Source organism: Hakea prostrata, chromosome 1, assembly GCF_041222555.1.
Source record: "Hakea prostrata isolate BN-2017 chromosome 1, UWA_Hpros_2, whole genome shotgun sequence".
In the NCBI taxonomy this organism is placed as follows: Eukaryota; Viridiplantae; Streptophyta; class Magnoliopsida; order Proteales; family Proteaceae; genus Hakea; species Hakea prostrata.
Genome location: NC_142600.1, coordinates 18,553,297 through 18,664,519, shown reverse-complemented (window position 1 = coordinate 18,664,519; position 111,223 = coordinate 18,553,297). Strand labels below are relative to the sequence as shown.

The 111,223-nt window shown below is 37.4% G+C and overlaps 3 protein-coding genes across 3 annotated transcripts; 2 read left to right on the top strand and 1 right to left on the bottom strand.

Annotated features, from left to right (window-relative positions):
• Positions 1-30,134: 30,134 nt before the first annotated feature.
• On the top strand, positions 30,135-34,138 carry LOC149028048 (BEL1-like homeodomain protein 1). The gene is given in 6 exon segments (XM_089168107.1): positions 30,135-30,610; positions 30,893-32,057; positions 32,405-32,778; positions 32,908-32,968; positions 33,059-33,251; positions 33,254-34,138. Coding segments are annotated over 5 exon segments (2,241 nt in total). The 5' UTR covers positions 30,135-30,610; positions 30,893-31,136; the 3' UTR covers positions 33,946-34,138.
• A 4,368-nt stretch (positions 34,139-38,506) lies between these two features.
• Positions 38,507-81,321, bottom strand: OVA1 (methionyl-tRNA synthetase / methionine-tRNA ligase / MetRS (cpMetRS)). The gene is made up of 12 exons (XM_089168096.1): positions 80,894-81,321; positions 80,634-80,777; positions 80,377-80,526; positions 79,667-79,834; positions 77,938-78,062; positions 58,613-58,706; positions 58,409-58,507; positions 45,972-46,152; positions 44,268-44,383; positions 40,595-40,750; positions 39,708-39,836; positions 38,507-39,618 (listed from the first exon to the last, which is right to left on the bottom strand). Exons 1-12 carry the CDS (start codon positions 81,191-81,193, stop codon positions 39,451-39,453), a joined length of 1,830 nt encoding a protein of 609 aa, XP_089024222.1. The 5' UTR covers positions 81,194-81,321; the 3' UTR covers positions 38,507-39,450.
• Positions 81,322-96,194: 14,873 nt separating this feature from the next.
• LOC149028046 (two-component response regulator ORR21-like) lies at positions 96,195-105,911 on the top strand. The gene is made up of 5 exons (XM_089146896.1): positions 96,195-96,315; positions 104,309-104,464; positions 104,566-104,877; positions 104,974-105,050; positions 105,384-105,911. The coding sequence occupies exons 1-5, from the start codon at positions 96,195-96,197 to the stop codon at positions 105,909-105,911; spliced, it is 1,194 nt and encodes a 397-aa protein (XP_089003022.1).
• The last annotated feature ends 5,312 nt before the right edge of the window (positions 105,912-111,223 follow it).

Below are 111,223 nucleotides of genomic sequence, written 5' to 3'. Positions count from 1 at the left end.
CATAACCGTAAGTTCCATTTATCCTTGTGTTAGTTATGATTTGAATTCTGAACTGATTCCGACCGTGGTTGAGCCGTTCCTAACTGGAGTTAGTAACCCAACCGAGGGTAGACCCGATTCAATATAATTTTGCCCTCATCACTTTTAAATAGAATGCACTCATCAAGGAGGACATTAACAAAGTCTTTTGCGACACCAGACATTCTTAATTCCCCAGTCTTTAATAGAGAGCTTTATGGGAGTGGAAGAGCCTTCAGTTAGGTAGAGGTGTGTTGAAGATAGGAATCATCCTTTGATAAATCCATCACATCTCGTTAGGAGCCCTCCTTCTTCTATTAATCCTCGCTAGTGTTTGAACTCATATATTGAGGTGCCTCACGATGGAATGGAAAACAAACACTTTTCATTATCTCTTTTCAGCTCAAGAGGTTTGTGCTATCACTTTCCTTTCCATTCCATCTTCTCCAACTCATGATGGATAGTTCATTTTGGAAGTTTATAGATACCGGTGAATTCAAAATTAAATCATTTTCTTCATATAAGGACATTGAAAGGCCTTCAGACTAAAACAGCCATGTAAATTAAACTAATTTAAACTCCATTTTTGAATGGGTGATAATCAGTATTAATCAATTCATCTCATCTAATCTTAATCGTTGGATTTGAGGTTTATTCGAAGCAATTTACACGTAGAACCCCCTAACTTCTTCATTAAGAGACGTTAGTCATTACCAAATGATCAACCCTTTGTGATAGCCGTAAAATTCTTCAAACTATAACTATGGAGCAAATGATTCTCATAAAATGGCCTATTTTTTTCTTTCCTAAAGTCAAGATTATATGCAATCAAATACCTCCTCATATGGTTTTGGTAGCATATACCATTTAGAAGAGATGCGAAAAAAAAACCTCTAAGCCTAGTGTGGCATTGAATAAATGGTGAAATAAACTTCATCAAACTATGTGTGCTACGCTAGCACTTCCATGTCTATGAATACGTCCCTCTCTTTTCTATTATAAGCGACACAGTTACTCATAGTTTTGAGGGAAAAGAGAAACACGAAAAGATGAATTAGTATTAAGTAGGTAAATGCAAATAATTCAATAAGAAGTATAAGGTGGACCAATAGTTTTTGAATAAATATGACAATCATCTATTTATAAATTCAAATGAAAAAAAAAAAGAAGCACTTGAAGATACATAATAGCATTACTGGCAAATGTAATTATTTTCATTTGAGCAAAATCATTAGAGAGAATGAGAGAGGAAAAGAAATTTTTTGGTTTCTTAGATCCATCGAGAAAAAAAGTTATGATGGTGTCGAGTAATCATTTCCTATATTATTTTTAATTTGATTTGTTTGGAATGAGTTGGAGCACCAAAACAGCATGGACGGTCAGGAAAGCTTCAATGATGGAGTTGAAACCGTTAAAATTGAACAGGTAAGAAGATAACTTTGTAAATATGAAGAGATAAATTGTCATTAATTAGTGGAGATGATGCCAAGGACCTGTCATAATTGTCATTTATTAAGATCTGCCACAGTTATTTATCAAAAGGATTTGCTATGATTACTGTTGTAATTATCAAAGACAATTTTAGCTTGCAAACCTCGCTGGTTCTCTATTTGGGGATCATATTTTGTGGAATCCAATCCAAATATAGCTTGAATTTCTTTTGAGTTTTGAGTTGAACTTAGAGATTTTGAATTTGAAAATTTGAGAGATGAATATCTTTTGGTGAATCTTCTTCTTTCCAGGAATTTTTTACATATGTGATTGTATGTGAATGCATCTAAGACATTTTGATAGATTATACTAAAGATAGATCTTATGGTGGATTCCGTTTGAATTTTGGGTCAAATATGGGGAGATCATGGTTGTTGTGTTCCTACTAGAAACCGAACGGCTTAACCATAACCAGATTGTTTAGCACTTTTGAATGCTACATATTTACATGGATTTTTATTTAATCTAAGATTCATCTGGGCGAGCTTACATGAACCTCAACTACATCCTCATGGGAGTTTTTATATAATTAATATGGCAGGACTTTGCTACGAACCTTCTATTTTTTGTAAACTAAGCTATACCTCGGGGTTATACGAACATGATATTGATTATGTGGTACAATACTAGTTAATTGTATAGTACTAAATTAATTTAGCATACCATCAATATGAGATACTTGTACCAAATCCATGAGGACAAAATCGTGAAAATGAATCACACTGAATAGATATGATAATACAATATCGTTATGAAATACTTATGTCAATCCATATTTTGATACAATATTATCAACAGGAAGCAAATATATAGTGTACCTATTGGCGTCTCGATTTGATCATGATCCTGACTAAGTTGGATCGGTTCCCGAGTAATTTTCCGTGCAAGAAGATGACAAAGCTTGCAAAAGAGGTTAGACAAGGGCTAACACTGCAAAAGTGTACCTGTTGCACCGGGCAGCCGTCTCCGATGGCAAAGTTAGTCGAGGGTCAAATTAAGCTCCTGAGCGAGTGTTGCTCAGGGATTCACTAGAAAATATTCGTGTGTTTACCTAAGAGGCGAGTCCTTGTTAAGTAGTGTGTGAGTTACCTTACTTAGAACCAACAGGGTCCCGATCACTGATCTGCCTAGTGGTCACTGGGGTAGACCTTCCGTTTATGTTGACATTACCTTCTTTGTCTTAACGTGTATGCCGTTCCATATTATACTCATTTAACCGGGCTAAGTCCCGACCACTTAGCCGGTAGATTACCCGGGCGAGAATTCTACTTGATCAGTTGTGTTACTTGTGTACCTCCCATGAGAATACCATTCTAGATAATGCATGATCTCTTTAATCTCTTAGATCTAATTTGATAAAAATCCCTCAAAGCAAGCCTGCCTTTTTCCAGTTCTTCCAATCCAGATCGACTTCGGTTATCTTTGAGAGACACTGATGTTGATGTATGAGACTTTAGGAGGCAAGTGAATCACCCCGGTTCATAGTGTCTGGATGGACCGTTGTGTTGTGTGGATCATAATATTGTTCAGGCCATCAGGTTTTTTTGTCATGAAGTGGTTAAAAAGCTGAATGATTAGAAGGGAACGACGGTGAAAGAGCCTGATCACTCCACTTTTTAGGTTATTGACGTTTTCGCTTTTCCACTTTTGCTTTCGCCTCTTTTCCTTTCTGCTTAAAATCATCACGTCCTTCTTCTTCTTCTACTTTGGGTGTCTGGGCATAAAGCCAAGCAAAACCTGCTATTAGTTTTGAGAAGTCCTGCAAATCTTAGTTTTGAAAAACAGCTTTGAATAAATTTTTATTTTAACATTTTACTGATACCTGTGTTTAAGTTTAATATATCAATGCAAGGTTGGTAGGGTGGTAAGATTCATATTTCTCAGTGGAGAAGTTATAGCTTCGACCCTTACAGATGACAAAGCTTCCTCTGAAATGCGCGCAAAGCGGCCCAAAAGTTAGTAGCTAGACAAATTTAGAACTTTGTTGAGGATAAGTGATTTGATGGTTCTCTAATTAAAATCAATGCCTCCATCAATAAAATCCCACTGCATGTAATGCTTGGCTTGAAAGGTACACATGTGGGATGAGCTCGACCATTGGATCAATGATGATGATGATGGTAGATTATTTTAAATATGTAATGGAATAAAATAATCTCCATTGAATGGACAGGCTTATCATCAAAGTAGAACAGCTAGCTATATATGCATTTTGATGTGGACCTCACATTTAGATAGAATGAGTAAATTGATGATTGCCTCTTTCTTCCTTAGATAAATGTAAGTTCCATATTTTCTCAATAGCTCATGATAATCTTCACTACGAGTGGTTGGAATAATCAAAGAGGGTCAAGATGGTCAAGATAAATTTTCAGAAACCCTAGATCAGGGACTAGAGAGATTAGACTAGCTGGTCAATCACTAAAACCATGAACCCTTTAGCCTATTGGTTCACCCTTGAGGACCACAACATAACTCAGCATTTCACTAAAACATTATCTCGATCAATTTTCAACTACTTGTGTCAACTTCAACCAATCATGTCATATTGTGAAATTACTGGGTGTTGCGCAACACCTGCAACGAACGATCGAGAGTGGTCATTTTCGAAAAATATATTTTTATACTTTAAAAAAATGAATGGTCGATATCTCAATCTCGACGTCGAGCTCATCATATTGTCATTTCTATTTATTTTATATTTTGGTTGGGATGGAAGGGTGTAATTGTAAATTTGTGGTCCTGCATTAATTAGTAATTAAATGAGTATTTGGATGAAAAAGAAAGTCGAGGATTAATTGGATCCTCATATTGATAAAGCCCACGTGGGATAATTAAATTGGTTCATACTCATATGAACTAATCGCTGCGTTCCATTTCTAATGGATCTTGAAGAAAGTATCATAACCTATCAATATTTTGATGTTTTTAATTAATCTATGCGATCTTTATTAGATTTTATTTCAGAAGGTCCGACTATGAACCAAAAACGTGTTAAATGTTTTGAAAAGAGCAATAATAAAGGTGTAGTTTGAAAAAATGAGCAGGTAGATAGCTCTGTAATGGGTAGGCTGCCAAATTAATATGAGAAATCAGTGAGCATTGACTGCTGCAAGCCTGGAGCTGGTAGCTTCAATCCCACTTGCCTGTCGACATAAAAGAGGAATGGGTGTGGTTCAGAAGGTGACATTAGCATTGGCATTAGCATTATTATCCTTGGATTTTGAGAGGTAGAAGATTAACACAACTGTCATGTCATCTCTAAATGGTGATGTTATTGGATGGGTACATGCAGGTTTGAAGAACAAATTTGAAGCTCCTGGGGATTCTGGATTTAGATTGTCCACATAGGTGAATTAATATTGGTGACTGATGAGTGATGATGATAGCTATGCATTTATCTTTTTCAAGTCTCAAGTGGGTTGTTTTATCGGATTTTGCTTCAGTGCTGCGCAGAACTAAGTTGCCATCGATGAGGATAATTTTTGGTGTCAGAGATTGAATATTAACCCCTATTTTTGATTTTTTTTTCTTCTTCTAATGTTTTAACTACGCTGCTTTGAAAAAAAAAATACAAAACGAATAGTCGAGATTCACCGCTTTAAATGTGAACCACAGACAGTTCAATGGTGCTGTGCAGCACAAAAGCAAAATGCAGTTTTACTGGGCAGAGGCCTTGTACAACAAAATCATTATTGTGTGGGTAATAGAGAGTAGACAAGCTTCTGCCACAGATGCTCAGGATATATGCATTAAAAGCAACTACCATTGTCTTGTCCTTTGAGGCTCTTTAAAGCTCAGTGATCACTGCCTCTTAATTCCCAGAATGATGGTACAACTCATTTCATACTTCTCTTTCAGAGATTTTTCTTATAAAAGAACAACCTGTATGCTTTGATTTCTACACCTGTGTGTATATTGAAAGATATGTTTCCATGAGTGTCAACTAGTTTCTCTTTTATACCCAACAAAAAAAAAAAAAAAAGAAAGAGAAAAGAAGAAGAAGAAAGAAGACTAATTGATTTAATATGATTATATTTCAAATCAAATTACAGAGTTGGTTGGTTCGGGTTTCAAATTTGATTTGATTTGTTTTGTTTGTCGAATTGTCTCCATTAACTCTTACATGATCCTTTCATTTACTTTTAATTTACTTTACATATAAACAAAATAGACTGTTTACCAAAAAAAGAAAAAAAACCAAAATAGACTAAGGTATTTTGAACATCAAAATCAAGCTTACATCCCTTTTTAGACCCTCACCAGCTACTCTTAAGTCTTAACTCTTGTCTGGAACTCTCTTACGTTTAAGTAACTTTTAAGTCTTAAGATAAAACCATATATTTTAGGGATTTATAAAAGAATATTTAATTTGGTTACTTAGATTAATACAATCAGGTTGGGAAACCAAATACCATAACTATCACCTACTCTGTAATTACTTTTAGGAATCATTTCTGGGTTGATGTGATTTTCAAAATTTAAGTACGTACCAGCCATAAGTTGATGCATTCATTTATGAAAAATCATTTAAAGTACTGAAAGTTGTAGTCCCACCGGGCATTGGTTGATGCATTTATTTAACGAGAAGTCGTTTTAAAGTGTTACATTTATTCACTAGTTCAAATTTCTAAAAAAGGGGAGTTGGAAAAAGAGTTAGCTCGAAACAGAAATTTTCATTTTTTTCTTTAAATAAAAGAAAGAAAAAAAAAACTAAAATAAAAAAATTGAAAAGAATGCATTTTTGTCACAAAAATTATTAAATTAACAGTTTCTTTTAAACTTGTCTTTATTTAATCATTTCATGAAACCATAGGGAAATCATATGCAAAAGAAAACTTAAACTGGACTAAAAGTGATCTGGACCAAACCTCAAGGTCCAGATGAAAGTTACCTGTTTATTAATGATACATTAAATAATTTCATTTTGCTAAGGTAAATTTTCTTATCTATCTTAAATTAATGGTCAATAAATAGTAAAAGATCGCTGCCTTACACCCTTAGCCCTTCCTTTCTTACATGTTGCACATGTGAGCGTCATATCTTTAAAGAATTTTGCCATTTCATGGAAGTAGTATGGTATTTTCATTTGCCCTATTGTCTAGTGATTATTTATGTTGGATCTGAGTATGTCTTGCATTCTGCTTGTCAATGTAATTAAAGTTCGACTGTAATTGTAACTAGAATGGGTTCTAGATCAATTACTTTTACAAGGATAGCCTCTAATTATATGAAGATTAGAGTATTTGATTTCCTTATAAATTTTGTCTTTGTGAGATAGCCGAGAAAAAAAAAGAAGCAAATGATAACATTTTGTAAGGGTAATCTCTTGTTTTTCAAGAAATAATGTAATCTCTTGTTTACTCCTATAGATATAGGCAATTTTATCGAACCAATTGTGAATATGTTTTGAATGTATTCTTCTTCGAGCATATGCATCCGCCCTTTATGGCCTAATATTCAAACTCATAGGTATGGGTATTTTCTAATATCAATACTGATGGGGCTAAATAATATGCTAGTGTAAATTAAAGAAACAACCACAGAAGAATTTTTAATGTGAAAAAAACCGCAAGGGAAAAAATCACGGGAGCTTTATCGGAGTCCACCCAAAACTTTCACTATTAATAATAATGAGTACAGAATCAATATCCCATTTCTAGATAACACTAGAGGATCTTTCCGAGAACTATTGTAGAATGATATTCTGTCCGTTGGATATGAAGAGCTAGGTGCCACGAACATTCCTTTCAAATCTCACTTCATTTCGGCAACGTATCAGGATTCGCCGAAAAAACCAGAAAATCCCTTTTTCCTTCTTCTCCCGCTTTGGCTCTCTCTCCCTCTTTCACGTTTCTCTCTCTCTCTCTCTCTCTCTCTCTCTCTCTCTCTCTCTCTCTCTCTTTCCTTTCTTTTTCTGTGTGTTGTCTTTCTTGTGCTGCAACCATATATATAGGAGAGTGAGGTGGCAATAGAGTTTCAAAGAAACCCTATTGTTTTACTTAAAGCTGGGCCCCACATGACTTTAATGGGCCATGGGCCGGGCCCAACAAATACAAGTTAGACATTATTGAAACATGAGCCTTCCCAAAGCTTCCACATGAATATTTTGGGCTTGGTAGATCTTATATCATGTGGGCCAGGTGGTTAAGGTCTGGTTTCGGCCGTATTTGGCCAGGATCGAAAAGATCCATGCAAAAAAAAAAAAAAAAAAAACTATTTGTAAATACTTAAAATGTATACTTTTAGTGAAAAAAGGGCTAATGTTCTATGATTTGATACTTATTTAAACACCCCTTTGGAAAATTCCTTTAGGGTCTGTTTGGTTACATGAGTCTAGAGATTCAAAATCTATGGAGTCATAATTCATAAAATTAACTGTTTTGTTGTGGAATAAAATTTGTGGATTCATCCTAAAAAACTATTTGGTCTGACTGATTTTTGTGAATGTGCAAATATTTAGCGCTTTTATATATACATGTTTTTAGTGTAAAAAGATGAATCTCTAGATTTCATGAATCTAGAGATTTTCACAACCAAACGGGTATAAATCTCATATTCATGAATCCAGAGATTTCATGTAACCAAAGAAGCCCTTATGTTTTAAACTACAAGAGATAGAGAATTTGGCCCAACCAGGCTGGGTCATAACTGCAATCTTCATGGGCTAGATTGTGCTTTCAAAACTGAACCGGGCCAGGTGCAGCCCAATAAATCAATTCGGCATAGGAGTAGATCACTCCAACTGATTTAGAAAGCTGTCTAGGCCCAGCCCATTTTAGCACAAGTTCTTGTGGGCTTGAATTTTTACTATGAGATGGGCCGAACCCACAATATCTACTTTTCTGAGCTTTTTGAATTCAAAATTTCAAGTATAGCCATCGTGACATGTGTCCCAACATCACATCAAATGGTTAAAATAGACCTGATATGAATCCCTACCACTACTCTAGTTCTAACAATTTGGATGGCCTTAGTCTGTTCAGCTAGGGCCGGGGCTGACCGAAAAATATCCACCATAGCTAAGATGGGTTGGGCTTAGGTTGGGCCTTGAGAACCTGAACTGGGTTTCATGTATGCACCTCTAGTCTTTGATTGTGTACTTGCCCTACTGACCGAACCCAACTTTTGGCCGGGCCCAACAGGTGGGGAGTGGGCCCTGTTCAGCTCCTGACATTATTATCCAGACCAGTGTTATCTATTAAGAACCTCAGCATGTAGAGCTGGAGCAATTTTATTGCTGTGGGTCACACTTGAAGAAAATGCTTTAATAAGTGTCTCAGCAGGGGCCTTGGTGTCCTTTTCTTTGGGTAGAAGCCTTGGTGTCCTTTTAAGTTCAGATAAACATTAAACCCACAAACCAAACTTTTCTGTTCTACTCCTGACCTGTGGGCCGCCCAAGCTGCTATGAAAATAACGATCTCCTTTTATGGGCTTTATGGCCCACTTAGCTCTCATTATGTTTCTCTTTCTTTTTCAGCATAAAGGAAAATATTATACAGTACTAGCCAGTGATGTGCTAGAATGACAAACTTACGTGCTTTCATTCACCTCCATGAAATTAGGTTGCTTGCATTATAACATTTTCTTGAAGCTAAGAACCTTCAGAACCCATTCTGAAGAAAGAAAAAGAGAGAGAGAGAGAGAGAGAGAGAGAGAGAGCCATCATCATAAACCCACCATTTCAAAATTCCACTGAGCTTAATAAAGCTCAGAAAAGATCCATCTACCAATCCTTACATCTCTACTAAAGCAGCTTATCCAACTAAATAAAGAAACAGACAAAGACACTTTAGAAATTCATAAGTGAGCACTACTGCTTAGGTTGCCTAGATTTCTAATATACTATATATATATTTTTGATATATTTTATTAACCAATACGGTTCAAACTAAATCAGAGACTTACATGAGGTAGATAGAGACTCCAAAGGTGTGTGCTCTTTTGCATGTACATGCAAAGCTCATTTGCCTTTGGAAGACAAAGGGATATTTAGGGTTTTGTCTTAGCTTTCTGAAGCACTTAAACAAGAATCAATCTCACTAAGAAAGAAATTGCTTATGGATCTGCAGTAGCAAATAGGAAGCACTAAACAATATATAAAAGGAAAAATACAAAGGTAGAAGGAAACACAAGGATAATGTAGAGCTTCAGAAATAACTCAAGTGGCCTCTTCACCACTTTCGTAAGTTAAAAAATATTTCTTCCCACTTTAAGATTGGTAGGTCACATCCATTTCTTTTAAACAACACTGATAGTGGAAACTAATAATTTATGTCATCTTGGATCCATCAAAAGTTGAAAAGCTAATATGATTTCATTTAAAAAACACGTAAAAAGGACATTCATAAGCAAAACCAGATTAGCAGGAATCATATATATGAAGATGCCAATGTATGGCATTAGTTAGGTAGATCCTCACTTGTTTGATCTGAGACTTTCTCCAATCATGTGGGTTTTGGTTTTCTTGCACAACATGTTTAAGCAACACTTGTCTCAATTTCATGTAAAGATGACAATCTATACACATTTACATGTCAAAAAGACCGAAAGTAATGTTTTGACTATGATGATGGTGATGATGACGAAGACGATGGTTTATTTAATCAAATATTAGCAAGAAAATGTTAGGTATCCTCAAAGTTCTCGCCTAACTTATAGTATGTGTACTAATTAGACGAAATCAACTAATGTCTCCTATTAGGAATCTATTATTGCAACCGCATGCATAGAAAGAAAAATAACTAGGAGGAGCATTAAGACCAATAGCATGCCTTGTTTTCCTTGTAAAGAAGCAAAATAGAAGAACAAGAAACACTTCCCTATTTGTTTATGAAAGTACTAACACACAAAGGATTTTTATTGATTGTGACACAGTCGAGGAAAACAAAACTCTCTTTATTTATTTATTTTTAGGAAAATAATTGAAAAACCAGTTGAAAACATTTTGACCTTTATGTGCGTAACTTTATATTACTTTGGGGATAATACTAAAACTCACTCCCTTCACATAAAGACTTAAATATTGAATCGTGACAGTAACTGCATCTTTTAAATGACACAAGACCATTCATGGTTACAAGTACTCTTAACTCTACTGAAAATGGATGCAATGTGGTAGTGTGACAACTGATGACACTTTATAAAAAATCCTTATCTGTGTCAGTTCAAATCTCTCACTTCCTGTGATTCAATGCCACGAAGGAATGTACTTTATGGTTTCCACGAACTTGTGACTCAATGCTACGAGAGAATGTACTTTATGGTTCCTATGAACCTGTATGGCTGTATGTCATCTTTATAACTCGAATTTAACTTTATGTATTACATGACATACCTCAAGGCTAATACATATATACACCAATTTTTGCTTAAGATAAAACATATCTTAAGACTTGTATAATATGCAACATGATAATAATGTGAACACTCATGTATCACCAAAAAGCTTTTTTGAATTCAAACAATAGATTATCAATGCATATACAAATAAAATGTCAAGAGACAAATACAGATGGAAGATCTTATTACACAATAGAGCAAAATACACAAATTTCCACTAAAATTGCATATAATGATGCTCCTAAGCTCATAATTACTACATATCATTCAAAGATGTCTAGACGGTGACCCTTAGTTGGGGGATCTGTAATCATATCATTTGTACTAATATATTCTGTTATAGTGTCATTTTTTATTTTTTATTTTTTTCCCTTCTTCTCTTAATGGTCAGATACTTGACCTTCATGCATTAGACATTGTGATACCCTTATTGTTGTTAATAAATAATACAACATAATTGTTATCACAATACAACTAGATAGGTCTATCCACAATGCTAAAATAAAATTGTCGACTATCTAATGAGATTATTTAGCCAAATAGTATGAGTAGTTACCCTTCCGCACTTTCGCACGATATTGCCCCTCCTACCATTAAGCAAAACAACTTAATGTGGATTTTTTATTATCTTGACAATTCTCAAGGTCAAAATCTATATACCCTATTACTGTAAATCTGAAACATGCTTGTAGATTATTTGTCCTCTTCAAGTACCTCAAAATAAGATATTTTCTTCAGTTGTTCTCTTTCATTACCATTTATAAGGCATCGTAATAAGCTCAGATTATCTTCCTTGGGAATCAAAATATTCCCAGATTTGCAATCAAGTAGACTGAATTTCTTCAAATATAAACTATATATGCTATCTAAGAAAGATCTAATAGATGGTATGAATGATACTATGGATCTCAATGCCTAGGACAAAGATGTCTTATTAAGGTCTTTTAATTCAAAATTCTTAGATAACAATTGTTTGGTTCTCATGCAGTAGGCCAATGTCATTACTAGTAAGCAAAATGCCATCAACATAAATAATAAGGAAGATAAAAATTTTCCTACTGACTACCATATATATACTGATTTATAAGGTTCTCAACGAAATCGAAAGAAATCACAACACTAATCAAACTTTAAGTACCACTATTTAGAAGTTACTTAAAACCATAGATAGACTTTTCAAGTCTATATTTAAGATGATCAAAATCATTAACCACAAAACCCTCAGATATAACCATATGGACATCTTTAACAAGGTTTTCATTTAGAAAGACAGTCTTTATATCCATCTGGTGTAACTTTGAAAGAATCTTTAGAAGAGACAGGTGAGAAAATCTCATTAGTCAACTTCCTTTTGAAGAGTAAATTCCTTAGCTGTTAATTTGGTTTTAAACCTTAGAATCTCCTCTCAGGAATTCTTATTGGTCTTATACATCTACTTACAACCAATGAGTTTACAGCCTTTGGGTGACTTACAAGCTTCTCAAACATCATTATGTCTCATTAACTATATCATATTCTTCGTTGCACTCAATTGCAAATCTAATTAATGATTAAAGACAACTTCTTAATAAGTAATTGGGTCAACCATAATTTTAACGTTATAATCATGTTCACAAAAAATAGATCAAGTAGTAAAAATAGGATTTGGGTAAGAAACAAAATAGTAAAGAATACCACTAAATTTCAACTTTTGCAATACTAGATTATACATCCTTAGCTTTACAGAACAACCCCAAATTTTAAGATGGTTCAAGTTAGATTACAATCTACAACGGAAAAGAAGTCAAAGGAATAATTTTGTAAGAAATAGTTTAAGGATATAAAGAAATATTTCAAGGCTTCACCTCATAAAAACTTAGATAAATTAGTTCTATTAACCATACTCCTCACCATATCCATAAAAGTGTGATTACGCTTTTTGATTACATAATTTTGCTTAAGACTCTTAAGCATAGTAAACTGATCAACTATACTAGAATCCTCAAGTATTTGGTGAATGAGTTCTTAAGCAATCTAATATCCTCATATTTGCCAAAATACTCTCCTTCCCGTCAAATCTAACAATTTTTGTAATTTTACCTAACTATTTCTCAACTTTAGTCTTAAAAATCTTAAATTTCTCAAGAAATTAAGATTTTCCTTAATTAAGTACATAAACTATATCAAGAGTGATCATCTATAAATTCAATATTTCTCATTACACTTTCTTATATTTTTAGTTATATATTAGTTTTCACCCTCTGGTACTATTATTAATTAAGATTGTCAATTATGTTCTTTGGTTTTTTTTTTTTTTTAATCACAAGAACTCATTTTCGTGTATTTGTTCATTTCCTCAACGAGAAAGAATCTACAACCCTATCTACCCATATAAATTAAAAAAAAAAAAAAAAATTGTTTTGGAACTCTTGAAGAGTACTAAATTCTAAAGCTTGCCATTAGTTTCCAGGTGTTACTCTTTTCAGTAAAATATAAATCATCATGAGTGGTAATATACGAGGTATTCCATTTGAAAGAAGACCAACAAACATCTCAATGACTAAATTCAAATTCATATCGGGCATATACATCATTCAAATCATATCTAGTTAGTAAAAGTATAAAGATATCATTTTTGGATAATTTAAGACACTTTCTTCTATTTAATCTGAGGTGACCAATTTTACTTACGAGATATATACTTCCTTGGTTAACCCTTCTATTATACGAACAAACCATTTATTTTCATGCGACAATTTTGTAAAATATTATACATCCCTAGTTAGGTCACAGAGTGAAAGCAAAAAGTGTCGGCAGATAAATGCCAAGATTCTATGGGATAGACATAAGACATGGAACCTGCTTGTTATTTCAAAAAAGATACTTCCAACAATTATAGTTGTATCCCATTTATTAGGGTATCAAGTGGAAGACTAAAATGCTTCTTGATTTAATGCTGTCATATATTGACTTATTACAGTGTTTTTTTTTTTGTGTATCTGAGGTTCATTCGGGCCAGCTTGCGCACACCTTGATTACATCCTCAGGGGGATGCTTGTCGTCTACAAGGGTCCAACCCATTACCTCTCTACTGAGAAGTATGGATCTTACCACTCTACCAACCATGCATTGACCCTAGGAATGATAAACCAAATCAAAAGCTTCATTTAATTCATCAATCTTCAATTACCATACACCATAATAGGATAGCATTTGCATGCAATATCTAAGTAATTTTTCTTAATCATTTCTTTGGTTGTCATCATCAAAGCAATCACAATGACTCGAGAGCCGAAGTGGCATGGGAAGAGCGGGATGGAAGAGGGGAAGGACGAGCGTTTGAACTAATATTTTTTAATTTAATTTTACTATCTCTACATAAGAGACTACAAGTACGTACCACTGTGTCAGAAAAACGTTTACTTTAATTGTTATTCCGCTATAGTGAAAGACTGCATTGCAAAATGGCTCCCACCACTACTTTAATAATTACAAAACACTTGAAGAAAGAAAAAAATAAAATAAAAATATAGATCATTCTTTTAGGGTTTGTGTGTGAAACACACTCACTCCTATACGTACCCCACCAAAGGCATCAAACAACCTCCCTTCCCCCAAAAAATCGTCTCTTCTTTATGATAATGCTGGGACAAACAGAAAAAGTCCTACTCATAAAGCTTCCCAACTTTGACAAAGAGGGCCTAAAGGAAAATGTTATCACCAAGAAGACTTTTCCACCAAGAGATTCTTTCATATGGATAAGGGAAGCCTTTTTTTTCTGTTTTTTTCAAATTTCTTTTTGGAGGATATTGAGAAACATTTTTTTAGAACCATTCATTTTGTAATTTTCTTGCAAAACATCTCTACAACCAATAATTCAACAGTTTCGTCTTAACAACCCCTCCCCAAATAAATAAATAAATAAATAAATAAATAAGTGAAAATTTTAAATTGGGCTCTATCCATGCATGGTGAAGGGTTTGAGAGGCTATAAAATCATATTAAAACCTTAGGACTATGTGACTTTTGAAAACCCTAAGATGATGGGTGATTTTTAACTATCATAATGGATAAAAGAATGTCTTAATCCTTAAAAGAAAAGGAAGTTCTTCTTAATTAGCTTCATTTGAGGTAGGAAGTTGATAAAGTATATCGATCGGTTGCAATTACTATGATAATGCTTGATCAATATCTTTTGAGTGAGCTGATCAGGATTTGGTGTACCAAAAAAGAAAAAGAAAAAAGAGATGAGGATTCTTGCATATCTGTAGGTGATCATTTATTATGATCTGATGTTCTTACATAAAACCAAAGAGTTGAAAACTTTTTCCTTACTATGACTAACATCGAACCAGGATGGAAATGGCAAATTATTACATTACAATGTTATTATTGTTATTATATACATCATATCAGATGTGTTCTACACTTACATACATTTTTGTTATTTCAAATGTCATGACAAATGAATTCTACCAAGAAGATGTATGATGCAAATGTTCATTCTATATAACCATAGCATAGAAAGACCATGGTTTAATTACTTCATACATTGAAACCTGATGGCATCTCCAACTATTTCTCGAAGAAAATAAACGAAAAGAAATGTGATAGAAATCATAACCTATTTTGGAGGATAGCAATGCATTCATGATAGAGGAGAAAGAAAATTTGAAGAGAATGACAAGTATCTTTTATTCAATCTTTATATCAACGAGATCACTCATACAAGGTGTATATATATATATATATATATATATATATATATATATATATATATATATATATATATATATATATATATATATATATATATATATATATATATATATTTTTTTGTGTTCTTCAATGCTTCCCATGAAATTTTGAATGGTGCTTATTTAAGCTTTATATGATTTGTTTTATATGATCTGATCAATAGAGACTTGTAGAACTATGTCAAATTGAAGACTTAACTTCTTATGATTACTGTTGCTGCAAAATTCTGGTCAACAGTGTGATCAAGTGTACTTGCAAGAACATAGACCAAGTTGGTCAAGTAACGAATACCCAATCTTTGAACGAAGGAAACATATTGTAACAAATAAATAGCTAGTTGGTATGATTCTCAAAAGTGTACATGATCGCTGATGAGGGTATGTGTATTTATAGTTGAAGTTACCTTGGCAATCCAGTGATTAAGTTCGACTTGAACTTCACAATTGAGTCTTATATGTTGGGAGAGAATGTTTTACTTGCATTATTATTGATGAGTCAATCTAGACTCTAAGAGCAATCCAACCTTCTCAACTTGATTAGGATTTTCATTCCTAACTTTAAAAAAGTTAGTTATAGGTGTTATTGATTGCCTTTTGGTTTGTTCATGGTCCGACTAGAATCTTATCATTAGACCATTCTAGACCTGATCAGTTTTTATCAAATTGATTATTTAAAATTTGTCAAATATCAGTTACAAAAAGAAATGTAGAAAAAGAAAGCAAAATCCCAAGGTACTCGTAACCCTTAACATGTATTTTTATCCGTGGCCATATATAAAGAAGTGAATCAATGCCTTAGCTATTGAATGGGTACATTATCACACCATAAAATGAGTTGGGCCGATTTGATTATTCAAATTTTTGGATTCATGAATGTGTGATTTATACCCGTTTGATTGTGAAAATCTCTATATTCATGAAACCTAGAGATTCATCTTTTTACATTAAAAATATAAATCTATAGATTTATGGAGTATGGGGTATTATAAAAGTACTAAACATTTGCATATTCACAAAATTCATGTTGACCAAACAGTTTTTCAAGATGGATCCATAGCCAAACAATTAATTTTATGAATTATGAATCTATAAATTTGAAATCTCTAGATATTTAAAATTTTCAGACTCATGTAACCAAACAAGTCCTGAGAGAAAAAACGGAAAATAGGTGCATGATTGTATTTTTTTCTCTTCTTTTTCTCGTATTATGAATGAAACGAAAACCTCGAACCAAAAGATTGAGTGGAAGATAGAAATGCTTCCTTTTCACTTCAAATGTAACTCAGAAAAGTAAATGTGGACGAGTGGGGATCAGTCGGTCAGGAGATATTTTATACAAGAAAAAAAATTAATTTGAAAAATATGATGGGTATTTAAGTATTTTTTTAGTATATATATATATATATATATATATATATATATTAACTGAGGTTCATCCAGCCCAGCTTGCACGCACCACGATTTTCTTTCTCAGAGGGAGCTTTACATTAATGCCACTGAGTGGGTGCGAACCCAAGACCTCCCTTAGGGAAGTTGGGTCATTAACCGCTTTAAGGGATTTAAGAATTTACGATATAATAAGTGATTAAGAGGTGACGATTCGATTGATAATCGAAATCTTTTACTATTATCTACAGTCTCCACCTTTAATATTAAAAAAAATAAAAAAATAAAAAAAAATAATAATAATAATAAGAAGAAGCAGGCCGAGGAGGGGTTTGGCTACAAGTGAAAAAAACGCGAGGCTGGTCCGTTGAACTTTCGTCCTTTCTCCGATAACGACGCCTTTGATTGATTGATTGATTGATGTTTTGCTGTGAAACCCTTCTGGGCTTCTTACTTCCTATTGGTTGTTATGTTGACGTCTTTGCTCTTTACAGAGTCTAAACACAAGCACAACAAACACCCGCCATAAAAAGACAAACCCTTGATTTGACACCTGTGGACCCCCACAGCCCTCCCCTCCTCTCCTCCCCGGCCCCACCTGTACGACGAGACCGAATCTCTCTCCCAGGGACGCACTGGTGCGATTGCGAGTGGCCTCTCTGCGTGACACGTGCTCTCCCCTATTAGAGCCCGAACCAGACGCGAGAGAAGGAAGGAGAAGGAGAAGGAGAAGGTGATGAACGTGTCGCGTGAGCATCATCGACGCGGGCGGGGACCAAGAGAACCAAGTGGAGTCCGTAGAGAGATAGAGAGAGAGAGAGAAAGAGATGATACGAACAAAAGTCCAACCAAAAACCTCACCAGTCGCCAAGCGCTTTACGTTAGCTGGCACGTGGGATCGACGCTAATGGTGTCGTTGTGGGGACCACTTACTCTCTCCCCTCTCTCTCTCTCTCTCTTTTTGTCTCATCCCCAACAAATTAGTGCGGTTTGTTACGTTCTGAATCCTTCTAGCACCAACGGAACGGATGGATTGAATGAAACCATCACACTCTGGATATGTGATTCTATGGTTGGTTCTCTGGCTCCGAGTTGGACCGGTCGTTTTTCTATGGTGAAAACGAAATCCCTACCGGCCCTCTCTCTCTCTCTCCCATGCAGCTCCTCCCATATGTCATCCTCCTCTGATGGTATCTTAGTTTTGTATTCCAAAAGTGAATGGCTTTGCTGAGGTGTAGTCAATTGTAAGAGATATCATTTCTGTAATGTACATTTTTCATTGGTGCTCATTTGTGTATTTTTCTAGAAAAGTGAACTTTATTGTCCATTCTCTAGCTAGGAAAGCCTTGTCTCTTTGAGGTAGGATTATATGGTCATCTTCCTCTCCTTGGTTTCTTGGACTTTGTAATCAGATGCTTCGGCTTTTGTCTTTGAGTGAATGATGGATTATCAAAAATAAAAAATAAAAGTTTTATATTACTCGAGTATGGCTCATGCTTCACATTGTGTCGCCGACGGACACTGAAGGCCTAGAGAGGCCGCCCCGATGGGTGTGTGAGGACAATGCTCTTGGAGCTTGTAAATGATCCACGTTTCTTTGGGCCTCGGAGTTTCTTTACAGTTTGAGCTTGAGCCTATGAGTAGCTGTGGTTTAGGGTTTTTAAGCGCATATGTATATTCTCTTGTAACAGAACATCTGATGCAGTTGTTTTGAGAAGAGTATAGTGAAAACCTAATGTTGGACGTAGATTACATTGAGGTGAACTAGAGGGAAAATCCGTGTCTCTTTCGATTGTGTTCTACGTGCACCACGAACCCAAAGAGGAAGCATTGAGTATATTACCAAGAGGATAGAGAATGATGATCGGAAGAGCTATGGTACCTATGAGGGCCATAAGGAAACGAAACCGTTCTTTCCATCCAGCAATTTAATTTTGTGTTTTCCAATTAAATTAGTTGATGTTTTAAAGAATAGCTCGACTACTTATTAGTGAATAAGTCATATTTGCTTTTTAGAGTTTTAAATCCCTGTAGTTCTTCACTGAAAGCTATTGTATCCTCTTTGATTTGTTTAATGTCTTAATTTTTAACTTTAGATCGATGTCAATAAATGATATCTTTATTAATGTCGAACAATAAGCGAATGTTGTTGTTTAGGCTTTATTTGTTCGAGTGATAATGTGTAAGATTTGTAGTTGTATATTTACTTAATTTGTGTTTGACACCGTTAGTTACACATGTTGATTGTAAAGGCATTGTTTTACCATTTTATATCATTGGGAGTTGATCATATTGTATTTCAGGACTCATTTTCTTGAGGTCTACCAATTTATATTTTTTGTTTGATCCATCTGTATAATTTGAATAGTTTTATTCTTATTAGTTTAACATAATCTTTCATCTTTGTTTAATTTTCTGGTAGGTTAATGTTTGGTTGGAAATTTAGAGCATTTTATTAATTATTTGAAATATTGTGAAAAGCTTATGATCATAGGTTTATTCAAGTGGGTTCTCAGTAACAAATATCCCCATCCATTCACCACCACGTGAGCCTCAATCTCATCTCTGCCACGATCTCAAATTCAAGAATAACGAGGTGAATGACTGTTTGGTGATGAGGGTTTCTCTAATGAATCACTAAAGACGAATGTCGCCAAAGAAGCAGCTTTGCCTAGAGCAAGGCATTAGCAAGGAAGTTCTTGTAGATTTCACTATAAAGGTTCACTTCTTTTCTTTAAATCTTCACTAATTCATTGTTTTCTTCCAAATTCTCATTGCTTACTTAAGTTTTAATTGCTTGGATCATTTTGCTTCAATGGAACAACTAGGTTAAGGCTCCAAATTTGGTGCTAAGAAGGATGCGTCTCAACTAAAGTTAGTATTGAGTAAAGTAAAAATTTGACTCTCTGTATGCAAACCCAAGTACCAATGTAAAGAGGATATAATACAACTAAAAGTTGATTTTCAAAACATTTCCTTTCTTTCCCTACATGTATGGTCACATGCATTTGCACGTGCAGTTCTTACTAGTATGTATGTATATATAGAAGGTAAATGTTAAGATCAAGAGTATCGAAAATGTAAATACTACTCATTTGAATTCAAATATAGGGTTCTCAACCACACCAGTATCTCTCAACATCGGCCGAGTTTGAAATTAATCGATTACTGAACCTTGCACCTCACTTGGTAGCAAGTCTAATTTGGTAAAGATGAAAAAAAAAAAAAAAAACTGTTTTACTTTTCTTTCTAAAAGAAAACTATGACTATTTGGTTATATGCAGTGCACAACTCTTGTATCTAAAGAGAAATTATGCACCAGAACTCACAGTACCTCAAATGTTAGAAACCTTCAATTTAACAGGGAGTATCTTTTTATTTTTAAGCTTCCTTCTTCCGTTTTTTCTAGTATTTCACTAATTTCGTCTGCTGATAGGTGAGTATCTAAAGTCTATTTCAATGGTGAGTTCTTTGCTAAGTTGGTGGGGGTGAGCATTGCAGAGACAAAAATACCCAATTCATTACAATAATTTCAAATATTGGTGGAAATTCTACTGGAAATTACTCATCTATTCAAAATTTAAATCTTTCTTTTAGTGTCTATTGAATGCAAGACTACCAGTTAAGTCTTTTCTTTCCCAATGGTTAGATCTGGACACTGTGTGTGAACTATGCGAAAATCAGGGAGAGACTATATGACATACTTTCTTATCTTGCAAATGGACCAAAAGGATCTGGGCGGCAGGACCATTGGGACTCAGAACACAACATTTAACTAGAGATTCTCTACTACAATTATGTGCCTCTTTTCTAGCTAACTCACAGCTAGACAAAGAACTCTCTACTTGGTTCTTTTCTTGTTTTAGTATTAGTTGTTATTTCATATGGCTCGAAACAAACAATGTGATGTTTAATAAAGAAAAACCCAACCCAATTAGTGTCCTAAATAAAATTTGCTTTTGGGTTTCGGAGATCCGAGTAAGGAACCCACAATTTAACCCATCAATTGAGACTTCACGTTATAGCTTAGACAACTTTTATTCTGAACAACAGGAAGATATTACACTAAAAGCATTAACCATGCCTTACTTACTAGTCTTATTTTGTGCAGGGTTATCTAAGGAGTCCTCAAAGAAAGTTGGATGGAGTGCGGAGATAAGCACAAATGGCAATTTGAACAAAATAAAAACAAGAAGCGTGGAAGATACAGATCTGATTGGTGCTTCTAGTTGCAATCAACACTGGACTTGACCTAGCACGAAAGCAAGGCCTTTCTCTATCTCATATTTGGTGTAGTGACAACTGAATTACGGATATCATACCAAAACCATTGAAGACACCATGGCCTCTTCAACATTTGACAATCCTGCTAGATATATTCTTAAAATTGGAAAAACAAATTACTCTACATTTCAATCCCCCACTCTGTTAAAATATTTTGTTTGGACGTTGAAATCATACATTACAATCAAATAATGTTCTTTCACCCCCCCCTTCCTATCCCTTCCCCCACCCCCACCAATAAAATAAAATAAAAAACCACCCAACCTTTCTTTTTAATTCCGAAACAATCTTCTTCCCCTTCTCCCGTGTTTGATAAGACATGGGTTTAGACTCACTTTCACATGTTAGAGGAAAGGAAAGGGCGTAAACTTAAAATACCCAAAAAAAAAAAAAAAAAAAAAAAAATCAAAAGTTTTGGTCAAATCAGTGAAACTCTGACTAAATTGCACCATGTCTAATCATTTCCTAAAGTTGGATGAGTCTTCATGGCTCTTCAGTAGGTTTTATGTTGTATTTTTTATCAATTAGGTTATTTGTTTAGTGATATAGGGAAAGTTAAAGACTATTTTGGGGTTTCTTTGCCCTTTTAACCAATTGATGCAAATAATTTTATTATATAATTAAAATATCTTGTTGTCAATATCATTGGTCACTAAGAAGATTATAAATCTAGATTTTGAACGCTTTCTTATTTATACAGGAGTAGATTATTTGAGTACAATTTTGGGCAAACAAATGAACCTCTTTTGAAAACTAACACTTGGAATGGGTACATACATATCTTGTGACATCTTAATGTTCTTAAGTGACAAGTTATGTGATGGATACATGTTTTGTATCTCATGAGCTTATTGGCTGCTACTGTATTTATATCGCTATATTTCTAAGGTTTTATTTGAATTAATCTATACCTTAGCTTGGATGATTATGTCTGATGCATATACAACACAGTTTGATCTAATTCCTCTCCTTAGTTAAAGATGTTTATATTTGAACTTTGTGTTTTTGTGTACTTTTCTCTTTGTATCTTTTTAAATTTCAATGAATAAAGTTATTGTTACCCCAAAGGTAAACAAAAAAAATTAAGGAGGTATTCAAAGTTATTGTTACCCCAAAGGTAAACAAAAAAAATTAAGGAGGTATTCAATTTTCAAGCTGATGTTGTACCAAGGTTTTCAAATTGTTAGTGGATAAGGCTTTTTTTTTTTTGGGTACAAATACGAAGTCAAAGACCCAAGAGGCAAAAATAAGCTTACGAGACACCTCCCTGGAGGTCGTCCTCAATAATCTTCTTCAGCTCCGGCTGGGCTTTTGAGAGCAAAATCAGATCCTCTTCGGCGCTGATGGACTTCTTGGATATCTACATTGGATTCAAGCATCGAAATAGCTTACGATGAGTAAGATTCTATTTCCATTGGTCAAGCTCCTTATTTGAGCGCCATTCTCACCTTTTCGTGGATTGCTAACAACTCTGCCTCCAACAACACCTTACACAAGGTTGATTCTCCGAAGAAAACCCCCTCCGAATCTACCTTGTTGACCCCGTATGACTCCAACGATCTGGGAATACTTGCCCTTCACACTAACAGAAGCATCAATGTTGCACTTAAACCATCCTTGTGGAGGACATTTCCAACCCACACCTTTCATTTCCTTCGCTAGATTGTGGACTGGTTTCTTGCAAGACTTCCAAGCATAATTTATAGTTGCATATTAGTCTTCAATGATGCTCACACCGTTCCCTGGCCTAGTATAGTCTTCTTCGTAAAAATCCCTGTTCCTCCAATACCACATAAAATATAAGGTGCAAACAAATTTCTTTGTCCAATCAGGCCTCCATCTAAAAGCTATCCCACACACGTTTCCATACATCCATTCTTCCCGATTGCAGTAAAAAAAAAACAGCCGTGGTTTTTGGGTTTAACAAGATAATGTCAAATACTTTTTGAGTAACCCCTCATTTCCCACCCACTTATCTCTCCAAAATAAAGCTTTCCTCCCACCACCGATTCTCATCCTAAAATGTTTCTACATCATAGGTACAACTTTGCATATAGCTCTCCACAAAGGAAAGTTAGAAGCAATAGATTTGAAGATTTGGTTCCTCCTGGATGACTTGTATCTCTCTAAGAATTCTTGCCCATAAAGAATTTTGGTGCAGGTATCCCCATCCAGCTTCATGATAAATGCATCATCCAAGTGTGCTTTTTGAACCCTAGGTCCCCTTTCACCTTTGTCCTACACATGCTTTCGCAACTCACCAAATGAACTCTCTTCTAGCTAGAGTTGTCACCCCAAATAAAAGCTTTGGTAGCTTTCTCCACTTCACTTAGCACACTTCTAGGAATAAGGGTTGTTTGCATTGAGTAATAAGGAATAGTCATGGTAATGGTCTTAGCCAACACAATCCTTCTTGCCATTGATAAAGAAGTTGCTTTCCACTTGGATAACCTTTCTTTCACTTTTGTGGTAATATAATTGTAGCTTCCTTTTTCTCTCTTCCACCATAAGTAGGTACTTCCAAATATCTTCCTAAATCTTCTGAGATGGTGGATCCACTAATGTGCGCAATTTCTCTTGCCTTCTGAGAGCCCATATTTTTTGAAAAAAATATTCGTGTTTTTTCTACACTCACTTTGCTTCTAGATGCATTGCAAAACTTGTTCAAGCAATCCATCACAGTATACATTTGGTCCATTTTCGCTTCGGAAAACAAAACTACATCATCAACAAACATAAGGTGTGATATCCCCATTCCACTTATTATTATTATTATTATTATTATTATTATTATTATTATTATTATTATTATTATTATATATTTTTTTTTAACTCTCATTGGTTTCCACTTCCCCTTTGATATCACGTCCTGTATATAGTGAGTGAGTATCTCCATACATAAGACAAAGAGATAAGGGGACAAGGGGTCACCTTGGCATATCCCTCTCGAAGGAGTGAATTCATCCGTGACCTCTCCATTCCACAAAACCCTAAATGAAACAGATGTAACACATAACATAATAACCTCCACCAATTTTCTTGGTACACCAGCCAATTTTAGAGACTTCGCAATGAATTCCCAACGAATTCTATCGTAGGTTTTCTCAAGGTCAATTTTAAGGGCCATATATTGACTTTTACCCCCTTTCCGTCTCATAGAATGAAATAGCTCTTGTGCAACAATAACATTGTCTTGAATATTTCTTCCAAGCACAAAACTTACTTGATTAGGAGCTATAAGATTTGGTAGATACTCCTTTAATCTATTGGTGATGGCTTTTGGCAGGACTTTGAAACTGGCATTGCAAAGTGAGATTGGTGTGAATTGGTTTATTTTTTTTGGACGATCAATTTTGGGAATTAGGACTATGTAAGTATTGTTTAATTTTTCCTCAAAACCCTCAAACGATCTTTTGATCGTTTTGCAGACCGACTTTCCTTTAAGTCCCCTAGTCTTCTAATAAAAAGTAGCTTGGAAGCCATCTGGTCAAGGTGCCTTCTAAGGGTCAATTTGCTTTATCACCCTATACACTTTCTCTTCATATATATCTTTGGCCAGAAGAAACAACCCAATCATGGCCAAGAGATCGGAAGGTGTAACTAGTTGTGAGATTGTCGGTAATCCGTGCCTCCACACTAAAAAAGATTTTTGTAGAAGTCCACCACGTGATAATTTTTCAGAATCATAGATCCACTAGTTATCATCACCCTTCAAGCCTTCTATTTTGTTTCTCCTTCTTCTCGCTCCGTAAAGATGTGGAAGTATCTGGTATTTCTATCTCCTTGTAAAACCCAGTTCTTTCTAGATTTTTTAGCCCAAAGAGTCTCTTCTCGTTGGAGAACTTTTTCAAGTTCCAACCGCAAATCCTTTTCCAATTTAACTAGAAAAGTGTTATGATGACCCAAAGCTAGTCTTTTTTGTATACCCACCCAGTTTAGCATGTATCCTTTTCTTGGACACCTCTAATTTCCCGAAAACCTTTTTATTCCAGGTTACCTGTTTTTTCTACATTTTCTCTAGGCATCCTCCATAGGGATTGAACTATCTCAACTGATGAGTATTGAATCCACCAAAGATAATCCTTCTCTTAACTGAATTTGTAACAACAATAAGTAGGGTCGAATCCACAAAGATTGGTGAAGATTTATTCCTTAATGAAAATTGGGGGGTTTTGAATTGAGAAACTAAATAATAAATAAAACAAATAAATGGATGCAGTAGATAACAAGCAAATCAGAATAAAAACTTTCAATCAAGATTTAATTTCAGTATTGGTTCTCTCAATTGATCATTCACTTAAAAATAAAAACTTTAATTTCAGGTAGATTTGTTATGGTCATTGAGGATCAATCCTCTAACAACCAATCTTTCCCTATTTTATCGATAACATTCAAATCTGTCCTTTGAGTTATGTTTATTAATCGCAAAAAAAATGAAAGACCCAATCATTAGTCAATAAACCTGGAAAAGCCTTGTTTATTTAAACTCGGACATACATTCTCGTAGCAAACTCTGTAGGGCATTGATTACATATTCGAGGATGCTATTTGCATTGTCACTTATATGAGAATAATAAATAATTATTTTAATTGACTAAGTATTGTATTAATCATCAAACAATAAGCCTCTTGTCTAAAGATCAATCCAATAACATAATAAATATGGAAAACATATAAATACTTGAGAATTAAAGAAAACTAATTACCCGAAATTTCACAATTGGCGAAAATCAAACTTCTGTTAATCTTGATTGAAAGATGGAATTAGCTAGACATGAAAAAGAAAAATAAGGAAATGAAAATAAAAAACATTGTGTTGTTCTTTTTCAGAACTGAGGCTTCCTCTTGTTGTAGCTTGTGATCCTCAATCTCTAAAAATGTCTTCCTTTTTATAGAAAATTCCTGACAATTCTGTATCCTTTCCAATTTTGTCATTTCCATTGTTCGCTTTAGCAATGTAATTCTTCCCAATTCAGTTGTTTCCTTTCTTTCTCCTTGCTAATTTGATTGTTTCCATTTTCCTCCTTAGATGTCTGATCGCAAGAGCGAGCGAAATCTTTGAATTAAGATACTTCACGAAAATCCTTTTGATTTGGACATAATCAAATCCTCCATCTTAATTTGGACTGGTTCTTTGATTTGATTTAAAAAAGGTGGATATATGGTTTTAACCATTCTTTTTATGGATTTAATATCCAAACGCTAGAATCTGTCTATATCCAAATAAAACAACCAATTAGTCTCATCAAAATACAAAGGATTTGATATAATATTAATGCAATTAAGTGACCTATCATCAACCATTTTTAACTGTCTCAAAAAAATTATCATGGGTAAACCACATAGCTTCCATTCTAATGGGTCTTCTAACAAGGGTTGTTTCAATCAATAAAGGGTGAGCATTTAGCACATCGTTGAGGTCCCAAACCACCATATAGGGATGTTGGTAATTTTTCAAAGTATCCGCAAGGTCTTCCTAACCCTCTTGGCGGGAAGACTCTGTGGGACTAGCATACATCGCCACCAACCCCCATACATTTCCTATGGAAATATAAAAAACTTCTAAAAAAAGGAATTGATGATAACAAAGCAATAAGGTTACCTTAAATTTTCATTGTTTTTGATATATGTGATAGCTCTCATTCTCAATATATATAAAATAAATAATTTTAAAGGAAAAAAAAAAACTCTTTTTTCATGCACTGTAATTTTTTATAATAATTAAAAGTTTGTATTTAATTAGATTTAATTCACTCCCTAATTACTGGATGCACACCTTCCTTTAACATTTATACCTACCTAAAAATCTACAATACTGTTCAGCAAGGGCTGTCCATGTTAGGTACACAACTCACCAATTCGGAGACTTCTACTTTAATTAATTCAATCAAATAAATATCAACCAATGATTTATTGAATATAGACTTACCTTTTTGCCAGAACATTGACTTGACTTGCCTAATTTCAATTATGAATTTCTTGGGTGGCCATTTATTTGCCACGTGTTACTCATTTATCCGTTGTGAACGTATCCATGCCTACTTTTCTTTATTAAGTATTAATTAATGAACTATTTTAGTTACTAGCAATTTTCATTTACCATGATAATGTTAAATTTATCTTCCGTTGAAGGGGCAAGGCAATGCTTTCCTTCACCCATGAAAAAATAAAAATCCTGCCCGAGGTGATGCTTGAATGTCCACTCCCATAATCCCATTGGGTGTTGTACATGTATGTGGAGGCTATAAAGGCCAGAAGATAAATCTATCGATGGAGTTTGATAAGACAATTCTCGAGCTCCCAAAAGGCATTGTTTGGAATATAATTATCGAAACTATCACTAACATCTCAAGCAGGTGAAATTAGGGTTCTTACGTACAGGGTTGAATTACCGTTAAAACTGCAATCAACCAAATGAAGGAGGGCCAGTGAGAGATCCGGGTAGGTTTGTATATGTCTAGCCTTATCGTCTGTGGTCGGCCATGAAAGAATCCTGAGCAAGTGCAGAAACAGAACAAATTAAGGTGGTTGCGTCCAGAAACGGTGGACTTGCAGAAATCAAAACGAAAAAAACAAGACACGAAAAATTCCAGAATTACACCCACATTTTCTTCCCAATTAAGAGATGGGGCCTGGAAGAACCCTCCTGTGAAGGCATCTTTCATTAATCTCTTGCGTCTTCTTCTTGCAAAGGACCCCTTCTCATGGCCCCTCATCTGCTTTTCTTTCTCTCCTATTAATTTACTACTTTTTCAGCTGTACTATCATATCATATATACACCATGAGAGGTTGAGAGGTTGTGTGCGCGCGCGCGCGTGTGGGGACAAGAACAGTTTCGTGTAGTTGGGCACCTCATGTACATGCTTGCATTGTTTAAAGGCTAACTATTGCTTGTATCAGTGAATTTCTACAGTAATGTATATACCTTGCTGAACACTTTAAATGTTTTGATGGGTCAATTCTAGCAAGGTGATTGAACATGCAAAAGTTAACGATGCAGTTGCTATCTAACTGTTGAAGACTTGAAGCTAGCTAGTCCAATCAATACTCTACTTGGACCACCACCCCAGATGTTCTTGATGATCGGTTATCTTCTTTTACTTGACATGGCCGGATTAAATAACCATGATTGGCAGATGAGAAATATGAAGCATTTCGGATCATGAAGTTACTTCTTTAACAGTTGCCCTAAGCAGAAACTACAAGGATTAATGTAACATATTATCCGGATAAATTAATAAGGTGGGGAGAAAAAAGAGAGGGAGGAGGGAAAGCTCGGTGATTGAATATCTCATGAAAAATTATTACTTACAAGAATTTATACTACTGGAGTCTTCCTCTTTCTTTTATACCTTGTCAGATGCATGCAACCCAACTCTTTGACCTTCTTCAGGATATAGCAGCTGAAGTACAAGGAAACATATGATGTGAGAGAGAGAGACCTTTTGATTTTTATTTCTTTTGTGGTAAATTAACCAGAGATCCCTTTTGATGAATACCCTTTGAGTTAATGATCAATCAACGAATTATCAAAATATAAAGTGTCCACCTTACATTGACACTTTGAGCTTATTCTCTTACTTTTATGATTACATTTAGATGAGTTCCTTATGTCACTCTTATCAATCAAAATCCTTCTGTTCCTTTTCTAGGACTATCTTATTACTTCAAGATTTGAAATCATATCCCAAGTTGTTCTTCTCTTTCTTTTTTTTTTTTTTCGTTTTTCATATTAAGGAGAAAAAAATGCTTCATGTTGGAGATTATGATGCACAAGTTCAAATGCATAGTATGTCGAGGGCGAGACCATCATCACCTTAGCTCCCATAAAATTATAGAAATAGCACCCGTGTGCAATAACCCTACTATTTGTTTTCATATTTTCACTTCCACACATACAGAGGCCATATATACTTCTCCACTAAGAGTGCTTAATTGCCTTCTAGCAAAACTACCTGTATTAGTCTTGGGCAAGTCATTGAGGGGGACACATGCAACCCTTGTTTCATTTCAATATTATCAAATCCATCTAGTAATATGATTTTCTCCGAGTTAGAGAAGACTTCCATTCTTCTTCTAGTCTTTTTAACATAGAATGAGTTAACTCATATACATCAATGAAGTAATATAATGAAACATCAGTAATATATGGTCAATGTTGTCTAATTGATCTAAACTTTTCAATTGATGCTTAATGGGCCCTCCCTGACCCAACGACGTCACTGCATTAATTATTATTCTTGCCTCCAGATAATCATGGAAGATGGTAACCGGCCACGCTTAGCATTGGTGTATATGTTATATAAAGAGTTATAATTCGTACGTATGTATACAGTTCTACCTCTCAAATTTGTTTTCGTTGCTGTATCTTATCTTTTAAATTTGGTATTATGGTGGTGGTTGGATGGGTTCCTTAGCATTTCAATTGCTTTTTCTTCCAGCTCTGGCATCCAAATTCTCCAACCACAAAAAATTATATCTTAAAAGCAGAAAAGAAAACTAAATAGAAGACAAAGGCAGATATTTAATTTGATGATAAGACTCTCTCTCTCTCTCTCTCTCTCTCTCTCTCTCTTTCTCGATTATAATAAATTTTGGCTGGAAGCAGACGTTTCCTCGTTTTTCAGCTGTTTCTTTCTTCACACATTGATGGAGTTTTGAACATCTCGATCCATCTCTGAAAGGTTCTTTTTCTTTCCTTTTTCTTTATTTTTACTTTTTTTTGGGGTTCATCGATCAAACGTGCCTGCATATATAATGATTTGAAATGGAGGGTCAAATCAGTGAAGTTCCCTTGTTTTGATCGATCCATTAGCAGGTACTCGATCAGCGCAGAAACTTGAGAAGAAGAAGGGTAAGAACCAAGAAGCCATATGCACCCTCCACTCCCATCACCAAATCAACAACTCTTTAATTTATTGCTATTTCAATCGACACTTCTTTTTTATATTTATTTTCTTTTGTTCCAAGAGATTTTTTTGTTATAAATGTTGGGATAATGAACAACAGAAAGATATGGGTATCTTTTTCTCAGGTCCTTTAGCTCCACATCGATCTCCATCTCCACCCCCCCCCTCTCCCTTCCTATCTCTCTCGCACTTGTTTCCTTTTTGGGTGTGAAAGCTGCAAAAACCTGACCTGACAAACGAAAACCCCAAAAGAACTGATCGAGTGATATATAGATAGCTAAATTGAGAGTTGAAGTGTTCTGTACTTGGAGAATCAATCTTCGGGTATGTTAGCCATAATTGTATGATCATGACCTGTGTCTCTGCAAGAGCTTTGATGGGTTTTGGGCCACTAAGTGAAATTCTTCTTCTCTGCACGTTTACTCAGATTTCCATCACAGAAGGTACCAATATCAATATTAATTAAAATCTGTCTAAGCAGTCTCTTCTTCTTCTTCGTCATGATAACAAATCTTCTACCTTCCCTTAAACTTCCTTCATATAAATCACAATTCTGTCGAAGGAAGAAGAAGTGAAAAGGGAAACGGAGGGATCTTTTGCAAACCTGAATTGGATCTGACTATGGGTTTTGATAGGATTTCACAGCTAAGGTTTATAGATTCAATCCAGAATACTTGCCTCGTCTCAGCTTATCAACAGTTTCTTCTATTTTGGTTTCTTTTCAGGTGGTTGTTCTTCTTCTCCAAAGCTGACGATATAGAATTTAGATAAACGGTCAACAGCTCAAGCTCCCAAATGGGCTGAAGGAAGAAAGAGAGAGAGAGAGAGAAGCAGTAGCTGTAAGCCTGTAATAGTTGCAGCAGTAGTAGTGGTGAGGGTGAGTGAGAGAAATTGGATTGGTTGTCAAGGCTAACGTAGTCGCTTTTCAGTTGATAGACGAGAAGATCCCAAGATTTATTTTTCAAATCGATGGCGACGTACTTTCATGGAAATTCGGAAATCCAAGCTGACGGGTTGCAGACGCTTTATCTGATGAACCCTGGCTATGTCGGATACCCTGACACACAGTCCCCAGCAACATCAAACATGGTTTTCCTCAACCCCTCAAGCCTCCCTAACCCAGAACCACCACCAACCCACCAGAACCACCACTTGGTCGGAATTCCCCTCCAAACCACCGCCGTCAACTCAGCTTCTCCTCAAGGCCACGGCCGTCAATCGATGCATGCGCAGAACGATATGTCATCCATTCATGGCTTCGTACCTCGAGTTCACTACAACCTATGGACTTCCATGGACCCCACGGCCGCCGGAAGCCAGCAAAGCCACCAAATTGCCACCACGTCTGCACCAACACCTAACAATTCTGTCGGTGGCATCAGAACCAGCACAGATGTTTCTTCGCAATTGGGTCTTCGCCGTTCAGTAATGACATCGTCTCAACAAGGGTTGTCTCTGAGCCTCTCGCCTCAGCAGCCCGTTTATGGTTCATATCATCCGGAATCCGAAATTCCGACGTCAACCCAACCGGCGGTGATATCTCCGGGTCATGACATGAGGGTCTCTGGCGGCGGTTCCTCTTCGTCAGCATCTGGGTTGTCTAATGGGATTTCTGGTGTGCAGAGTGTTCTGTTGGGTTCCAAGTATCTGAAAGCAGCTCAAGTGCTGCTGGATGAAGTCGTTAATGTCAGGAATGGAATGAAAAATGAATCTTTAAAGGCGGATAAAGGGCAAAATAAGCTGAAGAGAGAGTTTACTACTGCTGCAACTGGAGAAGGTTCTAGTGTAGCTGGAGGTGAAACAAGCCCAAAGCTTGGAACCGATCTCTCAACTGCTGAGAGGCAAGAGCTTCAGATGAAGAAGGCAAAGCTTATTAACATGCTTGATGAGGTATGTTTATGGAAATTCTTCCAAATCCTGTACCTGTCAATAAATAGATCATTTTTTTGTAGTAGGGTACCTGTCAAGTTAAGTTCGTTGTACAGTTTTTGACAGTAGATTTCTTTCATGTGTAGTTTCTCTCTCCTTGAAACCGATATTTGAACGTACTTGTGAAATTTAAGCTTTTGAGTTCTCTGGATTTGGATTTTTGTTTTAAGTTTAATTTGGGCCATTAGCTCTGCAATTACGATAATTTCATAGATATTCCTCGTTGCATATGTGCTGTTGATCCCTAATTGTATTACAAGGAACCAAGAATTAATACCTCTCTTATGTGCTTTTTGTGAATTTTGAAGGTGGAACAAAGGTACAGGCAATATCATCACCAAATGCAGATTGTGGTTTCTTCATTTGAACAAGCAACAGGACCCGGTTCTGCAAAAACATACACAGCCCTTGCTCTGCAAACGATCTCGAAGCAATTTCGGTGTCTGAAAGATGCAATTTCAGGGCAAATCAAAGCTATTAGCAAAAGCTTGGGCGAAGAAGATTACTTGGGAGGGAAGGCAGAGGGCTCTAGACTCAGGTTTGTGGATCATCAACTTCGTCAACAAAGGGCACTTCAACAGTTGGGAATGATCCAACATAACGCTTGGAGACCTCAAAGAGGGTTGCCCGAGAGATCTGTTTCGGTTCTTCGTGCTTGGCTATTTGAACACTTCCTTCACCCGTGAGTATATCTCCACATGAATCTATAGTCCTTTCATTTTCTTGACTACTGTGTTTTTTAAGTTCTGTAACCGTGAAGTGTCGTTTTGTAATTGAAATTTTCTGTACTTGTTTCGTTTCTGTTCTGCAGATATCCCAAGGATTCAGACAAGCACATGCTTGCAAAGCAAACAGGGCTTACCAGAAGCCAGGTGAGGTCACAAATTCGTTTCTTCCCTTAACTCTTCTACTGGGTACTATAACCAGATTGAAAATGAGAGCTCTTATCTTGGATAATGCAGGTCTCTAATTGGTTCATAAATGCTCGAGTTCGTTTATGGAAGCCAATGGTTGAAGAAATGTACATGGAGGAAATCAAAGAACAAGAACAGAATGGTGGGTCAGAGGCCAAAACAAGTAAAAGTGAATTCCATGAAGAGTCAGGATCCAAACCAAGTAATCCACTGGAGAACAACCCAGTCAGAGCAGCAGATAAAAAAAAAGCCTCAAAAAGTCCAATGAAGACACTAATCCAAATGGTCCACCAGCTACAATTTCAAGTCCTTCTACATCAACAGTGGTTGGAAACGTCCAGCTTCAAGGTCAAGGTGGATTCTCACTTATTGGGTCATCATCAGATATGGAAGTTGGGTTGATGCAAAGAAGTCCCAAGAAATCCAGAACCATTAACTTGCAGAATTCAGTGGGTACCTTCCCTTCCATGGAAATGGAAATGGACGTGAAGCCAGGAGAGACAACAAATAGGGATTTCTGTGCAAAATTCAGCGAAGAAAGGCAAAGCAGAGATGATTATCCTTTAATAACGAGAGCGACGAGTCATGCAGGAGGAGCGTTTAGTGCATATTCCATTGGAGAGCTTGGGAGGTTTGATGTTCCTGATCATCAATTCCCACCAAGATTTTCTGGTAACAATGGAGTTTCACTTACTCTTGGTCTTCCACATTGTGAAAACCTTTCTCTATCAGGAGCAACTCAACAACCATACCTCTCAAACCAAAGCATTCAACTGGGGAGGAATATTGATCAAATGGGTAGTGCAGAACCTAATGATTTCTGCGGAATCAACACTAGTCCAACTTCTCATCACTCCACTGCTACTTATGAGAACATCAACCTTCAGAACAGGAAAAGGTTTGTAGCTCAGTTATTACCAGATTTTGTGGCCTGAAAAATGGCTCACCACCCTTATCCGGTAATTGTCACCCCCACATTCTCCAATCTCTCACTTTACCAGAATTTGAAGATTTGTCCAAAACCATTGGAGGGAGGAGACAAAATTAAGGAGAACTCTTCCACTCCCTCTTGCTTGCTTTCTTTTATTTCTGAGGAAGATAGGAATTTTAAGCTAGCCTTAGTGTAGATATAGAAACAAAATTAACAGATTTTTACTTAGGGGTTCGATGATCATATCATAAGGTTGGTGATTGTATATTTACACTCATATTATCTTTTGGTGATAAATATTATCATGAACATGCAAATCAGTTGTAGGGAATACAAATATATTTATGTTTGCGAAGTCTATCCTGACTCATGTGCGATTGTAATCATTCACATCTCAGATGTTTTACATGATTTTTGGGTTTTGAACCACCCTTTGGTCCTGTTTTTGTACAGTAGGCGCACTTGTATAAACAATAATCATCTTCATAAAGATATATCTAAGTACGCAAAAAAAGCATTATGCTAAGGCCACCATATGCATGCTAACATCTTTGTGTTCTCTCTCTCTCTTCCTCCTTTTGATGGATATTAGCAAAGGAAGTTTTTTTTCCTTTTTCTGGGCAATCATTAACAAAGGAAGTTGAGAGAGAGAGAATCCAGAATGCTTGCATATATTATATTACTTGTATAGGGAAAAGGTTTGTATTCAGCTGTGCATGGTGCGTGATTATATACTCCATTGTTGCATAGGAGATTAGGGTTTGCAATATACCCCTCAACTTCCATTTAATGTCTTCGTATATGAGTGATCATGCATAAACCTCTTTGTTCCCTATAATTTATGTTTGATGTTGGCTGCTGTTGTTGCCAAGCCTTGAACCCTTGAACCTTTGGTCTCAAGGTTGACCATGGCTGAGACAAACCATTCAGATACCAAAGAGGTTGGTGGCTATAAATATGTTTAAGCAATAACACTGAGAGAAAAGGCCAATATACCATTGATTAGGAAGAGATCGAAGATGGAGTGCAGAATGATGATGATCGAGTAGTCAAGATGCATCGATGAAGAAAGTACCATTAATTAATTACTATGTTTGCTTTTCATTGAATATTTATTGGTTGCTTTAGGGCTTGTTTGGTTATATAAGTCCGGAAATTTCAAATATCTAGAGATTATCTCTTCATGCAAGGATGATAATTAGGTTATCTATATTTTGAACAAAAAAAATCTGTATTAAAGTAAAAAAATACATGTTACCTACACATTTCTGTATAGTTATTAAATGCCTAACCAATAGTTATATTTTACACTTGTAGAGATTGCATAAAGATTATCGACATGCTCATGTCAAAGGTTATCATAAAATATGAAAAAAAAATATGGAATAAAGAATTTCTTCAAAAGAGTAAGAAAAGGCAGGGGCGGACCTATGAAGGGGCCGGAGGGGGCCATGGCCCCCCCCCCCCGGATTTTTTAAAATTTTATGCATATTCTCTAATTCTTTTAATTTTCCGGTTTTCTCTTCCCTGTGAAATGTCACTATTTGCCCCCCCATATGTGACATTTTAAGGTAAATGTGGGATAAATGTCATTCTATAAAAAAACTAATTCATCATCCCTATTTATTCTCCCATCTCTTCTCTCTCTCTTTTCTTCCTATTTTTCTCTCCGTTTCTATACGGGGTTAGGGATTTTGAATTTTTTTTTATTAGGTATTAAAAATCAAAATGTTATTTTAATTAAAAACTAACTCTTCATCCCTTTTTTTTCTTATCTCTATTCTCTTCCTCTTTTTTCCTTTTATTCTCTTCCCTTTCTATAGCGTGGCTGTTTGGAAAATCTCTCCAAATTAAGTCTCTTTCTCTTTCTCAATTTATTTTTGTTTTTTTCTTCTTTTTCTTTTGTTTTCTTTTTATTTGATTTTTTTCTTGTTCTTTTTTCTTCGTTTTTGTTATTTGATTTTTATTGTGAATATGTCTATAGTTGTGGTAACTCTCCTTGTTTGCTCTCTTATCTAAAATTTTTGGTTTATATCTCCTTCGATTTTGGTTTGCTTTCTTTTGGGTTGGTCTTGTATATTTTTTATTTGTTGCTTTTTTCGTATATTTTGTCGAAATATATCATTATCAATAATTCATCATTTTTTCAATGTGTGGGCCCCCTTTGTGGGTCTATTCTTTTTTAATTATTTGGCGGTGGGTCCCTGGGTTTGGCTCGCTTTGTCGGGTCCGCCGGTGAGCAAAGGCAATACTCTATATATTTAACAATAAATAAAGATATTAGTGAGAGGTTTTGATATTTAATTTTGTAATACTAAGTGCCGCAGTTGTATTCTACATTTTTTTTCTTCCTTTTTCATTTAAGAGGAAATGACCTTTCAACAAAAAGAAAAAAATAATAATGATAATAATCATTATTATTATAAATACATATTAGATAAAAGAGAAAATAATTTCTGTTGAATAGTAAACCCAATTCTGTAACTAAGATATTAATATGAAATCTTCAACATGCCTCAAATTATCAAAAAAATGTGGTAATCCACCCTTTTATTTATTTTTATCCTTAATATGGCATATAATATTGTAACTAAATGTACTAATATGATTACACACATAAGTTCTAAGGAATGTGCATCTTTTTGTCAAATTTTGATGATAAATTAGAATTATAGTTGCAACTTAGTTTTAATGTTCCTTTTAATATTCCTTAAGAACTTTTGAGAATAAAACAAGAGAAATTTGAAAAATAACAAGTTTAAATACATTAAAGAGACGTCATTTAGACACAACCCCAACATATAAAGATCAAAGGGCATATAAAAAAGAGTACAAAAGGCTCAAAAGAAATAAAGATGCGGAAGAGAAGGTATGACAAAGATAGAGAGTTGTCATCTACTCAAATAGATACCAAAAGTCTTTATATTGATGACTTTGTTCGTCTTCTTTAGATAATAATCACAAAGATTCATAGTGAAATGCCATGTGCATAGATGCTGAAGCATAAAGAATGTTGAGCACGCTTTTACGAATAAATATCTCAATTCTTTCAAGAAAACAAGATCGATATTATCAAAATCGGATGAAGCGGTCCGAACCGGTTTACTAATGGGATGCCCTAATCCTAATGCATTACAAAATTTAGCTTTAGTCAATGATTCAATATCTCTCATGGTAAAAAGATTCCACAAGCAAAGGAATTGTATAGTTACGGTACGAGATAACATAAAACCACACTCATTAAAAAAAAAAGATGTGGGACCTTCTAATGAAATTGTTCGTTTTTGATTGGGACTGATAGACAATGTTGGAATCCGATTTGATCAAACAGTTTTATTTTCTAATTTTTTTGATATTTAGAATCGATCGATTGTACCTATACCTATAATAACAGGAATGGCTAACTAATCACTTTTCATCAATATCTGATTAAAACAGTTGAATTAGCTCCTTGTAGTTTGAGGAGACCTTCCACTGCAATTCATTCGCTAAAAATACAGATGGTGAAGAAAGAGACTAGCAAACGACTTATTAACGTTATAGGATTGAAAAGATGCCATGGAAACTTTCGAGACGTAAGAGATTGTATGTGGATGATGGGAGGAAATGATATATGCTGCAAATGTAATTTTTCTAATATACTTTTCTATCCTTATTTTAATACAAATGACTAAGGTTTAAAGTATCGGTATTGAGTATCATATCGGTAAGGTGATTTTAAGAGACGTATCATCCTGTATCGAGTATTGTATCGCTCTAACTAATGTATTTTAGTGTAATTCAATGGAGAGATGTTTTGAGATGTATTGTATCGGTTGGGTCAAATGTGAATATGTATCGACTAGTATCATATGGTATTGTGGAATACTTTAAACCTTGCAAATGACGTTTTACCTGAAGATCCTTCCGGATTTATTTGAATTCTTCAAACACTATGAGAGCCCACATACATGAGGTGATGAGGAAGTGACCACCAATCTTCTCGTGTCACCTCACTCTTTTGATTCGACTTGTATTCTTTGTCTTTTTGAAAATGGTGGGAGAGGAAGTTATCCTCTTTCCTCTTGTTTTGTGGATGCGTTTCGTGCAAGTGAATAGAGACAAGAAAACGTTGAAAAGAGAACATATTTTTCCTTAATCAATAATAAATGGAGATCTAGGATCTTTTATCAGTCGATATAAAGAATCGCGCTTCTCTCTAGGGTGCAAGTTTGGCCTAACCCTAAGTCTGCCCTGAGCCCCAACGAGGTTTGTACTCAAGATTTTGGCTTTGAAGACGGGTTAAGGCTAAGGGCGGGTCTATGGATTAATCTTTGACTCGTTGGGCCTATTCTGACCCGTCCCTGATTTTTTACCTTGACCCTAGACCTGATTTTGGCCTTGATTCTAGTTCTAATCCTGACCCTAGTTTTATTCTAATGCTTGATCTCAATGAATTAGGAACAGAGACAAGAGTAGGATCAATCAAGGCTAGGGTCAAGTATAGGGTCAATTAGGGCCAGGGCTAGGAACAAAACCATTCAGGCAAAGAAACAGGGTCAAGTATAGAGGCAAATCAGGGCAAATCAAAGCCAATCAGGGCCACTTATGGCAAGAATGGGCTTGGCTTGGCCTTTTAACGTTTAGGGTCAAGGACAATAAGCCTTAGCCCTGAATTAGAGTTGGGGCGAAAATGAACTTAAATTAAAATATATAGTGCTGGGCTTAGGATGGCAAAAGCCCGTCTCTGTTACAGTCCTACTTCCCTCACATCCCTCTACCCCACATTTAAGAGGAAAATTTATCTCAAAATGTTGATAAAATAAACCATAAATACTCAAAGGTAAACCCTTACTTTCAAATGCATAGTAGAAAAGTGCAAAAGAAACACAATCCTCTATCCAATAAAAGATTCACTCTACGGTTGGTGTTTGCCCACCCGGTTGTCAACCCTCCATCCCTTCCCCATTGTCCTTCCAAAGTTCTAGCATTAAAGAAATCCTATATTCACAACGTCATGTGAATTCTTAAATGTTTTTCTTCCCGAGGCTTTAGCCTCTTAAGGTACAACTGAAAAAAATGAGTGTTTCAATCTAACAGGTAACGATTTGGGAAGAAAATAAATTTCAGATGTATCTAAACTAATTCCTGAACAGTCAACATGGTTTTACATTCTGGGGGTGGCAAGAGTTGGTCTTTATTGACTTCAGCCTTACACAACCAAGTTGGTTCCCTACATATCTGCAAGTACGAAAAATTGCTACAAAGGCATTACAATACGAATGAGGCACCCAACCCCCTCTCCTTTTAATGAATCATCAATGCACAGAATCTCCATACATTGTCACTCCCCTAAAATATTAAAAAGAAAAGAACTAAGGAGATTAAAAAATGCCTTTGCTTCAGTTCAACCTATAGCTCAGGCGAGTTGGTTTCAGAAAATAGTTATTTTATGTAATCATGTTACCCAAAGACCGACTCAGATTTGTAAAGCAGGTGGATATCATCATAAACCTGAAGCCAACGAAGTTTAAGCTTCAGCAATTCCCTGTGGCTGAGGTATTCTTTTACCTTTTGCCGCCTTCTTGGTTGTTTCACCTCCAGCTTCCCCTTCAGTTATGCTTTCAATCCTTGCGAAGATGGGTTTAGGTTGTGCCATGACCTGACCCTGCTTTAGCCCACCCCATTGGGCATCACTCTGTATACATAAAATCAACAGATCAGGCTATAGAAGTTAAATAACAAGTAAATCAACAAGCAGTCAGATGCTGAGAGTGAGAGAGATACCCAGGTCAGGGTCTCAAACTGGTCCTTCGAATAACCCAGCTGTTCATATATCTTCAGACATAAACTTGGAACTATGGGAGACAAAGAAATAGCTATGATCCTCATTGCTTCCAATATAACCACCAGGTCCTGTCCAGAATGTTGCCAAGATTTCTTTTGGGTGAATAAAATGTCAGCAACTAAATAAAAAGATGAAATTCAGTTAGAAAATTGTGGCCTTTGATATATAGTAATATAACAACCAGGCCAGTCCCCTCAGTCAAGCACATTGGCTCAGATGAAAAAATAATGACCTTGGTATCATGGACCAACTCATCATCATATGGTACTGATCATTCTTGATTTGACCACCCAGGCAAACAACCACAGCCAATCCAGAAAGCAAAAGGAGAAATTAAATGAAATTTCAAGACGGGGCAAGCCAGAACCGTCCCAATATCAACCTGGATCAAGTGATACAAACAATTCATGCTGAATCAACTTCTGATTAAGAGCAAAATGACCCAGGTCAAGGATCACAGAATCCATTGAACTCTTAACTCTCATCCTAAAGGAGGAGAATATGAGCTTGCAGTACCTGACTCAAATGATTACAAGAAACACAATGAGACACAGCCTTTAGGGGAGTGTACTTGGACAATTCATTTATTTTACAGAGAAGTTGGACTGGAGGAATTCATCAGGAAGAATTATGGTTGTCATACTGAGGGGGTGGACTGAAGTGATATGCAGTGAACAAATAATATCGAATGAAGCACTCCATCCATGGACATTAAAATATGACCCTGATAATTCTTCTTGGATTTGCTCACACACAGACACACAGACACACAGGGGGAGTTAACTATCCAAAACCAGATAATATTAATAACAAAAATAAGAAAAACCTTTGCAGCTTCGTCAGAGGAAGAACCTCCTTGCTTAAAACGAGACCATGGTGCTTGCTCATCCATGTACAAGTTGCCTGCATTGCCAATCTCCAATACAGCTTCACAAGCTGATGACAGTGCCAGATTGTCATAATGAACTCTTGCTTTTTCAACCTAAAAAAACAAAATGCATTAGTCACCAAAGTGACTCTTTTATTTTCCACTTGACACCAAAATAAAAATAAATAAATAAATAGACTGATGATCAAGAGGGGAAATATATGACCAGTTAATTGGGGAGAGGAAAATTTCTAACACTAAATGAGAAGCCCTCTTGTGCTGTGCCCAACTAATAAGAATCCTTATGAGTTACTAATCCAGCCAGTGTTCTGCTGGTTGCCCCAAGTCTGGATAAAGCAGGGTTGATGTGTTGAGTTGGCAGAGGACCCAACAAACCCTTCCCTTTCCTCTCTTCCCCACCCCCACCCAAAAAGAAAAACAAGAGAAAAAGAAATCGAAAAGCCACTTCAGTCGTACGTTGACCCGGCTGTAGTGAACAATGAGCAAGGGTTAGGCGGGGCATTCTATGTAAGTAACACAATGGTTAAGCACCCGGATGCAGTAACAAGTTAGCAAGGCTTCTCGCACCACAGATGAGCATAGGTAAAGAAACAAGTCTAAAAGCATAGCATTAGATTAACATAACTTGCTAAATGGATACTGATGGCAATGACATTTGAGAGGGCTATGTTCATTCTCAAACACCCTAACATGTTGTCTCAGCCAGGTGGGGATGATGATGAGCACATCAACTGGTCGCATTCTAGTGGCAATACTAGCATACCCTACCCATTTGATGGTGAAGTGATGGGGATGCTGGTAGTGGTCATGGGAATGATAAACAAGTCATATATCAAGTCGTGATTTCATGGTGAGAGCTAGATAGAACACTCCGGTGGATGCTGATACAGTGTACAACCCTCTGTATGTGCAGGCTAGTTGAGAGGCTTGAGCTGCTGATTTATACTACTTCCTGAGGTGGATGATAGCATGGAGTTTATGGATATTTCAGTTACAAGCTTGACTAGCACTCTTAAAGGCCTGAGCCTCGAGGAGAGTAGTAAGTATGGGGGGTAGTGGCGTGCACCATCATATGCCAGAGATTACGAGTTCTGACTATGGAAGGTATGGTGACCATGGGAACTATATATCTCTTCATCATCGTCACCCTTTGTGTTGGGTGTGGATCGCATACTGTGTCATATTTGTGGACAATGTCTTCTTGTTCCCAAACCCCCATTGATACATGCTAGTGCTGGTTCCAGCACCCATCCAATAGAAATTGCTTTTAATTTCCTCATAGTTCAAATATCTATACCCTAGGCCAAGGTTAGTTTCCTTCAGTTTGCATACCATGACATGCTCAGTCACTTTGATAATTGGTATCAGGAGAGACTGATGCAATACCAATCTAGATTGGTTGCTTTTACCCTTGACCCAAAAAAAATTTATTACAAAAAATTGTTTTACCTACAACATTAACTTCAGTCAGTACTACGGATCAGCATCATATCATTCAAAGATATGGCTGATCCGATAACAATTACTTGAACCATGATTGATACAGTTAAGAGGATAATTTGCTTCACAGCAATAGCAACATTCTAGATGCTTTGGTGCAGGCAAATATGAAAAAGGAGGTGTACTACAGAAACTAATTGGTAATAATTCCATTCCAGTTTGACTGTTGTTATGTCCCGCTTGGCTCAGGGACCTAAACCCCTTTCTTTACTAACTAGATAGGGTTCTCTGAGTTAGCCTATTTTCTGCACTTCTTCCTCTTCTTTAATACAAAATTTACCTATCGAAAAAAAATTTAAGAGGTTTTGTCCTACCTAGGTCTCAATGTGGTAGTGGGAATGTAGAATGAGCAACAAGGTGACGTGCTGAGATCCTTGAGTCTCATATATTTGACATGCTATAATGAACCATATAATATATGATTTATGAAATGGAAGGTAACTTTATTTCTATTTGTTCGTAATGCATATTAAGTTGTTTAATCGAATCACCTGTGTTTTTGTAATAAACTTTGTTTGGAATAGGCAATATCGAACAGCAGCATACAGTGTAATACTACCAAAACAGGCTCCAAAGTCAAACTACCGTTCTAGTTGTGATTTAAAAACCTAAAGGTTCCACTGTTTATAAGGTAAAAAAATAAGGTTTCCTAGAAGTTTTGGAACCTACTTTAGCCATTTGAGCCTCAAAACCCTTTACCAAAACTTGCTGCCACAAAAGTACAGAATTTAATCAACATTTTGGCATCGGTTGAAATAATTCAGTATCTTGAACCTTGATAATAGAGGGTAGAACCTCCATATGTAAGACGTAAACCATGAAGCAAAGGTACACCTTTTAAAGCAATGACCATTGCCATCTCTCATTTTTTTCATCGAAATTACTGTGCTCACTAAGGGAAGAACACAGAAGTACAACAAACATGGGGTCTGAGACGGTTGCACCAAGCAACATCACAGGAGATGAGAAAGAGGAGAAAACGGGTGGGGGCCAGGGGAGGAAGTGGGAAAAAGAAGAGCTCAAGACCCCAACGATGACAGATCTCAATATTTTGCCTGGCATGCTCCTCTGCTATGCAAGCAAAAGCCCAAAATACTACCAAACGCCCTAAAGACCCAACAGAGATCAAATTAGTCCACTCTGATGCCAACATGAATAAGATGACTACTGTTCTGATACCATTCTTTATGAATATGGAGAAGAGAAAAGATGCCAGAGGAAGTCTCACCACTCCAGAAAATCATCAAGGAAACATACACCTGAGGTCTTACTGCAAATGAAGTAGGAGGTAACCAAAGACCATTTTTTACAGAGGTGTAATCCTTATTTCCCCCCTTTCTCCTTGGCATCAGAGAACATTCTGGGATAATAAACCAATCATGGAGAAGCAATTAAGGAAATATAACAGGCATGAATACCAACTGAAAATAATACTCAGGAAAACTTCAATAAAATTTCTCTGGAGGAGATTTTCTTCATTTTATTTTCCCTTCTTTCTTTTTATCTAATTAGTAGAATCCTAGGAACTATTGGCAAGGTCGGAGCAATAATCCTCTGGGCAACTGAAACAAAGTTTTTGGAATAATATGAATGAAGCTAGAGCAATTTGTTCAACAATACTATTCATAAACCAATACTTTCATATTCTTTAAAATAGCAAATATAGCTAGCCACAGAATCCAGGCTAAATAATCATCCTTCCTGAAAGCTAGGGAAGAAACTTACAGCTCCTTATCCTTAGCTATTCCCCAGTAATCCTGTGGATATCAAACTGATAGGAAACCAGTACTCCAGACTGGTCGTAATACTATAACTGAGCACGCAGAGAAGTCATTACTCAACAAAAGAAAAACGTGAAACGGGAGAAGAGGAATTGGATTTATGGTCTACATGTGTTGAAACTTCCTCCAATTCCCCTCCCCATCAAAAGTCACCTCTTATTGTGCCACATGGTGCAATTTTTGCTGAAACAAGCCACATGAATTAAGGGTGACAGACATTATGTCCACCACACAATTTGGACTCCAATAATAGTGTCACATGGGAGAGAAAAGCATTCCAAGGGTCTCATAAAAAAAATGCCCTTAATAACATTTGTATAAACTCTTACCAACTCCTCTACAGTGTTTTTGAAGGTGCTTCCTTCAGCAGCAATATTTGAATCAACTGCCAAAGTTGAATGGCAGTTTTTTTTCAGGAGTCCAAGTGTACGGTTCAGAAGATTTCCTGCACAAATTAATGTCAAATTGTTGAATTGACATAAGCATCTCAACAAATAAATATTTATTCATGAAGCAGACTATAAGGACAATAGCAACTACAATCCACACATGGGATCTGCTTGCTGCCCCATAGATATCTTGGATTTGGTCAACTTGGTCCATGACATTTATTCTTCACCATATTTTTCGTGAATTATGGGAGAAAGAGTGAATTTTTAGTGCAACGAAAATCACTATAAAATTCATTTAAAAAAGAAGAAGAAGAAGATTATTACAGAAACCATGGGGCTTGTGGTGAACATGACAATGTAAGGTTCTGGCAAACCATTCCATATGTTGAAAAGTGGAGAGAAGGTGGGTTAGGGGTCATCCTCCATGGGTATCGCTGACAGGTTTTGGTTTGTGGATGCTACACATAATAATAGCAATATTGCTGGGTCAGCAAGATTTCCCTGTATCAGTATGCGAGTGCACTTGCTGACATGCTTATGACACCCGTAGCGTAAATACTCAACTCCTCAAGGCCGTTTCAGTCAGATCACTCATGATTGAAACTCTGCCAATAGTGCCTATCTTTAGCGAATTATTTCTGTTGGCTGTTTCATAAGCAAGGCCGTTTTAGGCTTTGATATTTCAAGGAAGCCTCGTCTTAGCCTATATAAAACATATGTGATCCTTCATACTGCAAGAAAAGTTCAAACAAAGTGGTGTTTTGGATTTACATCTTTGGTAGGTAGAAAATGTCAAGCCTGACTGTGTCTGTAATATTGTCAACTCTACACATTGGTTTAGTACTAGAAAACAGAATATTCAGGCAAAGAAAGCAAATCAGGCACCATGAATGAAGAAATATGTGGTTAAGAAATAGTACAAACTATAGAGAAGAATTAACATCAGACTCCAAAGAAGACAATATTGTCTACTAATATGAACCATGACATGATGGACTGAGTTCACTCAGGGTCTGATGGAGCTGGCATGCATTTTGCTCTAACTGCATGATTATGCATGCTCTGTCATAGTTTTGTGGAAGAAACACCCCTAGTCCTCCACATTTTTACTGGAATCACCTCACCTGCATATTGGAAGTAATCAACCATTGGGAGGCTAGACAGGTGAAATGACAGGAAATTTCCACCAAAAAGATTGAAATCTCAACAAAAATAGCATTTTTGTGACCGAAGTTACACTCCTAGTCCTCCACATTTTTGTGATTGAGCAATTTTATGATACCATGGACCTTCCTCTTAAGCCAAGTTCTTAATGACCTTGGAGGATGAAAGCTTTTGGTTTGGCAATTTTCGAGAACCTAGAGGCTAAAAGGCATCAGTTGCCACATGCAAACTTGAGAATTGTAGGCACTTATGCATCATCAATTTCCATGAATGGTTTTTCAGTTTTGTTTGGAGTTCTGATAAAAGGCCATCATCAATTCAAAAGGCTCCCACGTTTGGCAGGGTCTTTTTCGTATGTTTTCAGGGTTGTCGTTCAAATGTATGCAACCTTACCCCTGTCTTCAGTGTCTTCAGGACTTGAACACATGACCCAGTAGCAACAGCTAAAAACAAATCATAAAGAACAAGAAAGCATACCAACTGTATTGGCAAGATGGGCATTGACGGTATTAATAAAGCGTTCCTCAGAATAGTCACCATCACTTCCAAATTCCATTTCCCTGAGGAAGAAGTATCTAACTGCATCAGACCCAAATCTGTGCACTAAGTCATTTGGCTCAAGTGTATTTCCTAGAGACTTTCCCATCTTCATGCCATCCTAAAATTTTCAAAATAAAAAGCATTGCTGCATGAAATGAAAATAAATATATAAGATTTAATGCAATAAATCACTATTGATATAATTATTCATTATCAAATTATGAAGCATAGAAAAAAAATTAGAGGGAAACTCAAGTTTTGACCGGGTGAAAATGGGAAACCTAGGAAGGAAACTAGGAAATTTCGAGGAAACCTAGGACTTTTTCATGCAAGTTTTGACTGGTTTTAGGGAGTATTTTAGGGTAGGACTTTGCATTTAAGCTAATTAGAGTATGAAGAACACATTGACACATGCATTTTGCTAAAAAAAAATCAATGTAGATATGTCATTCAATGTATATAACATCAATGTAGAGTTGTCCAAGAAGTACACTATAAACTTAACTACTTAAATATATAACATTCAATATATAATTTCTAACTTTAAAACATCAAATACAAAGTAACTGACAATAAAAGGAAAGTACAACTCAATGCCAAGAGGAGTGTCTCGGAGGATCCATCCTGTGAGCTGAATAGTACTATACCTGTAGCATCTTCTCCTCCAACCAACAAACATAGACACCCCATGACATTTTATACCTATGGTTGTCAAGGTGATCGACAACTACAATTTTATAGGTCTGGTCATCAACATGCCTAAGATAACCAGTTTGAGGGAATACACAATTTGGATATGGAAAACCTGATGGAGGGGGTATTTGGGGGAACATGAAAGAAACAAAAAAATTGAAAATTTGCAAAATTATGAAACTTGCAGGAAAAAGTCTTAGGTTTCCACGAAATTTGGCAAAAAAAATTTTTTTTCTCATGAACCAGCTAGACCTGGTCAAGCTTGGTTGAACCAGGTTTCGACAGGTTTTGAAGTCTCGACAAGTTTTAAAGATATTTCGACGGTTTCAATCAAAACTTGGGATTTTTTTTGGGTCCCCTAGTTTTTCGTTTTGAGGTTCCCAAAATGGGAAATTTCGTTCAAAATTTCACAAGTTTTGACTGAATTTTGTTCTATGTTATGAAGATGAAACTTCAAATTGCAATATCAAACTGAACTTGAGCAGCAGATGAAAATCCCAAGACACTTAAATGTCAAAGATAACAACTTTGATTTAACCAATTTCTCTATTAAGTAATGGAAAACAAACAAATGTATATGTTTTTATGTATTGATTACACTGTTGTAAACCTGGTTTAAAAGCTTAATATTTTGGGATAAGCAATTGTTACATACAAGAATTCAAATCTCAGAATAAGCGTGTTAGCCTTAATGCAAGGCCCAACAAAAAAAATTTCTGACCTAGGAAATAACACTTGATGACTCATAATTTCAAGGGGGGGGGGGGGGGGGAGAGATAATACCCTTTGCCAACATGATAGCCCCCACTAAAAAGTTAAAATTACCACTTGCTAATTTTCATAATTGTTAAAAAGCACTTTCCTGGCGGTTCCTTTTTGAGTAGAGGGGCATTTCTGTCAATGTCCATTTGAAGTAGATTTTTACATGTAGCTATTTATAGTGTCTTAACAGGGGCTGAGAAGGAGGAGAAAAACAGCTAGGCTGTAATTATCTTCTTCTTCTTCTTCGTCATAATGAAACACCACATTGCTCGGTTGTGGATGTAGCCTCCGGGTGAACCGCATAAAATCTTGGGTTCTTGATTTTGCATTGTTTTTTCTTAATATGAAAGGTCTGCTTCATCCAACGAATTCGAGCACCACACCTACATGCAGCTATATATTCAACTTTGGTGGTAGACAGAGACACAAAGTAAAGTAGACAGAGACACAAAGTTTTACTCTTTGTTAAACCATTAGACAAGACATGAACCAATAAAGTGACAGGTGCCACTAGTATTATTACGGTCCACATGGCACCCAACAAAGTCTACATCAGAAAAACTTAACAAATCAAAGTCATTGTTCATAGGGTACCATAGTCCTAAGTCCATGGTGCCTTGGAGGTACTTTAGTATTCTACTAACAACACTTGCATGGGTGTCTAGGTTCGGCTTGGAATCTAGCTCAAGGACACACTGAATATGATATCAAGTCTCCTATCAAGCATAATAGACCTTCGATCATGCCACGATATCACGTTGGATCGAAAGGAATGCCTTCATCATCCATAGTCTATGGCAGGTGCTCATTGGGGTAGTAATTGATTTTATTTTATTTTTTGGGTAAGGGGTAGTAATAGATTTTTGGGTACATATATAAGACTTCTTTATAAGTTCTTTGATATATTTACTTTGATTTATGAATATGCCTTTTTCATGTTGCTTAATTTGCAAGTTGCAACCCAAGAAAGAAATTTAATTCACCCATCAAATCGCTCATCTCAAATTCACTACGCATACAATTGCTACACTTGGAACACAAACTTTCATCAGTAACATTAAATATCTTGTTATCCACATAAATTTGAATGACAATTATAGATCGTGCCATATCTCGTCATATCTCGCAGGAACTCTCAATTTTTGCCTTTTTTTGTGGATTTCGGTTGGATTTTCACTTGCAACTACTCTTAGCACATCTACAACATCAAAGGAAGATCAATCATTCTCTACTTGTCTTATGAACTTATGATTTAATGACTTATATAGAACTTCTAATGGTTGTATAATTTTATTATTTTATTATTCTTAAAAATTGAGATTGTGATACTCATATGGATGGAATTTTGATAACATTTAGGTTACTTGATGCATATGATGCACTTGCTTTTCATTTATATGCCTTGAAAGTTCTATATTACATGTTGTATAACCTTGCATTCCCTAATCCTACTACATTTCAGTTTCACACTATGGGTAGACTTATAAATCATACTTAGGGTTGTTTTCTGACAAATCCAAGGCAACCAATGTGTTCAAAAGGCCTTAAATAGGCTAAATACAAAGTTTCAACCCAATTGGGACCCTAAAACCCACCGAGATGAGCCACCAAGTTGACGCCAAAAAATTGTATATCTTGACCAAGATGATTGAGATCTCAAATTTTCAAGGTGGCGAGATCTCGCTCGAGAGCAAGATCTTCTACCATGTTCTATACTCATTAGGCTTTTCAAGGTCAAGTCTTTGATGCCATCTAGAGCTTCTATTAGCTCATCTCGTCCTCACTTGGAGGTCAGAATTTGTCTTGAGGAGAAGTGTCAAAGTGATAGTCGATCCCTCTACAGCAAGGGTATTCATGTGAATACTCTATAGGCTCTACTATTACATGAGTACGCAAGAAAAATACCCCTGTCGGACTCAGCATCAAATTTACTAAGGTTGTTCTTTATGTTTAACATATAGCACTTGCAACCAAAAATCTGAAAGTGGCACACCTTGAGGACCTTACCATGGTAGAGTTAATAAGGAGTCCTAGACATCATCTTTCTCAAGGATATGTGGTTCATGCCATATTCACCATTCAACCCAAAAATACTTGGGTAGAGAATATTCATTCAGCAAGCATGATTCAATTTTGAGCAATGGATCCTGATGTGAGGCATCTTTGTAATGAAAATGGAGTGGAAGCATGAGTTGGCCTCTCTAGTATCTATAGAATGAGCATCGTTATCGCCATCTCTTGGAGGGATATTTTTTCCCCCCTCTACCACCCAATTTGAATGAGGAGTTCTTGGTGCCAAGAAGTGACGAGAGATACCATGGTTGTTGTAGTACTCTTCAAATTGATGAGTGTTGTTGAAATCACTACCGTGATCACTTTGAATGGTTGTGATCAAATATCCTTTCTGATTTTGGGTTTGCTTAGCCAAAACAACACACTCATTAAAAGCATCACTTTTACTTCCATTTAGGTCGTAATGTCCAAGTATAACTATAGTCGTCCACTATGAGATAAGAGAGTAATATTTACCACCTAAACTTGTAGTCGTGAATGGTCCAAATAGTTGCATATGCAAGAGTTCTAGAGTAATGACTATGTGATGTGTACCCCAATTTTAGGGTTAGGGGTTTTGGATGGATTCCCTAAAATTAAGGGTTTGCCCAGAATATTCTAGAAAATAAATCAAAAATATTATGGGATGCCTATGGGTATTGAAGAAAGTTGTGGGAAGCTCTTAGGAGTGATATGGGTTGATAGGAAAGTTGTGGGAAACTCTTAGGAAAGGTATGGGTTGGAGGGAAAGACTAGGAAACAAAAGTGGGATCCTAAGGGTTGTTAGGGTTTTAACAAAATCTATATAGAGCTGAAAGGAAAGGTTTTCTAGGGATATGGGAAAAGGTTTGGATTAGAAATTGGTGGATTCATGGATGGATCTTGGGCAAACTTTTGCATCTTTCTCTTCATCTCTCGTGTTTGCTGTCCCTGTTGCAAGCCAAAACAGGGGAGGGGAGGGTGCTATGAAGAAAAGAGAGGGAAAGAAGGGGGCAGCAGGACCGGGCAGAGGTGGGGGAGGGATAGGCCAGTGTCGTAGGGGGTAGGGGGAGGGTTTTAGGGGGTTGTACAGGCCTGGGGAGATGCTGCCAGTGGTGTGGCAGCAGGGGAAGGGGAAATCTACGGTGCGCAGGGTAGGAGGAAGAAGAAGGAAGAAGAGAAATGGGGCAGGGGTTGGGGAGGGGAATTCTCACTGGTTTGTGAATTTCTGGAGGGATGCTTGCTGGAGTTTCTTGCTGGATCGCAGGAAGAAGAGAGACATTTTAGAGATCTAGACAACTGCAAGGTCCTACCCAAATAGGACCCTGCTGCACCTTCCTTGGCTGCAATTCTTGAACAACTTTTATCAATCCAGACTTGAGATACTTAAAACGAAAGAATAGGCTATTTATAGCCTACTAGAAGACTTCAAACTAATTGGGTTACCTCATAGATAAGGATCCCCTTACACTTAATCACAATCGACCAAATAAATAATAAAAGATCTAATGGACTCTAATTGGTACATGCTGAAATAAAATCCTAATTAACTAAAGACTCTATTGACACATGCTAAATTCTATTCAATTAAAACTCTAATTAATATGTGCTAGAATTAAAAGGAACTAAAGAATTAAGGATTATTTAACTCAAACTGGACTTCCTAACTGACAGAAACTCTTCAGAAAATAAAAGAGAAAATTCTGAAAATAAAAACCTGCAATTATTTAGGGCTGGTTTAGATCAAAACACCCTCTTTAGGGTTCGGCCAGCCCTATATGGGCCCCACTTTAGGGTCTTGGCAAGGCATGGTCAACCCTATTCACATCAGTTCTCCCCTTCTTGAAAGCATTCATCTCTTGATGAATGTGCTGAGCAAGTGCTCCTAGTTTGATTCTTTGGCGATGTCTTTATGAATTCATCCTTGCATCTTACAGTGGGAAGGATGTAGTAAGTGTGTTGCTGCTAGTACTGCTCCAAGGCAGGACTCTAGGAAAGTGATAAGATAGGGGATGTAATCTTCTAGTCTCAGAGCCTTCTTCTCAAAGAACCAAGGGAGTATAATGAAGGCTTCACATCCAAGGTTAGAGTCATTAGTGATACCCGTAGTGCATTACTGATGTGATTCCTCCAAGATACCCTTTGAGGTCAAGGGTGGGTCCAGTGTAGTGTGGAAGAGAGGCTAGTGCTTCTCTGAAACTCGTGGGCAGCAACTCTCTAACTTCAATGCTAAGGGCCTGGTGATCTTCAAGTAAGGAAATTGCTTTCTTAGGCATGCCTTCAGCTGGTGTTGTTGCTTTGACCATGCCCCTATACTTCTTAGAGGCATTCTCTACATCTTGTATGACCTTGTCCTCAAGGGCTAGGATCTCCTCGTAGTTGTCCATGATTTTGACCTTATGGACTCTCTGGAGCTCCTTTATCATTACTCTAGAAGGCATGGGCAGCACCCTTGTATCCTCTACTATCTCATCAAGAACATGGTGGCTATCTGCATGTCTTCCTTCGTCAAAGAGTTCTTTTTCTTTTGGGGGGAATTGGTTGGTGGACTGGGGAGACTGTATCTCCCCTTCTTTGAGGAGACTCGCTGGCTAGGTGACCCTTCTCATGGTAGTTGGTGTAGCATGTCCTCTTGTAGTATGTCCTATGAGGTTGTGAAAATTTTGAGGGAGGATTGCTCGGTGGTGGATCTCTGGCAGTTGTACAATTTTTTTATCATGCTCACGAAAATAATAAGATCCAATGATCTCTTCCAAAGTGGGTGGGGAGTGATGATGGGAACTCTTAATATCTTCAAACAAAGGGTTCTCATACCTGAATTTGCTGATATGATTACCCCTGTTTCTTTCTCCTCTGTACAATCCTCCTGGTTTCGTCCATCGGATTTTGGGAACTTGCGATGGTGTGGTGGTTGGAGAGAGTAGGGTTGTTGGTGCCGCCTAGCTTGATATTCTCGTGGGGAAAACAAATGGCTCAAAGCTTTTGACATATCCTCCCAAGTGTTAGGTTCATTACCTTCAAACCTCATTTGTCTCCTTTTGTGGTCCCACTATATATGAGCATATCACACCAACTAATCATGCGCTAGCCTCATCTTGCCGTACTTTAATAAGTAATTCCAATCAAAATACTTGTCTAGATCATACAACCACTCAAAAATTTTGAAGATCATGAACACCGTCATAAGTTCCCAACTTGTATATCTCTGGAGGTCTTGTGGTTTTCATATTTCTCTGATGATAAGATGATGAGATTGGAAGTAGTCTCTAGTTGGTTCCTCCATGCTTTGGCACTACTGCTTCATCTATAACTCTGAATCAATAGCTCTGATATTGGGATACTAGGAATGGCTGGAAACCGCAGCTCTAATACCATTGACGTGAAACCCAATTTTAGGGCTAGGGGTTTTGGATGGATTCCCTAAAATTAAGGGTTTGCTCAGAATCTTCTAGCAAATAAATCAAAAATACTATAGAATGCCTATGGGTATCGAAGGAAGTTGTGGGAAGCTCATAGGAGTGACATGGATTGATAGGAACGTTATACAAAGTTCTTAGGAAAGATATGAGTTCAACTAATCGAGATGGAAATTGGAGGGAAGGACTAGGAAACAAAAGTGGGATCCTAAGGGTTGTTAGGGTTTCAACAAAATCTACAGCGGAAAGGTTTTTTAAGGATTTGGGAAAAGGTTGAGATTAAAAATTGGTGGATTCCTGGATGGATCTTGGGCAATCTTTTGAATCTTTCACTTATTCCTTTCCTTTTTCTTTCTTCTTGCAAAATCACATGTTTAACACCCGAAACTCCAAATATTCGCTTAAGTCCTAAAAATTTATAAAATCTGCAAAAACAACATAAAACCCAAGGTTGCTCCACTCAAAGTGTGTTGGGGGGGAAATGCACTGGTTTGATGCACTGGAGGATGATTTCCGCGACGATAAAAGAGGACATCAGAGATCTAGAATGATGGACATAACAAGGGTTTTGACCTTTAAGTTCAAAGAGTCATAATGACCTTATATATAGAGACTCCATTTGGGCCTAAAAGTCGATTTTTGAACTTGGTCAACTTGGTATATATAAGGTCATTTATGTGTGAAATCTTAGCTAAAGTCATGCATTTAACAGACTTGAGTGGAGAACTTGGCCTTGTTGTTTTTGTGCCATCATTTTTTAGCTTAAGCGAATCTCTGAGTTTCGGGGTAAACATGTCATCTTGCCGTGGGTCATTCATCCCAAGCGAAATGGGCCTGATTTGGAGCATGATGGGCTAGAGATGCAATTATGGGCCAACTCCAGAATATCTTATAAAATTAGATTAGGATTTTTATTTTATTTTTCTTTATTGTAATTGAATTAATGTATGGGGGCCCACAAGTAGTCAAAAACTAGGATATTCTATTTTTTAGAAGATTTTATTTTGTTAGATTTTATTTATTTCTCTAATTAGTTTTTTTTTCTCTCTCCCCACTTTCTATTTTATTTACTTCTTATTTCCTTAATAACCAACCCACTTATATTTTTGTTATCAATATATATATATATATATATATATATTTTATCTTTCTCTTTTGTTCCACTTTTTCTCCACGTCAAAATCAAGTTTAATTTTTTTTATTTTGATGAAACCCTACTAATACTTCCCAAAATCAATACAAGAATGCAGGAAATTAACAAGATAGTAGTGGTTTCTATGGTGCCAGTCACCCCCAACACCTCACGGTGTTCCCTCAGCCTACGGTTGCCCACAAGATTCTCCAAACATTCGATGCCCTCTCCCTCTCTTCTACCTCTATTTATTACTTCAACTAACCCTAACTAACCCTCATTCCGTTTGGCCTCATCCCTAGGGTAACCATAACTAACCCTCAATTCCACATGGTCTCATCCCTAGGGTAACCTTAGGGTTACCCTAGGGATGAGGCCATGTGGAATGAGGGTTAGTTAGGGTTAGTTAAGGTAATAAATAGAGGGAGAAGAGAGGGAGAGGGCATCAAATGTTTGGAGAATCTTGTGGGCAACCGTAGGCTGAGGGAACACCATGATGTGTTGGGGGTGACTGGCACCATAGAAACCACTACTATCTTGTTAATTTCCTGCATTCTTGTATTGATTTTGGGAAGTATTAGTAGGGTTTCATCAACTGGCATCAGAGCAGTTTGATCCTAGAGAAGGATGGTATTGCCGATGTTTTCAAGCACAGAAGATTTGCAGCTTTGGCTTTTTGAGATTCTGTTGTTTTGCTAGGAACGCAGCATCGAGGATGACCAACGGTTACGCATAGCTCTCCAACACTTGGAGGGAGACACATTGGATTGGGTATACGAAAGGTCTTGGTTGGAGTTTACCTGGACGAACTTCGGTAACTGGAAGGGTGAAAATTTTCTTCATATCGAATTTGCATCGATTCTTGGAGAGGAGGAATGGCAGCACCACATCGATCAAGTGCAGGTAAAGGCGCAGGAAGTGACCGATGGTTGTGATCGATTAGTTGCAGCAATCGTTTCTCACCAAACCATGAGAAAAATGCCAAATAGAGGGTTAAAGGTTGCGCAGGCTATTGATCTTAGCGGTAAAATGAAAAACGAGGGTCACAAGGGGAGTGGAAGAGAGTCGGAAGCATCTGGCGGAAACCGGCAGGCGGTGGCGAAGCTTTCTGTTCGCAGGAAAGGAAGGACGAAGACGATGGAGAGTTAGGGTTTTCGAATTGGTTCGGTTCATCTCAAATCGGTTTGTGGGTTTGGTTCATTCATTAAGAGCTATAACTTTGGCCCAACTCAGGTTCGCCCATTCACACACTTAGGGCCCAAACGAACCAAGTTTAAAGATTGGGCCGCTTGGTTCCCAAAGAAACCTTCTTGGGCCCAACCTATTTCTTTAAACCCCAGCCCATTTTATTCCATTAGCCCAATATCCAACCTATATTCCTTCATCCACACTTTTAAGTGTTTAGACCTAGCCCATTCAAAAGAATAAATTTGGGCCCATTACGGATTCATGACCCAAAACCCAACCCCTTCCATCAAACCATTACCCAGCCCATTTCTTTTAACCCATGGTTTTAAGTATTTTGACCCCACCCGTTTTAACCATCACTTATGGGCTTGGCTCATTTCATTAATCCAAAACCCACCTTTTCTCATTATTATTTTGGGCCCATATTACTCAAACAAACCAAGCCCCCAACCCAAGTCCAATCCGACTCAAACAAATACCATAGGAGCGGTCCAACCAAACCAGAATACTGGGAGCCATCATCTTCAACCTCGCGAAATCGCGACGGACAGCAGGTGCCGTCAATGGAGTTGCAGCATCGTGATGGGGATTAATTTCGTTGCTGGCAAAAAAAATTTCCAAACCAAGTGCTTCGCTCCAAGTCTGATTTTGGGCAGTGGGTGTGTTATTCAGCCTAGGAAAACGATATTGAATTACTACGGTTATGTGGCACCATCATACGACTAAATTCAACAATTCCATCACCTTGGGGACAAGGTGATTTTCGAGGGGTCGGTAGTGTTAGGACCCTAGGGATGAGACCATGTGGAATGAGGGTTAGTTAGGGTTACCCTAGGGATGAGGCCATGTGGAATGAGGGTTAGTTAGGGTTAGTTGAGGTAATAAATAAAGGTAGAAGAGAGGGAGAGGGCATCGAATGTTTGGAGAATCTTGTGGGCAACCGTAGGCTGAGGGAACACCGTGAGGTGTTGGGGGTGACTGACACCATAGAAACCAGTACTATCTTGTTAATTTCCTGCATTCTTATATTGATTTTGGGAAGTATTAGTAGGGTTTCACCATAGAAACCAGGGGTGACTCTCTCTCTCTCTCTCTCTCTCTCTCTCTCTCTCTCTCTCTCTCTCTCTCTCTCTCTCTCTCTCTCTCTCTCTTATTCTAATTTTGCTCTTTCTTTATTTGCTTGTCTTTTTCTATTTTACTCTTATAATTCTTATTATTATTATTAGTATTATTATTATTATGTATTATTATTTTATTTCCTTGTTTGTAAATTATTCTCCTTCTCCTATAAATATTACATCCCTTTTAGGTCTAGTTGATACTTTACTTTCTCTTTAGTTTACTTTAGTCTTACACTTTATTTTATCTTTAGTTTACTTTATTTTTGCACTTTCTATTCTCTTTAGCTTGCTCTAGGTTTTTTCTAGTTCTTTGATTAATTTGTGGGTTCTAGTTTTTAGATTGAATGTTTAGGAATATTGAAGTTGTGTAATTTATTTTATGCAATTGTAATTCCTTTAGTTTTATCAATGCAATTTCAAGTTCAAGTTTGAGGATTCGCTTTCTCACTGGGTCTAGCAATTGCAAATCTAGATTATTCTAGATCTGGTTGTTAGGGTTGGTTGAGATTCGAATCGTTTATTCAAGTTTTTTTTTTAGATTCAAAGATGCAAGTAAGTAACATTCTTCAATAATCTTCTCTCCCCCCTCCATTCCCGCTTCTATCTACCCCTCCATATCCTTAATTTAGGATTTAATTTCAGCATTTATTTATTGTTCTCCCTTCCCCCTGGGTCCTTGATCAAAGATGCCTACAGTCTTGCCACTCTTTGGTTAAGGTTTCCCTTTTGCTTTTATTGCTTTGTTATTTACTTTTTGCACTTTTCTTTTCTTCTTTCTCTATAATATCCTTTCCCCGTTCCGTGGACCTGTAAGCTACGGTAAAGGGTCCAAGGTCAAAGTCATTATTATTATACTCCCCTTCCCTTGATCTAGAGCTGACACTCGGATCACTTCCCTTTTATTTTTATTGTTTGCATTTTTTTTCCTGTCTTTTATTTATGCGTTGGTTATGTTTGCTTTATTTTTCATCTTAATTCGATTGCATTAGATGTATGGATTAGGATCGTTAATTAGTTAACAAAATTGAATCATTCCACTCTCGCATTACCATTAAGAAATTGAATTCTAAGTGGCATATCTCCCTGAGATCGACCCGTTAGCTACACGATATTGTGCGCTTGAGGTTATTTTATTTTATAAACAGTATCCCCCAATCGGCCGGCTCAACTAGCCATTGGATGCTAGTTGTCTCCATATTCGATTGATGGTCGACTGTGACCATCGACCATGGGGCTTCGTGGTCTATCAGTTGACCAGGGAGTCTTCATGGTATGTCCATGAGCTCTCTGAAATGCTAGTGGTCAATTAGGCTTAGAGCTCACGATCGACCAGCACGCAGACTATGGGCATTTTTAGGGCTTCCTAAAGATAATTTTAAAATTCCATTTACACCCATAAGAGTTGACTCAATAGTCCCTTTTCCCATATGATTAGTTTCTTAAAATCCTTAACTTGAAAAATACATGCAATTATATATGCTAGTTTCCTAATCTATATGCATGGTCTTCAACAAGGGTCTTTTTGTCATTCTTGAGTCTTGAACTTGTACGTGGGGATGTCCATTTGTTGGTTATCCACACCTTGAGTCCTTAAAATAATCCATCTTTTCAAAGTGCTTGGATCACTTCTGTGCAATGCACGCTCTTTGCTTCAATTGTTTGGCTTTCTAGATTAACATGTCTATCATAAACGCACAAGTAGATCATTAGTTTATAATGATATGTGTCTGTGATCATCAAAACATGTCAAGGGTAGCTGGGTCATTTTTCTAACCAACTTAACAGCATCTATTTCCAACAATTAAGCATCCTTTTTGAACCCCTCTAACAAAAGAAGGAGCTCTTCCCAATGCTGTTATTTTGACCCTAAGATGCCTCCATGAACCAGTAGAAATCGTAGTTGTCAAAGTGTTGAATCTTCAGATAAAACATTGTAGCACGAAACGCTAGGTATGGCATCTTGAGAAGGTCAATTGAAAACAAATGTCACCAACCAAAAGAAATACTAAAACTCCTATGCATTTGAAATACCTTTGTAAGGAATCCATGACCAAAAATCATCTTAGGAATGCTTAAACCGGCTGACATTAACATGGCTGGCCAATATACTGCATGAAACCTTAAGATATCCTACACAAGGATAACAAAAAAAGAATAAATGTATCAATTTTACAAACAGTCCAATACAAAGAGGGATAATGCTCCACCGAAGAGCAAGAAGACAAGATGGCATACCTTGCCAATTAAGTGCAATGAAGCAGGCCAACCAACAGATATTGCATCTTGTAAAGTAGGTTGCTCTTTGTCCTGGGATAATGCTGAAATATAACTGCAAAACATATGAAAAAGGACCAGGAAGTTAGAATATAAGACGTGTCACAAGCACTGCAGAGCACAAAACAAAAGAATCAAATGGCAATTCTTCTAAGAACTTGGTTGTGTTCTTAATGCAGATCATAAAGGTCAATGCGTAGAAACAAGACTAGCCTAGTGTAGTTTTGGGATGCCAACTGCTGTGAGAGGCAGCCTGTTCTGATGATGTGACAGGTTTTTGTTGGCTCAATGGAGCATCATATAGGCAGACCAAGTCCAGATTGTGTGGAGATAATTAAAGTTGTACCTACAAAAACATGAAAAAGAAAAGAGCAAAACACCGTTCAAAGGAACAGTGCAACAGTCCATTCTGCAGAAAGAAAGTAGGAGCCTACAAGTAATTTTTGGGAGATTTAAATCTTTAATGGAAGTCAAGATTGCTGATACAAAGGGGATATTTTCCAGAAGTAACCCCATTTTATCTGCGCCCATGGCCAACAGTGAGCAGATTAATTACTTGCAGTAAAGATTAGATAGAAGGTTAATTCCAGGTTTGAGTGGGCCAATGACGGAAGGTGTATATTCAATGTCAATTAAAGACTCAATTGCCAATACAAGGAGGACTCACAGAACTATCATCGTTTGTTTCATTAATCTAGAAACTTTCTATTTTTTCAAGGGTACTTCATTCATCAGTTGTTTAGATTTCTTTAGGATTTATTTGTAGAGGACTACATTGTAATCAATTTGAAAGCTTATAATGAGAAAAGAAGGGCTGAAACAGCAAACTAGAATTTGAGACAAAAGAATAATGAGCTTGATTAAAGCAATCAATGGCAGTGAGAGAGCTCCTATGAGATGCAGGAATGGTAAGAGGTTGTCATGTAGATAAACAGGAGAGAGCGTGAGGCTCAAATCCACTCCCTTCCCCCTTTTTTTCCTTTATTTCCCCCCCCCCCCCACTGTATATCTGTTATGAGTTCTGCATTCAATTAAGGAATACATGCTACAGGTTCATCAATTATTGCCAGTATTAAAGACCAAACCAGCATTCAACTTTGTTCAAGAAGATCCTGCCTGGGGTTAGGTCTTTCATGACCCACAGGTCACAGGACTGAAACCTTATTCTGACACCAAATAACATAGGATAGCTAGGCTGCAACAAATTCTACAGGATGATCGTAAACTTGTCAATGAAGAACAGCGTCCACCTAATACTTTGAAGCTTTCTCCAATCTGTTAATCTCAGATTTTGCACTGAATTGAAATAAAACCAGAAGAAAATATAAAATAGAGAAGATGTGTAGATAGAAGAAGGGGGAAATAAATAAGAGGGGTTGTCTCCCTAGTCCAGCCATCTTGCCCTTGGGTCTGCCTTCATGGGATTTCCACCATTGTCTAGCATGACCAATCTATTGGGAAGAAACAAACCTAAGCTTCTGATCCTCTATCTGGTTGCACCATTCAAAACACTATAGAGAACCCAAGCAATGAAGGAAGAAGAATAGATCCCTCAGTCCAGAAAAGTAAGGAAGTTCTAACTTCATCAACCTTGTGTTAACATCAACCCGGGGAAGTGACAGGCTTCATCGAAATTGAATACCTGTTTGGCGTTTCAAATTTACACTAATTGATGAACTTGTTGCAAATATTCCTTAATCAATCACAAAGCATGTAGCAGATCATACAAAAGGGGGAAAAAGATATAAAGTTGGGATAGGCAGATAGTTGAGCCTCTTAGTCTCTGCCATGCCTCTCATTTCGCATGTACATCTGATGTAGGAGAAATCCTAGAAACTAGGGGACCTACAAAGTGGGCTACTAGACTCTTAGAATTAAACACCTATTCTTGACACATAGTAAAGAAAGGAATTTGCAACACTTGAAATCTGATTAAGCATGCATGTAAGACAACTAAAGTAGATAAATAAACACAATAAGTCTTACTGGTAAGCACAACTAAACAAGAATCAATAGGGAAACAAGGGGATGGGGATCTTGGCGCCATAACACTAAATTAAATGAAGGGTATTAAGAAACTTAAAGAAAAATAGAGCTGTCCTAATCAATATCAGATTTCTGACAAGGAATTCAACAATCAACAATGTAAAGGGAGTCTTGGGAAGTTTTTGTTTTAAACAAAACTACTGCCAAAGAATAACTGAGAAATATTTTGGGAGAGATAATGTTACCTGCTGATCCTGGCTGCAAAACAGGGGTTAGAAAACATCTAGGAACAGAAATAAGAGAAAGAATAAAATATTTTGAAGTAGTGGTGAATCCTAGGAAAGGATAAAATAATATTTTGAAGTAAAGGCGTATCCTAGGAAAGAGAGTGGGTGATAAGAGAGAGAGAGAGAAAGAAAAGAAACAAAGAGAAGGGAAGGGAGACTAACAAAAGACAATAAGACTGCCGTATAAGGGAAAGAGGGAAGAGTTTTTTTTTTTTTTTTTCTGCAAGAAAAATAGAACCGTGGGGTTTGGGGAAGAAGAAGAAGATTTCCAGGAAAGCAACTAGGTCTTTTTTGAGAAAAAAAAAAGAGTAGATCTTTGTAGAGGAGAGCAAGGGGAATTATTCTAGTGGGAAACAAGGGTGAAAGGAGGAGAGAGAGATTACCTGGAGAGAGGGGGAAGTGCTGGTCTTGGTTCCACCAGGAGAGAGAGAGAGAGAGAGAGAGAGAGAGAGAGAGAGAGAGAGAGAAAAAGCAACGTGAGCTCTTTTATTTTTCAAATTCTTTCATTCATTCATCTTCCAAAAACGAATTCCATACAAGCTTTAAATAAAAATTGATTCCTCACAACCCTACATGTTTAATTCAACCCCAACTTAAGTTGTAAATATAACTCAAACTCAAAATAATTCAAAATTGGGCCAAAATAGATTCTAGGCCCAACCCATAAAGACTCAAATATGAAATTAAAATATTTCAATAGTAAACTACTACCCAACCCACTAAGACTAAGGAAAATAACATGACAAACTGCCTATGAGCAGTGTTTCTCATCGAACCATAGGATCCTAGCAATCTGATAACTTCCGAACCAAGGTTTAAAGTATTCCACGATACTATACGATACTAGCCGATACGTATCTATATTTGACCCAACCGATACGATACATCTCGATACGTCTCTCCATTGAATTATATTAAAATACATTAGTTAGAGCGATACAATACTCAATACAGGACGATACGTCTCTTAAAATCACCTGAATCATACGATACTCGATACCAATACTTTAAACCTTGCTCCGAACTCATCATCGATCCACATAGATGTTGTCGTGGGATGATCTCTACGTCGGTGTCGCCGGTAAACTCAGAACTGCTCACTGATGTCCTCATCAACTCTCCCCGACTTTGAAGAATTCACCTCTGGTGAATAAAGGCTCCGGTAGTACTCTAGCATGTCTGGGTCAAGTCGTTGTAGCTCCGCCATCGTGATCCAAGTGCTGTCGATCTTAAGATGTCCCCACCACTTAACTAGGAATTCTCTGTAACCTCCCTCTTTTGTAGTTGTAACTCTCTCATCAAGGATCTCTTCAACTGTCTCAACTCTGCTGTGAAATTTAGGCATAGGTGGTACTGAAGTAGTAGGGAGTGAAGGGGTCTTACCAGCAGGGTCATCAAAAACAAAGGGAAGGGTGTCAAGGTCATCTGGATAGAAAGATGCAGTAGTAGGAGTGCCATGGAAGGGTACAAGGTCCTCCACATTGAAAATATTGTTGATCCCCATGTTAGTTGGCAGATTAAGAACATAAGCATTAGCTCCTATTTTCTTTAGAATCTCGAATGGTCCTGCACTACGAGCATGTAGCTTGCTCACTTTCCCTTTAGTGAAATGCTGCAGTCTGATCCTAACCATCACCATATCTCCTTCTTGAAACTCTTGCAGTCATCGATGCATATCAGCTTTGGACTTATATTGATCATTACTCAGTGTTACTCGTTGTCTTATACTTGCATGTAAATCAAATATGTGCTGCGCAAAAAACTCGGCTGATGGGGAAGTCCTAGAGCTGGACACAGCTGGAATAAAGTCTATAGGAGCCTTGGGCTGGTATCCTAGACAAACCTCAAAAGGTGACAGACCAGTGGTTCGATTCTTAGAGCTATTATAGGCAAACTCGGCTTGGGTAAGGACCCGGTCCCAACTAGTAAGGTACTCTCCTAAAAGACAACGCAACAAGTTCCCTAGACTTCTATTAACAAATTTGTCTGATGTGTAATGTGTATCTGAATTACTTTGCGAGGCAACTAGAGCATAAACAACTCCTGACTCTTTACACTAAACTCCAAATTCTTGTTGATTTAGTATGCCAAGTGCTTTAGAGCAAGTTTGTTTGATGGTACTGCCTTTATGCTCCACAACCTTAAGCTCTTTTGGGGTAGTAGGGGTCAATCGGATCTTTTTCCCATTATATTCAAAGATACAAATGTTAGATTTCCCATAGGTAATGACATCCCTATCATATAACCATGGCCTCCCTAGAATGATGTGAGCAACATCCATCTTTAGGACATCACACCACACTCTATCCTCATAACCAGCAAAATGTAGGGGAACTAAACACCTAAGGGTTACAGGGATAGTAGACTGATCAACCCAAGCAACCTTGTACGGTTTGGGGTGAGCCTCTGGTTTGAGCCCCATTCATGCAGCTAGATACCACTATCTATGGCGACTCGACAGTTCTTACCTTGATGGCAAGTATAGGTAATAAAAATATTAGTCCGTCGCCAATCATCAGTATCTTTGGGTTGTGATACCATACAACGCACAACTCCAAGCTTAGACCCATATACCATATCAAGATCCTCATAAGATATGTTCTCATCTGGTCTATGGTCTTCATACTCAGGCTCTTGATCATCATCCTGATCTAAATCCACATGGTCTTGCCCTCCAACATAAAGGTTTCTGTTGGGGCATTCCCTAGCAACATGTCCAAATCCTTGGCATTTGAAACACTGGAGCTGGCCAGCTTTCATGGGAGGAGTTCCCAAAATGCCTTTACCCTTGTTATCAATTGGGTGCTATGGATTAACAGGGGGTCTTTAGAAATTGGTAGTGTTAGGGGTAGACCTTCGAAAACTAGATTCTCCAGGCTGAAAGCTATTCTTTTGAGGAAAAGTCTTCATGGACGTCTCAAGTTCTAGAGCAATCCTAAAGGCTTGAGGGACATCTCGCACTAAGTGGGGTGCAAGTCGTGACCGGATATCTAAGTTAAGTCCAGTAATAAACCTAGAAAGTGTTTGCTCAACATCCTCATGAATACGGCTTTTAATCTTAAGTTCATTGAATTTGGCCATGTACTCAGTCACAATTAATTTCCCTTGCTTTAGGGTGTTCATTTCGTTCAACAAGTTCAGCCTATAGGTGATATGTAAGAACTCCCTTTTAAGCCTTTCTTGCATCTCAACCCAAGTGGTCCCTAGCTCAAGTCCTAGATTGTTCTCTTGGTACTCTAATTCTGTCCAAAAATCTTGGGTAGCCCCGGTAAGCTTAATCTTAGCAAACCTAAAGCGAACCTCTTTCGACATATTATAAAAATCAAAGTACCTATCCATTTGTCTAATCCAATCTAGTAAGACTTTTGCATCTATTTGGCCATCATAAAATGGGGCCTCTACCTTGACTATCCTCCTAATATCGAACCCTCTATCATGGGTGTCAAGAGCATTGTCATGCTCATAGGTTGCATGATGCATAGGACCAAGATGTCTACGTGCTCCACAACCTCTACCTCTTCCATTACCTTGGAAATTATCCCCAGTTCTATCAAGATCCTCGAGGCGGTGGTCAAAGTTCTAGAGGTCCACTTGGTAGTTTTCATTCCTAGGTCCATTGGCTTGAGTGTTATGTCCATGCTACTCTTGTTGTTCCTCTATGGCTGTAAGTCGTGTTGCAAGGGTCCGAACATTACATTCTATGGCCTGAATGGTGGTGGCTTGGGCTGCTTGTGCTGTCCTTTGGTTATTTTAACTCCTCTTGAGTTGTTTGAATGGCCTTTAAGATCTCTCCATTTTGTTGGAGCAGCTGAGTCAATTGGTCAGGGGTCAATTGGGCACTTGATGAACCAGTCATATTGGAATATTTGTTTCCACTTCGGGTTCCTACCATACACAGTCTAACCTAAAGACACCTAAACTAAAAACCAGCAATTCTCACAATTCGAAACCTAAAAGTCCAGCAATACTGACACTCTAAACCAGGCTCTGATACCAGAATTGATGTAGGAGAAACCCTAGAAATTAGGGGACCTACAAAGTGGGCTACTAGACTCTTAGAATTAAACACCTATTCTTGACACATAGTAAAGAAAGGAATTTGCAGCACTTGAAATCTGATTAATCATGCATGTAAGACAACTAAAGTAGAAAAATAAACACAATAAGTCTTACTGGTAAGCACAACTAAACAAGAATCAATAGGGAAACAAGGGGATGGGGATCTTGATGCCATAACACTAAATTGAATGCAAGGGTATTAAGAAACTTAAAGAAAAATAGAGCTGTCCTAATCAATATCAGATTTCTAACAAGGAATTCAACAATTAACAATGTAAAGGGAGTCTTGGGAAGTTTTTGTTTTAAACAAAACTACTGCCAAAGAATAACTGAGAAATATTTTGGGAGAGATAATGTTACCTACTGATCATGGCTGCAAAACAGGGGTTAGAAAACATCTAAGAACAGAAATAAGAAAAAGAAAAAAATATTTTGAAGTAGTGGTGAATCCTAGGAAAGGAGAAAATAATATTTTGAAGTAAAGGTGTATCCTAGGAAAGAGAGTAGGTGATAAGAGAGAGGGAGAGAAAGAAAAGAAACAAAGAGAAGGGAAGGGAGACTAACAAAAGACAACTAGACTACCGTATAAGGGAAAGAGGGAAGAGTTTTTTTTTTTTTTTCTACAAGAAAAATAGAACCGTGGGGGTTTGGGGAAGAAGAAGAAGATTTCCAGGAAAGAAACTAGGTCTTTTTTGAAAAAAAAGAAGTAGATCTTTGTAGAGGAGAGCAAGGGGAATTTTTCTAGTGGGAAACAAGGGTGAAAGGAGGAGAGAGAGATTACCTAGAGAGAGGGGGAAATGTTGGTTCCGCTAGGGGAGAGAGAATAAAAAGCAACGTGAGCTCTTTTATTTTTCAAATTCTTTCATTCATTCATCTTCTAAAAACGAATTTCATACAAGCTTTAAATAAAAAAATTGATTCCTCACAACCCTACATGTTTAATTCTCAAAATAACCCCAACTTAAGTTGTAAATATAACCCAAACTCAAAATAATTCAAAATTGGGCCAAAATAGACTCTAGGCCCAGCCCATAAAGACTCAAACATAAAATTAAAATATTTCAATAGTAAACTACTACCCAACCCACTAAGACTAAGGAAAATAACATGACAAACTGCCTATGAGCAGTGTTTCTCATTGAACCATAGGATCCTAGCAATCTGATAACCTCCGAACTCATCATCGATCCACATAGATGTTGTCGTGGGATGATCTCTATGTCGGCGTCGGCAGTAATCTCGGAACTGCTCACTGATGTCCTTATCAATATCATTGGAGCTGTCTTTCACAGCCACTAATGATTTTAACCAAGCTCATTCTTTTTTTTTCTCAAAATTTACATGGCTGTTTTAGCCCTTTCCTTTAAATTATTTATAAAGTTCAAATGACTACACAAAGTCTTATAGGGGGGAAAATTTTACTAGAAATATAAGTAATAACAGATAAAGAATCATGGAAAACAGAAACCTCCTAGTCTAATAAAACTAAGTATAACGGCTGGACAGCTGTAGGAGTCGTCCACATATTGACAATTGAGAGTTCAATTTGCACTGAATCTTCACCAGCTGTCATGGCCACCATTGGACCTAGAACTAATCCTCTTTAGCCATTACCGCAAATAATTTATTTTCAAGAGTAATCTACTCATAAAGATGCCATGGAGCCAACACGAAGTGGAGTTACTTTTCGAAAGTGTCCCTCTAAAATCAGCAATTTTGTTACAATTTAATCTCTCAAATATAACTGACTGCTCTTTCCTCTTGCGCCATTTGCCTTTTTTTCATTCTTCATTTTTAACATTGCTTATCTCATTCCTTCATTTCATTGTTCAATCTTCTTACTATTTGTGGATTTCAGTTTCCCCCCACTTTGTTTTGATAGGATCAAATGTAGGCAACCCCATTTAGTTGGGATAAGTCTGAGTTGTTGTTGTATTATTTGGTGGGCCTGTTCATATTAATTTGAGTTTCCAACTCTATTTTGAAGATTGGTGTTACATGACCATTACCCCTTACACATAACGGCAGATTGACAATGTCTATTGTCTGTGCAGGTGTCTACTTTAGGCTTATATTGATGCAGATCCAGCACCAAATTGGGATTTTTCTAGGAATAAGCCTAAGTTTGGGTCATATAAGTATTAGGCCTTCAATCCATGGGTTATCAATGTAATTGGCCAATTTAATAACCCTAAAACATGGGTGCATGAGTTGAAGACGAAAATTTCCCATAGTTTTGTTTTAGTTTCTTTTATTTTTTTTATTCAAATTATGCTCTATTAGTTCAATGTTCAACTGATTTAATTTTTACTTTAATTTAAGGGTATTTAGGACTTTCTGATCGTATTAGTATAGTAAATAGGAACTTTTTATTCTAAGTTAATTATTCTAGTCCTAATTTTGACTTTATTTTCAATATAACAGAAAAAAAAATACACAAGTTGTCATGTTCTGTTTGGTGCAATGTATACTTTGCAAGCTACTGCGGTTTCCTCTTTTAAGAGTTGATGATCTAGTGCTTAAAGTCTAGATTGGGGTTCTCTGTGGCTGTGATTCTGTCTAACACTTCCATTCTTTCCCCTTTTCCTTTATTTTCTTGAATTTTTGAATTCCCCAAGGAACCCAAAGCTCAAAGTCAGATCTACATCAACCTAGTTATCAGATCTGGCCCTAAATTGAACCATCATTCCTACTAATGTAGTACTGAATTTGATTGATCAAAACAGTAGCCAAATAGGACCTTTTACAGGGAATCAAGTTCAAATTTGATGGACGTAAGGTGAAACAGAGTTTAGATGGGAAAGAGGGCTGAAACTAGAATGGTATTATAACGGGCTGAATAGATCTTCAAATATGGGCAGAACTATAATGAAAAAAGTCACAATAACAATGTAACATGTAACACCCGGGCTTCACACCGCAAGGTGGATCGATTGGATCGAACACCAACCTACCTTGATCAAACACAAGGGTTCTCCAAAGAGGAAGAATGCTAGCAAGCAATTTGATTTCAATTCATAAGTTGTCTTCACCACTTACATAAGTCTCTTTATATAACATTCTAAAAAGATAAACATTAATGGCAACATCCAACCACTAGCTAACACCACCTACCTATTAATAACTCAACTACTACCTAACTCTTGACAAAGGAGATTTCTTTTGACAATGAGTTCTCTTATTTTCATACTAAAGCCCTTTTATTGACTTTCCAAAAACTAGACTATGAAGTTCAACATATGTGGGCTAACTTTAACCCACTAAAACAGCCCTAGCCCATGAAAGTCATGGGCTAATTCAGGTGACAACTTTAGGCCTTTGATGGGCCTAACCCAATGGGCTTCTTCTTTCGTAAATATGTCTTCAATTCTACATCAACTCTCATCGGCTTGAAAACATTCGTCTCCGACGAATGAATGAAGGACATGTAATGTTCATACAAATCGGGATCGAGTTTCTTGAAATCATCAGCATGAATCCAAGTACTATCATGTCGTGGACGATTCTTCCATTTGACGAGGAAAGCATGGTATTTAGTGCCACAACGAGTGGTTTTGTAAGAGTCATCCAAAACCTCTTCAAAGATGTCAGTGATTGGTGGCTTGAGTTGGGGCAGCCTCAACATTTGTTCAGTGTCTCCATCATCACAGTGGTGTCCTACATAAAAATGTAAGTCAGCCACATTGAAGACATTGCTTATGTTCATTTCTTCTGGTAGCTCGAGTACATAAGCATTTGGTCCAATGCGTTTTAGCACCTTGTATGGACCCATCTTCTTTGGATGGAGTTTGTTGTTGACCCCATGTTGGAACCTTTACGGGTTGACACGAACCATCACCATGTCTCCTGGTTGAAACTCCACATATCGTCTATGATGATCTGTTGTAGCCTTGTAGACATTATTGAGAGCTATTCTTTGGCGAACATCAGCATGTACCTCTGTGATTTGATGCAAAAACTCGTCAACCTGAATACTCACGCGTGCTTATGGTGGTAATGGAATGAGGTCTATAGGCCATCGGGGTTGAACTCCAAGTAGAATCTCAAAAGGAGTACTACCTGTCGTACGATTAACTAAGTTGTTGTAAGCAAACTAAGCTATGTCGAGTATGGACGGCCATGTCTTCTCACAGTCACGAACCAAACACCTCAGTAAGTTTCCCAAGCTTCAATTCACCACTTCTGTCTGCCTGTCAGTTTGAGGATGGAATGCGGTTGAAAACTGTAACTTTGTGTTACTTTTCAGCCACAATGTCTTCCAAAAGTAGCTCGTGAACTTGACGTCACGATCTAAGACAATGCTACTTGGTAGCCCATGTAGTCATACAACCTCCTTAAAGAATATCTTTGCAATGTGAGATGCATCAAAGGTCTTTCGACATGGTCTTTGAGAATCAGTCAACCACAACCATGATGGAGTCGGATCACTCTTTTGTGGTGGGTAGCCCAAGTATGAAATTCATACTAATATCAATCCAAGGTGCATGAGGAACTGGTAATGGTGAGTACAGACCTGTATTTTGCTTGGTTCCCTTGGCTAGCTGACAGACTCTGCATCTCTTAATTACATGATCAACATCCTTTGCAATATGGGGCCAATAATACCGATCGGTAACTTGTATGATAGTCTTATCCCTGCCAAAGTGACCTCCCAAACCTCCGCCATGCAGCTCCCATATGATGTGATGTCGTAGGGAAGAATTTGGAATGCATGACCAAGTTCCCAAAAACAAATACCCATCGTGAAGTGAGTATTTATGATGTTGCTTGCCTTGCTATAACTCCTTGTATGGCATGTTGAAATCTTCGTCAGATGCATACTCATCACATATCTGATCAATGCTAACTGCATGTGCTGAGAATGTGCTAAGAGTAAGTACTTTTCGGCTCAATGCATCAGCCACCGTATTCTCCTTTCTTGCCTTGTTCTTCATTGCAAATGCAAACTCTTGGAGATAAGCAACCCATTTAGCGTGTCTGTTGCTTATCGACTTCTGTGAATGTAGATACTTCAACGCCTCATGATCGGTATAGAGAATGAACTCTTTGCCGATGAGATAATGTCTCCAATGGCGTAACACCTGGACAACAACATAGAGCTCTAGATCATATGTCGAATAGCGTCGCTTGGCATCATTAAGTTTCTCGTTGTAGAAAGCGATAGGGTGCCCTCCTTGCATCAATACACCTCCTAGACCAATATGTGAGGCATCAGTTGCTACCTCAAATATACAGTCAAAATCTGGCAGGCGAAGTATTGGAGACTCTGTCATCTTTTGCTTGATAAGATGAAAGGCTTTGGTTGCCGCTGCTGTCCACTTGAACTCACCTTTGCCTTGCTTCAAACACTCGGTAATAGGTGCCATGACTGCACTAAAGTTCCGAATGAATCTCCTGTAAAACGATGCAAGTCCATGAAAACTACGAACCTCAGTGATTGTCTTTGGTGTAGCCCAATCTGTTATACTTGTTATCTTCTCTAGATCAACTTCAACCCCCTGTGATAAGACAATAAAACCAAGGAACACAACCTTTGGCAGCATAAAGGAGCATTTCTTGAGATTGATGTATAGCTTCTCATGGCTAAGCACCCTCAAGACTTGTCGTAGATGATCGATGTGATCATCTGGATGCTTGTTGTAGATCAATATATCATCAAAGTATACGACCAAGAATCGACCAATAAAAGGACGGAGTACCTGTGTCATCACCCTCATGAATGTACTAGGTGCATTCATTAGACCAAAAGGCATGACTTTCCATTCGAATAGTCCATCCTTGGTCTTGAAGGCAATCTTCCACTCATCTCCATGCCAAATACGAATCTGATGATAGCCACTTCTAAGATACAATGTAGAAAAGATCCTAGCCCTGGATAGCATGTCCAACATGTCATCAAGCCGCGGTATAGGAAACCTATACTTGACTGTAATCTTGTTGATTGCTCTACTGTCCACACACATGCGCCATGAGCCATCCTTCTTTGGAGTCAGTAATGCTAGTACAGCACATGGACTTAAGCTCTCCTGAATGAATCCTTTATGTAGCAACTCATTCACCTGTCTTTTGAGTTCATTGTGCTTTGTTGGGCTAAGGCGATAAGCCAGTAGGTTTGGTAATACCAAACCCGGTACCAAATCAATGGCATGTTGAATATCGAGCGTAGGAGGTAGCTCATTAGGCAACTCATCAGGAACCATATCAGAAAAATCAAAAAGTAACTCTTTGATGGGTGGAGGGAATGTCAACTCAGGTGGAGGCGTGACTACCCTTGTAACAAGAGCCAATACCAGCCCTATATTATGGTTAGTGTGAATGAACTCCTTGTGAGGAACAACCAGCAGCTTCTTTTGCGGTATGGACAACAACTTTTGTGCTTCATTGGTCCCCTTTTGGTTGGTCCTCAAGGACCTCCGTTGACGCATTTCAGCTGGGACATTGATTGGATGGAGGACAGTGTGAAGTCCTTTGAACTTGAATACACATTGGTTTTTCTTCCCCCTGACCATAACATCATTATCATACATCCATGGTCGACCAAACAGAACATCAGTAAGATGCATAGGGATTACATCACACCATACCTCTTCCTCATATCGATGGAGCTTCAATGGTACGGAACACCGTTGATTTACCTCCAGAGTATTCCCATTCAGCAAGGATACCCGATATGGTTGAGGGTGCTTCTCCACCTTCAAGTTTGCTTTCTTCGCAAAGGTGTCTGACATAACGTTGACACAACTCCCACAGTCAACTATCACCAAAGCGGTATTATCTCCGGACTTCATACGGTTGTAGAAGATACAATTGCGCCGCCAGTCCTCTCCTTTGGTTTCAGCCACCAAGATGCGGCTTACTATATGAATGCCATAAGCATCACCTCTATTAGCATCAACCTCATCATATGCAGCTCTATCATAGTCGCCATCATCGAGCGGGTATGGGAATAGATCAGGATCTTCTTCCTCTGCTGACTTTTCTATCTCAGCAACAGCATTAATCTTTTGACGGTGTGGGCAATATTTAGCATAATGTCCAACCTCTTGACAGTGAAAACATTGTGCTTGGCTGCCACTAGTCATAGGAGGCTTGCCCTTATCTTGTTGGGTAGGAAATGTGGATTGAGTAGGGGTTGTTGTTGTAGGTTTTGGTGCTAGAAAATTTCGCCTAGCCTCCCCGATTTGGTATCCAAATTTTTTGTTGTTGGATGCCAATAATTCGTCCGCACGTAGGGCCTTTTCAAAACAATCCCGCACGTTCTCTACATCCACAACGCCAATGGCCCTATTGATTTTAGGCCGTAAACCCAATCTGAAACGTGACAAGATTTGGATCTCCCATTCTCGAATTCCTGTACGAGAAGAAAGAGAGTCAAATTGTTCCATACCAAATAATGTAGTATTGAATTTGATTGATCAAAATAGTAGCCAAATAGAACCTTTTACAGGGAATCAAGTTCAAATTTGATGGACGTAAGGTGAAACAAAGTTTAGATGGGAAAGAGGGCTGAAACTAGAATGGTATTATAACGGGCTGAATAGATCTTCAAATACGGGCAGAACTATAATGAAGAAAGTGACAATAACAATGTAACATGTAACACCCGAGCTTCACACCGCAAGGTGGATCGATTGGATCGAACACCAACCTACCTTGATCAAACACAAGGGTTCTCCAAAGAGGAAGAATGCTAGCAAGCAATTTGATTTCAATTCATAAGTTGTCTTCACCACTTACATAAGTCTCTTTATATAACATTCTAAAAAGACATAAACATTAATGGCAACATCCAACCACTAGCTAACACCACCTACCTATTAATAACTCAACTACTACCTAAATCTTGACAAAGGAGATTTCTTTTGACAATGAGTTCTCTTATTTTCAAACTAAAGCCCTTTTATTGACTTTCCAAAAACTAAACTATGAAGTTCAACATATGTGGGCTAACTTTAACCCACTAAAACAGTCCTAGCCCATGAAAGCCATGGGCTGATTCAGATTTCAGGTGACAACTTTAGGCCTTTTGATGGGCCTAACCCAATGGGCTTCTTCGTTCGTAAATATGTCTTCAATTCTGCATCAACTACACACCAGCATCAACCTAGTTATCAGATCTGTCCCTGACTTGAACCATCATTCCTACACACCAGCATCAACCTAGTTATCAGATCTGTCCCTAACTTGAACCATCATTCCTATACACCAACCTCTACATTTGACCTGAGTTACAACCAATCTCCACTATCCAAAACCCTAATTCCAGACTTTATTGAAATTAGAGTTTCTCCACAACCTATCATAAACAATTTGAGTATCTCCAAACCCCACCAAATTTTAGGAGCAACATATATACCAACTCATCTAGGTTTGACCCTGATGGCAGTCCCATCCCATTAGTAGAAACACCCCCCCCCCTTTCCACATCTTAAGAAAATTAGCCCATGTCAACCCATCCAATAAAGGGGGAGAACAAGATTCAAGGTCAAGCAACCCCATCAAAATTCTTTGATCTTGATAGTTGATACAATCCTTAGCATCCTATAAAAGACCAAATTTATTTGAGATCATCCCAGTTTTAACACACACACACACACACACACACCCCAAAAAAAAAAAAGTGAAGAAGAAGAAACTCCCTCTTGTGGCCATTTGAGTAGGATCTTTTAAAGATCTTCATTAATTGGCTATCATTTAATTAGGATACATCATAGATAGGTGACAATTATACTCTTTTTGTAATCCTATTTTGACTTTATATGCATGTATATGCATCTGTTAGAAAATAAACTTTAATGAACCAAAGCAGTGCAATAACAAGAAGAACTGAGATGAAGAAAAAAGAAGAAAAAAGAAGAAAAGAAGAGATGAAGAAAGGAGAAGAATTGATAGGAATCACATAAGCCTGCAATTCTAGCTTAGCACTCCTAGAATCGCAGCCTTCTTATTTATAGATATCAATAGTCTAGATTACAACCTGAGAAGCAAGCCACCTTGCCCTTTAAAAAATGAAATAAAAAGTACAACTTATGGACAAAATTTTCTAGTAAAACGAACTCCTAAAATATGTCCAAAATAGAAAGTACTGAAAAAGGAAAGTTTTGAAATTAATAACTAATAGAAAATAGAAATTATGCTTTCTAGATAGTACCAAAACTTGTGTAGCAAGATTCCTACATTAGAAAGAGTAGCATATCTAAAAGGGAAACAAGGAATAATGGCATAACACTATTCACGTTACTGTTCACGTGAATAGTAACGTGAACAGCATCAAAGCAGATTCCCAGCAAAAATAGTTGGGGGTAAGCGAGGAAAACTGCCCCCCTAGGGCTTTGCTTGTGTAGAAGCCTAAGGCATTAGGTTTGTCCTTTTTTATGCATGTACATGCTAGCTAACCTGGTAGGTACACATTTGATCAGCCATACCTTCTTCTCCAATTGTTCTCTCCCTCTCTTTTCTACTCTACCAACTAAGCAGGTTTTGGGATTGTTCACCCACTTTTCACATGCATTTAAACTTGAAGGGAAGACTGGATATGTTGCCCTAAAGCGATATGTCAAAGGCTTATGACAAGGTCGAATGGGGAATCATCATCAAGCTCTTTGAACTATGGGGCTTTGATACACATTGGTGTAATTTGATTCGTGCTCTAACTTCCTCTGCTTCATTCTCAATTAAGCTTAATGGAAGCCCCTACTTGTGGTTTTCTAGCACTAGAGGCCTAAGGTAGAATTGCCCACTCAGCCCTTATCTCTTTCTCCTTGTAATGGAAGTTTTATCTAGGCTTCTATCTGAATATAGAAGTTTGAGTTTGTTCCAAGGTATTAAGATCACCAAGAGAGCCCCGGAAATTTCCCATCTTTCTTTGTTGATGATACCTTTTTGTTTTGCCAAGCTGAAAAAGAGGATGAGCTGGCAATAAAAGCTGCGGTTGAGCTATTTTCTTATTTAACTGGACAACAAATTAACTTTGAGAAGAGAGGAGCTTTCTTCTCAAAAAATGTGGAACAAGGGCACAAGAACGCTATCTTGTCCATTATGGGAATTGGGAATAGCGGAAATGAACAGAAATGCAACCTATCTTATAACCAACCTCTTCCATGTATGCAGTTTCTACTCACAAAAATGACCAAAAAGCTGGCCTCACGGAAAGTTGCATCCCTGTCCTATGCAGGAAGAACAATGTTGATGAAGGCTGTAATCCAACCTCAGTCATTGTACCATATGCAATGTTTCCGATTCCCAAAAACTCTTTGTAGGAAAATGGACTCCACTTGCCAGAGGTTTTGGCTCGGTAAACCAACAAAGACCAATACGGTCACCCTCATTTTTGGGACAAGTGCTACAAACCAAAAGAAGAAGGTGGGTTGGGATTCAAGTGAATGGAGGATATAAACTGTGCTCTTATTAAAACAAGGATGGAGACTAGCAAACAACCCCGATGCTGTATGGTCACAACTATTAAAAGCAAGATACTTTCCTACCTCAACTCTTTTGGATCCTAAGATAAAGAAGAAAAGAAGATCCTGGACTTGGAACAATATATGCAGTGTACTTCCTATGCTTCAATCTATGATTATAAGAAAAATAGGAATGGCAGAACCACCTCCTTTTGGTTCAACCCTTGGGTAAGAAACACTGCAAACCATTCTCTGGATGAGCTTAATCCTGATCTTTTTCCTACTAGAGCAATAGTGGAAGAGGTTATCACTCACATAAGATCACAAAGCAAGGAGTATCTTCTTAACTCTAATCCTTCCCCTAATTCTCGCTTTCTAAATACAATCATAAGCATTGTCCAACCGTCTCCAACACTGGATGTTTGGTTATCTTTAATATCTGATGGCGATTTCTCTGTTAAAACAGCAGGAAGAGCCTTAGCGAAATTAAAGAACAACAACATGCAGAATATTAACTTACAATGGTGGAAATTCTTTTGGAAATTACCACTTCATCCTAAGTTTAAAGAATTTTGTTGGCGTTTATTGAATGCAGGCCTAACAACTCTTTCAAATGCCACGACCCCAACTTTGGTCCAGACAATGGCATCTTCCTTTGTGGGCAGAGATGGCGCGGGCCTCCCGGTTCCTCCTACTCCCTCTCCTCTTTGCTGGCTTTCTTTCTCATCTTGGTACAATCCGAATGGTCCCTTGCTTCACACCGGGGCTTTTTGGTGAAAAATCTTTTGTCCGTGGGGCTGGCTCGCCTCTGGCTTGGCGGCGGCTTGGCGTGTTTGGTGCTGCGTTTCCGCCTGTTCTCCCCGCTTGGCCTTGTTTGTCCCCTGCTCGTTTTGGCCGCTCTTTTGTTCCTCTCCCCTCTGCGCTGTTGGTTGCTCCCCCCTCTTTTGTGGGTCCCTCTCCCTTTGTCTGTCTCTCCCCCGTTTCTTTTCTTTTCTTTCTTTGTCTACTTTGTTTCCTCTGTCTTTTTCTTTTGCTTCCCTTTCTTTTTTTCTTCTTGCCTGGGTGGGTGCCTCTGCCTTCCTGTCGTGCTGTTTTGGCTGTTGGCTCGGTTTCCCGTGTGCCTCGGGTTTGGCCTTTGGTTGCTCGGCCCGCTGCCTTTCTGGTTGAGTGATATTCGTGTCAGGCCGTGGCTCCTTTGGGGGGCCATAGACTTTGGGGACAATATGGTACCGATTGGTGACGGACAGAATAGCATAGACTTTTGTGTATATCTGAGAGGAGTATTCCGTTCAAACTTACCTTCTTCCCTCGGGTCTTTCTTCAAGGAAAACCCAGTTGTTTGTGGCTCCTCGGCCGGTTTGGCCTCGTTTCGGTTGGTTCGGTTCAAACTTCAAAGACCTGCTGATACCAATGCAAACCAGCCAAAATAGCAGTGATAGGAAGAAGAGAACACTGAAACTGACCCAGGCAGAGGGTTCAGGTTCTGCTTTTGTAGCTCCTAGAACTAACTCTTATCGAACCAAGTCTAACAGGTTATGGACCCCCACAAGAAAAGAATCAACACATGATTTTGGGAAGAATGGAGAAATATAAAGACTCGAGAACAATCAATCCGGAACACTTCAGACAATCAGTGCCATTTTTCAGGAATAAGAAAAATAAAATAGGAATTCTAACAAACACAAAGGGGGGGGGGGAAAAACAGGGGAACTCACTGAAAGAAGGCTTTGGTCAGATTGAGAAAACATGAAAGAGAAAAATCTGCATAAACAGCTCTTGGCGGCCAAGGTATTAGCCCAACTTTTCATTCAGCTTTAAAGTGCAACTCAAATTATTGTTTGGTATGCCCTGAAAAAGAATGAAGCAACAGAAATCCCAATCCTATTATACAAACGCAATCAACTTGCCTATAGCTCTATCTGATCTAAAGCAGAAGATAACTGCAACTATAACTAAACAACTAGTTTTGAAGTCCATGAATAAAACAACGGAAAAAAATCAACTAATTCTTAAAATAATCCCAAACCTGACTGCAACAGTGGATTTTATGCAACAATTTAGAAAATCTAATTATTTGTTGCAAGATGTCTTGAATTAATACTAATTAAAAATGATGATTCCACATATAGGTATTAATAATAGTAAATTTTTAGTGCCTCTGGCCTAGTCATCACCTAATCAACAAGCACCTTCGCAGGCCAAAACAACTAGCCATTGACTTATGACTACAATAACATAAATGGCTTTTCTTCCTTCCACCAGAAAAAGAAAAAAAAAAACATAAATGGCTTTTCATGAGATCAAGCACATTCTTAGAACAAAATGTCAATAAATGGGGTTTAAATAATATCACCTAATCTGCATGACATAAAAGACAATTCACCATGCACATCACATACATGCTTACGATCCTGTGTGTATAAGAACATGTTCAATCACATGTTGAATAGGAAATAGTAATTAAAATATGAATTACTCTGTCAGATCAGGAAAATAAAAAGACAAACTTAAAAGTCATAAATCAATTTCATGGTGACCAAGAGAATGACTCTACCCTAGTAAAGCATCAAACCAAACATATATTGTTTGCTTCTTGTCATTAGGCACAGGAATACCCCAATCTACAGATGCACGGGAAATAGAAAAATCTTTCAGGCCACTCTTGATCCAACTTTGCACCTGAACCAGTCTCCGTGTTAGTTATGGAATCCAGGAAGAAAACAATTTCTGAAATAATAGAATAAGTTCACATGCACATAAAAACATTTTCAAGAATATAACAATAGCATCAGAATCAAGAATAACCAAAGAGAAATATCAACAAGAATTTCATACTCATAAGAAAGGAATTGAATCCAAGGAAAACCCTTTAGGTGGCTTCATAACTGCTAAGCACACAACTACCAAGCAATCAGCATGCACCAGAGGAGCTTGGACCGACAAGCATAGATCAGGGATCACCTAAACCAAAATTAACAGTTTGAAGTCTTACCATTTTCTTTTTTCTACTGGAGACTTGAATATACATTTCATTGCACCCAAAATGCACATGATGTAAATACTAATATATAAACAATTAATGTTCAGAAAAGGCTAAAACTAGAGTTTGTGCAAAGCAAATGTGGAAACCTGTTAAACTCAGGTTGAATAAATGATGAGCACCGAAAAGCAGGTTTCATACGATATCGCTGTCAAAATTAAAAGGAAAAAAAAATTCCCTCTGTGCCGGCTGTGCCCTTTTGAAGTCCAAATTTAAGGAGGAATGGTTAAGGAATTGAAAGTCCCACCATTTTTCAAATCCATTCCCCTTTGATCATAGCTATCAAGGCATCACCAAAGCAGGCACTTGTTGGTGTCACCTTTGCCCTTGATAATCTAATGTCACAATAGAAAATATTTTGGAATGGATGAAAAAGAAAAAGAAAGAGGGAGAGAGAGAAAAGGATGCACTGTCATTGCAGAATGTGGCCAGTAAGAGAAAAGTTTTGGAATACTGCCTGCATTTTAAGAACTAGATCCTTTTGGGAATTTTGTTAATTTCTTGTCAGCAACTCCACAGAAGGAGAAAAATAAATGCTAATACAATGGGTGTAATCTCATTAACAGTCTTATTTTCAAACAATATGAGGATAACTACCTGGTTGATTTGTTACCCCCCCCCCCCCCAAAAAGTTTACATTTAACTCCAGTGGTCATAACAATGCAACCAATATTCTGAGTCATTTTTACTTTTGGCAACTCTACTTATGTAGCTTTTATAATTAGCTAAATAGGCAGCTTTCGAAAATCCAATAAAAAAATGAATTATTTTTATCCCAGAAAATTAGGAATATATAAATAACATTTTGAATGATAAAGTGGAAACTAACTTATCTACCTTTCATTTTTTCTGTAACCGCCTATCCTGTTGAGCATGCTCTGAGGAAACAATCATTTCAGACTCCAAAGAAATTGACTCATTCTAATTTTTGCAGCTCCAAACAACTTTCCAAAGCAAAACAGTCATCTTACATGTTGTGAAAAAGGTACAAATGACTTGCTACTAGTGCAAGAGGGTGAGCTTATGAAGTTGAAATCATAATTTAATTTTCTAAGCTTCCTGTGATAATAATATTTTTTCCAGAACCCCAAACAAAACAATTTAGTCAATAAAGGGATGGAGGGAAAATGTTGACTCGTTCAACTGCTGAAAACCATTATCTAGATTTTGATGTTAACATTCAATGAAATCCTTGAAGAGAAAAGGAAAAGTGAAAACCAAGGGGAAAGTATATCATCCTCACCTCATTCAAACGAAAAGAAGGCTGCACGAAATTCGGATTTTGACTGAGAATCTGTTCCAATGGTTTTTGATACTTTGACAAGGCAAAGAAGAAATTGTCCTCCTTTCTTGAGATGCAAGGCTTTAGATGCATTGGGCAACAGTTGTTTTCAAGTAATTCTTTCTCATCCTGCATTTTTCAACCAAGGTAGGAAATTTGTATTTAGAACATGTAAACATGCATTTTCATCAAATTGTCCACTGGAATATGAATAATTCATAGTCTATAAAGGAGGTTTAGCCTTTAACAGTGGTAAAATTGATCCATTGTGATCAAGTGGTCATGTGTTTAAGTCTCAAAACAACCTGCAAAAACAGGGATAAGGCTGCATGCGTTATGACCATCCTCAGGCCCTGCTAAAAGTAGGAGTCTTGTGCACTGTGTATGACACTTACATTTTGATCCTCCCAGATGGTGGGTGCCTAGTTCTTGGTATACCCTTTAATAGTCTTTATAAGGTAATAATATCATGTTCTTGGAAATGCAGGAAGCTTTTAACCCCTAGGCAATGACAACAGGCTACCTACAACACATAAGGTACAAAAGCAGTAGAAAGACTTGAGAAAACCCAGGCCAGTTGAATGGCAAGTCTCATCCCTGCATGTACATGACTGCAGTTGAAACAGCCTTTTACCCGCATAGTCTCTGGACGAAGAGGGTATACGGTATACCTTGTACTCCTCACAGTTGACACAATAAAGGCCTTCATAATCAGCCCGGTAAATGTCACCATTTGCAAGAACTCTCGAGTAAAATTCCTTCACAATTGTTTCATGATGTGGATCGGTTGTTCGAATAAACTTGTCATAAGATATATCTAGCTGCAATTATCGAGAGAAAAAAAAACTTATGACCACTATTGTAAATTGTAATAGGGAAAAAGAAAAATCAAAGCTTCCAAGCTAACAAGACTAAATAGTGAAATTACATCTTTCCAGAGCATCTTGTAAGAATGTGATACAACATTGCAGTGCTCTCTAGGGCTGGAGCCACGGGCAGTGGCAGCAGAAGCAATTTTCTCTCCATGCTCATCTGTGCCTGTGACAAATACAACCTTTTTCCCCAGCAATCTCTGATAAATTGAAAGAAAAATTAATCAATCAAAATGTGAATTTGTCCAGGATTCGGGTTGGAAGAATGCTTGACAAGACAAATAATCATTACAAGCATGGGAGATGAGAGGGTAACCTGAAATCGAGCAATTGCATCGGCAGCAATTGTAGTATAGGCGCTACCCATGTGGGGAGGGGCATTTACGTAATAAAGAGGAGTTGTGAGAACAAAAGGCTCCGATGAGGTTGTTTGTCCTTGGCTGCTCTGAAGTTGGCTTCTGCAACTGCAAAGCATAGATGATCTGAAGGACGGCAGAGAAAGCGGGTTCTGAATACTGAGTCGATCCTTAATAAACTTGCTTCTGGAACTCACTGAAGATAAAGGAGAGAAGAACCAGGTGCCATTTTGCGAGGATACAAATACTCTTCCAACCATTCCTTCTATCGTCTGTCCCTCTCTCTCTCTCACTGGGTGTGTCTTGGAGATAAGATGAGCAGCAAACGAGTCGAGCTCAGTTTATCGTTCGCAAACCAGACTCAATCAATGATGCGGATGACTTTATCTTGAATATTGCAAATTTAATGAAATATAATCGTTTTCGGTTCTTTACCCTAATAATAATAATAATAATCGTATTAGGTTACTGGTTTTTTTTATTTTGTTTTTTTTTTAAACCCTTTTTTTAAATGTTTTACCCAAGTTCGAAATGCTAACAAAAAAAATTGTGTGTCTCTCGCTGACGACACCTACGACACTATGACATTTTAAAGACATTTCATCAACTTTGGTAGTAAAACCTCTGTAAAATCGTTGGGTTACTCCAATCTTGCTGCTACTTCAGTACTTCACCTTTGTTTTGTTTTCTTCGTCTAGAGACTGAAAGGAGATCCTTTTCCCACCCCATGCCATTTTAAAACCCCACTATTTGGGGACCTGAAAAAGCAAAAGTGGGACCCATCCCTACACTTCTCCAACCCTTCTCCTCCTCTCCCACCCACATTTGCCCCACCCCCCCGCAGGAGATCCTTACTGACCATATAATAATATATCATCACAATCTCTTCTCTATTATTGCACATTGTTTTTGCTAAGGGTTTTCTTTGGTTTTGTTTAAATTTTGAATTATTGATTTTGTTTGGTATTTTTTATTGTTTTTCATTGTGTTTCCCCTAAAATGAGAGAAAAAAATTGCAACGGTGAGGGCTATGAGTGTTGGAATCGGAGAAGGTGAAGGAGAAAGCTTCGAACCACACCTATAGTAGTACTCATACCATTGGGAATTAAAGCTTCAATTTTTGCAATATTTCACCGGTTCAGCAACTTTTCTGTGATTTTTTTGTGACTTTTGGTAATTGTTGTTTTGACGTTGGATTTCGTATCGCCCTTAAGCGACATGTCAATTTTTCGTGTCCATATGCCATTGATGCTTTGATTCGTGTTTTGTCCAGTACATTTGGTATAAAGTTATTTGGTGATTTGCAATATTTTCATAAGTGTGGAAGCCCATCGTGGTGCCCATGGGTTATTTTTGTGTTAGCAAAAATATATTAATGATCTGTTGGCCCATGCACACATGTTAGATGCAAAGCCACTTGCAACTCCTATCGCATCCATACCCATGCCTCTGACTGGTTCGCCACTTGACGATGGTACTCTTTATAGATGCACCATGGGTGCTCTTCGATATCTCTCCTTCACCCGTCCTGATATTGTATTTGTTGTTGGCCAGGTTGCTCAACATATGCATTCTCCTATGAATCATCATTGGGTGCTAGGGGTGTCAATTTATAGCCCGAACCATTAAAATCAAACCGTATCGGCCCGTTATAGCCCGAACCAGCCCGAACCAGCCCGAACTGAACCTTAATGGGCCATAATTGGGTTGAGGGTTGTGGAGCCCGCACCAACCCGAAACCGAACCGCAACCCATTATAACCCGTTTTGTAATTTTACATTAAATAGTATTTGAATCATTGTATTACCATTAGGTAGTTGGTATAGACAATTAAAAAAATTAAGCATGAATTCAAATATCAAATAGTCATTTTACTACTTAATATCTAGGTTATTGATTTCTATAAAATGGGTGGGTTTTTTTTTAATGGGAATTGACCAATAGCAACTTTACTTTCCATATAATTTTCACTTTTGTTGTAGGATGCTCAATTGTTTTTTCTTGTTCTTTTTCTTACAACAACATAAACCGTTGTTGAACCCGAATCTAAACTATTAGCCCAAACGGTTAGTTAGCTCGAACCCAAACCGCACCAAATCAAAATCGGCCCGAAACCGTTATTTTGCTAATGGGTCGTGTTTGGGCTAGGTGTTTTTCAACCCGAAATAGCCCCAAACCGCACCGTTGACACCCTTAATTGGGTGGTTGTAAAGAGTATACTTTGTTATTTGAAAGGAACGAGTTCTTATGGTTTACTTTTTGGAGTTCATTTAGTTGTTTCTCTTACAGCACATTCCGATTCGGATTGGGCGGGTGACCCACAAACTTGTCGCTTTACCACTGGCATGTGTGTCTCTTTCGTAAATCATCTAATATCATTGGGATCTCGCAAACAAAGAACGATATCTCATTCGCATCCACTACTACATAAATTATTTGGATACGGTCCCTTCTATTTGAGCTTGACATTTTTCTCTCGAGCACCTATAGTCTATTGTGACAACCTAAGTGCTACCTTCTTAACAATGAATTTTGTTTTTCACTCATGCACAAAGCACCTAGAAAATCGACTTTCATTATGTCCGTGAGTTGGTTGCCGCCAAACGCCTTGTTGTTCGTTATGTGTCAACCATTGATCAGCTGGCTGACTCTTTCACTAAGGCTTTATCTCGGCCTCACTTTCTTTTGTTTGGGACAAACTTGCCATCCAAGATGGGCTGCGCTTGCGGGGGGATGTTAGGGATATATACCTCTTTGTGACTTGTCTTTCCTTGTAATACCATATATATCCTTACTATTGTATATATATATATACGATGTACTGACTCATTGTTAATTAAGTGAAAATATCAATTTCTACACTTTCAAGCAAGCTCGAAAAATCGAACGATTTTGTGGTAAAAGATCCTGTGACTGGATAATCTTAGGTGGCTAAGTTGTATAATGACTTGATTGCTACATAGAGAAAGAATTGAATTTTGGAGTCAATCCTTGAAACCTGATCAAAGATAATAATAAGACCAATTAGCAGGTCCAAACCACTCAAGATACTTGAAATACCTTCTATAACTTATAATCAGGAATCAGCTGCTAGCTAGGGAGGTATAGAATCCGGGCTAGCTAAAAGAACCAAAGGGGCCGGGTATGACAAGACCCAGGAGGATTTCACAAGGCTGAGATCATAATGATTCCCCTTCATGAGAGTTTAGGTGATAAATAGATTTATATTGCTGGTTCTTCCCTTAATAAGGTCGTATTTAATAATCCACTTAATTACTTTATTTATTTATTTACTTTTTCCTGAAACTTTAATTACTCATATAACAGTAGAGATCCACTAGAGATTCTAGTTGATATCTTGACAACTATAGGCTTTTAAGCAAAGATCGATGACCAGGGAGAAGTTTACTTTGACTGGAATGGTCAAAAGCTCTTCCAACAATAAATGTCCAGAGATTAAATATCATTGTCAGCTTCAGAATCTCCGGCTTCACCTTATTTATGAATATTTATTAATATATTCAAAATTGGTTGTTTTCCGGCTTTTAGGGAATTCGTTCAATTTTAAATAAATTTAATTCACCATTATTATTATTATTATCATCATTTTGGGGGAGGGGGTTAGATGGGAATCTAGATCATCACTCCCGGGAAGCACTTTGTGCTCCCGGACGATTTTTCCATCACAAAAACGGTGAGCCTCCACCTCTAAAAAATATTAAAAAAAAAAAAAACAAAAAACTCCCATCACCACCCCTACCCCCAATATTTTGTGGTGGTAAGTTGTCGGGGAGCACTTTGTGCTCCCGTCGCTGATCCGGACTCATTAGATGGGGTGAGGTAGCTATAGATCATTTTCATTTTCCATCTAATCAAATTGAGTCATAATTTTCTCCATAAGCCTTAGGCTATCGATCTCGTTGAGTTGCTTTTTTTTTTTTTCTTCTAATAAATTTACTGTTAATGGCATGGAATACCTATGTATCTAAAGATATTCTATACACTTAATTGAAACGGTGAATACAAGTATAGAACTTTCATAATGTTATACGAATTCAAATTTCTTACCTTTTTTTTTTTGCTCTTCTTCTTTTAGGGAAGGAGAGCATAATACAAAAGCCCTTCAAAGGGGTAGAAACCTAATTATAATGGATGCTAGATACTCAAAGAAGAGTTCATTAAAATTCTAAAGTGCCTTTCGACATAATCTCAATGAATCAAATTCTATTAAGTTATATTTTTCATATTGATTTATTCAATACTTCGAACCGCTAATGCAAGGTTGGTTGACTAGTAAAGACCTATCTATACCTCTTAGTGAAGAGATTGTGGATAGCATATGTAATATCTCCATCCCTTATATATAAAAGTGCCTATTTAAAAAAGAAAGAAGAAAAGTACTTCGAAACCTAACATTTTCAATTATGGCATAGGTCTCAAATAATTCCGATTAGGCTTTATTGTTTGTTTAATGCGAGGATACTAAAATATGAATGTACTCAATTATATGATCACTATTAAAAAGAAAATGCCTTTCTTAATTCTAATTCAACTCGAGAAAAAGATAAGATAGAGTATTAGAAGTCCGTCCACGTGACAAAATTTTCCCCTCTGCGTACATCAATGTAATTAAATATCCAACAGAAGAAACTAGAGAGTGCCTTTACTAGTTCAACTAGTGTATCGAGTAATGATTCTTTATCCTCTCAAATTTGGTATGCCACGTATATGTTTGTGAGAATAAAAATTCAAAGTGCATCATGGGTCCGATGCACGACATCGTAAATTAGGCAATGCCACTAGACTTAAGATGACATAGAATTTGTCCAAAACCTTCTTGTGTTTTATGAGGTTGAGAAACATTAATAATAAAACAAATGTTAACAAACATTAAGCACCATCTAACACCATTTGAAATTTACATCAAACTTTAGGTCTATTCCTCTAGAAAAAAAAAAAAAAAATTTGGCAACTCTTTTGCAAATGATTTTTTAATTAATAACTAGGGTTTTTTTGGAATATACGTATAAGAATTAAGGTTCCACAGAATGTAACCCATAGGTAGTTTCAAGGCCGAGATGCCACTAAATACTACTGAGAGTGGATGTGCATATCTCGGGGTCCATCAGGATCTTTTTTGGTGCATTCCCGAGGTCGACACATGACTTAGGTGTTGATCAATCAGAGAGAATGCATGCACTTGTGATAAACACAAAGGTATGCTCCAATGAGAAGCTGAATTCTACTAAGCACAAATGAACTTATCCTTTGGGGATCTCAACATAAATGTATCTGGTATATACCATGATTTTGTTACAGCTAAGCTGATATATTTATATATTTTGGAATGACCCTAAGTTGATTGGACTGAAACATACACAACTATATTTCCCTTTAACGTTCTTTACCAAAAAGAAGGAAGGAGGAAAATAAGAAAAACGTCAATATTAGACGACGACACTTTACCCCAAAAAAAGAAAAAAGAAAAAAGAAAATATATATATAAAATAAACGACAACACAAAATTAAATCTCTCTCTCATTTCCCATATCAGGCGAAGTGCTCTAGACTTCGTTGCAGTTTCTTCTCAACAGGTCAGTGATAAGATATCTGCTTCAACGCAACCTCATAGGTTTCTGGGCGTCACTATGGATGTAAGAGTTCCAGTAGACCAGTGGAGCATCAGCGACGACGACTCATCTTCAGGTTTTCGAGTTCTTCTGGTCGATAACAGTCCCACATGCCTCGCGATTATTCATGCAATGCTTCAGGCATACAGCTATGAAGGTACTGATCTAACAAGATTAATTTACTGTGTGCTTGATTTTCCTATTTGCTTTGTGATCTAAATCTGTGTATATGGATTCCACATCATTTTGTATGTCGACTGTGTGTGCCTTTTTCTGAGTTCCCTTATCACATGCATGTGGGGTGCAATGAAGGGCTGAGACGAGCGGTGCAGAATTAGGGTATCAATTCGATCATCCACAACTTGTATGTTTTGATGTTCGTTGTACGAATGATTGATTATATTGGAGTTTGGAAGATTTTATTTTTTTGGGTGAAAGTTGAAAGATTCACGTACCTCTTTCTTTTCTTTCCCCATCTTTTGTTATTTTCTTCTGTTTTTGATTTTTGATTTGTGGATGCAACATGTTTTTATGTTTTTCCTCAATTTTCTTGTTAATTTCTGTTGGCAGAAGCATTTCATTTTTTTTTTGGGTAAGAGAAGCATTTCATCATGATCACTGTTATCACTTTCAGTATGAGTTACATTTGCTTCATCTTCTTCCTCTCTCTCTCTTTTCCTCCAATTTTTGGGTGCTCCTGCTTTATCATTAGTGTGAAATTAATGGGAATGTGCACAGGGTCATCCAAAATAGACAAGATACCTATATTTCATTTTTTCTATTTAGAAAAATGAACAATATGGTACTGGACACTCAATAGAGGGGATAAATGACTGCTGCACCTTTGCTCATATGCCTTAGCTGATGCTTCCGCAAGTACTCTGGCCTTATGGTACACTTAAGGACCATGCTGCTCAGAAGGAAACACTTCTCCTTTCTTGATATCTATTTTCTTTTTTAAGGAGAGGATTCCTTGAAAGGAAACATCGCTCGTGTTGAGAGCATGCAAAGAAGCATTAATAAGGGTAGGTTTACGCCTTACTTGGGGTGGGAACAATCATTTTGTTTCCCTATGCTAGGCAAGGATCCTTATTTCCTTTTAGGGATCTTTCCCCTTTTATCAGTTTCGTATTATTTGTTCAATTTGTTTTTTGTAATAAGCGGCGGGCTACAACCCTAACCCTGAGGGGATTCGAACTCTTGTCTCCTATTTGGAGTTGTTGGTTTTTTACCAATTGAGCCACCCCTCGGGGTTTATTTGTTTAATTTTCTTTTTGTTTGGTTGTGTGGTTTATGAGATAAGAAGGGAAGAATTTGTCATTTTTCTCCTTCTTTGAGAGCTAATTAATATCTCCTCTCCTCCTATATATGGGCACAAATATGTCATTTAACCAAGGAGGAGCGAGATAATCATATGGCAGTGCTAGCATATTCATGTAGCTTGCCAACTTTCTATTTCCCAAGAGAAAAAAATCAAATGTGGTTCCTATTGCAAACATGGGGTCCAATGGTGTGAGCATCAATAGGGCCATTTTGACCTTTCATGGGGATAGTGATTTGGGTTGAGCATAAGGGCCTTGTGGATTTCTCAGGATTTCCCCCCTTATTTCCAATCTCTTCCATTTTTAAGGTAAAAGGAGAAGAATTATTTTTTCTCTTCTTCAAAGTGCTATTATCATTTTTTGGATTTTTATTTCATGTCACCAATTGTAAATTGCTACACTTATATGGATACATTAATTCATTCTCTTTCTAGAATGCCATTTGGCTTTCAAAAGATACATTAGCACCTTCCTGTGCCTATCTCTCTCCCATAATAAGGGCATAGATATGTCATACCATATAGGGAGGGGAGAGAAATAGACACACGTATATATTAGCATAGTCTATGCAGCCTAATAAGCTTTGTGTTTGAGGGAAAAAAGAAGTGTGGCTCTTATATTAGAAAGAGGATATATGGAAGTGTGTGTAAAAACATTAATAGAGGTGATTTCTATCCTTCATCAGAGTGGGTAATCATTTTATGTCCCTTCATATCGAACAGAAGAGCCATGTCGCCATCTAAGAATACTTTTACTCACTATCTATCTTTATTTCTTTTTTTTTTTTTCTTCTCTCCTTCTTCTTTTTTTGTGTGTGTGTGTATTAGTTTCTTGTCCTTGTTTTGTTTTGTGATTTGATTTGAGAAAGAAGTATTTTCCTCCCCTTTTCTTAGGTCTGATAATGTTTTCCATTTTGCCTATACAATACTAATTAATTACAAGATGTTATGCTTATTGGGATGTGTTAATAAATTCTCCATCTAGGATGCTGCTAGATAAATAGTAAAATACCTTTGCTAGTGCCTCATTGTGTTTATCTCCCTCTTTACATAATAAAATAATAAATATGTCATTTAATAGAAAGCAAACGTGGGAGAAATAGACACATGCAATCACTAATGTCACTATCTTGTGGCTGTCATGCCCAAGCATAAAAAGTATGCAAACTTATCACCCTCATCTCAATGACGTAAAAATTTTTGATGTCAGTGTGCACACTTGTGCACTTTCATTGGTGTGGTATATGCAATCTATTTGTTATATATAGTGAAAGATTTAGGTTTTAATTGGAGAACTCAAATTTGTAGATTGGATTTAAATTTGCTTTTTAGATTCTAAACATATGTTGGAAATAAATGCTTAAACACCCGTGCCATGCTCATTGACTTATTAAGTCTCATTCTAGAATGTCATCTGTCTACCTAGGACACATTAGCGTCTTTTGTGTCTACCTTCCTCCCATACATAATAAGGGCACAAATGTGTCATTTCGTATAGGGAGAGGAGATAAATAGACTCAAGAATATGCTAGAATAGTTTATGCAACTAAGCTTGTATAAGGAGAGGAGAGTCTCAAGAATATGCTAGAATAGTTTATGCAACTAATAAGCTTCGTCGAGGGAAAAGAAGGTGCACCCCTTTTTGGGGGGGGGCCGGTGGCGTGTGTGTGTCAGCATTAAATGGGGTGAATTTATCCCCATTTTTGGTGTAGGGCGATCATTATGTCTCCCTTCGTATTGAATACAAGAGCCACGTTACCATTCAAGAATACTTCCATTCACTATCAAAAATTTCTTGTTTTGTTTTGTGCTTTAATGTAGAAAATAACGTTTTCCTCCCCTCTTCTTAGGTCTAATATTGTTTTCCCTCTCTTCCTGCATGTTTCTAATTACAAGATGTTATGCTTATAAGGACATGTTAATTAATTCCCCCTCTACCATGCTACTAGCTAATTAGGTTCTAATTAGAGAACTCAAATTTGGAGATTGGATTTAAATTTGTTTAGGAGATTCTGAAGATATATTGGAAATATATGATTAAACACAAGTGCCATAACCACTGACTTATTCTTTATAAACTTTTCATATTTGTTCCTATTCACAGTTGTTGCTGTCAAAGATGCTTGGGATGCACTGGCTATTCTTCGAGATGGACAAGTAGAATTCAATATTGTTATAACAGAGGTACACATGCCTGGAATGAATGGATTCGAGCTTCTTGACAGCATAAATGCTGAGTTTAATAAGCTTCCTGTAGTCAGTAAGTTCCTGAAAGATACATGATCATTTGTAGTTTAGTTTAGTTTTTCTTTTTTGGTTTCTTTTGTATATGTCTGATTTGTTTATATCTTGCGTTTCAGTGATATCTTCGGATAATAGCAAATATATTGCTTGGAGATGTCTGGAGAAAGGAGCTTCATTCTACTTTGTGAAGCCTTTAACTGGAAACAATGTCAGTAAGCTTTGGCAATTTGTATTTTTGAAAAAAGATCCTGAATATAAATGGAAGATGGGAAGTGTTCTTGAGGATTCGATATGGGCTGAGGAAGTAATCGAGAAAGATATTGAGTGTAGCCCCTCTGTTGATGAAGAACTTACTCCGTTCCAGAAAAAAAAGAGAATGGTTTGGACCACTAAGCTTCACGGAAAATTTGAACAAATTGTCAATAAGCTAGGCATTAAGGGTAAACGATCTCCAACATGAAGCTGATCTAAACATCTCAATCATCTTTACTAACTATTTTATTCTTGAATAATCTTTTTTACTTTCCTTGATGCAGATTCTACTCCAAAGAAAATACTTGAGATGATGAATGAACCAGGACTGGAAAAGAAGCATGTCGCCAGTCACTTGCAGGTAAATCATCAAAAGCTTCTTCTTTAAGGAAAAATAGGACAACAAGGATTATAATTTCATTTGAGTGTAGCATGTAGGGTACCCATAATCACCAAAAAATATATATTATTTTCCATAGAATCCTCCCTTTTGAAATTCAAGATCCAACGATGTATGCATGGCACCTTTGGTGCAGCATTTCCTCATGAACACAGTCCAGTACTGATAGGAACCCAGTCAGTAAATATATTCAACTTAATGGATGTGTTTGGTGTGGCTATCATAGGGATTTTGCTATATATATATAAGTGTCAATGACAATTTTTATTTTCATTTTCTGTGACATCCATTACCCAGAAGTATCGTTTGTTTGTAAAAGAACATGTGGACCGACAAGAATCCGATGATGAACAAGGTCTCGGTTCACTAGATGAGGATGAACTTAGGGTAGACTATGCATCACCACCAGCTGCTCCAGTTTTTAACATAGAACATGCAAAAGCTGAACCTGTGGCCTTTCAAAACTACATCAACTCCTCATTTTTCCAAAATAAACCACAAAATTTTAGCATGGGACAATCTTCATTTGGTGGTAATCCTACTGGCTCTGTCAACTCTATGGGAGCATTTGGAATGATTCATCAGCAGCCTCAGCAAATGGCATTAACTACTGAAGCACCAGTTTCTGCAAGTTTGTTTGCAAGTGCCAACCAGTTTTCAGCAATACCAGGAAACATTATTCAGCAACCATCTTCTTCAGTGCAACCACCAGGACATCTACAAACTGACAATGGAGTTGCAGAAAGCGATGAGGACTTCACATTCGATTGGATGGACCATGGCACTATAATTCAAGACGAAACTGATATTTTCGATCATAACTGAAGGTTATCTCAGCAATATATCTATTATTCTAGCTGGTAGTTTTAAGTCCTCAACTAAGGTTTGTATGACTCAAGTTATTTTACATTTTTGTTTCTTGGTTGCAGCAGTAAGTTCATGGAGCAGAAATAGAAGCTGAATTCGATATTACAGAGGATCAAGTAAAGGGTCTAAAAATAGGGAGAAAGTTATCGTCATCTAGCTAAAATGCATATCGATGGTGCTATGTTTTATGAAATTATGGTACTGTGGGATAAACTTTATGATGCTACTATATATACTTATATTAAACCTTTGGATTTGTTAGTATCTTTTTCCATTTATTTCTGATTCATATTTCTTATTCTTTTTCGGTAAAGATCAGTTGTATTAAAGATTAAAATGGTAAAAGAATCTGTAAATCTGCTTGAGCTGTAAAACACAATGACCCACACAAAACAAATGGCCTTCTCTTAAAAATGTCAAAATCGATATCTCGGTCTGCCCATTGCATCCATCTCCATTTCTTGCCATATGAGTACGGGGCAGCTTTGGAATTCTTGCAAAGTCTTCTCCTTTGCTACTGAACTGGTGAGGTATCGGTGATGGCATTCACTTCTCTGAAGCAATGCGTAATCTCACATTTGATCGAATCCAAGTACGGTAGCAGGTTCCACCATCTCTGAAGCACAGACCAAGAAATTGTCTTCTTACGAACCAAAATAAATGCTGCCTCCAAGTCTATTTTGTTCCATCCTTTAAGGCATGGTGCCTCCAACCCCCTTACCAAAGCTTTGAACTCAGCTTCAAAGTTTGATTTAAAGCCAAGGTAACATCTGAAGTGGTGTACCATCTGGCCTGGCCTTTGAGTGTTTGAATATACCTATTGCCCCTGCATTGCCTGGGTTTCCCAGTGAGCTCCCATCTATTTTCTGATAGAGTTTAAAATCTGAACTTATCTACATTGTAAACTTCTTGGTTCATCAGTGCTTGAAGGTTGAGGTTTGAGATAAAATGTGATGGACGTGAAACACCATACAAACCAAACCTGATGCACCCCAGACTTGCAACCTAAATTGACTTGAGGCCTAAAAGAACCAATTGTACTTGCTCAATGCCACGGCTAAAGGCGAATGTTTAAATTATTTACAATGTCATCGACCTCCATGGACAATGATAGTTAGGACATCCAATTGACCAACTTTGATGGATCATCCCTTCGATAGAGAGTTGATACATCTACGCAATTGTTTCCTTTCTAACAGGTACCCACCATTTCTGATTTTGAGTAATTAGCTAAGGAAATTTTATTAAGAATGGAAAGTTCTCAATTAGTGTAGTATGATAATTTAGGTTTCCATTGTTGAAAACGTAAAGAAGCTTAGGGGAAATTTTCATTAATAGCTAGCCTCCCCAATAGAGGGCGAACCTGGTGCCAAAGGCTTCCATAATGCAAAGTCCGGGGCAGGGGGTGCTGGAAATTCTCAATGCAGCCGTACTCAAGAATTTTCTATTGAGAGCCTTGAGAGGGTTTATTATCTTTCTGCTTCTTCTTATATTCGAGGGTTGACCTTCTATCTATGTATGTGTAAGCCTAATAGACATCTAAATGATAATACGTTGAATAAGAATTGAGACTTTTGCTTTTGAATCTCACAAGAGTATAATATTGATCAACTCTTTGATGCAGCTATGAAGTAGGTAGTACATGAGCTTGTCAAAAGGTTGATAGAAATAAATGAATTCTTTTCTATTCCTTTGACCTATGAGTTGGGATCCTATACCTGTGAAGGGAGAGATTTATGCTCCCCTCACATCTCTCCACCACACATTAAGAGAGGCCCATTTTTGAATTTTGGCAAGAGAAATTAGAGGTAGGCCCTCCGGTAGGCCCCCTCCTAATGTGTCATATAGAAGTGTAAGAGAAGCACAGACCTTTACCCATCATGGTAGAGGATCCAACTCCTAAAGTATGTATTTTTGTCTATACTTTGTAAACATTTAATTGGATCTTTTTTTAATCATTAAATTTTCTTCTTCTAGTTTATTAATAACAAGATGAATATGAGTTTCAGATTCAGCACAATTGGATGTTTGCAACTGGATGGGCAATATCTTGGAGTTTTTCGTGCGATTAGCATGGGAGCTTTATAGACATCCTTTCCTTGCTCTTGGGTGGGCTTATTTTCTTTGGAAAACTCCTCTTCTTCCTCGCCAACAACTCTTTTGTTGGTGTGCTTTGCATGGGAAAATTCCGGTTGATAAGATTGTTCAAAGTAGGGGAGTTGACTTGGTCTCTCGTTGTGAGCTGTGTTTACGTGCTTCAAAGAGTGTCCCCATGGTCTACTGCTATGCCCTTTTTCTCAGCATTGTGGGGAGAGGTGGGCTAGATTGTTTGGCCTACAGTGGAAGGTGAATGTTTCCTTGTGAGACTCGTTGCTAGAATGGAAGACTATAGCGAAGGCTCACCACTTGGGTGTGGTGTGGATAAATGGTGTTTTGTTAATCCTTTACTATGTTTGGTTGGTTCAGAATAGTACAAGATATGATGGTGTGCATCGATCTATTGACTGGGTCCTTCGCTAGGTGAGATTTGATCCTACCACTTATGTCTATAAAATAGAAGGAAGGCATCTATCTAGTTCCAGCTTGGTTCTAGTTAAATCTCTTGGTCTAAACGTGAGAATTCAAAGCTCTCCACCACCCATAGAGCTTCTTTGGCTTCACCCTAGCCCTTGGTGGGTTAAACTAAATACTGATGGTAGCGCTCTTGGTAACCCTGGAAAGTCAGGTGCTGCTGGAAATTTTAGGGATTTCAATGCCAATGTGATTAATCACACTGATTGTTCTTAGATGTGAGATCCAATTTTGAGGCGGACTAAGAAGCTATAATGCTTGGGTTAGAATGGGCCAAACGGTTGAAAATAGAGGGGTTATGGATTGAAATTGATTCGGCGGCAGTGGGGGTCTTTCTACAAGGTAGGAAGATTCCATGTTGGATGTTACAACAATGAAGGGAGCTGAGAGCATATCTTCGGACTATCCATTGGAAGATTTCACATTGTTACAGGGAAACCAACTTGCTTGCTGATTATCTGGCACGGTTGGTAACAAAGACGGAAACCTCTGAGGTGGATCACCCTTGGCCCCTCAAAATGGCTGTTGAACTGGATTGGGATGCTTTTGAAAGATCTAGATTTTGGTTTAGCTAGAAATTTGGAATGTGGTTCGAATTTGCTGGTTTTATGTTGCTATGCCCTAGATCTTTCTTATTATTTTTCGAGAGGGAGTCAGTGAGATTGGGTGTACAGGGTGCAATTGTTGTTGCGGGTTGAGTGTTTTGGTTCCGTGGTGCAACTTGGATTTGTAATTCTTGTTCTCTTTTTCATTTTTTAATTTCAATGACCTTTTAGCAGAAAAAAAAAAAAAAAAAAAAGATGGATTCTTCCAACGTACAAAATAAATAGTTGCAATTTTTAATAGGCTATTTAGTTCGTACGACCTAGATGGTTGCATCTCCATTAAACAAATACATATCATTCACTAGTTTCAAGTTATTAAGTAGATGCGGAAATATTTTTGTAGACTTAGGGTGATCAATTTCTATGACTATCCATCTCTAATACCATTTAATATGTTCACAAATATAGGTTGTTGGAGGGGAAATTGAGTAAAAGGTAAATTAAGAAACGAGAGAAGAAAAAAAAATAAAAAATTCTATGGATGATGTCTACCAAATTGGGAGCTAGCAGACTTCTTCTTCAAAAGAGCAATGCTTCCAAGTAGGAGGTCAGAATTCAAATCCTTTCGGGGCCAGGGGCGAAGCCCCGCTTATGTTAATTATATAAAGCTCCTTCCCCCCCCCCCCCTTTTGGGTCAATTTCAAGTATTCATTCTTTATAATGTAATATAATTTGTAGTTAATTCACATTAAATAGGGATACATTCAAGGAAACTTAAACACTAATTAAGTATCCCATTTGTAATTGCCACACATCACTAATAACTCTTAATAATATCATCATAAATTCACTATTTAGTAAAGGTCTTCTCTTGAACATCACAAATGTAAACAACCAAAAGAGGGGGGAAAAAGGAAGGAGGTCTAGCACAAGTGATCTTCTCTTGAACATCATACATGTAAACCACCAAAAGAGGGGGGGGGGGGGGGGAAAGGAGGGAGAGAGGAGGAGATTATTAGTTCTAGGGGCCTAAAAATTCTAATTAACTGACAATTTCGTTTGCTTGGATTCAAATTAATTTTAATATGAAAACATTCTTACCAATTAATATTTTTTGTTTATTTTTTGGTTAAAAAAAAGAAAAAAAAAAAAAGAATTGAGATTCAATGGCAAACACAAGTGAACTTCTGTAGATATTTTAACATAAATTTTTTGAGTATAATGATTTCTTTATAGCTAATTAATTCTGATGACTCACAAGGAGTGTATACAAAATAGTGCATGTCTTTCCTCTTAAGATCAATATTATACAAATACAAAATTAACTTCCCCTTCTCCAACAAAACCTTGTCTCTCTCAATACTATACAAACAGAAAATTAACTTCCCCTTCCCCAACAAAACCTTTCTCTCTCTCTCTCTAACCACAAGCATGGATGAAAATGTTCCAGGTAAAGGGGTCTCATCAGTCAGTTTTCGAGTTCTTCTCATAGATAATAGTTCCACAGCCCTAAGGATTGGTGATGTAATGCTTCAGGCATGCAAATATGAAGGTATTACAACTAGATTTTATGCTGAGTGTTTTCCAAGATCTAAGGGTTTTCTGATACATTTTACTTTATGATCTAAACTTATGGGTCCTCTTTCTTTGGGGGATTTTTATCACATGTTGGTGCATAGAATAATTGAGACAAACATGCCATAGCAAAATTACGGTATCTATGTATTATGTGTGTGGTATTATCATAGAAAATGTATCTTTCCATCTTTGGTGTTTAATTATAGTAGAGTTGGAAGATCAATGCATTGCTATTTTGTTTTCTGTTCTTTTCTCCTACTTTTGATTTGTGAGTGGAAATTTTTTTGTCTTTCTTCTGGTCTTTTAATTACCGTAAAGAAAAACATTTGAGTTTATCATTTTTTCTGCTTCATCTTGTTAGATGTTCGGTGTACTGGATCCAAGTATTTGTTTTCCTATCATCTATTATTTCCTAGGCAAGATCTTGTTGCTACTTGTAGGGCTATGCATTTGCTAGGCAAGTAAGAGTGCACATAAGACGACCAACATGGATGAGAAATTTTCTTTCCATTTGGGATAAAGTAGTTTGCTGTCTTGAAAGAAGAGAGGGAGGGGGGCGGGGGGCAGGGGACATGGTGCTACAATGACCCATATAGCTAGGGGGAAAAATGACCACCCCATCTCCATGAAAGGCCTAATTGATGACACTCCCATTGGCTGCAGCATATGCATGGAGGCTACACTCTCTTAGTTGAAATAGTTCCCTTTGCTTCTTCAATTCTTACGGCAAGAAGATTTTGCCAAAAGCTAACATGACCCTTGTTGAATTATGCATGAAAACATTAATCTAGATGAGGTTATGCTTTTCATGTTAGGCAAAATAGTCCTGTGGCCTGCTAATAAAATTTTTCCCTTTTCCCATTTTTTTTTTGTTCAAAGCTTCACGTGAGAAGAATTTTTCTTTCGTCCCACTCTTCTAAGGGTTGGTGTTGTCTTTCGACTTTTCTTGCACATCTATCTCCTTCCCTAGTCGGGGCACAAATGTATTTCATATAGACGGACGAGATAATTAGATGTAGGGAGGCAGTAGCATCCATTATGTAGCCACCCCACCCCCCCGGCCCTCCCGGGGTCCCCCCCACCCACCGCACTTTCCTGTTCACCTTTCTCTCCTCGTCCTTTTCCTCTCTCCTCCCCCCCCCCCCCCTCCCCCCCTTCCCCCTCCTTTCTCCCGGTTCCCCCTCCTCTTCCCTTCCTCTTCCCCTCCTTCTTTCTTTTTTCTTTTTTTTTCTCCTCTCTCTGTCTCTGTCCCCGTCTCCCCTTCTTTCTCTCCCTCTTCCCCCCCCTCTTTCTCCCTTTTGTTTCCTCGCCTGTTGGTTTCCCCTCTCTCCTCCCTTGTTCCCTTCTCTTCCCTCTCTTTCTTGTCTCTTTCCGTTTTCCCCTCCGCCTGTGCTCTTGTTCTCCTTCCCCCTTTGGTCCTCTGGCTCTTGGCCCCTTCTTCCCTGTCTCCCTTTCTTCTCCTGTCCTCTCCGTCTTTCCCGTCTGCGTCCTCCCTTTCTTTTTCCCCTCCTCTCGTGTTGGGCTTGCTTCTCCCCCCCTCTCCGTTCCCTCTCCCCCCGGTGTGTCTCGTCCCTCCCCTTCTGCTGCCCTTGTGTCCCCCCTTCGTCCCCCGCCCCTTTGGTTCCTGCGGGCTCCCCTTCCCCTCTGTGCTCTTTTCCTCTGTCCCCCCCTGTGTCTTTTTTTCTCCTCTCTCTCCTTCCTTTCTCCTTTTTTCCTCCTCTTTCTTCTGCTTCTTTTCCTTCCCTTTTGCTCTTCTTTCCTCTTCCTGTTTTTGTTTTCCTCCCTTTCTTTGTTCTTCCTTCTCCGTCTCTCCCCTTGTTTTTTTCCTTTCTGCTTTTCCTTGCCTTTGTTTCATATCCTTCTTCCCCCCCTCTTTTGTTTCTCCCTCCTGTTGGTCCTTTTCCCCCTCGTTTTTCCTTGGGTCTTTCGGTCTTCGTCCTTCTTTTATTTTTGCCATCTCCCCTTTGCTCTCATTCCCGTGGTCCTGTCTTCTTCTTTGCGGGTCCTCTCCCCTCGGCTTTATGTTGCATCTGGGTCCTCTTTTCCCTTTCCGTCCCTCTGTTCCTCCCCCTGGGGACATTAATACTGCTCCTCCCTTCCCTTTCGTTCCTTGGGGTACTCACTTGTGGTAAGAAGCTTTCTCTTTCGTACATTTTGCAGATTCGTCCGCACCTTCGATATCCTCCTCTTTTCGTTTATCCTTTTCTCCAAGCCTCCGCCTCTTTCTAACCTCCTGCGTTTCGGTGAGATCTTGGGTTTATCCGTTTCCTTTTGCCCCTTGTGGGTGGGGGTTGGTTCCCTCGGCTCAACTTCGGCTCTGGTTGGCCCCCACGCTCCGTTTTGTGATTTTGGCTCGTTGGAGGTCTTTCGCGTCTTCGATTTGTATCTTATTTCGTCAATCGGTTCTCCATCACTGATCTATAGATATTCCATTCCCTTTTACCTTCGGCTAATCTTCTCTCTTTACTTAAACTTTAGGAGAGTTTTGAGTCATTATAAGGGTCATTTACCAACATTTGTTTAATTTCCAATCCTTCGGGCTCGATTGATGGTCCCTTGTCGCCGAATCAGGCCCGGGTTCTCGGTCTTCCCGGGTTGGGGTAGTCCGGGGTTTCCTAGCCTTCTAGCCTTAGGAGAAAGGAAGTGTGGCACTTGTGCCAGCTCCAAGGCCAATGGAACCGAAGGATGCATGGAAATATTGATAGGATTTCCTTTTATGAAAGTGGCATGGGCAATCATGTTGTACCCTCCATAGTGCTTGACACAAGGCCATATTCCTTTCCAAGAATCATTTCAACCTTTTTTTACTGTCTAGTTTCTTGCTTGCATGGTTTAAGAGGTGAAAAGAAAACTCTTGTTTTTCCTTGGACCTATTCTAAGGGATAATATTATTTTTCCGTTTTTGTTACATGTCTCCACTTAGAGGTACAAAATTTGGTCTTGATGGTGCTCTGCTCTAGCCTCCCTAGAGCTTGAATAGGGCTTGGATTTGAGATACCCCAGCCCTAAGGGTGTGGTTCAGGGTCAAGAATTTCTTCCCATGAGCTAGCCAGCGTTAGGATTGAGGCATCAAGTTGATCATGGGCTAGTTCAATTAGATTTTGTTTTCTTCTTCATGTTCTTTCTTCTTATTCTAATTGATCTTGGGCTAATCCAATATGATCTTGTCTTCTTCATGTTACTTTTTTTTCTTCGATCCGTTTTACTTTTTCTCCTCCCCCCTTCTTTTCTTCAATTCTTCCTCCGTTTTACTTTTTCTCCACCGTACGCAACAAAATGTTATGCAACACTCAAGAAATTTCACTATTAATAACAAGATGGATTCTTTCAATATAAAAAAAAAGTAGCTGTAATTTTTAATAGTTACTGGGTTTCTATAACCTAGATAGTTGCATGTATATTAAACAAATATTATCATCCACTAATTTTAAGGTATTATGTAGATTAGTATTATGTCATATAGACTTTTGGTGGTCGGTTTCCATGTCTGCCTATCTCTGATACCATTGAATAAGTACACAACTATAGGTTGAACAAATGGAAATAAACTGAATAAAAGTTAAATTAAAGAAACAAAATAAGAGAGAAGGAAATTTTTTTTATTCCACGGAGGATGTCTCCCAAATTGGGAGCTAGCAAACCTCTTCTTCAAATAATTTAGGCTTCTAAAAGTCTATCTTATATTTTCCCCTTTTAGGGTCAATTTCCAAGTATTCACTATTCATAATGTAGTTTGCAATTAAATCACATTAAATTGGAATATATTCAATTGTTGTTGTGTGATGAGTGACATGATATATATATCTAATGTAAAATTGTAAATTTTTTTTTGCTATCTTAATATAAATGACCTTTTTGAAAAAAATAGAGAATATATTCAAGGAATCTATATAATAATTAACTATCCCATTTGTAGCTCCCATACATCACTAATAAGTCTTAATAATTAATACTTCCACAAATTCACTATTTGGTTCATATTATTTTCCTTATTCTAACTTGACTTGGAAATACAAGGGGCAAAAAAGTTATGTAGGTCTAGCACCATTGATCTTCTCCCATGTATGAACATTATAAATCTAAACTGCCATTAAAGGCAGAAAGAAAAGAAGAGAGAGAGAGAGAGATTATTAGTTCTATAGTGGTGCCTAGATGTATGTTTTTTTACAAGAGAGACATTTCTAAGAAATATAAACTGGAATGAAATTTGGACGATTTTACATTTAAACTTGGGTCGATTTTTATAAATTAAATTTAATGTTACCATTATTTTTATTATTTATGAATGTATTTTATTTTTTGGTATAGAAGTAAGAATTGGGATTCTATGGTAATAATAGGTGAACTTCTCTCGAGATTTTGACATAAATGTTTCAAGCATTATGATTTCATTACAGCTAATTAATTATGGTGACTCACGAAGAGTATATAGCGTATATAATAGTGCAGCTCTTTCCCTTTAGGGTCAATATTGTACAAACACAAAATTAACTCCCGTTTTCTCCAACAAAAGCCTCTCTCTCTCTCTCTCTCTCTCTCAAATTTCCCATCGCAGGCATAGTGACATACTTACCTGACGATTTCGTCTAGTCCTAGAAGCTTCAACAAGATCCTTAGCTCTTCGACCAAAAGCATGGATAAAAAGGTTCTAGGAGACCAACTGGCCAATACCAAAGTCTCATCAAATGGTTTTCGAGTTCTTCTCGTAGATAATAGTTCCACATGCCTGAAAATTGCTGAAGTAATGCTTCAGACATGCAAATATGAAGGTATTCCAACAAGATTTTTATGCTTAGTTTTTGCGAAGATGTAGGGTTTTTGGATCCGTCACATACCTATTTGCTTTATGATCTAATCTTATGGATCCTCTTATAGATTTCTAGTTAGTTTTATGATCTGTCCTTGCAAAGGAACCATGGTGGGAGGGTCACTGTATTGGTTTCTTTTTTTTTTTTTGGGTTGGGGGTTTTGATCACATGTTGGTGCACCGAATGATTAAGGAAGGCACGGCGTAGCAAAATTAGGGTATTTATATATTTATGTGTGTGATTCAAAATGTTTCTTTTCATGTTCAATATTTGAATATAGCATTGTTGGAAGATTCATACATGCTATTTTCTTTTGTGTTCTTTTCTCCTGCTTTTCATTTTGTGAGTGCACTAGTTTCATTTTTCTTCTATTCTTGTAATTAGGATAAATAAGAGCACTTAAACATTATCTTTTTTTTTTTTTTTTTGGCTAGAAAACCATTTGAGCATTATCATTGTCATCAACATCATTTCTTCAACTTCCTCTTATTAGATGTTTAGTGTTTTCGATCTATGTAATTCATTTTTTTTATGATATATTTTTCTTGAACAAGAGGTTGTTGCCTAGTTGTATGGCCATGGGTCAATTCACAAGGCTGATAAGCGTGTGCTTAGGTCCATCAACACGAATGATATTTTTAAACTTCCATTTGGGATAAAGTAGTTTGTTTATCTTGAAAGAAGAGAAAGAAGGGGGGGGGGGGGCATGGTGCTACACTTAGCCATATAAAGGGGAAAATGGCCACCCCATCTCCATGGAATTTAGAAATAATAACACCCCAAGTGATGCTTCATGTGTACTCCCATTTTCTGCTGCATATGCATCCAGGTACACTCTTATAGAAGAAATAGTTCAGCTTGCTTATTTTCTATTGTTATAGCAAGAAAATTTTGCCAAAAGCTGACATGACCCTTGTTGGATTATGTTGAAAGCATTAATAGGGATGAGGTTATGCCCTTTCATGCTAGGCACAAGATTCATGTTGCCTTCCAATAATTTTTCCTCTTTTTGTCGTTTTGGATTATTATTATTATTATTATTATTATTATTATTATTATTATTATTATTATTATTATTATTATTATTATTATTATTATTATTATTATTATTATTATTATTATTATTATTATTATTATTATTATTATTATTATTATTATTATTATTATTATTATTATTATTATTATTATTATTATTATTATTATTTCTTTCTATGTAGTAGGTAAGAAGAAATTTTCTTTTCCATTCTTCTGAGGGCTAATATTGTCTTTCCACTTTTCTTGAACATCTATCTCCTCCCCTAGTAGGAGCACAAATGTATCATTTCATAAGAGGGATGAGATAATCAAACATAGGGAGGCAATAGCATTCATTGTCTAGCCTTTTAGCTTTGGGAGAAGGGAAGTGTGGCTTTTGTGCCAACACGGAGGTTAGTGGAACCAATCGATGCGTGAAAAAGGTATTGATGGGATTGCTTTCACGAAAGTGGTCTGGGCAATTTTTTTGTACCCCATTGTGCTTGACACAAGGCCATGTTTATTTTCAAGAATCTTTCCCTCTTCCATATTGTTTATCTAGCTTTTTTGCTTTGTTTTGAAGTCTAAGATGTTAGAAGAAAACAATTTTATTTCCCTAGCTCTTATTCTAAGATAATATTGTCTTCCCATTTTTCTTGCATATCTCCACTTAGGGTTACAAAATTTAGTATTGACGGAGCTCTAGCCCACTCAAGCCAACATAGAGCTCGAATAGGGCCTGAATTTGAGATACCCTAGCCCTAAGGGTGGTTTAGGGTCAAGAATTTCTTGCCATGAGCTAGCCAAGGTTAGATTTGAGACATCAAGTTGATCTCGGGTTAGTTCAATCAGATTTTATCTTCTTCTCATGTTGTTTCTTCTTATTCTATTTGACCTTGATTTTGTCTTCTTCTTCATGTTCATTCTTCTTTGTCCATTTCCTTCTTCTTCTGCCACCCTTTCTTCTTTCTTATTTTCAATTCTTTCTCCTCTTCCTTTTTCTGTACCCAGCCCCTATAAGTCATGCATGTCCTTCCCTGTGGGGATACGAACTCTCGTCTCCTATTTGGAGTTGTTGGTTTTTTAACAATTGAGCCACCCCTCACTGTTTATTTGTTTAAGTTTCTTTTTGTTTGGATGTGTGGTTTATGAGATGAGAAGAAATTGTCATTTTTCTCCCTCTTTGAGAGCTAATTAATATCTCCTCTCTCTCCCCCTATAGAATTTTACCAGGTTGTGTAGGATAAGTTAGTGCCTTCATGTGTTCTTCACTCTCCTATATATATGGGCACAAATACGTTATTTAACCAAGGAAGAGAGGATAATCATATGGCTGTGCTAGCATATGCATGTAGCTTGACAACTTTTTATTTCCTAAGAGAAATAAAAGCAAGTGTGGTTCCTATTGCCAACATGGGGCCCAATGGTGTGGGCCTTTCGACCTTTCATGGGGATAATGGTTGTTCTTTTGTGTCAGTTTGTGTTGAGCATAAGGGCCTTGTGGGTTTCTCAGGATTTTCCTCCTTATTCCCCCTCCCTTTCAATTTTTAAGGTAAAAGGAGAAGAATTATTTCTCCTCTTCTTCTAAGTGTTATTATCATTTTTTGGATTTTTATTTCACGACACCAATTGTAAAATGCTACACTTATATGGATATGTTAATTCACTCTCTTTCTAGAATGCCATTTGGCTTCCAAAGATACATAACCACCTTCCTGTGCCTATCTCTCTCCTATAATAAGGGCATAGATATGTCATACTATATAGGGAGAGGAGAGAAATAGACACAAGAATATCTTAGCATAGACTATGCTACCTATTATTTATTTAAATTTCTTGTTTTGTTTTGTGTTTTGCTGTAGAAAATAACATTTTCCTCCCCTCTTCTTAGGTCTGATGTTGTTTTCCCTGTTTTCCTGCACATTACTAATTACAAGATGTTACGCTTATCAAGACATGTTAATTAATTCTGCCTCTAGAATGCTACTAGCTAATTAGGTTCTAATTAGAGAACTCAAATTTGGAGATTGAATTTAAATTTGTTTTGGAGATTCTGAAGATATATTGAAATTAAATGATTAAACACAAGTGCCGTAATCACTGACTTATTCTTTATAAAATTTTCATATTTGTTCCTATTCACAGTTGTTGCTGTCAAAGAGGCTTGGGATGCACTGGCTATTCTTCGGGATAGACAAGTAGAATTCGATATTGTTATAACAGAGGTACACATGCCTGGAATGAATGGATTCGAGCTTCTTGACAGCATAATTGCTGAGTTCAATAAGCTTCCTGTAGTCAGTAAGTTCCTGAAAGATACATGATCATTTGCAGTTCAGTTTAGTTTTTATTTTTTGGTTTCTTTTGTATGTGTCTGATTTGTTTTATATCTTGCGTTTCAGTGATATCTTCGGATAGTAGCAAAAATATTGCTTGGAGATGTCTGGAAAAAGGAGCTTCATTCTACTTTGTGAAGCCTTTGACTGTTAACAATGTCAGTAAGCTTCGCCAATTTGTATTTTTGAAAAAAGATCCTGAAAATAAATGGAAGATGGGAAGTGTTCTTGAGGGTTCGATATGGTCTGAGAAAGATATTGAGTGTACCCTCTCTGTCGATGAAGAACTTACTCCGTTCCAGAAAAAACAAAGGATGGTTTGGACCACTGAGCTTCACGGAAAATTTGAGCAAGTTGTCAATAAGCTAGGCATTAAGGGTAAATGATCTCCAACAAGAAGCTGATCTAAACATCTCAATCATCTTTGCTAACTATTTTATTCTTGAATAATCTTTTTTACTTTCCTTGATGCAGATTCTACTCCAAAGAAAATACTTGAGATGATGAATGAACCAGGACTAGAAAAGAAGCATGTCTCCAGTCATTTGCAGGTAAATTTCCAAAAGCTTCTTCTTTAAGGAAAATAGGACAACAAGGATTAGAATTTCATTTAAGTGTAGCATGTAGGGTACCCATAATTACCAATATATATATTATTTCCATAGAATCCTCCCTTTTGAAATTCAAGATCCAATGATGCATGCATGGCACCTTTGGTGCAGCCTTTCTTCATGAACAGTCCAGTACTGATAGGAACCCAGTCGGTTAATATATTCAACTTAATGGATGCGTTTGGTGTGGCTATCATAGAGATTTGCTATATATATATATATCAGTGTCATTGACAATTTTTATTTTTATTTTCTGTGACATCCATTACCCAGAAGTATCGTTTGTTTGTAAAAGAACATGTGGATGGACAAGAATCCGATGATGAACAAGGTCTCGGTTCACTAGATGAGGATGAACATAGGGTAAACTATACATCACCACCACCTGCTCCAGTTTTTAACATAGAACAAGCAAAAGCTGAACATGGGGCCTTTCAAAACTACATCAACTCCTCATTTTTCCAAAATAAACCACAAAATTTTAGAATGGGACAATCTTCATTTGGTGGTAATCCTATTGGCTCCGTTAACTCTATGGGAGCATTTGGAATGATTCATCAGCAGCCACAGCAAATGGCATTAGCTACTGAAGCACCAGTTTCTGCAAGTTTGTTTGCAAGTGCCAACCAGTTTTCAGCAATACCAGGAAACATCATTCAGCAACCATCTTCTTCAGTGCAACCACCAGGATATCCACAAAATGACAATGGAGTTGCAGAAAGAGATGATGATTTCCCATTCAATTGGATGGACCATGGCACTATAATTCAAGACTTCACTGATATTTTCGATCGTAAGTGAAGGTAATCTCAGCAATATATCTAGTATTCTAGCTGGTAATTTTAAGTCCTCAAATAAGGTTTGGATGACTCAAGTTATTTTACATTTTTGTTTCTTGGTTGCAGCAGTAAGTTCATGGAGCAGAAACAGAAGCTGAATTCGATATTACAGAGAATCTAGTAGAGGGTCTAAACATGGGGAGAAAGTTATCGTCATCTAGCTAAAATGCACATCGATGATGCTATGTTTTATGAAATTATGGTACTGTGGGATGAACTTTTTGATGCTGCTATATATATATTTATATTAAACCTTTGGATTTATTTTTACCAAAAAAAAAAAACCTTTGGATTTATTAGTATCTTTTTCCATTTATTTCTGAGTCATATTTCTTTTTCTTTTTCGGCAAAGATCGGTTGTATTAAAGATTAAAATGGTAAAAGAATCTGTAAATCTGCTTGAGCTGTAAAACACAATGACCTATACAAAACAAATGGCCTTCTCCTAAAAATGTCATAATCGATATCTCAGTCTACCCATTGCATCCATCTCCATTTCTTGCCATATGAGTACGGGCCAGCTCTGGACTTCCTGCAAAGTCTTCTCCTTTGCTACTGAACTGGTGAGGTATCGGTGATGGCATTCACTTCTCTGAAGCAATGCATAATCTCAGATTCGATCACATCCTAGTACGGTAGCAGGTTCCACCATCTCTGAAGCACAAACCAAGAAATTGTCGTCTTATGAACCAAAATAAACACTGCCTCCAAGTTTATTTCCACCCATACCTTGTTCGATCCTTGAAGGCATGGAGCCTCCAACCCCCTTACCAAAGCTTTGAACTCAGCTTCAAATGGTTTGATTGTAAACCAAGACAGGGATTAACATCTGAAGTAAACTATAGATCGACGTGTTTTTGTGAATGTGCAATGTAGCTTTTTGAAATATTGGTTTTCTCCTTTATTTATATTTTTTTGTTTTTTTGTGTGGGAAGGGGAATTTTTAGATTTCATGAAAGAGATTTAACCAACGGGGTGGTACCATCTGGCCTGGCCTCCAAGTGTTTGAATATACCTCTTGCCCTTGCATTGCCTGGGTTTCCCCGTGAGCTCCCATCTATTTTCTGATAGAATTGTACATCTGAACTTATCTAGCTACATTGTAAACTTCTTGGTGCATCAGTGCTTGAAGTTTGAGGTTTGACGGTAAAATGTGATGGGCAAATAGAAAATGGGATGAAACACCATACAAACGTGATGCACCCCATATATACTTGCAACCTAAATTGACTTGAGGCCTAAAAGAACTAGTTGTACTTTCTCAATGCCACGGCTAAAAGCCAATGTTCAAATTATTTGCCATATCACCGACCCCCTTGGACAATGATAATTAGGACATCCAATTGACCAGCTTTGATGGATCATCCCTTCAATGGAGAGTTGATACATCTACTCAATTGTTTCCTTTCTAACAGGGACCCGCCATTCCTGATTTTGGGTAATCAGCTAAGGAAATTTTATTAAGAATGGAAAGTTCTCAATTAGTGTAGTATGATAATATAGGTTTGCATTGTTGAAAATGTAAAGAAGCTTAGGGGAAATCTTCATTGATAGCTAGCCTCCCCAATAGAGGGCGAACCTGGTGCCAAAGGCTTCTACAACGCAAAGTCCGGGGCAGGGGGTGCAGGCAATTCTCAATGCAGCCGTACTCGATCAAGCATTTTTTATTGAGAGCCTCCCTACTAGAGGAGAGCATTATTATCTTTCTTCCTCTTCTTATTCGAGGGTTGACCTTTCTATCTATGTATGTATAAGCCTAATAGACATTTAAATGATTATAAGTTGAATAAGAAATGAGACTTTAGCTTTTAAATCTCACGAGAGTATAAAAAGGGTAAACCCGGTGCCAAAGCTAGGCTTCCCACAAGTAGAGTCATTGGGGGGGGGGGGGAGTTCCTGCGTAGTCTTACTCCAATATTCTCCACGGAGTATCTTCTCTACAATTGTTTGTGTTGTTAGATTGATCAACTCTTTGATGCTATGAAGTAGGTAGTATATGAGCTCTTCAAAAGGTTGATAGAAACAAATGAATTCTTTTCTATACCTTTGACATATGAGTTGGGATCTTCTACTCGCCAAGGTAGAAGTTTATGCTCCCCTCACAACTCTCCACCACATCTTAGGAGGGAGGCTCATCTTTGAATTGTGGCAAGAGAAATCAAAGGTGAGTCCCCCTAGGTAGTGTAGAAGTGTAAGAGAAGCACTGACCTTTACCCATTAGAGTAGAAGACTTGGACTCCTAAACTATGTATTTTCGTCTATACTTTGTGAACAATTAATTGTATTTTTTTTAGTCATTCGTTTTTCTTCTTTTGGTTTATTAATAACAAGATGGATTCTTCCAACATCCAAAATAAATACTTGCAACTTTTAATTGGCTATTTAGTTCCTACGACCTAGATAGTTGCATCTCCATTAAACGAATACATATCATTCACTAGTTTCAAGTTATTAATTAGATGCAGATATATTCGTATAGACTTGGGAGTTATCGATTTCTATGACTATCCATTTGTGATACCATTTAATATGTTCACAAATATAGGTTGTTGGAGGGAAAATTGAGTAATAGGTATTTTAAGGAAACGAGAAAAGAATTTCTTTTTATTCTACGGATGATGTCTACCAAATTGGGAGTTAGCAGACCTCTTCTTCAAAAGAGCAATGCTTCCAAGTAAGAGGTTAGAGTAAATCCTCTTGGGGCTGAGGTGAAGCCACACCTATGTTAATTATATAAAACTCCTTCCCCCACCCCCCACCCCCACCCCAACCCCAACCCCAACCCCAACCCCAACCCCACTTTTCTAAGTATTCACTCTTCATAATGTAATATAATTTGCAATTAATTCACATTAAATAGGGATACATTCAAGGAAACTTAAACACTAATTAAGTATCCCATCTGTAACTGCCACACATCACTAATAACTCTTAATAATTAATATCATCATAAATTCACTATTTAATAAAAGTCTTCTCTTGAATATCATACATGTAAACAGCAAAAAGAGGGGAAAAAAGGAGGGAGGTCTAGCACAATTGATCTTCTCTTGAACATCATACATGTAAACCACCAAAAGGGGGGGGGGGGGGGGAGGGAGGAGAGAGAGAGACAGAGAGAGGAAATTATTAGTTCTATAGTAATGCCTAAATATAAATTCTAATTAAAATCTTGAAAATTTTATGTTTGAACTTTGGATAGATTTTCTTAAATTAATTTTAGTCTAAAACTTTCTTAAGAATTATTTTTTTTTCATTTATTTTTTGGTTAAAAAATTAAGAATTGGGATTCAATGGCAAGCACAGGCGAACTTCTGTAGAGATTTTAACATAAATGTTTCGAGTATAATGATTTCATTATAGATAATTATTTCTTATGACTAACAAGGAGTGTATACACAATAGTGTAGCCCTCTCATCTTAAGATCAATATTACACAAACACAAAATTGACTCCCCCCCTTCCCCCAACAAAACCTTCTCTATTACACAAGCACAAAATCTCACTCCCTCCTTCCCCTCTCTCTCTTCTCTCTCTCTCAACTTAAAACCTTCTCTATTACACAAACACAAAATTGAATCCCCCTTCCCCCAACAAAACCTTCTCTCTCTCTCTCTCTCTCTCTCTCTCTCTCTCTCTCTCTCTCTCTCTCTCTCTCTCTCTCTCTCTCTCTCTCTCTCTCTCTCATCTTAAGATCAATCTTACACAAACACAAAATTGACTCCCCCTTCCCCAACAAAACCTTCTCTCTCTCTTTCTCATCTTAAGATCAACATTACACAAACACAAAATTGACTCCCCCTTCCCCAACAAAACCTTCTCCCTCTCTCCATCCCCCCCCCCCCCCCCCCTATTGCAGGCAAAGTGGTCTACACTTAGCTAGCAAATTCCTCCAACTACATGCCAGTCATAAGCTTCAATAAAATCCTTCTCTCTTTGACCACAAGCATGGATGAATATGTTTCAGGGAACGAGGTCTCATCAGTCAGTTTTCGAGTTCTTCTCATAGATAATAGTTCCACAAGCCTAAGGATTGCTGATTTAATGCTTCAGGCATGCAAATATGAAGGTATTACAACTAGATTTTACGCTTAGTGTTTTCCAAGATCTAAGGGTTTTCTGATACATCACCACCCATTTGCTTGATGATCTAAACTTATGGGTCCTCTTATAGAACTCTAGTTAGTTCTATGATTTGTCCTTACAAGGAATCATGGTGGGAGGGACACTGTAGTTGCTTTTTTGAGGGGATTTTTATCACATGTTGGTGCATAGAATAATTGAGGCAGGCACGACGTAGCAAAATTAAGGTATCTATGTATTTATGCGTGTGGTATTATCATAGAAAATGTATCTTTCCATGCTTGGTGTTTACTTATATCAGAGTTGGAAGATCAATACATGCTATTTTGTTTTCTGTTCTTTTCTCCTAGTTTTGATTTGTGAGTGCAACAATTTTGTCTCTCTTTTGGTCTTGTAATTACCATAAAGAAAAATATTTGAGAATTATCATTGTCATCAATATCATTTTTTCTACTTTATCTTGTTAGATGTTCGGTGTATTGGATCTAAGTATTTGTTTACCTATCATCTATTATTTCCTAGGGAAGTGCTTGTTGCCTACTTGTATGGCTATGCATTTGCAAGGCTAATAAGAGTGCACATTAGACCATCAACATGGATGGAATTTTTTTATTCCATTTGGGATAAAGTAGTTTGTTTGTCTGGAAAGAAGAGAGGGTTAGAGGGGGGGGGGGGGGGGGGAAGAGGGTACATTGTGCTACAATTAACTATATAGGGGAAAAAATGACCACCTCATCTCCATGAAAGGCAGAATTGATGACACTCCCATTGGCTGCAACATACTCATGGAGGCTACACTCTCTTAGTTGAAATAGTTCCCTTTGTTTTTTCAACTCTTATGGGAAGAAGGTTTTGCCAAAACTAACATGTCCCTTGTTGATTTATGCATGAAAGCATTTATCGAGATGAGGTTGTGCTTTTCATGTTAGGCACAATAGTCATGTGGCGTACTAATAAACTTTTCCCCTTTTCTCATTTTGTATTTATCTATTTACATTTTTTTTGGTTTTGTTCTAGGCTTTACGTGAGAAGAAATTTTCTTTTCCACTCTTCTGAGGGTTGATGTTGTATTTTGACTTTTCTTGCACATCTATCTCCTCTCCTAGTGGGGGCACAAATGTATCACTTCATATGGACAGACGAGATAATTAGACGTAGGGAGGCAGTAGCATCCATTATGTAGCCTTTTAG

Excerpts from the sequence above, each read along its gene's own strand:
- OVA1 (XM_089168096.1), bottom strand. The coding sequence starts at position 81,193 with ATGGTTGGAAGAGTATTTGTATCCTCGCAAAATGGCACCTGGTTCTTC. Across the intron at positions 46,153-58,408 it reads GTCATGGATTCCTTACAAAG|GATGGCATGAAGATGGGAAA; the intron begins GTATTTCAAATG and ends TGAAAATTTTAG. Across the intron at positions 39,837-40,594 it reads CCTCTGACGAAGCTGCAAAG|GACCTGGTGGTTATATTGGA; the intron begins GTTTTTCTTATT and ends CATTCTGGACAG.
- LOC149028046 (XM_089146896.1), top strand. The coding sequence starts at position 96,195 with ATGGATGAAAATGTTCCAGGTAAAGGGGTCTCATCAGTCAGTTTTCGA. Across the intron at positions 104,465-104,565 it reads CAATAAGCTTCCTGTAGTCA|TGATATCTTCGGATAGTAGC; the intron begins GTAAGTTCCTGA and ends CTTGCGTTTCAG. Across the intron at positions 105,051-105,383 it reads ATGTCTCCAGTCATTTGCAG|AAGTATCGTTTGTTTGTAAA; the intron begins GTAAATTTCCAA and ends TCCATTACCCAG.